The 102,759-nt window shown below is 42.1% G+C and overlaps 4 protein-coding genes and 2 pseudogenes across 5 annotated transcripts in view; 1 reads left to right on the plus strand and 5 right to left on the minus strand.

Moving 5' to 3' along the window:
* Positions 1-12,282, plus strand: part of LOC139312017 (tigger transposable element-derived protein 1-like) — a 17,640-nt gene extending 5,358 nt beyond the window's left edge. The window contains exons 3-5 of the mRNA XM_070936536.1: positions 6,702-8,586; positions 10,466-10,592; positions 11,832-12,282. Coding sequence (XP_070792637.1) covers positions 6,702-8,586; positions 10,466-10,572 — 1,992 coding nt within the window. The 3' untranslated portion in view covers positions 10,573-10,592; positions 11,832-12,282. The remainder of the gene's footprint in view (positions 1-6,701; positions 8,587-10,465; positions 10,593-11,831) is intronic.
* A 7,665-nt stretch (positions 12,283-19,947) lies between these two features.
* LOC139312038 (zinc finger protein 84-like) lies at positions 19,948-23,416 on the minus strand. The gene is made up of 2 exons (XM_070936563.1): positions 23,345-23,416; positions 19,948-22,398 (listed from the first exon to the last, which is right to left on the minus strand). Exon 2 carries the CDS (start codon positions 21,765-21,767, stop codon positions 20,295-20,297), a length of 1,473 nt encoding a protein of 490 aa, XP_070792664.1. The 5' UTR covers positions 21,768-22,398; positions 23,345-23,416; the 3' UTR covers positions 19,948-20,294.
* A 5,223-nt stretch (positions 23,417-28,639) lies between these two features.
* Positions 28,640-43,100, minus strand: LOC139312048 (zinc finger protein 585A-like; annotated as a pseudogene).
* Positions 43,101-46,773: 3,673 nt separating this feature from the next.
* Positions 46,774-65,736, minus strand: LOC139312034 (zinc finger protein 268-like). 2 transcript variants are annotated; one of them, XM_070936557.1, is made up of 3 exons: positions 65,670-65,736; positions 60,930-63,262; positions 46,774-48,126 (listed from the first exon to the last, which is right to left on the minus strand). In XM_070936557.1, exons 2-3 carry the CDS (start codon positions 62,818-62,820, stop codon positions 46,928-46,930), a joined length of 3,090 nt encoding a protein of 1,029 aa, XP_070792658.1. In that variant the 5' UTR covers positions 62,821-63,262; positions 65,670-65,736; the 3' UTR covers positions 46,774-46,927. The 2 variants fall into 2 exon arrangements, with proteins under 2 accessions (XP_070792658.1, XP_070792656.1); XM_070936555.1 differs by lacking the exons at positions 46,774-48,126; positions 65,670-65,736 and adding an exon at positions 65,354-65,440 and having other exon boundaries at positions 60,883-63,262.
* Positions 65,737-84,005: 18,269 nt separating this feature from the next.
* On the minus strand, positions 84,006-91,252 carry LOC139312030 (zinc finger protein 850-like; annotated as a pseudogene).
* A 3,183-nt stretch (positions 91,253-94,435) lies between these two features.
* On the minus strand, positions 94,436-97,213 carry LOC139312033 (zinc finger protein 850-like). Its single transcript, XM_070936554.1, has one exon. It carries the CDS (start codon positions 96,989-96,991, stop codon positions 95,000-95,002), a length of 1,992 nt encoding a protein of 663 aa, XP_070792655.1. The 5' UTR covers positions 96,992-97,213; the 3' UTR covers positions 94,436-94,999.
* Positions 97,214-102,759: the final 5,546 nt, after the last annotated feature.

Raw genomic sequence — 102,759 nt, forward strand, 5'->3', positions numbered from 1 at the left:
GATGGGACAGACGCCTCCTGCAGCACCCTAGCAGCCAAAATGGAGCATGGGGGGCCCTGTGTGGCCCCCCGTGCCCTGTTTTGGCCAGCAGAGTGCTGCAGGAAACCATCCAGGCCGAAAATGGGGTGCGGGTGGGGGCTCATGCAGCCCCACACACCCCATTTTGGCTGCCAAAGGCACCACGGGCGGGTCCTTTGCTATGTCCAGGCTGGCCTCATGGGCCAGATTACGCACCTCGCGGGCCAGATTCAGCTTGTGGGCCTTTAGTTTGACACCCCTGGTGTATGGCAATGAAGAGGATGGCCCAGAGCAGAATGTTTTCTGGAGTAGATTCAGAGGATTATATAAAGTCATAGAGATGGAGCTCTTGCCTGGTAATCAAGAAGCTGTGAGTTTGATCCTAAGTACAGGTAGTCCTCAACTTACAATTCATTTAGTGTCTGTTCGGCATTACGACGACACTGAAAAAAAGTGACTTATGAGCATTTTTTCCACTTAAAACGATTGCAGCATCCCCATAGTCATGTGATCAAAATGCAGACACTTGGCAGCTGACTCATATTTCTGACAGTCCTGGGGTCATGTGATTCCCCTTTTGCAACCTTCTGACAAATTTAAAGGAGGAAGCCAGATTCACTTAACAGCAATTGTTACTAACTTCACAACTGCAGTGACTCACTTAACAACCGTGGCAAGAAAACACGTAAAATGAGGGAAAACTCACTTAACAATTGTCTCACTTAGCAAAAGAAGTTTTGGGTTCCATTGTGGTCGTAAGTCGGGAACTACCCGTAGTGACAGATATTTCTCTCTCTGGGTGCAAAGAGAAAATATCTGTTATAAATATCAGGAAAGGCACCCCGACCTCCCCCCACCCCCATGCAAGGGAATTACAGGGTCTTTAAAAGAAAAAAAAAACCTAGAAAGGCAGAGGGGAGTGTTCGGTTTCATTGAGTATTCTATGATCAGGAAAAAATAAATAAAAGCAACCTTGACCTTTGTTTTAGAATATAAACCTGTTTTGGTTGACCTAATGTCAATTGCTTCAGCCGAAAGCATAGTTGTAGGCAGGGGTGAAATGTAAAATTTGTTACTACTGGTTCTGTGGGCGTGGCTTGGTGGTGATGGGGGTAATGTGACTGGGTGGGTGTGGCCAACTTTAAAAAAAAAAAAACTTTTCAAAGCATTTTTTCTAATGCTTTGAAAAGCCTCTGCCGATCAGGCAACTCAGCTGGGATCGTCAGAGAGGTTTTTTAAAAAATGCCTCTCTGCTGATCAGGCAACTCAGCTGGGATCGTCAGAGACTTTTCAAAGCATTTTTTTTACCACCCCTTCGGCCAAGAGGTTGCAGAAAAAAATGCTTTGAAAAGCCTCTGACGATCCCAGCTGAGCCGCGCGATCATCAGAGGCTTTTTTTTTTTTACTTTTAAAAGCATTTTTTCGTCGGAAGAGGTTGTAGAAAAAATACTTTTAAAAGTTAAAAAAAAAAAAGCCTCTGATGATCGTGCGGCTCAGCTGGGCATGGGGGGGGGGGGCAGGGATTTTTGCTACCGGTTCTCCGAACCACCTGCCGCTATCGCTACCGGATCGGGTGATCCGGTCCGAACCGGGAGCATTTCACCTCTCGTTGTAGGGGCTTTTCTGGGGTCAACCCTTTCTAATCCTGATCTAATGGTGTGTGTCCCCCCAAATATTTCAGATGTTCTCACCATCTTTATTCCACTCACATGGCTGGCTCAGGAATTCTGGGAGTTGAAGTCCACGAGTCATAAAAGAGCCACACCATAGTTCCCCACCCCTGTAGCAGATTAAAACATCTCAGCTTGTGGAAGTCTGGATTTTTAACAGCAGCTTGGGAACTCCAGATCAATGCAGAGTTATCGGGATCCCTTTCAGTCAGGATTCATGCCTGGATACGGGGGCCGAAAGAATATTGGTTGTGCTTTTGAATGATCTCTGACAGGAGCAGGATGGCGGTTGTGCATCCAACCTTATTTCGCTTTTGAGTAGCCTTCGATACTGTCAGTCATGGTATCCTTCTGGATTGGCACCTGAGATTGGGGATGGGATGGACTAATGACTATTCGAAGAGCAGGTGGCAATCATGGCTAAGGAGGGTATTTGCCCATCTTTGTGTTGTGAACCCCTTCCTACATCTGGAGGCTCTGTTCATGGCCACTCATGCTCTGGTCACCTCCCAGTTGCACTACTGTAATGCAGTCTACATGGGGCTTGCCCATGGGGTGCTATTCAGCAGGTTCTGACAGGTTCTGGAGAACCGGTAGCGGAAGTTTTGAGTCGTTTGGAGAACCGGCAAATACCACCTCTGGCTGGCCCCAGGATGGGGTGGGAATGGAGATTTTGCAGTATCCTTCCCCTGCCACGTCCACCAAGCCACACCACGCCCACCAAGCCACGCCCACAGAACCTGTAGTAAAAAAAAATTGAATTCCACCACCGGGAATGAAAGACTATCCAGAAGCTTCAGTTGGTATTGAATCTGCCACACATTATACCTTTGCTCCAGAAGCTGCATTGATTTCCAGTTTGTTTCTGGATCCAATTCAAGGTGCTGGTTTTTACCTTTAAAGCCCATTAGGGGGGAGAGAGGGAGGGAGGGAGGGAGGGAGAGAGAACATTGCTATGCTGCTGTCTCATATAAAATTCCCTCATGCAGAAATGGCAACGTTACTAAGCCCGGCATGTCTTCTTGTCAGATGCAGAAATGTGGTCATGTGTGCACATTGGTCAGAAAAACAAAATTCCCCATCATTTATTACCACTCTACTTGAGAACGGTCATTAACAGATGTAGCCACAAAAGGAGAAGTGGATTTATTGTGGCTTGTGTAACTGGGGTTAGACTTGTATTATGAGAAGCCAGCCAAAGTTTTGCAAGCAAGGAAGTGATTCGTTGCCTTTGAAGTAAATTTTTATTTATCTTTATGCCACCTTTTTATTTTTATAAACAACTTAAGCTGGCAAATATAGCTAATGCTCCTTTTTCCTCCTATTTTCTCCACAACAATCCTGCAAAGGTGATTTGGGCTGAGAGAGAGTGATCGGCCCAAAGTCACCTGGCTAACTTTTGATGCCTAATGCAGGACTAGAACTCGTAGTTTCCTGGCGCCTTTACCATGATTAGACCAAACTGGCTGAACCAAATTGCCCAGAATGAGGTACAGCCACTCCTCATTTATCAACCACCTCAGTTAGTGACTGTTCGCAAATACAACCCTATTTTTTTTAAAAAAAAAATTTATTGTTTAAAAAAGAAAAACAACAGTAAAATACAAACAAACATAAATACAATAAAACAATACGAAAAACAAACCAACATAAAAAAAAACACATAAATTTGTTGCATTGGTGGGTTATTTTCCTGTTCCACCTGTTTTTATCTATACATATCTATACATATCTATTTTACATATTCATTTATTTACATAGTTATACACAAATCAATTGTAATCTACCCCTTGCTTAGCTACCTGTGGCTCCTGCTTAGACATTCAGGCTACATTATTTTCCTATATTTATCTTTCCCTCTAACCAGGAATACCATCTCTGCCAAACTAAATAGTATTCAGAATCATCTTTCTCTTATAATTGCTTTGTAAGTCTGTCCATTTCTGCACATTCTGTTATTTTGGCAACTAGTTTGTCTTCTGTTGGCAGTTGTTCAGATTTCCAATTTTGAGCATACAGTATGCGTGCCGCTGTTACGATATGTATAGTGAGATATTTTATTTCCTTAGTAAATTGTGGGGTAATTATTCCAAGTAGAAAAAAATCCGGTCTCATTTCAACTTTCTGTTTCGGTATTTCTTCAATCATTTTCTTGATTTCTTGCCAGTAGTGTTGCGCCTTTCTGCATGACCACCAGAGATGGTAGTATGACCTCTTCTGTGACTTGCATTTCCAACACATTGGTGACACATTTGGGAACATTTTAGCTAAATGTGCCGGTGGTAGGTGCCATCTGTAGAACATCTTATAAAGGTTTTCTTTGTAAGGTATAGACATTGTCATCTTATCATTTTCTTTCCATAATTTATCCCACTTATCCAATTCAATAGTATATCCAATGTTTCTTGCCCAAGTTATTATATTCTCTTTCACAGTCTCCTCCTCTAATTTGTATTTTATTAGGTAATTGTAAATTTTGGTTATCATTTTCTCATCTGTACTTTTTAATATCTTGTCTAATTCATTTGGTTCATTTTGAAATCCGAATTTTGCCCGATCTGCTTTGTATCTTGATTCCATTTGGAGATACGGCCACCAGTCAATGTCTATACCTCGGTTTTTGAGTTCCTGCCTCATATATAAATTCTCTTCTTCACTCAGTAATTCTTGATAGCTCCTCGTTTTTTCTATGTCCATTACATTTGGGTAGATCGATGCTTCCATAGTCGATAACCATCTTGGGATTTTAGTATAATGTTGCTTTCTAATTTCTTGCCAGGTTTTATACCTGCCTCTAATAATATGCTGTTGGAAGTATCTTTGTTCCTTGTTGGCGCCCTCCCACAAAAAAGCGTGCCAGCCTTGGTTCAAATCAAATCCCTCCAGATATAGCATTCTCTTATTTTTTAATTCTATCCATTCTCTTATCCAATTAAGCGATGCTGCCTTATAGTATAGCTCCCAGTCCGGTAAACCAAGGCCTCCCTTTTCGCGGGCATCCTGTAAGCATTTTATTTTTATTCTGGCCTTCCTTCCTTGCCAAATATATTTCACTATTATTTTATTGAGCTCCTTAAAAAAGTTATTTCCTGGGCCGATCAGTATCACTTGAAAGAGGTAAAGCAATCTAGGTAGTATATTCATTTTTGCTGACGCTATTTTACCTAAAAATGATAGTTGCAATTTATTCCATGTTTCCAGATCATTTTTAATTTGTTTCATCAATTTAATATAATTATCTTCTCTAATCGTTGTTGCTTTTGCGGTAAGCCAGATTCCTAGGTATTTTACTTTCTTTACAGTTTGTATTCCTAATTCTTCCTCTAATTGTGCCTCCTGTATCTTTGTCAAGTTTTTTGTTAAGACTTTCGTTTTTTGCCTATTAATTTTAAGCCCCGCCACTCTACCATATTCTTCTATCTTTGCTAATAGCTTAGTCCCTGTTATTTCCAGTTGTTCCACTATGAACACGATGTCGTCAGCGAAGGCTTGCAATTTATATTCCTTTTTCCGTATCCTCAAGCCCTTTATTTCTTCTTCCTTCCGTATTTCGTTTAATAGGACTTCCAATGATATTATGAACAATAAAGGGGATAATGGACATCCTTGCCGTACGCCTTTTTGTATATCCAATTTTTCTGTCATGTCCCCATTAATTGTAATTCTTGCTATTTGGGATGAGTATACTTTCCTAATCATTTTTAGAAATTTATCGCCGAATTCCATGGCCTCTAATTGCAATACAAGAAAGTTCCAATTCAAATTGTCGAAGGCCTTCTGTGTGTCTAAAAAAATCAAAGCTACCTGTTTATCAATTCTTCGCTCATAGTATTCAAGGACATTTATGATTGTTCTCATGTTGTTTTTAATCTGTCTCCTTGGGACAAAGCCATTTTGAGAGTGTATGTACTTGTGAATGACCCTAATTTTTAAAAAATCATTTTCTATCCAAATGTGCAAGAGCATCTCTTGTCAATCACATCTTCACTACTACAGGTAGTCCTCAACTTACAACCATTTGTATAGTCTTCATTCAAAGTTACAAGGGCACTGAAAAAAGTCACACTTAAAATTTATTTATTATTTATTTATTTATTAGTTAGATTTATATGCCGCCCTTCTCCGGAGACTCAGGGTGGCTTATAATGCATTAAGCAATAGCCTTCATACTTTTGTATATACCTGCTTAGTAGGGCTTTCGGCCCCCCCAAGCGGTGTTCTTTTTTATACAAAGTCAGCTTATTGCCCCCACAATCCGGGTCCTCATTTTATCTATCTCGAAAGGATGGAGGGCTGAGTCAACCTTGAGCCTGGTGAGATTTGAACTTGCAATAATTGCAGGCAGCTGGCAACTTAAGTGCTACTTTAACAGCACTTAGTCCACTGTGCCACCAGGCTCTGTTGTTTTGTTACAGAATCACCCTGATAATGTGATCAAAATTCAGATGCTTGGCAATTAGTTCATATTTATGACAGCTGCATGGGGTCATGTGATCCCCTTTTGCGACCTTCTGACAAGAAAAGTCAATGGGGAAGCTAGAACAGAAGAGCTGTGGTGGCGCAGAGTGCAGTACTGCAGGCTACTTCTGCTGACTGCCGGCTGCCTGCAATTTGGCAGTTCAAATCTCACCAGGCTCAAGGTTGACTCAGCCTTCCATCCTTCCGAGGTTGGTAAAATGAGGACCCAGATTGTTGCGGGCAATATGCTGACTGTGTAAACTGCTTAGAGAGGGCTATAAAAGCACTACGAAGCGGTATATAAGTCTAAGTGCTATTGCTATCACTTTAACAGTCATGTTATTAACTTAAGAACTGCAGTGGCTCGCTTAACAGCTGTGGAAAGAAAGATTGTAAAATGGGCAAAACTCACTTAACTGCCTCTCTTAGCAACAGGAATTTTGGCCTCGTTTATGGTTGTAAGCAGAGGACTTACCTGTACAATTAGTATCCAATATATATCCTGCTCTTATTTTCACTTTTTTTTTTTTATGTGCGTTTATATCCCATACCAAGATACCTTCCAAGAGAAAGCAGCCTGGTTCAGCTGAAGTGAGTAGCAAGAAGCAAAGGAAAGCCATCGATCTCAATTTGAAGATGAAGATCATCAAAGCGTACGAGGCCGGGAAGAAGGTGACTAAAATAGCGCGAGAGGTAGGCCTGGCCCACTCCACCATCTCCACCATTTTGAAGGATAAAGCGAGGATCAGAGAGGCGCTAAAAGGAGCAGCGGGCATGAACACAAGTATAACAAGGCAGCGAAAAGGCCTCATCCACGAAATGGAAAAACTCCTCATCCTCTGGATTGAAGATCGGATACAAAAGAGGCTGCCAGTGAGCCTTCTCCTCATTCAGAATAAGGCGCGCAGCATTTTCTCAATGCTGAAGGAACAGACGGGCGAGGAGTGCACTGAAATATTCACGGCCAGCCATGGCTGGTTTATGCGATTCCAGCAAAGATTTCATTACCAGAAAACGCACCCGTCAGGTGACGCCGTGAGGGCCGACGAAGAAGCTGCCAAACACTTCCTGAACGAACTTGATGGGATCATAGCAGAAGGGAACTATTTCGCTGAACAGATATTCAGAGTGGACGAAACTGGGTTGTATTGGAAAAGAATGCCAGAGCGGACCTACATACACAGAGAAGCCCAAGCAATGCCTGGGTGTAAGGCATTTAAAGACAGAGTAACCTTACTATTGGGTGGAAATGTCGCCGGATTCAAGCTGACTCCATTTCTGATCCTTAAATCAGATCATGCCTGTATGTTTGAAAACATAAGCAATGACACACTACCTGTTTATTACCGGTTTGATTGGAAGGCCTGGATGACGCCCGTCCTTTTTGAGGATTGGTTTACGAATTGTTTCATACCCCAAGTAAAGGAATATTGTGAACAAAAGGGGATTCCTTTTAAAATTCTCCTTCTCCTAGATAAAGCACCTGGACATCCTCCACATCCTGACAGTCTCCACCCCGATGTAAAGGTAGTTTATCTACCCCAAAACACCTCAGCTCTCCTACAGCCTGTGGGAATGGGGATGATCTCGGCATTCAAGATGTACTATTTGCACGCAGTGTTTGCCAAAGCCTTAGCCACAATGGAATATGATAGAGTAACAGTCCGCGAGTTTTGGAAAAACTATAATATCCTGCATTGTATCGAAAATATTGCAATCGCCTGGCAAGATGTGAGTGGGAAAAGTATGCAAGAATTTTGGAGAAACTGTTTAAAACGTTTTGTTGCTCTCACAAACAATTTTGAGCTATTTCACCGAATCCCAAATCTGGACGAAATAAATCGGAAAATTTTGACGCTCACGAGATTCCTTGATTTAGAGGTCGACGCCGAAGACGTGAGAAATTTGGTGGCTTATTCAGAAGGGGAGCTTTCCAACGAAGATTTAATTGAACTGAAGGAAGAACTGGAAGCCCAAAAGATCGTGGAAGAAGAGGTGGAGAAAGAAGAAAGGAAAGAGGAAAGGAAAGAAGAAAGGAAAGTTGTAGAGGTGCGGCCCAAAACCTTCAGCCTGAGAAGATTGGCTAGTGTTTTCTCGAGCGTGAACAAAATTTTATCCGAATTAGAGAGCATGGATCCAGATGTGGAACGTTTTAGAAGGGTACATTGGGAAATGTGTGAAATCTTAAAATGTTACCGTGAAATATATGAAGGAAAAAAGAAAGAAAAGAATGATAAAGAAAACAAACAGAGCGGATTGCTGAAGAAAGTTATTCCACCCCAAACTCCAGTTCCCTTCCTTTTACCCTTCCCGTCTACAGGAACACAAAACCAGGAGGATCCTCAGCCATCAACTAGTTACGCCAGTGGATCCGATGTTCCTGAAAACACAGACAACTATGAATATTTTCAAGGATTTATATCCAATCTGATGCTTACAGGTACTGTCATTTCAAAACCCATTGGGAACAGGTGGCTTTCGTTTAGCGACTGCTTTTTTTTTTTAGTAACCAGTTAGTAAATGGCGTCGGTGAAAAAGTGACCCTATGAACCATCCTCCCATTTACAACTGTCACATTTTTATAAAGTGAAGAAAATATGAAGTATAGGGTATTGTGCGTATGATCCTGCTTTAGCTTTCCTTTGCTTTACAGATCTGTGAAGATCATAAATGCAAGGATTGATTGAAAAGTTACTTTTTCTTCACCCTAATAACTGCAAAGGGTTGCTAAAGAAGGTAGTCATTAAAGGAGAACTACCCATGAGATCATAATCACAATTGTGGTTTCAGTTAACGTCCGCTTATATTAATGACTGAGTTCAGTCCTGTTTGCGGTTTCTAAATGAGGACTACCTGCACTGTTTTTTTAAAAAAATATTTTGGTAATGCAATATAATCATTCCTTAATTTTTTATTTTTTATTTTAAATTTGATTTTATATGCCGCCCTTCTCCGGAGACTCAGGGCGGCTTACAATGCGTTAAGCAATAGCCTTCATCCTTTTGTATATTTTTACAAAGTCAGCTTATTGCCCCCACAAACTGGGTCCTCAATTTACCTACCTTAGAAAGGATGGAAGGCTGAGTCAACCTTGAGCCTGGCAAGATTCAAACTTACTAATTGCAGACAGCTGGAGTTAAATTACAATGCATTAGTCTGCTGAGCTATCCAGGCTCCTTTTTGACTTATATAATACAGGGAATCCTCAAAATAGAACCCAACTGGGGCTGGAGTTTCCATTGCTAAACAACGTGGCTGTGAAATATGATCTGTCATAACCACATTGCTTAGCAATTGCAATCCCAACAGACTTCCATGCCATTGTAACTGAGAGATCACACTGGACATTAAGAGAGGACCTCATGTGATAGCAAACATTAAGAGAGGACCTCATGTGATAGCAGACCTCATGTGATAGACAGTCAGAGCTGTGAGCGCCTTGCAAGCTATACTTAGTGTGGGGATCCAGATGCTAACAGACTGCAACGGGGTCCTCAATCCCCGGGCTGTGGCCCACTACCGGGCCGCAGTCTGTTTGAAACTGGGTTGCACAAGTGATGGGTAAACACGCGCAAAGGTCCACTCATGTGAGCAGTGGGCTTGCGCTCGTGCACGGAGCTTCACTCGCGCAAGCGGAGGGCGCTCGAGTGGAGGGAGCTTGGGTTCATGTGCAGAGCTCCATTCTGCTCATGCGAATGAAGCTTCCCATGAGAGTGCACGTGCCTGCCGCTCGTACCAATGGAGCTGTGTGTGCACACATGCTCCTGCCACTCACATGCCCCTAGCCCTTGTGCTGGACTGGATTTGTGTGTGTGTACTTTGGGCCCCAGTTCATCCTCCTTTCGTTTCAGAATTGTGGCCCAAAAGAATCTGGAGCTGCCAAACATCTGGACAGAGCTGCCAGAAGCTGCTTCCCTTCCTTCAACGTATTAGGTGTGGAGGAAAAAGAAATATCTTCATTAAGGGCACACAAGTTGCACCTGCTCCGATTCTGAGCATGTGATTTGATTTGGGGATTCAGACTTCAGAAATGGTCTAGAAAAGGAATTTTGTGCATTAAGAAGAGACTGGACAGCCAGTTGTAATATAGGGTCTACTGTTTGAGCAGGGGGTTGGACTAGAAGAACTTTAAGGTCCCTTCCAGCTCTATTCTGATTGATTGATTGATTGACTGATTGATTGATTGATTGATTGATCTCCAAGTTGGATCCTATCTCTTCCAATAGGGCTTGAATCTTATTCAACTTGGAGGGACCGGAGAGGAAGCCTGATGCAGGACTTCTTTGAATTGAATCAACTTTCCCTTTTTTTGTTTTCAGGCATCCCAATCCCAGCATTATACGATACTAATATCTCCCAAATTGGAGGAAGAGGCCTTGGAGATTGTGAAGGTGAAGCGTTCCCTGGAGATAAAGCAAGAGAATGAAGAGGAGACCAACTCACTAGGTAAGGATGTAGACCAGGAGTGTCAAACTCAAAGTGTCACGTTGTCGTCACATTGTCGTCACGTGACGTATTGTGACTTTTTTTCCCTTCGCTAAACCGGGCGTGGGCGTGGCCAGCACATGACGCATCCGGCTCACAGGCCACGAGTTTGACACCCCTGATGTAGACTGTCAGTCATTGCAATTATGGAGTACTTTCACCCAAGCTGGTTTTCAGCTCTCTTTTTGAAAACCCCGGGAAGTGTCAACAAATTGTAGAACAAGTTGGTTGTGCAGTCCTTCTCATCTTATGGCCCACCAAACTCTTTGCTCTGGGTGGAAATCGACATTCAGCCACCGCCAACACAGCTATCTAGTTTCTGCTTGGGCATAAGAAAGTGGAGCCTTCCACCCTTCTGGCCCATTGCTATCTATCGTATTGCACAGATCAGGAATGAAGGATTCTGGGAACTGACGTGTGGCCATCTAGGGAAGCTGAACATAGTTGTAAGGTGGTTTGATTAGCTTAGAACAGCGGTTTTTTCAACCTGTGGTCATCACAGGGGGTCTGCGAAGGCTTGAATAAATGTTATGTTGAACATTTTAAGTACCATTGGTCACCTGGTCCATGCAATATTCTAAGACAGTGGTTCTCAACCATTTCTTCACCATGCCCTATGATCCATGGCTACAAAAGGTATTTAAAGGCGGGGCGTGGTGAAGACATGGTTGAGAACCATTGGCTTAGAATATTGCATGGACCAGGTGACCATGGTATTTAAAATGTTGGTGAACGAGCCCATTAAATGAATGTTTTAAAAGAATGTTTTAAGTAAATCAGTGGCTGCTTTGTGATATGTGAAGTCTGCCAGCTTCAAAAAAATACTTCTTGATGAGCAGGTCTCCCAAGCCGAGGTCTTGAGATAGATGCTGAAAACCATCAAATGAGGATGCTTGAGAGAATGGACAGCCACTTGTCTGAAATGATATGGGGTCTCCTGCTTGAGCAGGGGGTTGGACTAGAAGACCTCCAAGGTCCCTTCCAACTCTCTTATTCTGTTTGAATTAGGGATTTCCTAAGTCAAACAGGAGGGAGAAGACGAGCTGGTCTTTTAGAGACAAGGTCAAATGGAAGAGAGAAGACTAGCTGCTTAAAGAGATCCATCAGCACCATTAAGGAATTTATACCAGACATATTTTTTTTAAATGAAATTCATTGTTGGGGGACAATGTGACATAAATACTTTTCTGTTTCTCTCAGAATATGATGGATATGGAACAACTCATAAGAAGACCTTCCAGGTGAGAAGATCTGAAGAAATAGATTTTGGAAGATTCCATTAAAAGGAGTCAAACGATCATTTCTCTGGGGTTCCAGGATTAAGGAAAGCCAGTAGATCCACCAGGAACACAAAGGCACACAGCAAAAAAAGCCAGTGAAACTTTCCTGCCTGAAGATGGCGATCGAAGTTTAAACGAAGCCAATTTTCAGCGGGGCACTAAGTCTGGAATTAAGAGGTGCCAGAGATGGTGTGCAACTCTCAGTGTTCAAATGTGCAAGTAAAGGATAACTGCATAAATATATACTCTTTGAGAATGTTAACAGCGAACCCCATTTATTCCACAGAAAAACCCTCAACAAGGAAAAAAAAATCATGTTTGCTCAGAGCGCGGAAAAAGTTTTGGTTTTAAAGCAAACCTCCCGAAGATCATCCAAACCAAAAGGAAGCAGCGTAAACATTCAAACTGCAGGGAAAGTTTCAACGCAAAATGAACTCTGATTAAACATGAGAAGTTACGTGCGTGAGAGAAGTTGTACAGATGCACTGAATGTGGAAAAAACTTTCGGGGGGAAAAAGGGCGTTCTGGTCAAGTCCTGAGGAGGGAAAAAGCCACATAAATGCTCTCAACTGCAGCAAAAGTTTCACTGGGTGAGATGCCCTCATCAAACATGAGCGAAGGAGAGAAGCCGTATGAATGCTCCCACGTTTCTGAATCAGCTGCCACCTTAAATACACAAGGGTGAGAAACTTTACAAGTATTTAGATCTTGGCAAAAGCTTCAGTGAGAGAGGATGGCTGATGAAATATGATGCATACAGAAGTCATATCAGTGCTTAGACAGAATGGACATCTTCAGTCACAGCTTGTGATCTACACAGGAGCCCACACAGGAGAGGCCACAGGGGTGCCCTCAACGTGAAAAGACTTTCTTTCTAGCTCACATCTCAGGAAGCATAGTGCACATACACGCTCAAGAAGCCCTGTAAAGTTCTTCCATGGCAGGAAAACATCTGTTAGGAAATGGTGGCCCGCCAGTGGATTCATCCCTAGAGAAACCATAAAGGCTCAGTCAGAGAGAAAGATTCTGTAATTCTTCCATGCTTCGTAAACATAGGAAAATCCATTCCGCAGCGACGTCCTGGAGGACAGGGTTGGTGTTTGTGTCTACCATGCAGTCTCAGAGATAGTGAAAATCATGCTAGCGTTGGGGTGAAACATCAGACAGCAGAAAGGAAGCACAAGGAACAAGGATGATGGCTTTTAAAAATACTGACACATTAAAGTGTTATAAAGAAGCGCTTGTTTCACACTGAAGTACTTTGTTCGACCTTTAGGATAGCAGGCAGGTTAGAAACGGCACTTTTCTCAAATCTTGGTACAGGAGACTGAATTGTAGTCCCACTTTAGCCATGAAAGCCAGCTGGATGATCTTGGGCCAGTCAGTCCCTCTCAGTGTAACTCACCTCACAGGGTTGTTGTTATTGTGGGGAAAATAGGAGGAGGAAGGTGTATTAGATATGTTTGCCACCTTGAGTTATTTGTAAACATAATAAAGATGGGATACTAATAAACGAATAAATAAAACAGATCAGGAGGGATAAAATAGATGTCTGTAAGGAATGTATGGATTTTGAGAGAGGAGCTGCAATCTAACACAGCAAAATCTATTCAGTAGGAAATATTCAGACGGCCAAAGGGGGATTTTCTTTCTAGAATTGCCCTCATAGGCCCACACTCATTCCTCATCCTCACAGTTTTATCGAGACCTGCTTGATTCTCTCTCCTGGGATTAGATAACATTAATCTTTGTGGTTAAAATACCATCCAGAGCCATTGAGAGTCAGGTGACATACAAACGACATACAAATGTAATGTAATAATAATTTTCTTTGGTGATATTTTATGTTTACATAATTTGTATGGCTGCTCTTCTCAAAAAAAAAAAAAAAAAATTTACCGGTCGGCAAGAAAAGAATTCAAATGAAAACAATTATCGGTGGTTCTCAACCTTGGCAAATGGAAGATGTGTGGACTTCAATTCCCAGAATTCCCCAGACAGCCTTGCTTTTGCAGGCAAAATGAGAGGTGAACTCAGACCGGACTTTTGTCATATTTCTATTCCTCCTGATTAGACTTTTTAAAAACATTATTCCTTCCCCCCCAAAATCCTTGCTGCTGTCAGGGCTGGTCTTGACCCACAGGAAAAGTCTTAACAAAATAGGAGATGCAGCTACAAACCAGGTAGGACATGAACTGCACTGTTCTGCCTGCCATCTTGTCTTTTTTTCACTATGGACGGCCTTGTTTTCCATGGAAAAAAAATAAGTAATCCTAATAATCAGAAAAGTTTCTAAAATGAAACCAAGGGCTTGTTTTAAGAGCAAAACTTGCTAAATGTCTAAAAATGTTGGTAGCCGACCCAGAACCATGATGTACTGCTGGGAAAATATTTTTGCACTTATTTGCAGGAAAAAGAATGTATAGAAATAAAATTGTTTTTGCTGATTGTGAAATGCACACTTTCGTTCTCTTCCTCCACGTTCATTTTCTTCCTGGCACAACCCTCTGGGTTCCCTCTGGATGCCTCAATTTGTTAATTCTCAGGTTGATTTTGGCTGGGTTCAGAAGCTAACCATATTGTTATCGCTTAGTACTGGGATGGGAGACCACAAAGAAACCCTTTAGAAGAGCATTATGGAGGGAACTGATAGTAATAGCAATAGCACAGACTTATATACCACTTCACCATGCTTTACAGCCCTTTCTAAATGGTTTATAAAGTCAGCCTATTGCCCCCAACAATCTGAGTCCTCATTTTACCAACCTCGAAAGGATAGAAGGCTGAGTCAACCATGAGCTGGTGAGACTTGAACCTGCCAAACTGCTGGCAGCCGGCAGTCAGCAGAAGTAGCCTGTAGTACTGCATTCTAACCACTGTGCCACCACAGCTCAGAGCAGCTTTGCTTCCATTTTTATTGTCAAGAAAACAAGGTGGACTTACTGTCTATGGAAATTTTCAGTCATCCAATTCACGGTTGTCCCAGAGATCCTTTTTCAAGAGGCAATTGGACTTTCTTTGTTTTTCCTTGAAGACATTTCACTTCTCATCCAAAAGCTTCAGTTCTGAAGAACTGAGCTGAAGAAGCTTTTTGGATGAGAAGCAAAACATCTTCAAGGAAAAACAAAGTCCAGTTGTCTTATGAAAAAGCAGCTTTGGGACAAGGCAGACTTAACTTTGCAGTAAAGAAACAAAAGTGAATTTGGCAAGTTCTGAGCAGCTAGGTGTCTCTGAGTATTGGCTAAAGCTAAAGGTAAAGGTTCCCCTCACACATATGTGCTATAACAACCCTCCTGAAACAAAACTCCCAAACTTAAGATTTTGGCTGCCGTCACACACAACACTGTGGCAGCAGCCAAAAAAGCCAAATTGCATTAACAGAGGGATTCTATCAAGATCAAGTGAGGTACTAATGCCACTCTATAAAGCCTTAGTAAGACCACACTTAGAACACTGATTCCAGTTTTGGTCGCCACAATATAAAAGTTGAAACTCTAGAAAGAGTGCAGAGACGAGCAACAAAGATGATTAGGAGCCTGAGGCTAAAACATGAAGAACAGTTGTAAGAACTGGGCATGGCTAGTCTAGTGAAGAGAAGGACCAGGGATGACATAGCAATTCCAATATTTCAAGGGTTGTTACACCTGAAGTTCAGACAAGGAACAATGGATGGAAACTGATTGAGGAGATATTCAATCTAGAAACAAGGAGAAACTTTCTGACAGTGAGAAACAATAAACCAATGGGACAGCTTTCCTTCAGAAGTTGTGGGAGCTTCATCATTGGAAGCTTTCAAGAAAAGACTGGACAGCCACTTGTTAGAAATGGTATAGAGCAGTGGTCACCCACGGGTGGTCCGTGCACCACTGGTGGTCCGTGAGAAAATTTTGATGGTCTGCAGAAAAATTATTTGCATTTTTTGTATTGCACTAAATCAAGGGTCCTCAAACTACAGATACATGCAATGAACATTTGTGTTGCTGCAGAGTCTTCTCCTTCTGGGTCTTTTTGTATGGGTCAGAGGGGGGCAGTAATTCCGACTTGGGGTCTACTTTGGCTTTCTGGTGCGGGGCTTTGGGCAAAGACTGGAGGGAAGTGCTGCTGGTGGCGAAGAGCCGGAGGACCTTGTTCCAGTGAGACTGCATCATGGCCTGAAACTGGCTGACCATCTCAGCCCGCTGAGCCTCCAGGAACCTATACCTGGCCTTGCACTCCCGCAGGTCTTCCCTCAGATCCAATTTGAACTGAGTTTTTTTTACCAACTCTTTCTCGTGGTGGCTAGTTAGCTCCAACAACTGTTGGGGCCCTAAGGAGCCCAGGTGGGGAGGCGAGGAGTGGCTGGGAGGGGAGGGGCGAGTAGAGGCTTTCGAGGCCCCCCTCGACGTGAGTGACATCGAGTTGGCCACGCCCACCCAGTCACATAACCACCTAGCCACACCCAACCACCCGGTCATTAGGCAGATCATATTAGTGGTCCGCCGGATTTAAAATTATGAATTTAGTGGTCCCTGAGGTCCGAAAGCTTGGTGACCCCTGGACTAGAAGACCTTCAAGGTCTCTTCCAACTCTTGTTACTCTGTAAAGATGTACAGTAATTCCATCCTTGAGAACTGGATTGCCCAGGTGAAGCACAATAGAGTTAAAGCCATAGAGCTATGCCTCCTAGAGCAGACTCCAAGACGACACAGATATATGGCGAGGCTGCAGCGCCATCTGGAAGGGAGGAGCATGGGAAAGGCTGATCAGAGCAAGCAGGATTGCGGAAAAAAGGCGGCGGCTGTTCCCGAGGTCCTATGGATGGAAGGGAGGGAGAAATCAGAAGGAGGAAAGGAAGGTGAAATCAGAGGGGGGAAGGTAGGAAGGAAGAAAGGAAGAAGAAAGAAGGAAGGAAGGAAGGAAGGAAGGAAGGAAGGAAGGAAGGAAGGAAGGAAGGAAGGAAGGAAGGAAGGAAGGAAGGAAGGGAAGGGAAAGGAAAGGAAAGGGAAAGGAAAGGAAAGGAAAGGAAAGGAAAGGAAAGGAAAGGAAAGGAAAGGAAAGGAAAGGAAAGGAAAGGAAAGGAAAGGAAGTGGGGCAGCTGCGTGATCTCTGTCTCCATTCCACTCGTGCGATGCAGGTCACATTTACTTATCAGGTGCAGTTCCAAAACAGGATTCTTGTTTTGGCAAACACAACAAAAAAGAAACACACACAAAAACTGGGATCTCGACTTGCCCCGATTTCTGTGATCCAAGTATGGTTTTTGAAAGAGGTATTGGAAGAAATGACCCTCTGGGTTCAGTTCCAAGTGGGAAGACAGACACTGGAAACATGGAGACTGCTTGGAAAGATGGTTTAATGGTGGACAGGACCACATGGTTTTGAGGTTCTGAGCAAAAAGAGCTCATGGGTGAGAGAGGGAGCTAGATTTATACCCTCTGTTGGGCTTTGAATTTGCTTCCTGTTCCTGTGGCAAGAAATGTATCCTGATTGGTTGTCAGACTTCCATGGGGCCATGCAGGGGTAACTCTGTAGATTGTCTTGAATTCCAGGCTTAGTTGAATCTTGTTGGGTGATGATGTAGTCAAGGGGCTTTGGGCAATTTCTATTATGGCTTAATGGCTTTGTCCTGGTTTGGATCTAGAGTGAGGGCTAATCCTATCATATCCTGAGGGCCATGTCTTTTGTTTTGTAGATAAGCTGGCCCAGCCTTTCTCTTGTAGATAGGTTGGCACCAAAATATCTGCTCGGGGTGGGGTGGGGCAGGGAGCTGAGGCTCTGAGTTTGTCTTTAGAAATATATTTCTCCTTTAGGGAAAATATAATATTCTGCCTTTTTAGTATTTCCTAGAATATTTCATTTTTCTAGGAGAGGGGTGGGTGCTAACTTCCTACAGAGGCAGCTGGATCTACTTGGTGATTCCTTGGGGTCTGCAGCCTTAAACACTCAAGGATCCATTTGGACCCGTTTCCCACAGAAAAGAAAACACCAGGAGCCACAAAACCAGGGGTGAAATCCAGCAGTTTCTAACAGGTTCTGGAGAATCGGTAGCGGAAATTTTGAGTAGTTCGGAGAACCGGCCAATACCACCTCTGGTTGGCCTGAGAGTGGGGTGGGAATGGAGATTTTGCAATACCCTTCCCATGCCACACCCACCAAGCCACGCCCACAGAACCGGTAGGGGAAAATTTTGAATTTCACCTCTTGCCAAAACCCTTCCCTTGCCTGACTATTTCTTGAGCGGCCACAAAACTAGCATATGTAGTTGAATTAAGCTTCAAGTTTTCTTCTGAAACTTTTCTTTTCTTGGATTTATCCATGGTTGGCCTACCAGGGGTTGAAAAGCTCAACAAACTGTGTGCCGGCGGGTGTCGCACATTGGTGGTTGTGACACATATTTTGAGTGACAGGGAGCCGCAGCAGACGGGTGAAAGAGCCACATGAGGCTCCAGCCGCAGGTTGCTGACTCCTGCCCTATAGAAAAAGGACAACTGTGATAGACAATCTTATATGCAAGCCATTTTGCTGTTTGGGGAATAAGGCCTCAGGCTAGGAACCCAGGAGACGGTGAGTGGGAATCCTAGTCAGAAAGTCTTCTGGAGATCTTTGGGGCAATTTCTCTCCCAGCCCCAGAAAGGAGGCTGCCAAGTAATCACCCGACTGTAGCTCTCATATGCTGGTCTGCTTGCCTGAGATTCCTACCTCTTCCCACATCACAGTCTCGTGAGCAGTGGTGGGATTCAAGTAATTTAACAACCGGTTCTCTGCCCTAATGATTTCTACCAACAACCAGTTTGCCAAACTGCTCAGAAAGTTAACAACCGGTTCTCCCGAAGTGGTGTGAACTGGCTGAATCACACCACTGCCCATGAGGTCCTCACTTAATGACCCACAAGGTCCTGGAGTTGTAACGGCAACTAGAATTGCCAGCACAGCCCTCACTAAGCAATACGGTCACAGGACATCACATTGTATGGAACCATTGCTTAGCAATGGGAATTCTGATGCCAATTGCTGTCGCAACCCGAGAATTACCCATATTTCTTCTGCAAGCTCAGAAGGCAGAAAGAGTAATTTCCCCCCCTCTTCTGGACAGTTGGCATCCTGGCCGGCTTTATACTTGGCAACAGCAGTTTGTTATCTGTAAGAAAATCCTGAGTCTCTGTCGTAACAGACAAATTCAACCCAATGCATTCCATGACTTACAACATTTCATGTAGCGGCCCTCCTAGATATCTCATCAGGTTTTAATACAATTGACCATGATATCCTTCTGGACCAGCTTTGGGGACTAGAAGTGAGAGGCACTGTATTATGGTGGTTCTACTTCAACCTCCATGTCCGGTACCAGTAGATGTTGGTAGGAGAAGAGAGTCCCCAGCAATTTGGGGTGCCTGGGGCTCCTTTTTAACATCTACACAAAGTGTAGAGGACACCCATCCTATGATACCCCATTTATATTCAGGTAGTCCTTGACTTACATTTCATTTAGTGACCATTCAAAGTTACAGCAGCACTGAAAAAAGTGACTTATGAACATTTTTCACATTTACAATGATACACTGCAGCATCTCCATGGTCACATGATCAAAATTCAGATGCTTGGAAATTTGTATTTGCGACGGTTGCAGTGCCCTGGGGTCATGTGATCAGCTTGCTCGACTGAATTGGTGCAGAACCTGGGTGTTCTCCTGGACTCATGGCTCCTGCTTGAGACTGGGAGAGGCTTTTGCAGAGATTCATTTACTCCACCAATTACTGCACTGTAAATCATGCCCTCTGAGACACTAATCCTGCGGTTAACTTCTCCAGTTTAACTCCTTGCAAGGAGAAAGATAACCAGTTTTGGCCAAGAACTGCACCAGGCATGAATGTAGTTAGTAAGGCCAGGAGGCCTGGTTGACTTCTAAATTGAACAAAAGCAAGAATAACCTTTTTGGGACTCCCTGACCATAAAAATGCCATCAACGTTGTTAGAAGGGCCCTGTATTTGCAGGGCAAGTAAATGTTAAATGCGGAGCCTTTGCATTTTGTAATATATAGCGTTTATTGGTTTCTGTATTAAGATTTTATTGTATTGCTGTAAATTGTGTTGAGTCAGCATGAGTTGGGCTGCTATATAGATTTTCTTAATAAAAATAAATACATGCAAACATATTTATATGCCCCTTTATATGTAGAAATAACTCAAGATAACAAACACACCTAATACAGGCTTACTTTTTTTGGCCCAGCACAGCAGTTCCCCTCAACTCCATGAAAGGGAACCGCCGCACTGGGCCAGAGAAAGGAAGGTCAGATCTCCTTCATGTTTGATACTAAGACATGTTTGACTAAAAAGAATCATGCAAGAAATTAAATTAGTAATTTCTCAGCTGGGCTTCCAATAAGAAATGAGAAATGAAGCTCAAGATTCCTCTACACACATCAAATTTTCCCTCAGGTGGAATTTCTTATGTGCGATAAGAGAGGAATTCCGTGTGAAACACTGTTCACAATCTGGGCATTTGAATGGTTTCTCCCCTGTGTGTAACCTAACATGATTTATAAGATTAGACCTAATACTGAAATCTTTCCCACAATCTGGACACTCATATGGTTTTTCTCCTGTGTGAGTCCTCCAGTGTACCACCAAGTCGTAATTCCGATAGAAACATTTCCCACACTCGAGACACTCATATCGTTTATCTCCTGTGTGAATTCTCTGGTGCTTCACCAGGTACGAATTCTGACTGAAACTTTTCCCACACTCGAGACATTCATATGGTTTTTCTCCTGTATGAGTCCTCTGATGTTTCATCCGGTTGGAATTATGACTGAAACTTTTCCCACAATACATACAGTCATATGGTTTCTCTCCCGTGTGAGTCCTCTGGTGTATAACCAGGTGAGAATTCTGACTGAAACTTTTTCCACAATCCGGACACTCATACAGTTTCTCTCCTGTGTGAATCCTCTGGTGTATCATCAAGTCGGAATTTCGAATGAAACTTTTCCCACACTCGAGACACTCATACGGTTTTTCACCTGTGTGAGTCCTCTGGTGTATCACTAGGGTAGAATTCCAATTGAAACTTTTACCACAATCCAGACACTGAAATGGTTTCTCCCCTTTGTGAGTCTTCTGGTGCTTCACCAGTTCAGACTTCCAACTGAAACTTTTCCCACACACTTGACACTCATACATTTTCTCTCCTGTATGATTTCTCTGGTGTACCACTAGATAGGAATTCCGAGAGAAACCTTTCCCACAATCAGGACACTCATATGGTTTCTCTCCTGTGTGAATTCTCTGGTGTTCCACCAGGTGGGAATTCCGACTGAAACTTTTCCTACAGTCCAGGCACTCATATGGTTTTTCTCCCGTGTGAGTCTTCTGGTGCTTCACCAAGTCAGAGTTCCAATTGAAATCTTTGTTGCAATCTGGACATTCATATGGTTTATCTCCAGTGTGAGTCCTCTGATGTTTCAGAAGGTTGGAATTATAACTGAAACTTTTCCCACAATCAGAACATTCAAAGGGTTTCTCTCCTGCGTGAGTTCTCTGGTGTACAAGCCGGTTGGAATTCTGTTTGAAACTTTTCCCACAATCCACACACTCAAAAGGTTTTTCTCCTGTATGAGTTCTCTGGTGTTTCACCAAGTTGCAATTTTGACTGAAACGTTTCCCACAATACAGACACTCATATGGTTTCTCTCCCGTGTGAGTCCTCTGGTGTATCACTAGTTTCGAATTATGCTGAAAACTTTTCCCACAATCTGGACATTCATATGGTTTCTCTCCTATGTGGTTTTTCTGATGTATCACCAGGTCAGATTTCTGATTGAAACTTTTCCCACAATACAGACACTCATATGGTCCCTCTCCTGTGTGAGTCATCTTGTCTCTCACCAGATTGGTTTACCTAATTTTTTTTTGCCACATGGGGCACACTGGTAGAATTTATCCTCGGTAGGAGTCCTTCCATGATCATGAGCAACCTGTTCTCAGTAAAGCTTTTGCCGCACTCCAAACATTTGTATGGCTTTTCACTGGGTGGATTGACTTATGCATAAATCAGATGTGATCTGTAATCTCTGTTTTCCCCACAATTAGGCAGTCTGTGGGGGTTTTGCAACACTGCTATTCTTGGATTCTTGAGGTCAACAATGTTTCTGTTCGCTTACCTGGTGTTTGTTTGATTCAAGTCACTCTTTCCTTCCACAAAGGCTTTTGTTAATGCCTGCCAGTTTTGGCCATCCAAGAGACCTTTTCCTTCCCACCGACTCCTGGCAATTTCCTACTTTTTCTGAATGTGTAAATTATCACCCTTGACTTTTTATGTTCTACATATTCTATTTTCCAGCTCAATGCCTTGTTATTCTCCCCTTTGTCTCTCTGCTGAGGCAGGAGAAGTGTTTTTTATACTTTCTGGAGGAAATGTAAAATATTTTGATTGACGGTTTGTTTTGCATTTTAATGCAGCTTCTCATTCTGTTATCCAGAGTGCTCTTCTTGGCATCCTCTTTTTCTGTAAGATACATATTTAAGGGTTAGTTTCATTATTGTTTAAAGAATGGTTGGAGAACATGTGAAAGCAGAAAAAACAATAAAAATAAATCCCCATATACCATAAATAAACACCAAAATTCTAATTCAACCTCTAACATTATCATTCATTTGGCATATAGAAGACTATGGATTTATATAAATAAATTTATGAAAATAAAATCCCAGAGGAGAAAAGAGGTCAAGCTTCAGTTTTAACAGCTTTGCTAAGTTGCAGAGGAAAGTTTCGAAGAGTTCCCCTACACCCCACCCCCAGAGGAAAAACTATCTTGGAACTGAGGGAGGTGCATTTTTGCCTTTCTAGTTTAACTTCTAACATTAATTATGATGTATTTGGCATATAGAAGACTAGCAAGACCCAAATTCAAATATCGACTGAATCATAAGATTGTCGTTTTGGCTTGGGTAAATCACTCTTATATGCACGCATATGAGCACAGAAATATTTATTTATGTAGTCCATCTGTGTGTATCTTCAAGTGCAAAATGTCCCAGAAGTGCATTGACTCAATTTGGTTGATATAATTTTAGAAAGGTGGGGACACTAACAGATGAAATGATGCCCAAATCCTATGCAAGATTTAATGCCTCTGTTTTGCCCATGAAACTCCTCCCTTGCCAGGAAATCAACATATCAATAAAATAATCAAGTGTTGCGTGAAAGCGGAGCGATTTGGGCGGTTAAGAAACATGAAACATAAATAAATATTTTTTAAATCTCCCAAATCTGCCAGCAGAAAATCACAGGCAGCAATTTTAAATCATGCAGCCTAAGGATAAGAAACATTCGGGGAGAGAAAGAACATGCAGCAGGAGCCAACACGTTTCAGCCTCTTGGCTTGCTCTGCTTCCAGGCCGTGGAGGAACCCAAAGGGCCCGACTTCTCCTCCGACTTTCCCTCCACTCACCTCCCAGGAGCCGCTTCCACCCTCCAAGCAGCACAAGAGGCTCCGCCGACGCCATCTTCCTCCCTGAGCCAGAAGTTCGTCTGCCCTTCACCTCCTCTCCTCCATATCCTCTCTAGCAAAATAGTTCTCTATCGTTTCAACTCATTCAATCTCAGCCTGTCTCCCTTCCCTTGAATAGCTAAGCTGCAGCTATACAGTACCTGCTTTCTAGGCGCCAATATTGCTTCTTTGTAGATCGCCATCTAGCGACATAAGGCGGAAGAACATGCTCGTTCTACTCTAAGGTGTTTGACGATGTTTTCATTGATTCCTCATGTGCCATCAAGTCCTGTCATCTGCACCTCTAGAACTCTGCAACCCAACAGACAGACACAGACTTCAGAGGATAATTAGAACTGCAGGAAAAAACAATTACTACCAATCTGCCTTCCATTAAGGACCTGTATATTGCAGGAGTCAAAAAGAGGGCTGTGAAAATATTTACAGACCCACCACACCCTGGACATAAACTGTCTCATCTCCTACCCTCAAAACGACGCTATAGAGCACTGCACACCAGAACAACTAGACCCAAGAATCCCATCACTCTGCTAAACAAATACTTCCCTCAACACTGTCAAACTAGTTAAGTCTGCACTACTATTAATCTTCTCATCGTTCCTATCACCCATTTCCTCCCACTTATGACTGTATGACTGTAACCTTGTTGCTGGTATCCTTATGATTTATATTGACTGTTTCCTAGTATGATTTGATTGCTTATTTGCTCCCTACGACAATCAGTAAGTGTTGTACCTTATGATTCTTGAGGAACGTATCTTTTCTTTTATGTACACTGAAAGCATATGCACTAAGACAAATTCCTTATGTGTCCAATTACACTTGGCCAATAAAAAAATTCTATTCTATTCTATTCTATTCTATTCTATTCTATTCTATTCTATTCTATTCTATTCTATTCTATTCTATTCTATTCTATTCAACTGCCAGCAAGCTCGTTGATAGCTTTTCTCCCTGAGGCTCCATCCCAAACCTTTTCTTTCAAGTCTCCCAAGAGGAGACTCCTTGTCCCTGGAGCTGAGCCTGAAGCTTCTTTGGTAAGAGGCGGCAGCTAAATTACAGGAAAACGCCCTTTGGGGGTGGGATAGAAATGATGTGCAAATAGGAAGAGGAAAGTGCACCTTCCTTAGTCCCAGGTTTTCCTCTTGGGGCGTGTGTGTGTGCAGGATAACCCCTCGAAATGTGCCTCTGCAACTTAACTGAAGCTGTAAGACTGAAACTTGACCCCTTGTCTCTGCTGGGATATTATTTTCTTTTACTTCCATGTTTAACTAACAAGCACAGTATTTCCTATTGGTGTCCCATCCCTTCTTAGCAATGGAAAATTTGGCACCAATTGCTGTCCTCAACTTAGAGCCGTCCATATTTCTTTTCCAACCTCAGGAGCAGAATGGAAGAACCCAGGAGAGAGTGGGAACTCTAGAGAGAAATCCTGCTGCGGCTTTTTAGGCAGATTCCTCTCCCAGCTCCAAAAGAAGGAGGCCATCCACCTTTCTGTAACTCTCACCTGCTGGTTTGCTTGCCTGGGATTCCTACCTCTTCCCACATCACAGTCACATGAGGTCCTCACTTAATGACCCACAAGATCCTGGAGTTGTAATGAAAACTGGAACTGCCAGGATTTCCCTCACTAAGCAAAGTGGTCACATGATGCGAATTTTTATAACCCCATTGGATAGTACTGGAAATCCGGGCACCAATTCCTGTCGCAACCAGAGAAGCATCCATATTTCTTTTACAAACTCAAGAGAGGGCTGGAAGAGTCATTTCCCCCCTTCTGGACAGTTGGCATCCTGGCTGGCTTTATACCTTCAACAGCATTTGTTATGCATAAGAAAATCATGAGAGGTTTTCCCGGCAGAGGAGTTCAAGGCATTGCTGCAGATTAAGGTCTTTTGTAAGTGCAGTTGAAAAGGGCCATGAAAGGCTGGTAGCCTGGAACTATAACTCACCCTCTGCTTCCAGCTCTGACTTTGCCACCTGGAGAAAGGGCTGTGCAGGAGGAGAAAAACACCTCGACCATTTTCACTCTGGGTTCAGGCCCGGGCACATCACCATAATGGCATTGGTTGCAATTCTCATGGACTTCTGGAGGGCTTGGGATAGATGGGGCAGAACAATTTTTGCCCTCATAAACCTCTTATCAGGTTTCAATGTCATTGACCACGATATCCTTCTAGACTGTCTTTGGGGACTGGCTGACTGCCTGGTCCGTGTGGTTAGAAGAGGGGCCGAGCTTTGACCCCTGCAATTTGGGGTGCCCTGGGGCTCAAGCCTTTTGTTACTGCATTTTAAAATCTACAAGAAACTGCTAGAAGCCTTCTATCCTATGATGTCCAATTATGTATGGGTAATCCTCTATATATGACACTTTATTTAGTGACCATCTGAAGTTACAACGGCATTGAAAAAAGTGATTTATGACCATTTTTCACACCACCATTGCAACACCCCCATGGCCATGTGATCAAAATAGGGATGCTTGGCAATTGACTTATATTTCTGACAGTTGTCCTGGGGTCAGCCCGTGCCACCATCCAGGGGTCCTCCGCATGGCCTGAGAGGGACGGTGAGGCTCCTCTGTGGACCAGGCTTTGGTGTTTGCCATGCTCTCATCTTCCTCCACTGGAGACCTCCGGGTCGCCCCTCCCATCCTGGCCTGGACCCCCACAAGAGGCGGAGGATGACACTGCTGCATGTGGAAGCGCGGAGGAGAAAGCTTGCAGAAAGCAGTTTCCTCAGAGTCCAACTTCTGCCTTGACAGATCTCTGGAGAACAGGTAGCTGTGTAAGTGAAAGCTGCCTCAACAAGCCTGCATCCTTACAACACGATTGGAAATGAGGATTTCCTTTTGAGAAGGGCCAGCCTCCCTCATGCAGGACCGGGGAGCGCTGTTACCCTGCCTCCTCCTCTTGCTCTCCAGCGATCTGTCAAGGCGGATCTCAGAGGAAACTGCTTCCCGCAAATTTTCTCCTCTGCGCTTCCACACGCAGCAGCGTCGTCCTCCTCCGCCTCCTGCTTTGCTGGGAGAGGGCACAGGACAGGGAAATGCCAAAAATGTCTAGGATTGGGAGAACATCATCTCCTTTGGCATGCTCTGCCATGCACACACACACATCACATTCCAAGCTTGGAGACTTTTATCCACATCTGAGCTTGCAAACTGCCAATCATGCCTGGGCTTGGGGAGAAGGTTCCCTCCTTCCTCTGTGGATAAAACTCCCCATACTTAGAAAGTGGAATGTGTGCACGCACACATAGCTGCCAGCAGTTTGGGTGCAATTTATTCAATCCCAACCCAGCTGTCTGGACTCAGCCACGCCCAGTGAGCTTGCAGAAAGAAAAACCCACCTGGCCACGCCTACCTGGCTGTGACCCGCAACCGAGCTGTGACCACCCAGCCGCATCTCCCCAGCCATGACCACCTGGCCAGTGTGAGTCGTCATAGTCTTACATGCAACTGGCCCTTTGAGGGCAACCATAATGCTCATGTGGCCTTCAGTGAAATTGAGTTTGACACCCCTGGTTTATAGTGTCAACATATAGCCCCTACAATCTTTGTGTTCTCATTGTACCAATCTCAGAAGGATGGAAGGCTTAGTCAACCTCGAACCCCATCAGGATCGGATTCCAGGCTGTGGGCAGAGTCAGTTGGCAATACCGCATTCTCACCACTGAGCCACCAGGGCACCTGTCATTATTGCCCCACCTTTATTATTTTTGCGTCCATCTGTTCTACCAGGCCAGATAGGATGGGCACACTCCTAGCCCCTTAAATATTGCTACTGGATAGGAGGTAGGAAGTCTTTTCCGCTGCAGCTCCTGCCCTGAGACACTCTTCCCCCTGAAGTTCAGCAGGCCTATATCCTCCTAGTCTTCCATAAAGCATGCAAGATGTAGCTTTTCCACTACGCAATGGAATAAGAAAAGGCACCTGCCCACTAGAAGCTTGATTTGGAGCCAGGCGTTTGTTTATATGCATTTGGTTTTAATATGGGTTTTAAGTTAATTATTGATTGGGAGCGGGCCTGAGTTTGTTATAACATGGATAGCTACATAAATATTTTAAATAACTCAGAGGAATCCAAAAAACGGCCTCGCTGAAGCAGCCCATCTACAAGGCACTGAAGGTTTATGCATTTCTTTAATTATCAAATTTATATTGTTGCTACTCCCGAGATTAAATTCTCTAATTTAACTCCTTGCAAGGGGAAAGATTACCAGTTTTGAGGAAGAATGGCACAAGAAATGAACATAATTAGTAAAACCAGGAACCTTGGTTAACTTCTAAATTAAACTAAAGCAAGAATCACCTTTTTGGAATTCCCAGACCATCCCAATCCCAACTTTGCTAGAAGGGCCCTGTATTTGCAGGATAAATACATGGTAAATGCAGACAATTTGCATTTTGCCATTTGCAATATATGGAGTTTATTGGTTTCTGTATTAAGGCTTTATTGCTGTAAACCATGTGGAATAACCATGACTTTAGCTGCCAAATGGATTTTCAAATTAAGTAAAAATGCATACAAACACATTTATATCCCCCTTTATTATATGTAGAAATAACTAAAGGTGGCAAATTAATAGAGATCCAACCTCGTTTTCTTTGGCCCAGCATGGCAGTTCCCTCGACTCCATGAAAGGGAACTATCTCAGTGAGACAGAGAAAGGATGCTCAGATTAGAGGGCTGCAGGCTAAAAAACATGAAGAACAGTTACAGGAACTGGGCATGGCTAGTCTAAGGAAGACAAGAATCAGGTGTGGCATGAAAGCACTCCTCCAATATTTGAGAGGTTGTCACAAAGAGGAGAGGGACAACCTATTTTCCAGAGCACCCGAAGGCCAGACAAGGAACAATGGACGGAAACTGATCAAGGAGAGATTCCAACTAGAAATAAGGAGACGTTTTCTGACAGTGAGAAGAATCAACCAATGGAACAGCTCGCCTTCAGAAGTAGCGAGTGCTTCATCACTGGAGCCCCTTGAAGAGGAGACTGGACTGCAATGTGTCAGAAATGTTATAGGGTCCCCTGCTTGGTTTGGACTAGATGACCTACAAAGTTCCTTCCAATTTTGTTATTCTATTCTATTCCTCCCTGTTTGATACGAAGACATGTTTCACTAAAAAAAATCATGCAAAAAATTACATGGTTAATTGCTCAGCTGTGCTTCCCGTAAGAGACAAGAAATGAAATTCAAGATTCCTCTACACACATCAAATTTTGCCTCAAGTGAAATCTCTTGTATGATAAGAAAGGAATTATGAGCAAACACTGCCCACAATCTGGGTATATAAATTGTTATTCTCCTATGTGTAACTTTACATGATTTAGAAGGCTAGTCCTAGTACTGAAATCTTTCCCACAGTCTGGACACTCATATGGTTTCTCTCCTGTGTGAGTCCTTCGGTGTATCACCAAGTCATAATTCCGACAGAAACATTTCCCACAGTCTGGACACTCATATGGTTTCTCTCCTGTGTGAGTCCTTCGGTGTATCACCAAGTCGTAATTCCGAAAGAAACATTTCCCACAGTCAAGACACTCATATGGTTTCTCTCCGGTGTGAGTCCTCTGGTGTATCACCATCTTGGAATTATGCAGAAAACTTTTCCCACAATCCAGACACTCATACAGTCTCTTTTCTTTGTGAGTTTTCTGGTGTTTCACCAGTTCAGACTTGCAACTGAATTTTTTGCCACACTCGGGACACTCACACAGTTTTTCTCCTGTGTGTGTCTTCTGGTGTATCACCAGGTGGAAATTCCAACTGAATCTTTTCCCACAATCAAGGCACTCATAGGGTTTTTTTCCTGTGTGAGTTTTCTGGTGTCTCACCAGGTGGAAGGCCTGAGTGAAACTTTTCCCACAATCAGGACACTCATATGGTTTCTCTCCTGTGTGAATCCTCTGATGAATCACCAAGTTGTCATTCCGAAAGAAACTTTTCCCACAAAACAGACACTCATATAATTTTTCTCCTGTGTGAGTCAACTGGTGCATCACCAGGTTAGAATTCCGAGTGAAACTTTTCCCACAATCCGGGCATTGATACAGTTTGTCCCCTGTGTGAGTTCTCTGGTGTACTGCCAGGTGAGAATTCCGATGGAAGCTTTCCTCACAATCTGCACACTTATATGGTTTCTCTCCCATGTGAGTCCTCTGGTGTTTCACCAGGTAGGAATTCTGACTGAAACTTTTTCCACAATCACAACATTTATATGCTTTCTCTTCTGTATGTGTTTTCTGATGTTTCACCATATCAGAATTCCGAGTGAAATGTTTCCCACAATCTGCACACTTATATGGTTTCTCTCCCGTGTGGGTCCTCTGGTGTATCACCATGTCAGAATTCCGAGTGAAACGTTTCCCACAATATGGACACTCATATGGTTTCTCTCCTGTGTGAGTCCTCTGGTGTATAATCAGGTGGGAAGTTTGAATGAAACATTTACCACACTCCAGACACTTATATGGTTTTTCTCCTGTGTGAATCCTCTGGTGTATCACCAGCTCAGAATTCATATTGAATCCTTTTCCACAATCTGAACACTCAAATGGTTTCTCTCCCGTGTGAGTCCTCTGGTGTCTCACCAGATATGAATTATGACTGAAACTTTTTCCACAATGACATTCATATGGTTTCTCTCCTGTGTGAGTCCTCTGATGTTTCACCAGATTAGAATTCCGAGAGAAACCTTTCCCACAATCAGGACACTCATATGGTTTTTCTCCTGTGTGAGTCCTCTGGTGTACTTCCAACTCGGAATTCCAATTGAAACCTTTCCCACAATCTGGGCATTCATATGGTTTTTCTCCTGTGTGAATCCTCCGATGTATCACAAGCTTGAAATTCTCCTTGAAGCTTTTCCCACAATCCGGACACTCATATGGTCTCTCTCCCATGTGAGTCCTCTGATGTATCACCAGGTCAGAATTTTGAGAGAAGCTTTTCCCACAATCAGGACATTCGAAGAGTTTCTCCCCAGTATGAGTCCTCTTGTGTCTCACCACATTGGTGTTCATGCTTAATCTTTTCTTGTATTGGAAGCACTGGTAGAGTTTCACTTCGGTATGGGTCCTTCCATGAATTATGAGGAAGCTTTTCTGACTGATGGTTCATTTTGGATTTTAATGCTGCTTCTCATTCTCTGTTGTCCAGCGTGCTCTTCTTGGCATCCTCTTTGTCTGTAAGATTCACAGTAATGGGCTAATTTCATTGTTTAAAAAATGGTTGCAGGACCTGTGAAAGAAGCAAAAAATCTCCATATATTAGCATGAAAAAACAAACACCAAAATTCTAGTTTAACATCTAATATTAATTATGATTCATTTGGCATATAGAAAATTATCAAGATCTAAGTTCAAATATTGACTTGATCATAAGATTCTCTTTTTCAATCAATCAATCAATCAGAATAGAGCTTGAAGGGTCCTAGGAGGTCTTCTAGTCCAGCCCCCTATTCAAGCAGGAGCAGGGTATATCATTACAGGGTAATCACTCATGGACGCATGCACAGGCACACAGAAATCCACACGTACAAATTTATGCATGTAGACAATCTATGTGTATCTTCATGTACAAAATGCCCCAGAAGTGCATTTGCTCATATTTAGAGGTTTTAGGGGTTTCACCTCTAAAATTAATTATGATTCATTTGGGACATAGACGACTAGCAAGATCCAAGATCAAATATCAACTCAATCATAAGATTATCTTTTTGGCTCGGGTAAATCACTCCTACATGCACGCATGTGAGCACATAAATACAAACCTATTGATTTATGTATGTAGACAATATATGTGTATTTCAGTGTGCAAAATGTTCCAGAACTGCATTTGCTCAAATCTTTTGATCTAATTTGAGAAATCTGGGAAATAACAGATAAAATGTGCCTAAATCCTATGCAAAATGTAAAACATCCATTTTGCCCATAAAATTCCTCACCTGCCAGGAAAGCAACATGTCAATACAATCACAAGGAATCAAGTGTTTTTTATTATTATTATTATTGTTTATTGGTTCGATTTATATGCCGCCCTTCTCCGGAGACTCAGGACGGCTTACAATGCATTAAGCAATAGCCTTCATACTTTTGTATATACCTGCTTAGTAGGGCTTTTGGCCCTCCCTAAGCGGTGTTCTTTTTATACAAAGTCAGCTTATTGCCCCCACAATCCAGGTCCTCATTTTACCTACCTCGGAAGGCTGGAAGGCTGAGTCAACCTTGAGCCTGGTGAGATTTGAACTTGCAGTAATTGCAGGCAGCTGGCAGCTAAGTGCTACTTAACAGCACTTTAGTCCACTGCGCCACCAAGGCTCCTACACTTCATGAAGTGTTTCATGAAGGGTGAGGGAAATTAGCGGTTAAGAAATATGAAACATATATATAAAGATTTCTTTAAATGTCCCAAATTTGCCAGCACAAAATCACAGGCAGCAGTTTTAAATCACACAGCCCCAGAAGAATACTGAATACTGTTTGGGTGCACTGTATACACGTGCCTATTGACACACATATGCACTCCTAAGAATTTATTTATGCAGACAATATGTGTGTATTTCAGTTTGCAAAATGCCCCAGAAGTGCACTGACTCAATTTGGTTGATATAATTTTAGAAAGGTGGGGACACTAAGAGATGAAATGATGCCCAAATCCTATGCAAGATTTAAAGAAAATCACAGGCAGCAATTTTAAATCATGCAGCCTAAGGATAAGAAACATTCGGGGAGAGAAAGAACATGCACCAGGAGCCAACACGTTTCAGCCTCTTGGCTTGCTCTGCTTCCAGGCCGTGGAGGAACCCAAAGGGCCCGACTTCTCCTCCGGATTTCCCTCCACTCACCTCCCAGGAGCCGCTTCCACCCTCCAAGCAGCACAAGAGGCTCCGCCGACGCCTTCATCCTCCCTGAGCCAGAAGTTCCTCTGCCCTTCACCTCCTCTCCTCCATATCCTCTCTAGCAAAGTAGTTCTCTATCGTTTCAACTCGTTCAATCTCAGCCTGTCTCCCTTCCCTTGAATAGCTATGCTGCAGCTATACAGTACCTGCTTTATATTGCTTCTCTCTAGATCGCCATCTAGCGACATAAAGCGGAAGAACATCCTCATTCTACCCTAAGGTGTTTGATATGTTTTCATTGATTCCTTTATGTGCCATCTAGTCCTATTCGACTTCTATCAAGCTCGTCGATAGCTTTTCTCCCTGAGGATCCATCCCCAAACCTTTTCTTTCAGGTCCCCTAAGAGGGCACTCCTTGTCCCTGGTGCTGATCCCGAACTTCTTTTGCTAGAAGTGGCAACTAAACCACAGAAAAGCTCCCTTTGGGGATGGAAATGATGTGCAAATAGGAAGGAAGGAAGTGCACCTTCCTTAATCCCAGGTTTTCCTCTTGGGGTGTGGGTACATGCAGGATAACTCCTCGAAACGTGCCTCTGCAATTTAACTGAAGGTGTAAGACTGAAGCTGCTTGACCCCTTGTCTCTGCTGGGATTTTTTTTTTCTTTTACTTCCATGTTTAGCTAACAAGCACCGCATTTCCTATTGGTGCCCCATCCCTGCTTAGTGTTGGAAGAAAAATCCATCTGATTCAGTTCCAAGCGGGGAGAAAGACACCGGAAACATGGAGGTTGATTGGAAAGATGGTTTATTGGCGAACAGGACCACATGGGTTTGAGATCCTGGGCAGCTAATCACATGGAGTGGAGAGAGAGGGTTATTTATACCAGGGGTGGGTTCTAAATTTTTTTACTACCGGTTCTGTGGGCGTTGCTTATTTTGTGGGCGTGGCTTGATGGTCATGTGACAATTATTTAGGATTTAGCAGCGATACTGGTCTACCAGGCTTTTAATAGCTTGCAGAGCTGTACCAGTCTACCCATTTGTTCTTGGAGCCTCCTGGTCTACCTATTTGTTTTTCGAGCATCCCGGTCTACCACCACACTGCCTTTTAATACTGATCAGCTGTAGGGCAGCCCTTTGAAGCCCCATGACAAGAGTTTAAACAGTTTTTTTTCCTTCTAGCCATCAGCTGGGACTCGGGAGGCAGCGAATAGATTGGGGGCGGGGCCAAATAAAAGGTAAGAATAACACGGGGGGGCGGGAGGGCCCAGCTCCCGAACAAAGAGAACTGGTTCGGTGACGTCATATCGTCACCGCTACTGGCTCGGCGGAACCGGGCGGAACAAGGAGGAACCCACCACTGATTTATACCCATTCTGGTCTTTGAACTTGAGCTTCCTGATCAAATAAATAAACTTTATTGTCATTGTCATTGATCCTGTGGTAACAGCATGTATTCTATTGGTTGCTGTCAAACTGCCATGCTGTCAAACTGCAGGGGTAATAGCTAAGTTTGTAATTTTCCTGAGTTAAGTTTGGTTGACTCTCTGAGATGATGTAATGAGGAGGCTTGTGTCCTGAAAGGGTGTTGGGCAATTCCTATTGTGTCTTAATGGCTTTCCTGGTTTGGGTCTTGAGTGAGGGCTAATCCCGTCACTCTGAGGCTGAAGATCTTTTGTTTTGTAGATAAACTGGCCCAGTTCTGCTGGGGTTATATAGAAAGGTGGGGGCTGCTTTCCAAGGGCATGTTTCTCCTTTAAGGAAATATACTATTCTTCCTTCTTAATATTTCTCAAAATATTTCATTTTTCTAGGAGAGGGGTGGGTGCTAAGTTTCTACATAGCAATGGAAAGTTTGGCACCAATTGCAGCCCCAACTTTAGAGCCGTTCATTATTTCTTTTCCAATCTCAGGAGCAGAATGGAAGTCATTTCCCCCCCTTCTGGAGAGTTGGCAACCTGGCCGGCTTTATACCTTCAACAGCAGTTTGTAGTGCATAAGAAAATCACGAGAGGTTTTCCTGGCAGAGGAGTTCAAGGCGCTGCTGCAGATTAAGATTTTTTATATGTTCAGCTGAAGAGGGCAATAAAAAGTTGGCAGCCTAGGATTTCAACTCACCCTCTGCTTGCAGCTCTGACTTTGCGACCCGGAGAAAAGGCTGTGCAGGAGAAAGGCCCTTTTCAATCTGGGTTCAGGCAGGGGTCATCACCAAAATGCTATTGGTTGCAATTCTCATGGATTTTTGGGTTTGGAGTAGAACAATTTTTGCCCTCATAAACCCCTCATCTGGTTTCAATATCATTGACCATAATATCCTTCTAGATCAGAGGTGTCAAACTCGATTTCATTGAGGGCCACATCAGGGTGTGTTTGACCTGAGGGGGGGGAGGTAAGAATGGCCAGGGTGGGCATGGCTAGCTCGATATCATTCATGTCAGAGGCACCTGTGGTGGCCCAAGTGCTCTCCCAGTGAAAAATGAGCTCTGTTTTCGCTGGCAGAGAGTTGCAGGAGGCTGTCGCTGCCAAAAACAGAGCTCGGGAGGGCCGCGCATTGTCCTCCCAAGCTCCATTTTTGCTAGCAGAGGCACCAGTCCTTCCCTGTTCCAGTGAGGCCCTGCGAGCCAGAACTAAGCATCCCGCAGGCTGCATCTGGCCCCCGGGCCTTGAGTTTGACACCCCCATTTTGGGGGACTGGCTGACAGATGGTTCCAGTCCGTGTGTGTAGAAGAAGGGCCTTGGCCCCTGCAATTTGGGGTGCCCTGGGGCTCAAGCCTTTCGTTACTGCATTTTAACATCTACATGAAACTGCTAGGAGAATCCTTATCTCCTTTAATACCCAATTATATACGAGTAATCCTTTACACTTTAGTGACCATCTGAAGTCACATTGAAAAAAGTGACTGACCATTTTTCACACCACCATTGCGACATCCCCATGGTCACGTGATCAAATAGGGGTGCTTGGCAATTGACTTATATTTGTGACAGTTGCAGTGTCCTGGGGTCAGCCCACATCGCATCCGGGGGTCCTCCGCATGGCCTGAGAGGGACGGTGAGGCTCCTCTGGTGGATGAAGCTTTGGCACTCACCATGGTCTCGCCTTCCTCCACTGGAGACCTCCAGATCCCCCCTCCCATCCTGGCCTGGCACCCCACAAGAGGCGGAAAATGACACTGCTGCATGTGGAAGCATGGAGGAGAAAGTTTGCAGGAATCAGATTCCTCCGAGTCCAACTTCTGCCTTGACAGATCGCTACGTGAGTGAAGGATGCCTCTACAAGCCAGCATCCTTACCACAAATTATTGGAAATGGGGATTCCCTTTCGAGAATGGCCAGCCTCCCTCATGCAGGACCAGGGAGTGCTGCTACCCTGCCTCCTCCTCTTGCTCTTCAGAGATCTGTCAAGGCAAAAGTTGATCTCGGAGGAAACTGCTTCCTGCAAACTTTCTCCTCCATGCTTCCATGCACAGCAGCGTCGTCCTCCGCCGCCTCCTGCTTTGCTGGGAAGGGGTACAGGACAGGGAAATGCCAACGATGTCTAGGATCGGGAAAAGAACATCTCCTTTGGCATGCTCTGCACCCACACATAAACACACTCACACTATTCCAAGCTTGGAGATTGTTATCCATTTCTGAGCTTGTAAACTGTCAATCATGCCTGGGCTTGGGGAGAAGGCACTCTCCTGCCTCTGTGGATAAAATTCCCCAAAATTAGAAGGTGGTGTATGCTTGCGCGCACACTTGGCTGCCAGCAGTTTGGGGAGGTGAGGAGCTTGTGAGACATCGAATTGTCCCCACATCAAGTTAGGCAGAGCCATTTGTTCTGTTCCGACCCAATTGTCCTGAGTCAGCACCGGCCATGCCACACAGCCACACCCAACCAGTTGCGGCAACCAGGCCATGACTACTCAGTCACTTCTCCTCAGCCACGCACACCTGGCCATTGTGAGTCATCAGTCTTACATACAACTGGTCCTTTGAGGGCAACCATAATGCTCATGTGGCCCTCAATGAAATTGAGTTTTGACACCCCTGGTTTATAGTGTCAACATATTGTCCCCAAAAAAGTTGGTCCTCATTTTACCAATCTCAAAAAGATGGAAGGCTGAGCTAACCTAGAACCCAGTCAGGATCGGATTTCAGGCTCTGGGTAGAGTCAGCCAGCAATACTGCATTCTAACCACTGAGCCACCAGGATATCTGTCACTATTCTCCCATGTTTATTATTTTTGCATCCATTTGTGTTCTTCCAGGTCAGATAGGATGGGCACACTTCTAGCTCCTTCCCTTAAATATTGCCATCAAACAGGAGCTAGGAAGTGAGCCTTTTCCGTTGCAGCCCCTGCCTTATGAGACACTCTTCCCCCTGAAGTTTGGCAGGCCTATATCCTCCTAGTCTTCCATAAAGCATGGAAGATGTAGCTTTTCCATTAAGCATTGGGATAAGAAAAGGTGCCTGCCCACCAGAAGCTTGATTTAGAACCAGGCGTTTGTTTATATGCATTTGATTTTAATATGGGTTTTAAGTTAATTACTGATTGGGAGCGGCCCTGAGTTTGTTATAACATGAATGGCTACATAAATATTTTAAATAAATTAGAGGAAAAACAGATGAATCCAAAAAAACGGCCCCGCTGACGCAGCCCATCTACAAGGCACTGAAGGTCTATGCATTTCTTTAATTATCAAATTTATATTGTTGCTACTCCTGAGATTAAATTCTCTAATTTAACTCCTCGCAAGGAGAAAGATTACCAGTTTTGAGGAAGAATGGCACAAGAAATGAACATAATTAGTAAGGCCAGGTACCTTGGTTAACTTCTAAATTAAACAAAAGCAAGAACCCCCCTTTTGGAATTCCCAGATCATCCCAATTCCAACTTTGCTAGAAGGGCCCTGTATTTGCAGGATAAGTATGGATGGAAAGCATGATTTTAATACATTTAGCACTACCTTATATGTAAAATTCTTGTGTTAAAGCATAATGTACCTTTTAATGGTTATATTGTAATGAGACAGAAAATATATGTATACTTTAATTCTATGATAGTTGAGAGAGAATAACTGTTAACAGATTAATATCTATTGATAAACTAGAATCCCATTCTGTACGAGGATTATCTCAGATTTGATCAAGTGAAAATTCTTTCCCCTTCTCAAAAGAAATAATATAGGAATGGGGAGCAGTAACTGAAATGTTGGTCATGAGAAAAATTTCCTAAATCATAGAAAGCAATATTCTTCTTGAGTCAAACTTACACAAAATATTAAAGAACATTTCTCTTGGCTAGTTGAATAAAACCAAAAGAGTAGAGGAATGTTTACTCTGATCAATGCATTTCTGGTTAGAAAGATCAGCTTTTGTGACGTGAAAATATTTGTGGGTAGCTTGTATTTTTTAAAATATAAGCTGCCATGCTTATATATATATATTTGTGATAGCCTAAACTGCAACTCCATCAATGGATGTGATTATTAATCTTTCAGAAACAATAGTAGATTGATATTTATTTATTTATTTATTTGCCACACATCTCATAGTAAATGTCAGAGCGTTGATTAATCCCATTCTGCTTTTGGGATAATCACCCTGATTAGAGGAGATGGATCGAGACCTTTCCCTGCGAGTATACTTTAAGAAAACAAACCCGAAGAACATATCTTCTAAGAAAACTCATTTATTTGTTATAAAGAAAATAATAAAACATCTCACTAATCAATTCAATTCAATTTTTATTTATTGATTAGCCCTTTGGGACATATCAAGTCTCACTAATCTAAGAGTTACATTTTGAAATAGTTCGTGCCGGTTATTTCCCAGCCGGACCTCTCTGGTAGGAGAACAAAGGAAAGAGAATGTGAAGGAATGTGGGTGGACATGCGCAGTTTTGCTTACTGATAACAATTCTTGGCAAGCTACGGAAAGTCTGACAGTCCAGAAATAATGAGCTCAGCTGGTAAATACAAGAACGCAGTGACAGTAAATGCCTCTGGGCAGTTTCCATTATTAAAGCCAGTTAGTATACTGCAAATATACAAGTAATCCTCATTTACCGAATGCCTAGTTAAGTGACTGTTCAAAGTTATACCAGCACTGAAAAAGTAGGTTTATGACTGGTACTCAAACTTGCAGCTAATGCAGTTATCACATGATTGGGATTGGGATACTTTGCAGCCAGTATGCATTTAACAAAAGCCTTGGTGGCGCAGCAGATTAAAGTGCTGTTAAGTAACACCAGCTGTCTGCAATTACTGCAAGTTCAAATCTCACCAGGCTCAAGGTTGACTCAGCCTTCCATCCTTCCGAGGTAGGTAAAATGAGGACCCGGATTGTGGGGGCAATAAGCTGACTTTGTATAAAAAGGAACACCGCTTAGGGGGCCCCGAAAGCCCTACTAAGCAGGTATATACAAAAGTATAAAGGCTATTGCTTAATGCATTGTAAGCCGCCCTGAGTCTCCGGAGAAGGGCGGCATATAAATTGAACCAATAAATAAAAAAATAAAATAAAATAAAGAAGTACATGTTAAATGCGGAGGCTTTGCATTTTGCCATTTGCAATATATGGAGTTTATTGGTTTCTGTACTAAGGCTTTATTGCTGTTAACTATGTGGAATAATCAGGACTTTAGCTGCCAAATGGATTTTTAAATTAAGTAAAAATGCATACAAACACATTTATATCCTTTATTATATGTAGAAATAACTAAAGGTGGCAAATTAATAGAGATCCAACCTTGCTTTCTCTGGCCCAGCATGGCAGTTCCCCTCAACTCCATGAAAGGGAACTATCTAAGACATGTTTCACTAAAAAGAATCATGCAAAAAATTACATGGTTAATTGCTCAGCTGCGGTTCCGTAAGAGACAAGAAATGAAATTCAAGATTCCTCCTCACACATCAAATTTTGCTTCAAGTGAAATTTCTTGTGTGATAAGGGAGGAATTTTGAGCAAAACACTGTCTACAATCTGGGAATATAAATGGTTATTCTCCTATGTGTAACCTTACATGATTTAGAAGGCTAGATTTACTACTGAAATCTTTTCCACAATCTGGACACTCAAATGGTTTCTCTCCTGTGTGAGTCCTCTGATGTATCACCAAATTGGAATTCCAGCTAAAACTTTTCCCACATTCGAGACACTCATATGGTTTTTCTCCTGTGTGAGTCCTCTGGTGTTTCACCAGGTAGGAATTGTGACTGAAACCTTTCCCACAATCTGGACACTGATATGTTTTTTCACCTGTGTGAATCCTCTGGTGTTTCACCAAGTAGGAATTCTGACTGAAACATTTCTCACAATCCGGACACTTATATGGTTTCGCTCTAGTATGAATTTTCTGGTGAATCACCAGCTTGGAATTCTGAGTGAAACATTTCCCACAATCCACACACTCATACAGTCTCTTTTCTCTGTGAGTTTTTTGGTGTTTTATCAGTTCAGACTTGTAACTGAAATTTTTCCCACACTCTGGACACTCAAACAGTTTCTCTCCTATGTGAGTTTTCTGGTGTGTCACAAGGTGCAAATTCCAACTGAATCTTTTCCCACAATCAAGGCACTCATAGGGTTTTTCTCCCGTGTGAGTTTTCTGGTGTTTCACCAGGTTAGAAGTCTGACTGAAACTTTTCCCACAATCAGGACATTCATATGGTTTCTCTCCCGTGTGAGTCCTCTGGTGAATCACCAAGTTCGAATTCCGAAAGAAACTTTTCCCGCAAAATAGACACTCATATAATTTTTCTCCTGTATGAGTCAATTGGTGCATCATCAGGTTAGAATTCCGAGTGAAACCTTTACCACAATCCAGACACTGATACACTTTGTCCCCTGTGTGAGTTCTCTGGTGTACCACAAGATGATAATTCCGATGGAAGCTTTCCTCACAATCTGCACACTTATATGGTTTCTCTCTCGTGTGAGTCCTCTGGTGTTTCACCAGGTAGGAATTCTGACTGAAACTTTTTCCACAATCACAACATTTATATGCTTTCTCTTCTGTATGTGTTTTCTGATGTTTCACCATGTCAGAATTCCGAGTGAAATGTTTCCCACAATCAGGACACTCATATGGTTTCTCTCCTGTGTGGGTCCTCTTGTGTATCACCATATCAGAATTCCTAGTGAAATGTTTCCCACAATCTGGACACTTATATGGTTTCTCTCCTGTGTGAGTCCTCTGGTGTATAATCAGGTGGGAATTTTGAATGAAACGTTTACCACACTCCAGACACTTATATGGTTTTTCTCCTGTGTGAATCCTCTGGTGTATCACCAGTTCTGAATTCCAATTGAATCCTTTTCCACAATCTGAACACTCAAACCGTTTATCTCCCTTGTGAGTCCTCTGGTGTTTCACCAGATACGAATTATGACTGAAACTTTTCCCACAATCACAACATTTATATGGTTTCTCTCCAGTGTGAGTCCTCTGATGTTTCACCAAGTCAGAATTCCGAGAGAAACCTTTCCCACAATCAGGACACTCATATGGTTTCTCCCCCGTGTGAGTCCTCTGGTGTATTTCCAACTCAGAATTCCAATTGAAACTTTTCCCACAATCTGGACAATCATATGGTTTTTCTCCTGTGTGAATCCTCCGATGTATCACAAGCTTGGAATTCTCCTTGAAGCTCTTCCCACAATCCGGACATTCATATGGTCTCTCTCCCATGTGAGTCCTCTGATGTATCACCAGGTCAGAATTCCGAGATAAACTTTTCCCACAATCAGGACACTCAAAAGAGTTTCTCCCCAGTGTGAGTCCTCTTGTTTCTCACATTGGTGTTCATGCTTAATCTTTTGTTGCATTGGAAGCACTGGTAGAGTTTCTGTTCGGTATCAGTCCTTCCATGAATTATGTGGAAGCTTTTCCGAGTAAAGCTTTTGCCGCACTCTAAACATTTGAATCGTTTTTCACTGGGTGGATCCTGTTGTGTATAATCAGCCGTGATCTGCAATCTGTTTTTCTCACAATAGGCAGTCTCTGGGGGTTTTCCAACACTGATATTCTTGGATTCTTGAGAAGGCCAAATATATTTCTGATCTCTTACTTGGAGGTTCTTTTATTCAAGCCACTCTTTCCTTCCATAAATGCGTTCATTAATACATGCCCATTTTGGCCATCTGGACCTTTTTCTTCCCACTGACTTTCAGGTACTTCCCACTTTTTCTTTATTTGAATATTTTCCTCCTTGAATGTCTTCCTGAGCTCCATATACTCTATTTTTCCCAACTGAAAACTTTGTTATTGTTATTCTCCCCCTTTTCTTCCATTTGCGGAGGAAGAAGACTTTTTACCCTTTCAAGAGGAATTGAAAAAAGATTTTGACTGATGGTTCATTTTGGATTTTAATGCTGCTTCTCATTCTCTGTTGCCCAGCGTGCTCTTCTTGGCATCCTCTTTGTCTGTAAGATTCACAGTAATGGGCTAGTTTCATTGTTTAAAAAAATGGCTGCAGGACCTGTGAAAGAAGCAAAAAATCTCCATATATTAGCATGAAAAAACAAACTCCAAAATTCCAGTTTCACATCTAATATTAATTATGATTCATTTGGCATATAGAAAATTAGCAAGATCCAAGTTCAAATATTGACTTGATCATAAGATTCTCTTTTTCAATCAATCAATCAATCAATCAGAATAGATCTGGAAGGGACACAGAAATACAAACCTACAAATTTATGTATGTAGACAATCTTAGGGTTGCCAGGTCTGCTTCCAAAAAATAGCAGACAAGCGGGGTGTGTGTGTGTGTGTGTGTTAAGTAGTAAAAAAAAAAAATTACAATTAAATTATATATTTTCTTACAAACATTTTAACACGTATTAAAATAATCACTTCAAAACTTTACTTAAAATTCAAAACATCAAATGTATTATAATAATATGTAAAATATTAAATTACATTTTAATTTCATCATAAAGCTTTTGAATAGAAAAAATGTCCACTATTTTGTGAAAAAAAAATAGTGAACATAATGTGAAAAAAGCGGACTGTCCGCTCAAATAGTGGACACCTGGCAACATTAGACAATCTATGTGCATCTTCATGTGCAAAATGCCCCAGAAGTGCATTTGCTCATGTTTGATCTAAGTTTAGAAATCTGGGGCCATTAACAGATGACTTGGTGACAAAATCCTATGCAAAATTTAAAACGTCTCTTTTGTCCATAAAACCCCTCACTTGCCTTATCAAAGAGATTTCTGGAAGAATTGAAGACTTCAAGTTTCTAAAACTTCCTTTCCGTTTGTATAGCACGTTGGGGGAAAAAATTTTTTTTTTCTTTCCTTACTATTGATTTTTTGTATTGATTTTTTTTCTTTTTTGTTATTCCTTAACAATAAAAATATAATAAAAAATTAAAAAAAAAAAAACCTCACTTGCCAGGAATAAAACATGTCAATAAAATCACACGGAATCAAGCGTTACGTGAAGGGTGAGGGAGATGGGCGGTTTAGAAATATGAAAACATTTATAAAGATTTCTTTAAATCTCCCAGCAGAAAATCGCAGTTTTAAATTCTGCAGCCTCAGAGGAATAACATTTGGGGAGAGAAAGAATATGCAGCAGCCAACACGAGTCACGCTCGTTGCTTCCTCTGCATCTACGCCGTGGAGGAAAGAAAGCCAAAGGCCCGACTTGCTCCCGGCTTCTCCTCCGACCTTCCCTCCACTCGCCTCCCAGGAGCCGCTTCGACCCCTTGAAACAGCACAAGAGGAACCAGCGACGCCATCTTCCTCCCCGTGGGTGAGCCAGAAGAGGTAGTTCCCTCTGCCCTTCGCCTCCTCTCCTCCACATCCTCTCTAGCAATCCGATACTCTATTACTTCAACCCGTTCAATCTCAGCCTGTACCGGGTATTGTTTCCCTGTAGCGCGCCATCTAGCGACATAAGGCGGAAGAACATGCTCGTCCTACCCTAAGACGTTTGAGGATGTTGTCATTTTTTTTTTTTTTTTAAATTTGATTTATATGCCGCCCTTCTCCGGAGACTCAGGGCGGCTTACAATGCATTAAGCAATAGCCTTCATTCTTTTGTATATTTTATACAAAGTCAGCTTATTGCCCCCACAAACTGGGTCCTCATTTCACCTACCTTAGAAAGGATGGAAGGCTGAGTCAACCTTGAGCCTTGGAGAGATTCGAACCAGCAGAAATTGCAGGCAGCTGTGTTAATAACAGCTAAACCACTGTACTATCAAGGCTCTTACTCTCTTACTCTTACTCTCATTGATTCTGTACTTCCTTAAGTGCCATCAAATCCTATTTGATTCCCATCGAGCTCATCGGTAGCTTTTCTCCCTGAGGCTCCATCCCAAAACCTTTTCTTTCAGGTCCCCCAAGAGGGCATCCATTGCCCCTGGAGCTGCGCCCGAAGCTTCGTCTGCGAGAAGTGGCAACAAAATCAAAGGAAAACACCCTTTAGGAGCGGGAGAGAGAGAAGGGGGCTGGAAATGATGTGTAAATAGGAAGGGAGAAAGTGCACCTCCGTTAGTTCCAGTTATTCCTCTTGGGTGTGTGTGTATGCAGGATAACTCTTCAAAACATGCCTCTGCAACTTAACGAAGCTGTAAGAATGAAGCTTGATCCCTTGTCTCTAGTGGGATTTTCTTTTCTTTTATTTCCATGTTTAGTTAACAAAGCACCGGATTTCCTATTGGTGCCCCATCCCTGCTTAGCAATGGAAAGTTTGGCAGCAATTGCTGACCTCTGACCATTTTTCATACTTGCCACCATTGCAGCATCCCCATGGTCACGCAATCAAAATAGGGACGCTTGGCAATTTTATTTTATTTTTTTGCTTTAATTTACATGCCGCCCTTCTCCGGAGACTCAGGGCGGCTTACAATGCGTTAAGCAATAGCCTTCATTCTTTTGTATATTTTATACAAAGTCAGCTTATTGCCCCCACAATCTGGGTCCTCATTTCACCTACCTTTGAAAGGATGGAAGGCTGAGTCAACCTTGAGCCTGGTGAGATTTGAACTTGCAGTAATTGCAAGCAGCAGATGTTAATAACAGTGCTTTAGTCCACTGTATTACAGGCTCTTCTTGACTCATATTTGTGAGTTGCAGGGTCCTGGGGTCATGTGATCCCCTTTTGTGACGAGCTGGTGCACAACCTGGGGCTCTGCCTGGACTCACAGCTCCTGCTTGAGATCATGGCTGTGGGAGATGTTTTGCACAGACTCGTCTATTGCACCAATTATTCCCTTTCCTGGACTGGGAGGCCTTGCAGTGGGTCACTCCTCCTTTGGTCACCTCCTGTTTGGATTACTACCCTCTCCCCCAACTTCAACTGTTCCAGAACGCAGAAGTGCACACAGTAAGTGGAGTCCCTAGATTGCCTGTGCAACATCTTTGTTGTGCAAGCTGCACTGGATCCGTTTTTTTTAAGGTGCAACTGAAAATGCTGGCCATCACATTTAACGGTATTTGTTTATTATAGAAATAGCAACAGCACTTCGAATTATATACCATTCCACAGTGTTTTATAGCACTAAAGCAGTTTACAGTGTCACCATATTTTCCAACCATCTTGGACCTCATTTTACTGATCTTGGAAGGAGTCTTCCTTGAGTTCCGTCAGGATTGACTTCCAAGCTGCAGGCAGAGTCAGCCAGCAATACCACAGCCTAAGCACTGAGCCAACAGACCACTTGTCATTATTCTCGCAGCTTTAGTTTTGCATCTATCTGTTCTTCCAGGTCAGATAAGGTGGGCAAGCTCCTAGCCACTTACCTTAAATACTGCCATCTGATAAGGAGCTAGGAAGAGAGTCTTGTCCATTGCAGACCTTGGCCCACAAGACAATCTTCCCCCTGAAGTTTGGCAGGCCTATATCCTCCTAGTCTTCCGTAAAGCAAAGAACTAGCTTTTCCTCAGAGCATTGGGATAAGAAAAATCAGCTGCAGATCAGAAGCTTGATTTTGTACCTGGTTAATGGTTTAAATGCATTTGGTTTTAATACAGTTTTTAAGTTAATTACTGATGTGAAGCAGGCCACAATTTGTTATAACATGGATGGCTATATAAATATTTTAAATAAATCAGAGGAAAAAGAGATGAATCCTAATATGGCCCCGCTTAAGCTGCCCATGTGCAAGATGCTTGAGGCACTGATGTTCTATCCATTTCTTTTAATTATCAAATTTATATGCTGCTTGTTAGGATATGGTTTGAGCCTAAGAAGTTGTCCAGGCAATATATGTGTTCTGTGACTTTAATATGAATATGTATTGTGTGACTTTAAAGTTTTACTGCTGATTCATTGTAATGCTGAGTCATGCTGAAATTAGATAATCACTAGTTGTAAACGTTTTTAACAAAGGTACTGTAACTATTCAGTTGATGATATGCTACCATAGTGTGTGGAGTTGCTACCATTGTGCTATCATCGTTGGATGGATCTGCTACCATCGTGGTTTGTGAACCAGAGTGAACTTGTTATTCTAACCAACTACTGTTTGTGTGGTAAGAAGAGTTTTTGTATCACTGGACTGATTTAACTGGCAAAGACTTGGATTGATTTAAAAGACTACAAGATTGTTTTTTCACTATAAAGTAAACTTTTGATAAACCAGTTTGCACATCTCTTATTCATTGCTCTCAGCAACGTTTCTCTGTGCTCTACACTCTGCTGGTTGGTAACACAACAACAATATCCTTAACACCGCTATTCCTGTGGTTAACTTCTCCAGTTTCACTCTTGAAAAGTACTTTTGGGACATCTTTGCAAAGAGAAAGATTACAAGTTTTGAGCAAGAATGGCATCAGGCAGCAACATAATTAGTAAGGCCAGGAAGCCTGATTAATTTCCAATTTGAATAAAAGCAAGAATCATCTTTTTGGAATTCCCAGACCATCAAATTGCCATCAACCTTGATAGACATGCCCTGTACTTGCAGGGCAAGTACATGTTAACTGTGGGGACTTTGCAATTTTGCAATATATGGCATTTATTGGTTTTTGTATTAAGGTTTTATTACTGTAAACCGTGCAGAGTCACCATTAGTTGGGCAGCCATATACATTTTCATGCAAAGTAAAAATACAGAACAGAATAAAAATTGGAAGGGACCTTGGAGGTCTTTTAGTCCAACCCCCTATTCAGGCAAGAGACACTAAACTATTGTGGTATATGCATACACACATACATGTTTATATCCCCCTGTATTATACGTAGAAATAACTCAAGGCAACAAACATACCAATTAGAGCTCCAAACTCACTTTCTCTGGCCCAGCAATGGTAGTTCCCCTTGACTCCATGAAAAGGACCTACTGCAATGGGCCAAAGAAGCTCAAGTGAGATTAGAGAAAAGAAAGAAAAAGAAAGCCGAAATCAAATTAGAAGCTTGCAGGCTAAAACATATGAAAAACAGTTACATGAAGTGAGCACGGCTAGTCTAGTGAAGACAAGAACCAGATGTCACATTATAGCAGTCTTCCAATATTTGAGAGGCTGTCACAAAGTGGAAGGGGGGCAAACTATTTTGCAAAGCACCGGAAGGCCAGAGACGAAACAATGGCATTGATCAAAGAGAGATTCAAACTACAAATAAGGAGAAATTTTAAGAGTCAGAACAATCAACCAATGGAACAGCTTGCCTTAAAAAGTTATGAGTGTGAACTTTGTGTGCAACCTGTCTGCAATCTAGCAGTTTGAATGATTACTCCCCTATGTGTAACCTTACATGATTTATAAGGCTAGACCTAGTACTGAAATCTTTCCCACAATCCGGACATTCATAGGGTTTCTCTCCTGTGTGAGTCCTCTGGTGTTCCACTAGATGGGAATTCTGCCTGAAACCTTTTCCACAATCTGAACACTGATGTGGTTTTTCTCCTGTGTGAGTCCTCTGGTGGATCACCAAATTGGAATTCTTACTGAAAGTTTTCCCACAATACAGACACTCATATGGTTTCTCTCCCGTGTGAGTCTTCTGGTGCTTCCCTAGTTCAGACTTGCAACTGAAACCTTTCCCACATTCTGAACACTCATATGGTTTTTCTCCTGTGTGAATCCTCTTGTGTATCACCAGGCAGGAATTCTGACTGAAACTTTTCCCACAATCACTACATTTATATGGTTTCTCTCCCGTGTGTGTCCTGTGGTGTTCCACTAGGTTGGCATTCCAACTGAAACTTTTCCCACAATCCAGGCACTCATACGGTTTTTCTCCAGTGTGAGTCCTCTGGTGTTTCACCAGGTGGGAATTCTGACTGAAACTTTTCCCGCAATCCAGACACTGATATGGTTTTTCTCCAGTGTGAGTTCTGTGGTGTATCATCAGGTTGGAATTCTGACTGAAACTTTTCCCACAATCCGGACATTGAAATGGTTTTACTCCTGTGTGAGTTCTCTGGTGTATCACCAGGCAGGAATTCAGACTGAAACTTTTTCCACACTCACTACATTTATACGGTTTCTCTCCTGTGTGTGTCCTGTGGTGTTCCACCAGCTGGGAATTCTGCCTGAAACTTTTCCCACAATCCAGGCACTCATACGGTTTTTCTCCTGTGTGAGTCCTCTGGTGTTTCACTAGGTAGGAACTCTGACTGAAACGTTTTCCACAATCCAGGCACTGATATGGTTTTTCTCCTGTGTGAGTTCTCTGGTGTATAACCAGGTTGGAATTTAGACTGAAACTTTTCCCACAAACAGGACATTTATATGGTTTCTCTCCTGTGTGTGTTGTTTGGTGTTCCAGCAGGTGGGAATTTTGACTGAAACTTTTCCCACAAACAGGACATTCAAAGAGTTTCTCTCCAGTGTGAGTTCTCTGGTGTCTCACCAGATTGGAATGAATGCTAAATCTTTTGCCACATTGGGAGCACTGGTAGAGCTTCTCTCCAGTATGGGTTCTTCCATGAATCACGAGGAAGCTTTTCCGAGAAAAGCTTTTGCCGCATTCCAAACATTTGTATGGCTTTTCACTGGGTGGATCCTGTTGTGCAGAATCAGATGTGATCTGCAATCTCTGTTTTTCCCACATTACGCAGTCTGCGGGGTTTTTCCAATACTGATATGCTTGGATTCTTGAGGTGGAGAAAAATATTTCTGACCTCTTGCCTGCTGGTTGTTTGGTTCAAGCCACTCTTTCCTTCCTTAAAGGCTTTCATTAATGGCTGCCAATTTTGGCTATACATGGAACCTTTTTCTTTCTACTGAGTTCACGTTGTTCCTCACTTTTTCTTTATTTAAATGTTATCCTCCTTGATGTTTCATTTAATGTTTTTTTTTCAGTTCCATGTGCTCTATTTTTTCGAGCTCAAAACTTCGTTCTTGTTATTCTTTTCCTCGTCTCTCATCTGCTGAGGAAGATTTCCAGGGGAATTGGAAAATATTTTGAATGATGGCTTTTTCTGCACTTTAATGCTGCTTCTCATTCTCTGTTGTCCAGAGTGCTCTTGGCATTCTCACTCTCTGTAAGATTAATATAAATGGGTTAGTTTCATTATTGTTTAAAAATGGCTGCAGGACAGGGTGGATAAAAATCAATGATTTTTAAAAAAATCAAAAAAATCAGATTTTTTGATTTAAATCGGATTTTTTTAAATAAAATGCTTTTTGAGGAAAATATATTACCATTCAAAGGTTATTCCATCATGAAATAAAGATTAGTTTTTTAATTATGTAGAATAAGGCTGTATATGTTTAATTTTTTTGGTAAATAAATTCCATTAATCCATTCACAATGTCATGCTCTTCCAGAGGTTTTTGTAAGATTATTGGGCAGTTTCTCTGCCTACAAGATATTATCACAGATGCTTGGTTTACTTTTGCAGTTCTCAAAACTGAATTTGACTCAGCAGAGATCACATGTCTCTTCTTCACAGCAAAAATGTTATAATATGAACAGAGTTGAGAAAAAGACCTTAATCCTATTGTTCTACAAATCTATGAATACAGAATCAACCCCTTCAGTGCTAAGTTTCAAGAAGTTCAGTGAATAGAATAGAAACAATATTTTTCTGATTGTTTGGAGTGGAATAGATCTGCACAAGAAGAAAGTGAAACTAAGTGTGAGGAGGAAGGGGCAAGCAGACAAGCAGTACAAAACGAAAGTGAAACTTTCTGAGCACAATACTGCACAGCCACAGACAGACAAGTCTTTGGATCTTTTTGTTTGTATGACCTGAGGTTTATCACATTCTTTCCTTGGAGGAAAAAACCTATAATGGCAGCAGGCCGTAAAAGAGACCCAGTTTGGCAATATTTTAATGAAGTTCCTTTACCTATCGGTAAGGCAGGCATGCATGCAAACTGCAAACACTTCAACAAAGAAATGCAAGGCCTGGTGGCCCGAATGAGGCAACATCATGAGAAGTGCTGTGATGAAGATGACCAAAGAAACACATTTGAACAGGCAGGATCTTCAGGTTGGTAAACATTTTTATTGAATCATATTTCTAAAGACTGCCTTGAACTGTCATGTTTGAGCAAAATTATATTTCTTGTTATTACTGCATGTTACTGTCATTTGGTACAGTTATGAAGAAAAGCAAATATTCCTTTTGGGGCAGTGCTGTGTGCAATAAACAGAAGTTGTATAAACAATAAAATAACAGCATTGACTTTCTTGTTTAGGGGAATTCATGGATTCTGGAAACTATCCACCTTCAAGATCACCATCCTCCTGTTCTACAGTTTCAGAGTTATCCATCCAGGATAGTCCTGGTTACTTACGGGACCGCCTACTACCATCATCAGCCTCCCACCGACCAGTACACTCCCACAGAGAGGGGCTCCTCCAGGTGCCGTCGGCCAAACAATGTCGGCTGTCGGCCCCTAGGGGGAGAGCCTTCTCTGTGGGGGCACCGACAATCTGGAATGAGCTCCCCCCAGAGATACGGAGGATTCCGGATCTGCGCACCTTCCGCCGCGAGTTGAAGACGCTTTTATTTCATCAAGCTGGCCTCGCCTAAATCTTCTCCCTTTTAAGTGTAAATTCTAAATTTTAATGGATTTTAAAATATGGGTATTTTTAAATTATGGGTATTAATTCAGCCAAATTTATTTAATCCATTTTATTCGATTTTAAATTTTGTATATTTATGTGTTTTATTTCATGGCTGTGCACCGCCCTGAGTCCTTCGGGAGTAGGGCGGTATAGAAATTCAATAATAAAAAAATAAAAAAAAAATAAAATAGTGCTTCATTAGCATCATCATCATCAGACACCCACAGCCACATATCACTATCACCTAAAAGAAAGAAAAAACCCTTCCTTCCTGGAACCACCATAGATAAGTTTGTGATAAAAACTAGCAGATTAGAATAAGAGTTAATTGATGAAAAAATTGCCCAGTTTGTTTATGCAACGAACTCTTCTTTCCATTTGACTGAGAACCCACATTTCATTAATATGGTTCAGTCATTGAGACTAGGATACAGTCCACCCAGCAGAGCAGATGTTGCAGGGAAACTGCTGGATAAAGTATATGTCAGAGAAATGGAGCAATGTGCAACAGCTCTGGAGGGTAGAATTGTTAACCTAAGTATTGACGGGTGGAGTAATGTCCACAATGATCCTATTGTATGTGCTTGTATAACAGCAGAAGAAGGGAAAGTCTTCCTTGCACAAACAATTGATATGTCAGGAAATGCACACACAGCAGAATACCTACAAGAAGTGGCAGTAAAAGCTATAATAACATGTGAACAAAAATTCAAATGTCTAGTACGCAGTTTGGTCACAGACAATGCTGCAAATGTATCCAAGATGAGAAGAAATTTAGAAGAGCAGGAAGGGAATACAAAGCTAATAATATATGGTTGCTGTGCTCATTTGCTGCACCTCTTAGCCAAAGACTTAAGTGTTCCAGAAATAAAGACTAATGTTGTTGAAATTGCTAAATACTTCCGTAACAATCATTTTGCTGCAGCAGCTCTGAAAAGGATGGGTGGAACCAAGCTAACGCTCCCACAAGATGTTAGATGGAACTCTATGGTGGACTGTTTTGAGCAGTATATCAAGAACTGGCCTATTCTGATGACAGTTTGTGAAGAAAATCGAGATAAAATAGATGTCACGGCCAAAATCCTCAACATTGGTCTTAAGAGAAATGTTGAACATATGCTGAGCATCCTGAAACCCATCTCTGAAGCTTTAAACAAAATACAGAAAAATAGCTGTTTTATTGCTGATGCTGTTGAAATTTGGAAGGAACTGAGTGAACACTTAAAAACACATGGACAGAATTAAATTACAAGCATTAAAAAAACGAATGGGACAAGTACTGTTTCCAGCTCATTTTTTGGCAAATATTGTCAATATCCAGTATCAGGGTCAAAACTTAAGTGCTGAGGAAGAGGAGTTACCTATGACATGGGTATCCAGCAATCATCCATCTGTAATGCCAACTATAATAAACTTCAAAGCTAAGGGGGAACCATTCAAGAAATATATGTTTGCTGAAGATATTTTAAAGAAAGTCACACCAGTGAACTGGTAGAAGTCACTTAAGCACTTGGATTTAGAGACTGTTCAAGTAATGATTTCATTTTTAACAGCAGTAGCTTCTTCTGCAGGCGTTGAAAGAATGTTCTCTTCCTTTGGACTCATTCATTCTAAATTGAGAAATCATTTGGGACCCGACAAAGCAGGAAAGCTTGTTTTTATTTTCCAGATTATGAACAAAGAAGAAGATGAAGATGACGAGTGAGCTACAGAGGACAGTATTTAAGCTTTTCATGTGTAGGCTGGGCTGACAGTCTAAGTTTCTTAAAATGTATATATTTTGTTTAGCCAAATTAGTTAACAAACATGGATGTTTGTTTAAGCAAATAACATATGCTGTAATGTTATTGTTTCAGTTGAATAAATCTATTTAAATTGTTATTATTAAGGTAATGATTATTTTTCTCCTTCCTAAGTACAACAGAAAAGTTGTCCAAATATGAATGATTAACCTATTATACTGGGGATAAAAAAACTAATATGAAAGTTGTTATTCTAAAAATCTTCATCTACTTGCATATTAAAGTTATACGAGCAAGAATTAGTCTTTATGTAGAAAACTATGATTCAAATCAAGCCTTATTGACTAGTGATTTAAATCGTGATTTAAATCGTGATTTAAATCAAACTGATTTAAATCACAATTTAAATTACAAAATTACAAATCCACCCTGCTGCAGGACATGTGAAAGCAGCAAAAAATAATAATAATTCCCATCTCATATATCAGCATGAAAAAACTAAAATTCTATTTTAACCTCTAATATTAATTATGATTTGGCATACAGAAGCCGGACAGGATCCAAGTTCAAATATCGACACCATTATAAAATTCTACTTTTCAATCAATCAGTCAATCAAAATAGTGTTTAAAGGGACCTTAGAAGTCTTCTAGTCCAGCTCCCTTCTCAAGCAGGTGTATGGTATATTACACTTAAATTTTGGGATTGGGTAAATACACTCATGTATGCAGGCATATGAGCACAGAAATACACACCTATGTATGTATAAAATCTCTGGAAAATGTCCCAAAGTGCCTTCACTCTAATTGTTTGATCTTAGTTTAGAAAGGGGAGGGGACACTAATAGATGAAATTAGTGTCTCCTAATTTCTATTCAAGATCTACAGCCTCCGTTTGGCACATGAAGCTCCTCGCTTGCCAGGAAAACCACATGCCAATAAAATCAGAAGAAATCAACGTGAAAGCTGGTGTTTAAGAAATATGATATATATGTTTTTCCTCTAGCCAGGTTTTCCCTACGTAACCAAGGTTTTTCTGCAGCCCCAGCTCAGTAGAATCACATCCACTAGATTCTGGGCTTTTTTCTTTTCTAGCAGCCAGCAAGCTCTTCCTGCTAGGTGGGAGGAAAATATATATATATATATATATATATATATATATATTTTTGATTTATATGCCGCCCTTCTCCGGAGACTCAGGGCGGCTTACAATGCGTTAAGCAATAGCCTTCATCCTTTTGTATATTTATACAAAGTCAGCTTATTGCCCCCACAAACTGGGTCCTCAATTTACCTACTTTAGAAAGGATGGAAGGCTGAGTCAACCTTGAGCCTGGTGAGATTCGAACTTACAGTAATTGCAGACAGCTGGTGTTAATCACAATGCTATCAGTCTGCTGAGCCACCAGGCCCATATATTATTTATAATATTATTTTTAAATCTCCCATTGGTAAAATCACAGGCAGCAGTTTTAAATCGTGCAGCCACAGAGGAATCAAATTTGGGAAAGGAAAGAATATGCAGCAGCAGCCAACAGGATTCACCCTCGTTGCTTCCTCTGCTTCATACCCCGTGGAGGAACCCAAAGGGCCCGAGTTGCTCCTGGCTTCTCCTCCGACCTTCCCTCCACTCACCTCCCAGGAGCCGCTTCCACCCTCCAAGCAGCACAAGAGGCTCCGCCGACACCAACTTGCTCCTGTGGGTCAGCCGGAAGTTCCTCTGCCCTTCGCCTCCTCGTCTCTCTCTACATCCGCTCTAGCAATCTAGTACTCTAATGTTTCTACCCATTCAATTTCGGCCTCTCCCCCTTCCCTAGAAGAAATCAGTGACCGTGGTACCAAGTGTTTTCTCTGTACCGCGCCATCTAGCAACACCAGGCGGAAAAACATGCTAGTTCTACTTAATGCGCTTGAAGATGTTCTCATTGATTCCGTGCTTCTTTAAATGCCATCAAGTCCTATTTGACTCCCACCGAGCTCATTTCCCTGAGGCTCCAATCCCAAACCTTTTCTTCCAGGTCCCCCAAGAGGGCATCCATTGTCCCTGGAGCTGAACCCGAAGCTTCTTTTGCAAGAAGCGGCAACTAAAGCAAAGCAAAGCGTCCTTTTGGGTCATGCAAAATGGGAAAAGAGAAAGTGCACCTCCCTTGGTTCCAGCCACTTTTTCCTCTGGAGGGGGTGTTGGTGGGGAGTGTGCAGGATAACTCTTGAAAACTTGTCTCTTCTGAGATTTTATTTTCTCTTACTTCCCAATTTAGTTATGAAGCCCGCTATTTCTTATTGGTGCCCCATCCTTGCTTAGCAATGGATATTCCGAAGCCGATTGGTGTTGCAACCTGAGAACCACCTATATTCCTTTTCCAAGCTCAAGAGAGGGCTGAAAGAGCCATTCCCCTCCCTTCCGAAGAGTTAGCATCCTGGCTGGCTTTATGCCTTCAACAGTAATTTCTTATGCATAAGAAAATCATGAGATTTTACTGGCAGGGCAGTTCAAAGCATTGCTGCAGATTAAGATCTCTTCTAAATGCAGCTGAAGAGGGCAATGAAAGGTTGGCAGCCTGGGTCTTCAACTCACCCTCTGCTTCCAGCTCTGACTTTGCCACCTGGAGAAAAGGCTGCGCAGGAGAAAATACACTGGGCCCTTCTCAGTCTGAGTTCAGGCCAGGGCACATCACCAAAATGGAATTGGTTACAATTCTCATGGACTGTTGGAGGGTTTGAGATAGAAGGGATACAGACATTATATCTCTCCCAGACCTCCCATCAGGTTTCAATAACAATGACCATATCCTCCTGGAGAGGTTTTGGAGACAGGAAATGGGAGGAGCTTTATTACGGCCATTCTACTTCTATCTCTATGCCTGGTTCCAGTCTGTGTGGGTAGAAGGGCCAAATCTTCACCCCTGCAATTTACGGTGCCTCAGGGCTCAAGCCTTTTGCTGTTTGCTTGTTAACATCTACCTGAAACCCAGTAGTAGGATTCAATTTCAGTAGCTACCGGTTTGCTCGTGGGTGCGCACGTGCAATGTACAGAGACCTCTGGGTGAGTGGGCAGCCTCCCACTGCCACTATCAGTTCGCCCAATCTGGGGCAAACTGGTAGCAACCCACCACTGATGAAACTGCTAGGAGAAGCCTTACAATGATACTCAATTATGTACAGGTAGTTTTGGAATTAATATCCTTCTGGGTTCAGTTCCAAGTGGGGAAAAAGACACTGGATTCATGGTAGTTGCTTGGAAAGGTTTATTGATGACTAGGATCACATGGTTTGAGGTCTTGGAGAAAAAGGCACATGGAGTGGAGATAGATTTATACTCTCTTGGGCCCTGCCTTAAAGTTTCCTGTTCCTGCACAAGAAATGTATCCCATTGGCTGTCAGATCCTGGGGGCAGGGGTCTTAAGTTAACTTTGTAGACTGTCTATGTCCCAGGCTTGGTTGAGCCTCGCTCGGTGATGTAATCTTCCCAAGTGCCATGTGGTGAGATGGGTAGAGGGCTAATCCTATTATGTCCATGTCTTAATCCCATCACCCAGGAGCTGAAGATCTTTTGTGTTGTAGATGTCTTTTGTCTTTCTAGGGCTATTAACAAACGTAGGGGCCGCTTTCCAAGAGCATGTTTTTCCTTTTCTCATCCAGGAAGGTATAATATTCTGCCTTTTTAATATTTCCTAGTATATTTCATTTTTCTAGAAGAGGGATGGGTGCTAACTTCCTACAATCCACCCCTTTGCCAAAATATGTGGGTGGGACACAGGTTTTTGGCAAAAGATTAAAAATTGATCAGATCAGGGAGACTTGATGGGTGCTTTTAATTGTTCTAATGCAAAGGAGAAGGCATTGATAGAAGCAACAGAAAAGGATTCCTTCAGTGGCTCCCAAAAGCTTTCAACCATGAAGGTCTAGCAGCCAGGAGAAAAGTTCTGGTAAGAAAGGTACATTATCCAATTTTCTATGCCAATTAATTTCAGATGTCAAATATCACTTTCTGTTGAGCTTCCGGATAGGTTTCAAGGAAGCACATGTCCCAAAATTCTTCACAGCCATGGTTTTCCTTTAAATTACAGGCTGCCCATTTCCAAGGGATGGTTACTAAACCTGCCTTAACTTTAGTGCATCCAGGATTGGCGAGTCCAAATTGAGGTTAACCAGTGTGCAATCCAGGCTATTTAGTATTTTTAGAATTACACACAATGAGCCCTGGGACTCCTACTCATGAGACCACCAGTGCAACGTATCCTGCTTTACTGGGCAGCATCATTTGTGAGTCACAGTCAGGGCTTTTGAGCTTTGGTTTTGGAGCTCTCTTTTCTTCTATCTCTTCAAGTGAGGGAATTGCCTGAGGGGACTTGTCCCTCCTCCATGGAAACAGCAGGGAGTGATTGCTTGGGCTTTAGTGCCACAGAGCAAAAATCAACCTAGGAGCAGCTTTGTGTGAAGGTAAGTGAAAGGGATAGCTTCAGTCTAATTCTGAATGGTGTGTCTCTGTGTATATGCGGCTACTTCTAAAATACAGGCTATACAGACATTTTGGACAAATTTCCCTCCCACCAGACAGAAATCTAAGGCGTTCAGAACTTGCTGTGCCAATCACTCTCAAATACAATCCTTACATTAAAATGTACATTTAAACTGATTACAATACAAATGAGATAAGAAAGCAAACCTTACAATGAATTTCCACCCTTCCCCATAATCTTTCCAGCTGTCTTCTGGGGATAGAAAAGAGTCTTTTGGTCTTTACTGGTCCATCTCGGGGTGCTTTCTTTCTTTTCTTTTTTTTTTTTAATTTGATTTATATGCCGCCCTTCTCGGAGACTCAGGGCAGCTTACAATGTGCTAAGAAATAGTCTTCATCCTTTTGTATATTTATACAAAGTCATCTTATTGCCCCCACAACTGGGTCCTCAATTTACCTACCTTAGAAAGGATGGAAGGCTGAGTCAACCTTGAGCCTGGCGAGATTCGAACCTGCAGTAATTGCAGGCAGCTGGTCTTAATAACAGGGTGCTTTAGACCATTGTACTATCAAGGCTCTTTCATGTCTGCTGGGTGGCATGCTTGGTGGTAAGACTGGTCAATCAGGCCTGGGAAGGCCTGCTCCACTCTGGTTGCTGTGATGACTTTCTAGTGGAGGGCTGCATCCCAACCCAATCCCTGGCTCAAATGGATGGGAGGTCTCCTCTGGAGGAAACATCTGGATCCATGTGCTCTGCTTCAACAGGTTATAGAATCATCTGTGCAGGGCTGAAAGACATGAGAACAGGGTCCCCTCCCCCCTTTTCAGGGTGAGGAAAGGCATTGTAGTGGAATAAGAAATGGAGAGATAGAGTGGGGGTGGGTAGATAACTTGCAGGTAGTTTGAAAAGAAACAACAACACATGTATTGCAGTTACTAAACAGATAATGCAGTTTCAACAAAACGGAGACACAAAAGATGAGAAGGAAAAAACTGGATTCACATGTGCTCTGCAACCAAAGATGGAGAAGCTCTATACAGTCAGTAAAAACAAGACCAGGAGCTGACTGTGGCTCAGATCATGAGCTTCTCGTTGCAAAATTTAGGCTTAAATTGAAGAAAGTAGGGAAAAGCACTAGGCCACTCAGGTATGAACTAAATCATATCCCTGAGGAATATACAGTAGAGGTGACAAATAGATTTAAGGAATTAGATCTGATAGACAGAGTGCCTAAAGAACTATGGACAGAGGTTTGCAACATTGTACAAGAGGTAGTGTCAGCGTCTCAGAACTGACATAGAAAAGGGAGGAGAAGCCTGAACTTTTGCCTGCTAAATCCCTTTGAAGATTCGGTCTCCTCGGAGATGGGGAGGGGAGAGTCATTCCTGTGACCTGACAAAGAAGGAATCAGGAAAGTGACTTGGAAGATAGCCAATGAGAAGCAGAGAATTGGGGATCGGAAAGGGAGGGATTGGGGGGCAAAGGTCAGTACTGACTGTGAAAAGAGTCAGGATCAGATTGCTGTGCTCAAATAAAGAGAAAATTTCCTTAAAGATCGGCAGTTTGGAAGTTCATTTATTTTGAGATAGCATCGAAACCTGACAGGTAGCAATTAAAACCATCCCAAAGGAAAAAAAAACACAAGAAAGCCAAATGACTTTCTGAGGAAGCTTTGCAAATAGTTGAGGAAAGAAGGGAAGCAAAAGGCAAGAGAGAAAGATACACCTAACTGAATGCAGAATTCCAGAGAATAGCTAGAAGAGATAAGAATGCCTTCTTAAATGAACAGTGCAAAGAAATAGAATAGGGAGGACCAGAGATCTCTTCAAGAAAATTGGAGATATGAAGTGAATGTTTCACGCAAAGATGGGCATGATAAAGGACCAAAATGGCAAGGACCTACCAGAGGCAGAAGAGATTAAGGAGAGGTGGCAAAATTGCAGAGAACTATACAAGAACAAGTTTAACATCCCTGATAACCACAATGGGGTGGTCACTGACCTCGAGCCAGACATCCTAGAATGTGAAGTCAAATGGGCCTTAGGAAATCTGAGCAACAACAAAGCTAGTGGAGGTGACAGTATTCCAGCTGAGCTATTCAAAATCTTAAAAGACCATGCAGTAAAAGTGCTACACTCAATTTGCCAGCAAATTTGGAAAACTCAACAGTGGCCACAGGATTGGAAAAGCTCAGTTTACATTCCAATTCCAAAGAAAGGCAATGCCAAAGAATGTTCAAACTATCGCACCCTTGCACTCATTTCACATGCTAGTAAAGTTATGCTTAAAATCCTACAACCTAGGCTCCAGCAATATGTGGATTGAGAACAACCAGAAGTACAGGCCAGATTTCAAAGAGGCAGAGGAACTAGAGATCAAATTGCCAATATACGCTGGATCATGGAGAAAGCTAGGGAGTTCCAGAAAAACATCTACTTCTGCTTCATTGACTATGCTAAAGCCTTTGATTGTGTGGATCACAACAAATTGTGACAAATTCTTAAAGAGATGGGAGTACCAGACCATCTTATTTGTCTCTTGAGAAACCTATATACTGGTCAAGAAGCAACAGTGAGAACTGAATACGGAACCACTGATAGGTTCAAAATTGGGAAAGGAGTCAAGCAAGGATGTATGTCGTCCTGCATATTTAACTTATATGCAGAGCACATCATGAGAAAGGCGGGACTAGATGAATCAAAAATTGGAATTAAGATTGCAGGGAAAAATATCAACCTCAGATATGCAGATGATACCACTCTAATGGCAGAAAGTGAAGAGGAACTAAAGAGCCTCTTGATGCAGGTGAAGGAGGAGTGCAAAAGTTGGCCTAAAATTCAACATTAAGAAAACTAAGATCATGGCATCCAGCCCTCTCAATTACTGGCAAATAGATGGGGAAGAAATGGAGGTAGTGACAGATTTTATTTTCCTAGGCACCAAGATCACTGCAGATGGGGACTGCAGCCAAGAAATTAAAAGATGGATGCTCCTGGGGAGGAAAGCAATGGCAAATCTAGACAGCATTCTAAAAAGCAGAGACATCACCCTGCCAACAAAAGTGAGTATAGTCAAGGCTATGGTTTTCCCAGTTGCAATGTATGGCTGTGAAAGTTGGACCATATGGAAGGCTGAGCGCCAAAGAATTGAGGCCTTTGAACTATGGTGCTGGAGAAGACTCCTGTGAGTCCCTCGGACTGCAAGGCGATCAAACCAGTCAGTCCTAGAGATCAACCCTGACTGCTCTTTAGAAGGCCAGATCCTGAAGATGAAACTCAAATACTTTGGCCACCTAATGAGAAGGAAGGTCTCACTGGAGAAGAGCCTGGGAAAGATTGAGGGCAAAAGAAGGGGATGACAGAATGAGGTGGCTGGATGGAGTCACTGAAACAGTAGGTGTGAGCTTAAATGGACTCCAGGGGATAGTGGAGGCCTGGAGGAACGTTGTCCATGGGGTTGCAATGGGAGAGACACAACTTCGCAAATAACAACAACACATACATACATATACTAGGCTCACTCTTAAAAATCTTTTAGCTCCGCTTTTAGACTCAAGCAAATAAATATTCTCCACTAGCTGGATGCCTGTGCTTCACTACGAAAATATGTGCTCGGGCTTGATAAACTGAAATTTAATGTAGAATGTGTAACTCTGTAGCATCAGAGTGTGTGAAAATAATGCAACTGGCAATTGGAACAGAGGGAGAGGATGAGTAGAATGTCCCAGCGCGCACCATCCATCGGTATTCATCTGGCTAGCATCCTGTCAGTGTGTAAGAGTTGAGGGGGGTTTGGAACCTCAAACAGTATTTGCTGTGTGAGCAAGGAGACAGGAAGGAGGCTGGGCATGGCTTAGCTCAACTGTTCTGTAGTAACACTGCTTGCTGTGTGAAAATAAAACTGAAAGTGAAACTTCTCTAATCTGCTTGAGTTTTGCATTTGGAAGAGATTTCTTTTGAGGTGGGGAAGAGGAGTAGAACTCCTTAGCATCAGAGTGTGTTAATAATAGAGGAAACACTAATACTCTGATGGTGATTTCGAAAAATCCTTTCTTAGTGACCACCTAGAAGCCAAGAGGAACATACATGGCAAATTTCAAGTTTGTAGGCTTTACAGTTCTGGAGATTTCGTGATTACGGCGTGCCTGGTTTTCGCCTTTAAATATATCTAGATATCTATCGCTTTTATATATATAGATATGTATATCCCACCTTAATTAGATGTAGAAATAACTCAAGGTGACAAATATACCTAATAGAGATCTAAGAGCCCTTTCTGTGGCTTAGCAGGGCAATTCCGCTCAAGGCTGTGAAAAGGAACAACCACACAACTCCAGAGAAAGGAAGCTCAGATCTCCTCCCTCATGTTTGATACTAAGACATGGTTGACTAAAAAGAATAAGGCAAGAAATTAGATAGTTAATGTCGAAACTGGCCTTCAAAAGAGAATAGAAATGAAATTCAAGATTCCTCTACACATATCAAATTTTGCTTCATATGAAATTTCTTGTGTGCGATAAGAGAGGAATTTTGTGTGAAACATTTCCCACAATCTGGACACTTGAATGGTTTCTCCCCTGTGTGTAACCTTACATGATTTATAAGGCTAGATCTGATACTGAAATCTTTCCCACAATCTGGACACTCAAATGGTTTTTCTCCTGTGTGAGTCCTCTGGTGTACTTCCAATTCGGAATTCCAATTGAAACCTTTCCCACAATCTGTACACTTATATGGTTTCTCTCCTGTGTGAGTCCTCTGGTGTATCACAAGCTTAGAATTCTGCTGAAAACTTTTCCCGCAATCTGGGCACTCATATGGTTTTTCTCCAGTGTGAGTCCTCTGATGTGTCACAAGCTTAGAATTCTGCTGGAAACTTTTCCCACAATCCAGACACTGAAACAGTTTTTCTCTAGTGTGAGTTCTCTGGTGTATCATCAGGTTGGAATTCTGACTGAAACTTTTTCCACAATCCGGACATTGAAATGGTTTTACTCCTGTGTGAGTTCTCTGGTGTCTCACAAGCTTAGAACTCTGGTTGAAACTTTTTCCACAATCACTACATTTATATGGTTTCTCTCCTGTGTGTGTCCTGTGGTGTACCACCAGATTAGAATTCCAACGGAAACTTTTCCCACAATCCGGACATTGAAATGGTTTTTCTCCTGTGTGATTTCTCTGGTGTATCACCAGGTGGGAATTTCGAATGAAACTTTTCCCACAAACAGGGCATTTATATGGTTTCTCTCCTGTGTGTGTTGTCTGGTGTTCCACCAGGTGGGAATTTTCACGGAAACTTTTTCCACAATCCGAACATTGAAATGGTTTTTCTCCTGTGTGAGTCCTCTGGTGTATCACCAGGTGGGAATTCCGAATGAAGCTTTTCCCACAAACAGGACATTTATGCGGTTTCTCTCCTGTATGTGTCCTGTAGTGTTCCACCAGCTGAGAATTCAAACGGAAACTTTTCCCGCAATCCAGGCACTCATATGGTTTTTCTCCGGTGTGAGTCCTCTGGTGTTTCACTAGGCAGGAACTCTGAATGAAACGTTTCCCACAATCCAGGCACTCGTATGGTTTTTCTCCTGTGTGAGTCCTCTGGTGTATCAGCAAGTTGGAATTCAGACTGAAACCTTTCCCACAAACAGGACATTTATATGGTTTCTCTCCTGTGTGTGTTGTCTGGTGTTCCACCAGGCGGGAGTTTTGACTGAAACTTTTCCCACAAACAGGACATTCAAAAAGTTTCTCTCCAGTGTGAGTCCTCTTGTGTTTCACTAGGTAGGAACTCTGACTGAAACATTTCCCACAATCCAGGCACTGATATGGTTTTTCTTCTGTGTGAGTTCTCTGGTGTATCACCAGGTGGGAATTCCGAATGAAACGTTTCCCACAAACAGGACATTTAAATGGTTTTTCTCCTGTGTGTGTTATCTGGTGTTCCACCAGGTGGGAATTGTCACGGAAACTTTTCCCACAATCTGGACACTGAAATGGTTTTTCTCCCGTGTGAGTTCTCTGGTGTATCACCAGGTGGGAATTCCGAATGAAACTTTTCCCACAAACAGAACATATATATGGTTTCTCTCCTGTGTGTATCCTGTGGTGTACCACCAGGTTGGAACTCCAACGGAAACTTTTCCCACAATCCAGGCACTCATATGGTTTTTCTCCGGTGTGAGTCCTCTTGTGTCTCACCAGATTTGAATGAATGCTAAATCTTTTGCCACATTGGAAGCACTGGTAGAGCTTCTCTCCAGTATGGGTTCTTCCATGAATCATGAGGAAGCTTTTCCGAGTAAATCTTTTGCCACACTCCAAACATTCGTATGGCTTTTCACTGGATGGATCCTGTTGTCCAGAATCAGATGCGATCTGCAATCTGTGTTTTTCCCACATTACGCAGTCTGCAAGGTTTTTCCAACACTGATATGCTTGGATTCCTTAGATGGCGAAAAATAATTCTGACCTCTTGCCTGTTGGTTGGTTGGTTCAAGCCACTCTTTCCTTCCTCAAAGGCTTTGACAAATGCCTGCCAATTTTGGCTCTACATTGAACCTTTTCCTTCTTACTGACTTCAAGTTGTTCCTCACTTTTTTATTTATTTAAATATAATTCTCCTTGATTTCTCATTTAATGTTTTTTTCATTTCCATGTCCTTTTTTTTTCCAGCTCAAAACTTTGTTCTTGTTATTCTTTCCTTTGTCTCTCGTCTGCTGTGGAAGAAGAGTTTTTAAACTTTCCAGAGAAATTCAAAAATATTTTGAATGGCTTATTCTGCACTTTAATGCTGCTTCTCATTCTCTGTTGTCCAGAGTGCTCTTCTTGGCATCCTCACTCTCTGTAAGATTAATATAAATGGGTTAGTTTCATTATTGTTTAAAAATGGCTGCAGCACATGTGAAAGCATAAAAAAAATCCCCATCCCATATATTAGCATGAAAAAGCAAACACTAAAATTCTATTTTAACTTCTAATATTAATTATGATTTGGCATACAGAAGCCTAACAAGAGCCAAGTTCAAATATCGACATCATCATAAAATTCTCTTTTTCAATTAATCAGAATAGTTGAAAGAGACCTTGGAAGTCTTCTAGTCCAGCTCCCTTCTCAAGCAGGTGTATAATAATAATAATAATAATAATAATAATAATAATAATAATAATAATAATAATAATAATAATAATAATAATAATTTTATTTCTATACCGCCCTTCTCCCGAAGGACTCAGGGCGGTGTACAGCCTATTTAAAAACACAGACAAAACAGCAATATAAAATTTAAAATAATTAAATAAATTGGCTCAGATTTAAAACCCCCAAAAATTTAAATACCCCAATTTAAAACTATTATGTTGATAGTCCGGCCTGGCGGAACAACAGGGTCTTCAGTGCGCAGCGAAACACCCGGAGGTCGGAGATCTTACGAATTTCCGGGGGCAGTTCGTTCCACAGGGCTGGGGCTCCCACAGAGAAGGCCCTCCCCCTGGGTGTCGCCAGCCGACATAACTTGGCCAATGGCACCCGGAGGAGACCCTCTCTGTGGGAGCGAACTGGTCGGTGGGAGGCTATTGGTGGCAGAAGACGGTCTCGGAGGTACCCGGGTCCTATGCCATGGAGCGCTTTAAAGGTGGTAACCAACACCTTGAATCGCACCCGGAAGACCACTGGGAGCCAGTGCAGCTCGCGCAGGAGGGGTGTCACATGGGCACAACGGGTTGCGCCCATAACCACCCGCGCGGCCGCATTCTGGACCAGTTGGAGCCTCCAAGTGCTCTTCAAGGGGAGCCCCATGTAGAGAGCATTACAATAGTCCAACCGGGAAGTAACAAGGGCATGAGTGACCGTGCGCAGGGCGTCCCGATCCAGAAAGGGCTGCAACTGGCGAATCAGGCGAACCTGATAAAAGACCCCCCTGGCCACAGCCGTCATATGCTCTTCTAAAGACAGCCGCGCGTCCAGGAGGACACCCAGATTGCGAGCCCTCTCCGTGGGGGGCAAAGATTCACCCCCAATAGTCAGCGATGGCACCTGCTGACTATATCGGGGCGCCGGAAGCCACAGCCACTCGGTCTTGGAGGGGTTGAGAATATGGTATATTACACTTAAATTTTTGGATTGGGTAAATACACTCATGTATGCAGTCATATGAGCACAGAAATACACACCTATGTATGTATAAAATCTCTGCAAAATGTCCCAAAGTGCCTTCGCTCTAATTGCTTGATTTTAGTTTAGAAAGTGGGGACACTAATAGATGAAATTAGTGTCTCTTAATTTCTATTCAAGATCTACAGCCTCCGTTTGGCACATGAAGCTCCTCGCTTGCCAGGAAAACAACATGCCAATAAAATCAGAAGAAATCAACGTGAAAGCTGGTGTTTAAGAAATATGATATATATATCTATCTATATCTATCTATCTATCTATCTATCTATCTATCTATCTATCTATCTATGTAGGTCTTTGGTTATTCGGGTTTTCTCCCGCATAAAATTGGAGGTCTTGGCGACATTTCGATGAAGTCTCATTCGTCATCTTCAGGCTAGTGTGGAGTCATGATGAATGAGACTTCGTCGAAACGTCCCCAAGACACCTCCAATTTTACGCGGGAGAAAACCCGAATAACCAAAGACCTACATACAAACACCCGCGAAAACCTCAGAAAACATATATATATTATAATATATATATATATATATATATACATATATATATTATATTATGTTTAAATCTCCCATTGGTAAAATCACAGGCAGCAGTTTTAAATCGTGCAGCCACAGAGGAATAAAATTTGGGAAAGGAAAGAATATGCAGCAGCAGCCAACAGGATTCACCCTCGTTGCTTCCTCTGCTTCATACCCCGTGGAGGAAAGAAAGCAAAGGGCCCGACTTTCTCCTGGCTTCTCCTCCGACCTTCCCTCCACTCACCTCCCAGGAGCCGCTTCCACCCGCCAAGCAGCACAAGAGGCTCCGCCGACATCCTCCTCCCATGGCTGAACCGGAAGAGGAAGTTCGTCTACCCTTCGCCTACTCTTCTCTAGCAATCTACTACACTATCGTTTCAACCCCTTCAATCTCAGCCTCTCCCCCTTCCCTAGAACAGCTCAGCCGCCGCTGTACCAAGTGTTGTTTCCCTGTAGCGCGCCATCTAGCGACATGAGGCGGAAGAACATGCTCGTTCTACCCAAAGGCGTTTGAAGATGTTCTTATGGATTCTGTGCTTCCTTAAGTGCCCTCCACTCACCTCTCAGGAGCCGCTTCGCCTGTCGAAACAGAACAAGAGGCTCCGCCGACGCTATCCTCCTCCCGTGGCTGAGCCGGAAGCGGAAGTTCCTCTGCCCTTCGTCTCATCTCCTTCACATCCTCTCCAGGAATCCAATACTCTATCGTTTCAACTCGTTGCAGCCCTGCCTCTCTGACGTTACTAGAATAGCTCTGTCACCGTTGCACCCTAACTGCATTTTAGGCGCGAGGGTTGCTTCTCTGCAGCGCGCCATCTAGCGACATAAGGCGGAAGGACACGCTCGTTGTACCCTAAGGCGTTTGAACATGTTCTCATTGATTCCGTGCTTCATTATGTGCCATCAAGTCCTATTATTTGACTCCCACCGAGCTCATCGATAGATTTTCTCCCTGAGGCTCCACCCCAAAACCTTTTATTCCAGGTCCCCCAAGAAGGCATCCATTGTCCCTGGAGTTGAACCCGAAGCTTCCTTTGCCAGCAACTAAACCAAAGGAAAGCGCCCTTTTGGGGGTGGATGGGGGGGCTAGAAATGACGTGGAAATGGGAAAAGACAGAGTGCACCCCCCCATTGGTTTCCGATAGCTTTTCTTCTTGGGGTGTGTGTGTGTGTGTGTGTGTGTGTGTGTGTGTGTTGTGCACAGCAAAACTCCTCAAAACCTGCCTCTGCAACTTAGAGAAGCTGTAAGACTGAAGCTTGACCCCTTCTCTCTTCTGTAATTTTAGTTTATTTTACTTTCCTTGTTCAGCATGGTATATCCCAGGTGTCTGCAACCTGCGGCTCCGGAGCCGCATGTGGCTCTTTGGGCCCTCTGCTGTGGCTCCCTGTTGGATGATCCCACCACTGGCTGGCCCCACCCCTCGCCCTCCCCTACCAGTCACTCCTCACCTGGTCTAAAAAGGTAAGGGCGACGGCAGGGGATGGAGAAGCGTCCGGGGCAGAGACAGAGAGATACAGAGGGGGGGGAGAGAGGGAGGGGGGGGAGAGATGTCAAAAGGGTTTTGTGGTTCCCGTTGTTTTTTAACAACTGGTTCTCTGCCCTAATGACCAGCTGGGTAGGCATGGCTGGGGGGGGGGTCATGTGACTGGTAAAAGTGAGTGGTCAAATTGGCCACGCCCACTGAGGTTTTGTGGCTCCCGGTGTTTTCTTTTCTGTGACAGACGGGTCCAAATGGCTCTTTGGGTGCTTAAAGTTGCAGCCCCTTGGTATATCCTATTGGTGCTCCATCCGTTCTCAGCAACGGAAAGTCTGGCACCAATTGTCTATGGGGATTCTCAGTCACCCAGTCATGATATCAATGGCTTTCCAGAAAAATTAAAAGGAAGCATTTTGCTTCAATTTGAGGTGCGGACAACACAGACTCACCTCCAACAGCCTGCGCCTGTCTTGAACAGTGAAGGAAGACAGGACCGAAACCATCCTGCGGCCACGAAGGCTCCACACCTATTTCCACTACTCACGTGACCCTGAGGACACAGATAAACCTCCAGGTGGCCTCAAAGACTCTCCGAAAGAATGCAAATGGCAAGCTGTCTGCAAGGACTATGAATCCTTCCATCCCCCACAATCCAGTCAGAGCTGAAGAAGCTTCTTCGATGAGAAGCGAAACATCTTCAAAGAAAAACCAAAAAAAGTCCAGTTGCCTCCTGATAAAGCAGCTCTTGTCAGGGTTCCAATGGACCCAATGCAATCAAAACTCCGAGGCCAAGCTGCTCCTCAAAATCCAGATTTATTTTAAATTTTTAAAATACAAATACAGATAGAATATTACTTTGCACCCCCACCCCCTGGAGAGTATTTTTCCCTTTATATTTGTCTATAACATTTAAAAGATGTACAATCTATTCCTTGCAGAACTGCAGAAAAAACAATTACTACCAACCTGCCTTCCATTGAGGACCTGTATATTGAACGAGTCAAAAAGAGGGCTGTGAAAATATTTACAGACCCCTCACATCCTGGATATAAACTTGACACCGTTTCAACTCCTACCCTCAAAATGACACTATATAGAGCACTGCACACCAGAACAACTAGACACAAGGGAGTTTTTTCCCCATTACAATACACCTCTAGCACCTCTGTATTTGCTTTAATTCTCGATCCGAAAATTTAATTGGGATCACCCAAAACAAAAAATTAAGTATTATCAAGGATTGCTTCCAAGAACATGGAATATTTTCCCCTTCCATTATTTTATTAAACATTATCTTGATCTTCAGAACCAATAGCCCTTTAAAATTTTTATAGTATTCTATGCCTAATCCATCTAACCCTGGTGCCTTACCTAGTTTCAATTTATTAATAACTTCCACTATTTCCTTTTCTTCTATTTGTGATTCCATTATCATATTCTTGAATTTTACAATTTAAATTCTTTATATATGCCAGACTTTCATTCACATGTATATCATTTCCCTTATATAGCTTTTTAAAGAACTTCTGAAATATCAACAATTTTTCTCTCATCATATTACATCTTTCCCCCTTATCATTCTTTATTACTCCAATCAGGCCTTTTGCCTTTTTAGTTTGTGTGGCTCTAGCCAGAATCCTAGAATTTTTATTACTGTTTTCATAAAATTCCCTATTTAAATATATTCGATTTCTTTGAACCTGTTCTATCTCAATGTTTTGCAACTCTCTTCTTTTAACTAATAGTTCTAACATAATCCTATTCTCTCTACTTTCTACATAGTAAAGGTTCCCCTTGCACATATGTGCTAGTCATTCCCGACTCTAGGGGGTGGTGCTCATCTGTGTTTCAAACCCAAAGAGCCAGTGCTGTCCGAAGATGTCTCCGTGGTCATGTGGTCGGCATGACTCAACGCCACAAAGGCGCATGGAACGCTATTACCTTCCCACCAAAGGTGGTCCCTATTTTTCTACTTGCATTTTTACATGTTTTCGAATTGCTAGGTTGGCAGAAGCTGGGACAAGTAATGGGAGCTCACCCCGTTACGTGGCACTAGGGATTTGAACCATCAAACTGCCGACCTTTCTGATTGACAAGCTCAGAGTCTTACTCACTGAGCCACCGCGTCCCACTATTCTATATATTTACTTTCTCTCTCTATATATATATATTTATATATTTACACATATTTATAGACTATATATACTAATTCCCTAATTTCCTCCTCCAACCATTTTATATATTTCTTTTTTTATATTATGAGTATTTTATCCCTAAGCCTCGCACTACTGCTTTCATTGCATCCCATATTACACCTGTATTACTACCTCCCTCTTAATTTATAGTCCATATTTCTTTTAATTCTCTTTCCATTTTTTCTAAAATCTCTTTATTTTTTAAAATCCTCAAATCCATTCTCCAACTACTTGCCTGTTTATAATCACAATCTATTTCCATATCCATAGTTACCATTGCACGATCAGATATTTTAATTATTTTTCTCTCTGCTCTCACTATTTTAGATAATATTTCCGGTGTTACAAATATATAATCTATTCTTGTAAAAGTTTTGTCTTTTATTTATAAATTTTATGATTACCATGTAATCCTCTCCAAACATCTTACAGTTTATTTCTATTAATAAATTTTCTTAAATCTGTATTATTATACTTTATTTCCGCTTTTGATGGATTGGATTTGTCAATTCTGCTATCCATATCCATATTATAATCACCTGCCATTATCACATAACCTTTTTTGACTTCTTCTATTTCTTTATATACCCTATTATAAAATTCTCTTTGATTTATATTAGGTGCATACAAGTTAGCTAAGGTAACCTCTTGTCCATAAATCAAGCCTTGAATTATAAGAAATCTTCCCATTTTATGGTTTTTATCATAAATTCCCATCTTTTAGCTACAATTATTGCTATCCCTCTTGCTTTTGATGTACCAAATGCCTTTTCATATACATTAGCCCAGTATAATTTAAGTTCATTCACCTTCTTTCTTTTGATGTTTCTCTTGTAAAAATACAGTATCTATTTTCTCTGTTAATTGATTTTTCAATTCTTGCTCGTTTATATTTTTCCTTCAAGCCATGTACATTCCATGTAGCTACCTTCAACTATTTCCCCATCTATTCCTCATATTACATACTCCCTTTGGTCTCCATGTGTGCTCTAACATAAATCTTACAAAACTAAAACCACACAGTATACATATTACCCCGAAATGTAAATAACCTCTTATTCACCCATAAACATATATAATGTCCCCCTTCCCTTCTTCAGGAGATCTTCCTCCTCTCCACTGCATAAGGTCTCCTGGGGAGAGAAGGAGCCATCCATACATGGACTTTGGTCGCCCACTTCACCTCCCTTAATCATCTTTACCCTATTTCAACACCCGCACATATATTGTAACACATATCCCTTAATATAACTATTAGAAATATTTATATACTATCTCTAGCTTACAAGCAAACTTGTAACTCCTGTTGCTTCATCCAGCCTCCCTTTCTCCCGTAGATCTTCTTTCTTCTTCTCCATCTCCCTCCTTGAGAATTTCGACATCTCATTCATTTTCTGGATTTGCTCCATGAACTCTTCTTTATTGATGTTTCTGAGCTCCCTTAATTTCTCCATCGCCTCCTCCTTTGTTTCAACTTTATGAAATCTTCCACCATATGGAAATCTCAAAAAACTGGATAACCCCAGCTGCAATTGATATTATTTTTCTTCAGTAATTGACAAACTTGATGCATCTCTCTCCTCCGTTGTAAAGTCTCACTACTTAAATCTGGAAAAACTTGTATCTGATGACCCCCAAACATTATCAATGCCATATTTTGCAATTTACGCAACAATTGCTCTGTTTTTGCATAAGAACAGAATCTTATCACAATGTCTCTCAGCAATTTTCTACCCAACCCTTTTGGGCCAACTCTATGTACATGTAGATACATCAATATTGTATCTTGTAAAGGGGACATCTGGGAGGATCAAGGTAGCCCAGTCCAATATTTCTTGGATCAACTTTGCTTCGTTTTCTTCACTTTTCTTTGGATAGCCACACATCCATAAATTTGAGCGGCGCTGACGGTCCTGTATCTTGATCAAATCCTTTTCCACCTGATGCATCATACTCATCTGGCTTTTTAACACCCTATCGTGTTCTCACTTCTGTAATATTTTGAATCAAATCCTGACTTTCTTTCACCAAATGTATTATTCTTACATCCATACTATCCATTTTATCATTTATTTCCTTCAAATCCTCCTTTATGTTTTTCTTCATTTCTCTTAACTCTTGTAAGAGAACATCAAATTTATCTGATTGAGTAAGTGATTTCTCAGGTGATTTTTTCCTCGCTTTCATTTCTAAGGCTTTTTCCACTCGAATCAGACATAACTCTGAAGGTCTAAGGCCTACTTTGGGTCTTTGCCACTTTCCCCACTTTTGCTGCGTTTTCACATCTGACCATCCAAAAACACCTCTTGACCTTTTAAGTTTTACAGTCTATAGTCCATAAACGTCACTTTGTCTTCCTCCTTATCAACTTATCTCCATAAATGCAACTTAATACAACTAAATAAATCCAATGGCAAGTTAACTTTATTACGCATCTTATCAAGGCTCTGTCTTAAAAATATTTAGTTCTTCCACCTTCTCCAGGCCTCGACAAGTCAACTGAAAGGGAGTAAAGGGCCTTCACACTATACACTCATAAATCAGCTATTATCTTCTCAGCTGTACTCCTTTAAACTCTTTCCAAGTTCTTTCTCAGTCTTCAATCATAGGGCCCTTCCTCTTCCTCCTTCAAAGGCCTCTCAAGACTCTTTAATTAAGTCGGAGCTAAAAGCTCCTCTGAAAAATGTCCAATTCCAAGTCAAATACAGTCCAATCATCAGGAGAAAAGTAAGGAAAATAACTCACGTTTCATAATCTTCTCACGTTTCATAATCTATTAGATTTCATAATCTTTAGATGGTTGTTATATATTTTTAATCCATTCTGTGCAATGGCCTGAAAGGAGGCAGAAATTCAGCGTCCTTCGTCCATTTCGGCAAACTCCGCCCTCCAAAATCCAGATTTATTAGGCATGTCATATTGGCACATCTGATGAAAACCTGACTCTAAAGGTCCCGAGGCTTTCCCCACCCAAATTAAAAATCAACGTTCTTCTTCCCAGTCCACATGTCCATCACATGGTCCAACCAGGTCACAATCCCAGCTGGTTTCAATCCATCCCTCCTCAGACCCTGGTGAGAATGTCCTTGGTTCCCAGGAGAATGAACTTTATTTTTGCTACAGATCCCCAGCTATCCCTATTCCCACCTCCCGTTCCCACAGCTCCAACCAGCCTTGCTGCAGCAGCCCTGAATATTTTCCAAAATGGTTGACAGCACTAGCACTAATTGCTGTTGCAACCCGAGAATCACCCATATTCTTTTCCATAGCAGGAGAAGTCCTACTGGACAGTTGCCATACTGGCAGGCTTTATACCTTCAGCAGTTTTCTATGCATAATAAAATCATGAGAGGTTTTCCTGGCAGAGGAATTTGAGAAATTGCTGCAGATGCATATCTTTTCTAATTGCAGCAGAAGAGGGCAATGAAAGGTTGGCAGCTTGGGATTACAACTCACCTTCTGCTTGCAGCTCTGACTTTGCCACCCGGAGAAAGGGCTCTGCAGGAGGAAGACACCTGGGCCCTTTTCAATCTGATGGGGAATGCAATGGTGTGGGAGTATGTCAAATCTCAAGGCTCTTTGCTATTTGCTATCTATGGGGTTGATTGGTTTCTGTATTTTATTGCTGTAAGCCATCTGGAGTCACATTGCATTGGGCATACATATCTATATCCCACCTTGATGAGATGTAGAAATAACTCAAGGTGACAAATATACCTAATAAAGATATAAGAGCCTTTTCTGTGGTCCAGCATGGCAATTCCCCACAAGGCTGTGAAAAGGAACAACCACACAACTCTAGAGAAAGGAAGCTCAGATCTCCTCCCTCATGTTTTGACACCAAGACATGTTTGACTAAAAAGAATAAGGCAGGAAATTAAATGGTTAATTTCTGAACTGGCCTTCAAAAGAGAGAATAGAAATGAAATTCAAGATATCTCTACACACATCAAATTTTGCTTCATATGGGATTTCTTGTGTGCGATAAGAGAGGAATTTTGTGTGAAACACTTCCCACAATCTGGACACTTGAATGGTTTCTCCCCTGTGTGTAACCTTACATGATTTATAAGGCTAGACCTACTACTGAAATCTTTCCCACAAACTGGACACTCATATGGTTTCTCCCCTGTGTGAGTTCTCTGGTGTATTTGCAACTCGGAATTCCACTTGAAACCTTTCCCACAATCTGGACACTTATATGGTTTCTCTCCTGTGTGAATTCTCTGGTGTTTAATCAGATAGGAATTCTGCTGAAAACTTTTCCCACAATCTGGGCACTCATACGGTTTTTCTCCAGTGTGAGTCCTCTGGTGTATCACCACGTCCGAATTATGACTGAACCTTTTCCCACAATCTAGACACTCATATGGTTTTTCTTCCATGTGAGTCCTCTGGTGCCTCACAAGCTTAGAATTCTGCTTGAAACTTTTCCCACAATCTGGACACTCATATGGTTTTTCCCCAGTATGAGTCCTCTGGTGTACTTCCAACTCGGAATTCCAGTTGAAACCTTTCCCACAATCTGGACACTCATATGGTTTTTCTCCGGTGTGAGTCCTCTGGTGTATCACAAGCTTAGAATTCTGCTGGAAACTTTTCCCACAATACAGACACTGATACGGTTTTTCTCCAGTATGAATTTTCTGATGTATCATCAGGTTGGAATTCTGACTGAAACTTTTCCCACAATCCGGACATTGAAATGGTTTTACTCCTGTGTGAGTTCTCTGGTGTATCACAAGTTTAGAACTCTGATTGAAACCCTTTCCACAATCACTACATTTATACGGTTTCTCTCCTGTGTGTGTCCTGTGGTGTTCCACCAGGTGGGAATTCCAACGGAAACTTTTCCCACAAGCCAGGCACTGATATGGTTTTCCACCTGTGTAAGTCCTCTGGTTTATCACCAGGTGGGAATTCTGAATGAAACTTTTCTCATAAACAGGAGATTTATACGGTTTCTCACCTGTGTGTGTCTGGTGTTCCACCAGGTGGGAATTTTGACTGAAACTTTGCCCACAAAGAGGACATTCAAAGAGTTTCTCCCCAGTGTTGGAATGAATGCTAAATCTTTTGCCACATTGGGAGCACTGGTAGAGCTTCTCTTCAGTATGGGTTCTTCCATGGATCATGGGGAAGCTTTCCTGAGAAAAGCTTTTGCCGCACTCCAAACTTTTGTATGGCTTTTCACTGGATGGATCCTGTTGTGCAGAATCAGATGTGATCTGTAATTTGTGTTTTTCCAACATTAGGAAGTCTGCAGGGCTTTTTCCAACACAGATATGCTTGGATTCTTGAGGTGGCGAAAAATATTTCTTCCTAATGACTTCAAGTTGTTTCTCACTTTTTCTTTATTGAAATATTATCTTCCTTGATTTCTCAATTTTTTTTTCAGTTCCATGTGCTCTATTTTTTCCAGCTCAAAACTTTGTTCTTGTTATTATTTCCTTCGTCTCTCATCTGCTGAGGAAGATGATTTCCAGAGGAATTGGAAAATATTTTGAACGATGGCTTATTTTGCACATTAATGCTGCTTCTCATTCTCTGTTGTCCAGAGTCTTCTTCTTGGCATCCACTCTCTCTGTAAGATTATAAATGGGTTAGTTTCATTATTGTTTAAAAATGGCTGCAGGACATGTGAAAGCAGCAAAACAAAAAAACAAAAAAACCCCAAACCCATATATTAGCATGAAAAAACAATAAAATTCTGTTTTAAGCTCTAATATTAATTATGATTGATTTGGCATAGAGAAGCCTAACAAGATCCAAGTTCAAATATCGATGCCATCTATGTCTTCTAGTCCATCTCCCTCTTCAAGCAGATGTATGATATAATATTACACTTAAATTTTTGGTTTGGGTAAATACACTCATGCATGCAGGGATATGAGCACAGAAATACACACCTATGAATGCATGTAGACAATCTCTGCAAAATGTCATTTCACTCAAATTGTTTGATTTTAGGTTAAAAAAAGGGGGGGAGGGGACACTAATAGATGAAATGGAGCCCAACTCCTATGCAACCCCAGAGGAATACAATTCGGGTAGGGAAAGAATATGCAGCGGCAGCCAACATGTTTCAGCCTCGTTGCTTCCTCTGCTTCATACTCCGTGGAGGAACCCAAAGGGCCCGACTTGCTCCTGGCTTCTCCTCCGACCTTCCCTCTACTCACCTCCCAGGAGCCGCTTCCACCCTCCAAGCAGCACAAGAGGCTCCGCCGACGCCATTATCCTCCCGGGGATCAGCCGGAAGTTCCTCTGCCCTTCGCCTCCTCGTCTCTTTCTACATCCGCTCTAGCAATCCATTACTCTAATGTTTCTACCCGTTCAATCTCGGCCTCTCCCTCTTCCCTAGAAGAAATCAGTGGCCGCGGTACCGAGTGTTGTTTCTCTATAGCGCGCCATCTAGCGACACAAGGTAGAAAAACATGCTTGTTCTACCTTAAGGCGTTTGAAGATGTTTTCTTTTTAACCTTTTCTTTAAGGTCCCCCTTAAAGGCTGGAAATGACGTGGAAATAGGAAAAGAGAAAGTGCACCTCCCTTGGTTCCAGCCACTTTTTCCTCTGGAGGGGGTGGGGGTAAGGAATGTGCAGGATAACTCCTGAAAACTTCACTTCTGCGAAGTAGCAAACCTGTTAAGACTGTAGCTTGTCCCTTCTGGGATTTCATTTTCTCTTACTTCCCAATTTAGTTATCAAGCCCGGTATTTCTTATTGGTGCCCCATCCTTGCTTAGCAATTGATATTCCGGGGGAGGCCGATTGGTGTTGCAACCTGAGAACCACCCATATTCCTTTTCCAAGCTAGAACAGCATTGAAAAGGTGATTTATGACCGTTTTTCAGATTTACCAACATTGCAGCATCCCCATGGTGACGTAATCGAAATAGGGACACTTGGCATTCAACTCACACTTGTGACAATTGCGGTAAGGTCATGTGATCACCTATTGTGACTTAAGCTGGACAAACTGGGAGTCCTCCTGCTTGAGGAGGCCATGGCTGGGAAGGGGCTTTGCACAGATTCATCTGGTGCACCAATTGTTCCCTTTCCCGGACCGGGAGGCCTTGCACATGGATCACTCATTCCTTGGTCACCTCCTCTTTGGATTGGTCCCCCAGAAACATCAACTGGTCCAGAACGCAACAGCCCACACAGTAATGGGAGTCCCTAGATTGCTCATGTAACATCTTTGTTGTGTGAGCTGCACTGGATTCTTTTCTTTAAGATGCAATTGAAGATGCTGGTCATCACATTTACAGTTATTTTGTTATTATAACAATAGCACTTAGAAGTATATACCACCCACAGTGCTTTATAACACTCTCGGTTTAGTGTCAGAATATGGATCCTTATTGTACCAATCCCAGAACGATGGAAGACTGAGTCAACCTCGAGCCTCACCATGACTGAACTCCAGGCTGCAATATTGCATTCTAACCATTGAGACAACAGGGCACCTGTCCCACCTTTATTTTTCTTGCATCCATCTCTCCTACTAGGTCAGGTAGGGTGGCCACGCTCCTAGCCCCTTCCTTTAAATATTGCCATGTGACAGGAGCTAAGAAGTGAGCCTTTTCCATTGCAGACTCTTCCCTATGAAACTCTCCCCCCTGAAGTTTGGCAGACCTTTATCCTCCTGGTCTTCTGTAAAACAAGGAAGATCTAGCTGTTCCCCTAAGCACTGGGATAAGAGATGCCTGCACATCAGAAGCTTTCATTTTTCATTTTCATTTTATTAGATTTCTATACCGCCCTACTCCTGAAGGACTCAGGGCGGTGCACAGCCAAACAATAAAAACACATACAATACAAAATTTAAAAATAGAATAAAATCAAATTAAATAATTTTGGCCCCGACAAATTTAAAACCCCAAACTTTTAAAACCAATTTAAAATTGAATATATAAATACTAAAAGATATTTAAAATTTTTAAAATCTTTTATAAAAGAGGGAGAAAATTAGGCCAGGCCGGCCTGGTGAAATAGTAAGGTCTTTAAGGCGCGGCGGAAGGTGTGCAGATCCGGGATCCTCCATATCTCTGGGGGGAGCTCGTTCCAGATAGTAGGTGCCCCCACAGAGAAGGCTCTCCCCCTGGGGGCCGCCAGTCGGCATTGTTTGGCTGACGGCACCCGGAGGAGCCCCTCTCTATGGGAGCGCACCGGCCGGTGGGAGGCTATTGGTGGTAGTAGGCGGTCCCGCAAGTACCCAGGTCCTAAGCCATGGAGCGCTTTAAAGGTGGTAACCAAAACCTTGAAGCGCACCCGGAAGACCACCGGGAGCCAGTGCAGCTCGCTCAGGAGAGGTGTTACATGGGAACGCCATGTCGCTCCCATTACCACCCGCGCGGCCGCACTCTGCGCCAGTTGGAGCCTCCGAGTGCTCCTCAAGGGGAGCCCCATGTAGAGAGCGTTGCAATAGTCCAGGCGGGAGGTGACAAGGGCATGAGTGACCGTGCGTAACGAGTCCCGATCCAGAAAGGGACGCAACTGGCGAATCAGGCGAACCTGATGAAAAATCCTCCCGGTCACGGCCGTCAAGTGCTCTTCTAAAGACAGCCGTGAATCCAGGAGGACGCCCAAGTTGCGAGCCCAACTGGAACGGATCCAGATACGTCGTTTCATCCAGGTGCTGGGGGAGCTGTTGCGCGACCACACTCTCAACAACCTTCGCAACAAAGCGAAGGTTGGAGACTGGACGATAATTTACCAACATTGCCGGGTCCAGGGAAGGCTTCTTGAGGAGAGGCCTCACCACCGCCTCTTTCAAGGTGGCGGGAAAGTCACCCTCACTCAGCGAAGCGTTTATAATCCCCTGGAGCCAGCCTCGTGTCACTTCCCGGGAAGCCAGTACTAACCAGGAAGGACACGGGTCCAATAAACAAGTGGTCGCGTTCAGTCTACCCAGAATCCTGTCCACGTCCTCAGGGATCACAGGATCAAACTCATCCCAGATAACATTCTCAAGACCTGCCCCTGTCTCTCCCCCTGAGACTACCCAGTCGGAGTCCAAATCTTCCCGAATCTGAGTGATTTTGTCCCTCCTGGTTAGTGCTGGCTTCCCGGGAGGTGACGCGAGGCTGACTCCAGGGAATTATAAATGCTTCATTGGGTGAGGGTGACTTCCCCGCCGCCTTGAAAGAGGCGGTGTTGAGGCCTCTCCTCAAGAAGCCTTCCCTGGACCCGGCAGTGTTAGCAAATTATCGTCCGGTCTCCAATATTCGCTTTGTGGCGAAGGTTGTTGAGAGTGTGGTTGTGCGACAGCTCCCCCAGCACCTGGATGAAACGACGTATCTGGATCCATTCCAGTCGGGCTTCAGGCCTGGGTACAGCACGGAAACGGCATTGGTCGCATTGGTTGATGATCTCTGGAGGGCTCGGGACAGGAGTTGCTCCTCTGTCCTGGTCCTATTAGATCTCTCAGCGGCTTTTGATACCATCGACCATGGTATCATGCTGCACCGGTTGGAAGAGTTAGGGGTGGGGGGCACTGTGTTGCGGTGGTTCTCCTCCCTTCTCTCCGACCGGTTGCAGTCTGTGTTGGCAGGGGGGCAGAGGTCGACCCCGAGGCCCCTCATATGTGGGGTGCCACAAGGGTCGGTCCTCTCACCCCTTTTGTTCAACATTTATGTAAAGCCACTGGGCGAGATCATCCGTGGTTTCGGGGTGAAGTACCACCAGTACGCTGATGACACTCAGCTGTACGTCTCCACCCCGGACCACCCCGATGCCCTTGAAGTGATGTCCCGGTGCCTGGAGGCCTTGCGGATCTGGATGGGGAGAAACAGGCTCAGGCTCAACCCATCCAAGACCGAGTGGCTGTGGTTTCCGACGTCCCGATATAGTCAGTTGGCGCCATCACTGACTATTGGGGACAAATCATTGGCCCCCATGGAGAGGGCTCGCAACTTTTTTTTTTTTTTAAATTTGATTTATATGCCGCCCTTCTCCGGAGACTCAGGGTGGCTTACAATGCACTAAGCAATAGCCTTCATTCTTTTTGTATATTTATACAAAGTCAGATTATTGCCCCCACAACTGGGTCCTCAATTTACCTACCTTAGGAAGGATGGAAGGCTGAGTCAACCTTGAGCCTTGGCGAGATTCGAACCTGCAGTAATTGCAGGCAGCTGGTCTTAATAACCAGCTTAATAACAGGGTGCCTTAGACCACTGTACTACCAAGGCTTTTCTTTGGTAGTACAGTGGTCTACTAGTCCAGGAGGACTTGGGCGTCCTCCTGGATTCACGGCTGTCTTTAGAAGAGCATTTGATGGGCGTGACCGGGAGGATTTTTCATCAGGTTCGCCTGATTTGCCCCTTTCTGGATCGGGACTCTTTACTCACGGTCACGCATGCCCTCGTCACTTCCCGCCTGGACTATTGCAACACTCTACATGGGGCTCCCCTTGAGGAGCACCCGGAGGCTCCAACTGGCGCAGAGTGCGGCCGCGCGGGTGGTTATGGGAGTGACATGGTGTTCCCATGTAACACCTCTCCTATGCGAGCTGCACTGGCTTCCGGTGGTCTTCCGGGTGCGCTTCAAGGTTTTGGTTACCACATTTAGAGCGCTCCATAGCTTAGGACCTGGTTACCTACGGGATCGCCTGCTGCCACCAATAGCCTCCCACCGGCCGGTACGCTCTCATAGAGAGGGGCTCCTCCGGATGCCGTCGGCCAAACAATGTCGACTGGTGGCCCCCAGGGGGAGAGCCTTCTCTGTGGGGGCACCTACTATCTGGAATGAGCTCCCCCCGGAGATACGGAGGATCCCGGATCTGCGCACCTTAAAACCTTTTTATTCCATCAGGCTGGCCTGGCCTAATCTTTTCCCTTTTTTCCCTTTTTAAAATGTAAATTTTAATCTGTTTTAAATTATTGGGGTGTTTTAAATCTGTCTTGGGCCAAATTGTTTAATTCGGTTTTACTTTGCTTTTAAATTTTGTATTTATGTGTTTTATCTGTGGCTGTTCACCACCCTGAGTCCTTCATGCGTAGGGTGGTATATAAATAAAATAAAAATGAAAATGAAAATGAAAAAAAATATTTACAAATTCAGACAAGGTATAAAAAAGATTTAGAAAATTTTGGCTTCCAAAGAGAACAACAAAAATTGGATAAAATATTATTAGGGACAGAGGAAAAAATGATAACCAAAACTTACAACTGTTTTTTAAAAATTTAAAATGGAGGAGGAAACAGTAAAAGAGATGATGATAATCTGGGCCAAAAATTTTGGATATAACATCTAATTGGAACATTGGGAAAAATTATGGGAGAAAAATTATAAATTAACGATGTCTGCATCTTATAAGGAAAACATGTACAAAATGTTTTATCGTTGGCATCTACCTCCGGCAAGGCTAGTGAAAATGTTCCCCAATAAACTGGCAAACTGTTGGAGATGTTATTATGAACAAGGGACATTCTATCACCTGTGGTGGACATGCCCGAAAGCTAAGAGGTATTGGATGAAAATTAAAAAATCGTTAGAAGAAATTACAGAACAAAAATTGAGATGAAACCAGAATTCTTCTTACTGGGTATCATAAAAGGAAATATAAGTAAAAAGACTCAATACATCATACTCCACATCATAACAGCAGCCAGAATTACATTTGCCCAGAACTAGAAACAGGAAAACATGCCATCAAACACAATGATAATTAAAAAGGTACTCAACTGTGCAGAAATGGATAAATTAACCATGGAGTTAAAAGAGAGAGGAAACAGAGTGTTATAAAATCTGGAACATGTGGTATAAATGGCTAGAAACTAGATGTAAAATTAATGTATAGAATATACATAGAAATCATGTTAAAGTGAAAACTGTATATATTTATGAATATGATAAACGATGTTAAAGGTTAAAGAGATTAAGCATATATAAGTATATTTAATATATAAACAATTTATAAAACGTATACTAAAGTTGAACAATTGGTTTTATGTATTTAGATGTATAAATACAAAAAAAATTACATAAATGTATAAAACAATAGGCCGTAAATGGAAAATATGTAATTAGAATGCAATAACTGAAAGCTGTAAAAGTGGCAATATGATTTCAAAACTAAAAAAGATAAAGATTATTTTTAATTTTTTTTAAAAAAATTATGATTTAAATTGAGTTTATTTAAATCAAGCCTTTTTACTAGTGATTTAAACCGTCATTTAAACCGTGGTTTAAATTGACTTGATTTAAATCAAATTCACCCTGGTGCACACTGATCAAGGAAAGATTCAAACTAGAAATAAGGAGAATTTTAAGACAGTCAGAACAATCAACCAATGGAACAACTTGCCTTAAAAAGTTGTGTGAACTTTGTATGAAAACTGTCTGCAATCTGGGCGTTTGAATGATTACTCCCCTATGTGTAACCTTACATGCGTAATAAGGCTAGACCTATAACTGAAATCTTTCCCACAGTCGGGACATTCATAACGTTTTTCTCCTGTGTGAGTCCTCTGGAGTCTCACCAGGTAGGAATTCAGACTGAAACTTTTCTCACAGAAAGGGCATTTATATGGTTTCTCTCCTGTATGTGTTCCGCCAGGTGGGAATTCTAAAACTTTTCCCAAAAACAGTATATTCAAAGAGTTTCTCTCATGTGTGAGTCCTCTAGTATTTTAACAGGTTGTAATGCATGCTAAATCTTTTTCCACAATACAGACACTCATATGGTTTCTCTCCCGTGTGAGTCTTCCAGTGCTTCCCCAAGTCAGACTTGCAACTGAAACCTTTCCCACATTCTGAACACTCATATGGGCCTTCTCTGTGGGGGCACCTACCCTCTGGAATCAGCTGCCCCCAGGGATAAGGAGAATCCAAGACCTCGGTGCCTTCCGCCGTGCCCTTAAAACCTTCTTTTTCCAACAAACCGGGCTGGCCTAACACTTTTTAAAATGTTTTTAATTGTCTGTTATTGTTTTAATCAAGGAGCCAAATTTATATATATCTTTTTAATTGTATTTTAATGTTTGTAGTTTATGTTTTTACTTGGCTGTTCACCGCCGAGTTCTCAGGGAGAAGGGCGGTATACAAATTTAAAAATAAATAAATAAATAAATAAATCTTGGGTGCAAGATAACTCCCCCAAACTACCTTTGCAACTGAGAGAAGCTTGAAGAGTGAAGCTAGACCCTACTTACCTTCACAAGATTAGCCAGATGCTGCATCATAAAAGTTGGTAAAGGTCATTTGTATGTGCAGCCTTAAAATGATTGCCAGCTTCATCCCATAAATAGAACAAAATATGGGACAAAACCTTGAAGGGCCCACCCACATTGCTTCCAAAAACACTAGACAGGAAATATTATTTTTCCATCTGCATTCTTGCTAGTAAATCTCACTAGAATGCAAAATTCCTCTGAGAAGCCTTCCTAATTTCCAGAGGAATTAAGATTCCAGCATCGAATGTACCTAGGCAGCTTTGGGGAAAAAAATTTGGTGGGCACTAGTTTGTAGAAAGCTGATCTAAAGCATCCTGTGCTTTAGTCATTGGCTCTCAGTCGCCCTCCAAACCTCTCCACATAGCAAAATTTTATGACTGATTTCCTTTGGCTCCCAAGGATTTAGGAGATGGAAGCACCAGCAAGCCAGAGGCTCCAAGCTAACTTCACTCCTGGCCAGGGCTGTGTCTAGGATTTTAAGTCTGCAAATTACCATGTGTTTCTGTAATTTCCTTAGCACAGGAATCTCCATTAAGCGAAAGTGAATGAGACACCTTCCCAGCAGGGCCTAGAAAAAGGGAGCTCAGAGGGGCTGTCTGTATTTGCTAAACAAAACTAATACACTTTTTAAAGACACGTTTGAAAGCATTGTAAAAAGAATGGCAGCATGCACGAACACACAAAAATGTTTCTGCTTGACACGTATTTTTTAAATTAGAAATTTAATATTCAAAACACACAAAAACAATAGGATTTAAGCAATAAACAAGAAATTGGGAAAAATACCTCACAGTTATGACCAGGGTGAATAAAAATCAATGATTTAAAAAGAAATAATAAAAAAAATCAGATTTTTTTGATTTAAATCGGATTTTTTTTTATTTTTATCAAATTTATTTTAATAAAAATCTTTTGGGGTAAAAATATAGTAAGATAGTTTTCTATTTAAGATACATAAATAATTTAGTTTATTCAGCATGAAATGGACCTTAGTTATGTAGCATGAGGCTGTATATTCTGCAACACTGGGACTATCGGTGAGTCAACAGTGGGTCAAAGGAGTAGCAGAGATGACAGCTGCTCTTTAAAAATTATGATTAAAACCGAGTTGATTTAAATCAAGCCTTTTTACTAGTGATTTAAATCATGATTTAAATTGTGATTTAAATCAACTCGATTTAAATCAAATCCACCCTGGTTATGACTTCCCTCCTTTTTTCTATCAAATAATTCTTATACACATTCCTGTTTGGGAATTGTGTTCCCTCAGCTAACCAGAAGAAACCCCTTCTTTAAAATGGATCCTGGCCTGAAGTCCATTCCTCAGAGAAATCCAAGCCAACATTTCCCTCCCACATTGTTCACATCTGTGTAGAACAGGGAAATTCTCTGGTATTTCACCAGGCTCAAGGTTGACTCAGCCTTCCATCCATCCGAGGTGGGTAAAATGAGGGCCCAGATTGTTGGGGGCAATAGGCTAATTCTGTAAACTGCTTAGAGAGGGCTATAAACACTCTGAAGCATTATGTAAGTCTAAGTACGATTGCTATTGCTGGAGCAGATAGAGAGGAAAGATAAGACACATAGAACATTATAGGAAATGGATGGAGGTAGTTACTAACTAGAGGATGAGGAGAGAGAGAGGGAGAGAGTATAGCATTAAGTACATATGGAGGTTAGGATTAGAGAAATGTAGAGGTTCAGAATAGAGAAAAATGGAAAGATAGTTAAAAGTCTATGGAGATTCTCATGCATCCAAGTCATGGTTGTTCCAAAGTGCTTTTTCAAGAGGCAACTGGACTGTTTCTTCTTTGGAGACGTTTCGCTTCTCATTCAAGCAGCTCCTTCAGCTTTGACTGGATGGTGGGGAATGGAATGGTGTGGGAGTATGCCAAATGTGGAGGCTTTGTATTTTGTTATTTGCTATATATGTGGTTTATTGGTTTCTGTACTAAGGTTTTATTGCTGAAAGTCATCTGGAGTTACATTGGGTTGGGCTGCCATTGTTCTGACCTAGGCTTCCTTAAACAGCAAGAAGCAGAGTCTTAGTCCCGGTAAAACCCCTTTTATTTACACGACTGTGAATTACGTTCATTCACAATCAGCACGGCTTTGCAAACAGTCTTTCAGAGGCATATCTATCAACACGCCTGATCTCAATTGGAAAGCTGCCAGATAACTAATTTCCAACCGCAGGAAAGGCAAAATGTGGCACAGAGCCCCTTAGAGTCACGAACAGAACTTTCCACTTTTCCAATGTTTTTAGTTCTTCTCCCTAGCAGCTCTGCGCATGTGCACACTAGGAACAGGCTCTAACTCTTCTTCTGACTCACTGCTGTCTTAGCTCCCTCTCTTCCTCCTACGCAGAGTCCTCACCTAAGCTTTCCCCAGCCCCCAGGACTGGCCCATGTTCCTCCCCAACTTCCTCACTGTCTGACTCTGCTGCCAGCTCCGTAGACCTCAGGCGGGCCACAACAGCCATACACAATTTCTTAATACATACATGCATACATATCTAAATCCTGCCTTTATTATGTGTAGAAATAACTCAAGATGGCAAATGTACCTAATAAGATCTAAGAGCCTTTTCTGTGCCCCAGCATGGCAATTCCCCTCAATGCTGTGAAAAGGAACACCCACACAACTCCAGAGAAAGGTAACTCAGATCTCCTCCCTCATGTTTGATACTAAGACATGTTTGACTAAAAAGAATAAAGCAAGAAATTAAATGGTTAATTTATCAACTGGGCTTCCAAAGAGAGAAGAGAAACCAAATTCAAGATTCCTCTACACACATCAAATTTTGCTTCATATGGAATTTCTTGTGTGCGATGAGAGAGGAATTTTGTGTGAAACACTTCCCACAATCTGGACACTTGAATGGTTTCTCCCCTGTGTGTAACCTTACATGATTTATAAGGCTAGACCTGACACTGAAAGCTTTCCCACAATCTGGACACTCATACGGTTTCTCCCCTGTATGAGTCCGCCAGTGTATCACCAAGTCAGAATTCCGACTGAACTTTTTCTCACATTCAGGACACTCATATGGTTTTTCTCCTGTGTGAATTCTCTGGTGTTTAACCAGATAGGAATTCTGAATGAAACCTTTCCCACAAAATAGACACTCAAATGGTTTCTCTCCTGTATGAGACCTCTGGTGTACTATCATGTGAGAATTCCGATAGAAACCTTTCCCACAAATTGGACACTTATATGGTTTTTCTCCTGTGTGAGTCTTGCGGTGTTCCAAAAGGTGGGAATTTTGAATGAAACTTTTCCCACACTCCAAACACTCATACGGTTTTTCTCCTGTGTGAATCTTCTGGTGTACCACCAGGTCAGAATTGCAACTGAAACCTTTCCCACAATCTGGACACTTATATGGTTTCTCTCCTGTGTGAGTCCTCTGGTGTATCACAAGCTTAGAATTCTGCTGGAAACTTTTCCCACAATCAGGGCACTCATATGGTCTTTCTCCAGTATGTGTCCTCCAGTGTATCACCAGGTTCGAATTATGACTAAACCTTTTCCCACACTCCAAACACTCATATGGTTTTTCTCCAGTGTGAGTCCTCTGGTGCACTTCCAACCAAGAAATCCAATTGAAACCTTTCCCACAATCTGGACACTCATATGGTTTTTCCCCAGTATGAGTCCTCTGGTGTACTTCCAACTCGGAATTCCAGTTGAAACCTTTCCCACAATCTGGACACTCATATGGTTTTTCTCCAGTGTGAGTCCTCTGGTGTATCACAAGCTTAGAACTCTGCTTGAAATCTTTTCCACATTCATTACATTTATACGGCTTCTCTTCTGTGTGTGTCCTGTGGTGTTCTACCAGGTGTGAATTCCAACGGAAACTTTTCCCACAAGTCAGGCACTGATAAGGTTTTTCTCCTGTGTGAGTCCTCTGGTGTTTCACTAGGTCGGAATTCAGACTGAAACCTTTCCCACAAACAGGACATTTGTACGGTTTGTCTCCTATGTGTGTCATCTGGTGTTTCATCAGGTGGGAATTTTGACTGAAACTTTTCCCACAAAGATCCTGTTGTGCAGAATCAGATGTGATCTGCAATCTGGGTTTTTCCCACATTATGCAGTCTGCGGGGTTTTTCCAACACTGATATGCTTGGATTCCTGAGGCAGTGAAAAATATTTCTGATCTCTTGCCTGCTGGTTGTTTGGTTCAAGTCACTCTTTCCTTCCTCAAAAGCTTTAATTAATGGCTGCCAATTTTGGCTTTACATTGAACCTTTTTCTTTCTACTGACTTCAAGTTGTTCACTTTTTATTTAAATATAATCCTCCTTGATTTCTAATTTAATCTTTTTTTTTCAGTTCCGTGTGCTCTATTTTTTCCAGCTCAAAACGTTGTTCTTCTTATTCTTTCCCCCGTCTCTCATCTGCTGAGGAAGAAGAGTTTTCAAACTTTCCAGAGGGATTGGAAAATATTTTGAATGATGGCTTATTCTGCACTTTAATGCTGCTTCTCATTCTCTGTTGTCCAGAATGCTCTTCTTGGAATCCTCTCCCTCTGTAAGATTAATATAAATGGGTTAGTTTCATTATTGTTTAAAAATAGCTGCAGCACATGTGAAAGCAGAAAAAAAAAAACCAAACAAACAAACAAACCCATCCCATATATTAGCATGAAAAAACAATAAAATTCTGTTTTTAACCTCTAATATTAATTACGATTGATTTGGCATACAGAAACCTAAGAAGATCCAAGTTCAAATATCGATGCCATCATAAAATTCTATTTTTCAATGAATCACTCAATCAGAATAGAGTTGAAAGGGACCTTGGAGGTCTTCTAGTCCCCTCCTCAAGGAGATATATGTACAATATTACAGTTAAATTTTTGGTTTGGGTAAATACACTCATGTATGCAGGGATATGAGCACAGAAATACACACCTATGTAGACAATCTATGCAAAATGTCCATTCGCTCAAATTGTTAAAATCTTAGGTTAAAAAAAAAACGGGGGGGAGAGGGGAGACTAATAGATGAAATGGAGCCCAACTCCTATTAAAGATCTAAAGTCTCCGTTTTGCCCATGAAGCTCCTCGCTTTCCAGGAAAACCACATGCCAATAAAATCAGACGAAATCAACAGGTACGTGAAAGCTGGTGTTTAAGAAAATATTATATATATTTAATATTATATATATAACCCTCGTTGCTTCCTCTGCTTCATACTCCGTGGAGGAACCCAAAGGGGCCGAGTTGCTCCCGGTTTCTCCTCCGACCTTCCCTCCACTCACCTCCCAGGAGCCTCTTCCACCCTCCAAGCAGCACAGGAAGCTCCGCCGACGCCATTATCCTCCCGTGGGTCAGCCGGAAGTTCCTCTGCCCTTCGCCTCCTCGTCTCTCTCTACATCTGCTCTAGCAACCCAGTACTCTAATGTTTCTACCCGTTCAATCTCAGCCTCTCCCTCTTCGCTAGAAGAAATGAGTGGCCGCGGTACCGAGTGTTGTTTCCCTGTAGCGCGCCATCTAGCGACACAAGGCGGAAAAACATGCTCGTTCTACCTTAAGGCGTTTGAAGATGCTCTCATTGATTCCGTGCTTCTTTAAATGCCATCAAGTCCTATTTGACTCCCATCAAGCTCATCTCCCTGAGGCTCCAATCCCAAACCTTTATATAAAGTGGTACAGAAGTTAATTTTTTTTTCAGTACTGAAACAGATTAATAAGAGTTGGAAGGGACCATATAGGTCATATAGTCCAACCTCCTTTCTGACAGATGGCAGTCCATTCTTTTCTTGAAAGTCTCAAGTGATGAAGCTCCCACACCTTCCGATGTTTGCATATCAGAAGCTTGATTTGGTGTCTAGTTTTTGTTTATACGTATTTGGTTTTTATACAGTTTTAAAGTTAATTATTGATTGGGAACCGGCCAGGGTTTGTTATAACATGGTTGGCTACATACATACTTTAAATCAATCAGAGAAAAAAAAGATGAATCCCCAAAATGGCCACACTTTGGCTGTCCTCGTGCAAGTTGCTTGAGGCACTCTACACATTTAATTATCAAATTTATTTGTCGCTAATCCTGCGGTTCTCTAATTTAACTTCTTTCAATGAAAAAATTACCAGTTTGGAGAGGAAATAGCACCAAGCATGAATGTAAGTAGTAAGGACAGGAGGCCCGGTTAACTTCTAACTTGAACAAAAGCAAGAATCACCTTTTTGGAATTCCCAGATGATCGAAATGCCATCAACCTTGATAGAAGTGTGCACGTTTGCAGGGCAAGTTCTGTATTTTTCGGACTATAAGACGCAGCTTTTTTCCCCAAAAAAGAGGGCAAAAATCTGGATGCGTCTTATACTCCGAATGTAGCCCCACCCAGCCTCGCAAATGGAGATTTCAGAGCCTCTGAAAGAAGCTTCAGAAAAAAAGCCTCAGAAACAAAGCTTCAGAAAAAGCGTCTGAAGGCTTTTATCTAAAATAATATGGCAAGCAACAAAAGAAGAATCAGTACAGGTTCTAACCAAACGATGCTAACAAATCTGGAGAATGATACAATAAGCAACAGATCAGAAGAGGTCAATCTATATACCAATACCAAAGAAAGGACATTGAACGGAGTACAGATAGTCCTTCAGAATAAAAGCCTCTGAAAGAAGCTTCAGAAAAAAAGCCTCCAAACAGAGCTTCAGAAAAAAAGCCTTTTCTTCTGAAGCTCTGTTTCAGAGGCTTTCAGAGGCAGGAAAAAAAGTTTTTTCTGAAACAGAGTTTCAGAAGTTTCAAAGGCAGAAAAAAAAGCAAGGCACAGAGCTCACAACCAAATTGCTAAAATTCATCTCTGGGAACAGCTCTGGGGGTATTCCGGGAGGCCGATCCACCCACTAATCAGCTCTTTTCTTATTTTCTTCCCCAAAAACTAAAGTGTGTCTTATACTCCCAAAAATACAGTATATGTTAAATGTGGAGATTTTGCATTTGGAAATATATGGTGCTCATTGGGTTTTGCATTAAGGTTTTATTGCTGTAAACCATGCAGAGTCACCATTACTTGGGCTGCCATATACATTTTCATGTTAAGCAAAAATACAGAAAAGAACAGAATAACACAGTTGGAAGGCATCTTGGAGTCCAACCCCACTGCTCAAGCAGGAGACCCTATACTATTGTGGTACATACATACATACATACATGTTTATATCCCACTGTATTATATGTATAAATAAGTCAAGGCAGCAAACATACCTAATAGAGCTCCAAATTCGTTTTCTCTGGCCTAGCAATGGCAGTTCCCCTTGACTCTGTGAAAGGGTCCTACTGATCAAAGGAAGCTCAGATGAGATAAGAGAAAGAAAAGAAAAAGGTAGAAGAAAGGAAGCCGAGATCAAAGACTCATAGGCTAAAATGTAGGAAGAACGGTTAAAAGAATTGGGCATGTCTAGTCTTGCAAAGACAAGAACCAGGTGTGACATGATAGCAGTCTTCCAATATTTGAGAGGCTGTCACAAAGGGAGGGGGTGAGGAAAACAATTTTCCAAAGCACCCGAAGGCCAGAGAAGAAACTATGGGTACATACTAATCAAGGAAAGATTCAAACTAGAAATAAGGAGAACTTGAAGAAAGACAGAACAATCAACCAATGGAACAGCTTGCCTTAAAAAGTTGTGTGAACTTTGTATGAAAACTGTCTGCAATCTGGGCATTTGAATGATTACTCCCCTGTGTGTAACCTTACATGCGTAATAAGGCTAGAGCTATAATTAAAATCTTTCCCACAATCAGGACATTAATAAGGTTTCTCTCCTGTGTGAGTCCTCTGGTGTATCTCCAGCTTGGAATTCTGCTGGAAAGTTTTCCCACAATCCAGACACTCATATGGTTTCTCACCTGTGTGAGTCCTCTGATGTTTCACCAGGTGGGAATTCTGACTGAAACTTTTCCCACAAACAGAACATTTATACGGTTTCTCTCCTGTATGTGTAGTTTGGTGTTCAACCAGGTGGGAATTTTGACTGAAACTTTTCCCACAAACGGGACATTGAAATGGTTTTACTCCTGTGTGAGTTCTCTGGTGTACCACAAGTGTAGAACTCTGCTTGAAACCTTTTCCACACTCACTACATTTATATGGTTTCTCTCCTGTGTGTGTCCTTTGGTGTTCCACCAGCTGGGAATTCTGCCCGAAACTTTTCCCACAATCTAAGCACTTATACGGTTTTTCTCCTGTGTGAGTCCTCTGGTGTTTCACTACGTTGGAACTCTGACTGAAACGTTTCCCACAATCCAAGCACTGATATGGTTTTTCTCCTGTGTGAGTTCTCTGGTGTATCAGCAGGCAGGAATTCCGAATGAAACTTTTCCCACAAACAGGGCATTTATATGGTTTCTCTCCTGTGTGTGTCTTCTGGTGTTCCACCAGGTTGTAATTTTGACTGAAACTTTTCCCACAAACAGGACATTCAAAGAGTTTCTCCCCAGTGTGAATCGTCTTGTGTTTCACCAGGCAGGAATTCCGACTGAAACGTTTCCCACAATCCAGGCACTGATATGGTTTTTCTCCTGTGTGAGTTCTCTGGTGTATCACCAGATGGGAATTCCGAATGAAACTTTTTCCACAAACAGGACATTTATACGGTTTCTCTCCTGTGTGTGTTGTCTGGTGTTGCACCAGGTGGGAATTTTGACTGAAACTTTTCCCACAGTCTGGACACTGAAATGGTTTTCCTACTGTGTGAGTTCTCTGGTGTATCACAAGCTTAGAACTCTGCTTGAAACCTTTTCCACACTCACTACATTGATACGGTTTCTCTCCTGTGTGTGTCCTGTGGTGTACCACCAGATTGGAATTCCAACGGAATCTTTTCCCACAATCCAGGCACTCATACGGTTTTTCTCCTGTGTGATTCCTCTGGTGTTTCACTAGGCAGGAATTCTGACTGAAACGTTTCCCACAATCCAGGCACTGATATGGTTTTTCTCCTGTGTGAATTCTCTGGTGTTTCACCAGGTTAGAATTCAAACTGAAACTTTTCCCACAAAAAGGACATTTATACGGTTTCTCTCCCGTGTGTGTCGTTTGGTGTTCCACCAGGTTGCACTTCAGACTGAAACTTTGCCCACAAACAGGACATTCAAATCGTTTCTCCCCAGTGTGAGTCCTCTGGTGTGTCACCAGATTGGAATGAATGCTAAATCTTTTGCCACATTGGGAGCACTGGTAGAGCTTCTCCCCAGTATGGGTTCTTCTATGAATCATGAGGAAGCTTTTCCGAGAAAAGCTTTTGCCACACTCCAAACATTTGTATGGCTTTTCACTGGATGGATCCTGTTGTGCAGGATCAGACGCGACCTGCAATTTGTGTTTTTCCAACATTAGGAAGTCTGCGGGATTTCCCCAACACAGAAATAAAATTATTTCTGATCTCTTGCCTGGTGGTTGTTTGGTTCAAGCCACTCTTTCCTTCTTCAAAAGCTTTAATTAATGGCTGCCAATTTTGGCTATACATGGAACCTTTTTCTTCCTATTGACTTCATGTTGTTCCTCACTTTTTCTTTATTTAAATATTATCCTCCTTGATTTCTCATTGAATGTTTTTTTTTCAGTTCCGTATGCTCTATTTTTTCCAGCTCAAAACTTTGTTCTTGTTATTCTTTCCTTCGTCTCTCATCTGCTGTGGAAGAAGAGTTTTTAAACTTTCCAGAGGAATTGGTAAATATTTTGAATGATGGCTTATTTTGCACTTTAATGCTACTTCTCATTCTCTGTTGTCCAGAATGCTCTTCCTGGCATCCTCTCTCTCTATAAGATTAATATAAATGGGTTAGTCTCATTATTGTTTAAAAATAGCTGCAGGACATGTGAAAGCAGCAAAAAACAAAACAAAATCCAAACCCACCCCATATATTAGCATGAAATAACAAACACTAAAATTCTACTTTGACCTCTAATATTATGATTGATTTGGCATACAGAAACCTAAAAAGATCCAAGTTCAAATATCGACACCATCATAAAATTCTCTTTTCAATCAATCAATCAGAATAGAGTGTTTTTTTAAAAAGTTTTTTATTTATAATACAATTAAAAACATTGGACATGGTGTTACTTTTCTGGCTTGAACATTTCCATCAAGTTTTACCTTACAACAAATACAGTTCATTTACGCTATATTAATATATACAATCGATCACAATTCAAACACATAGATTCTTGCGTCTGTGAAAATTACAATACCGATACCATTCCCATTTGTGACAGAGTACCAACATGAAAAATTTTAAACTTTCATCAATAATCCTTTGTCCCGACATTCCTCATCCTCTCCAACCAATAATACATTTTATTCTAGATTTCATAAAATTACATATCACATTTATCTTTGAGTTCTAGAGTCAACCTGTCCATTTCAGCACAAGTCAGTATCTTATTTAATACCCTTCTTCTGGGGGGTTCTCATTATTTTTCCAGTACTGCGCGAAGGCCAATCTTGCTGCCGTTAAAAAATGTAACATTAAAATATATTGTTCCCTTGTTATATTCATCCTTTATAATACCCAAAAGAAAAAGTTCTGGCTTTTACTCTATATTTTGAGATAACATCTCTTCCAGCCATTGTTTTATCTGGTGCCAAAATCTCTAGCTTTGGGCACTCCCACCATATATGATAAAAAATCCCTGGCATTGCCTTGCATTTCCAACACACTGGTGAGAGGTTTCCACTCATTTTAACTAATCTTGTGGGTGGGAGCTCCCTCCTCAAGCAGATGTATGGTATAATATTACACTTAAATTTTTGGTTTGGGTAAATACACTCATGTATGCCGGCATATGAGCACAGAAATACACACCTATGAATGCATGTAGACAATCTCTGCAAAATGTCATTTCACTCAAATTGTTTGATCTTAGGTTTAAAAAAAGTGGGGGAGGGGAGACTAATAGATGAAATGGAGCCCAACTCCTACTCAAGATCTAAAGCCTCCGTTTTGCCCATGAAGCTCCTCGCTTTCCAGGAAAACCACATGCCAATAAAATCAGAAGAAATTAACAGGTACGTGAAAGCTGATGCTTAAGAAATATGAAATAAATATATATAAAAAATAAATATTATGTTTAAATCTCCCATTGGTAAAATCACAGGCAGCAGTTTTAAATCGTGGAGCCCCAGAGGAATAAAATTTGGGAAGGGGAAAAATATGCAGCAGCAGCCAACAGGATTCACCCTCATTGCTTCCTCTGCTTCATACTCCGTGGAGGAACCCAAAGGGCCCGAGTTGCTCCCGGCTTCTCCTCCGACCTTCCCTCCACTCACCTCCCAGGAGCCTCTTCCACCCTCCAAGCAGCACAAGAGGCTCCGCCGACGCCATCTTCCTCCTCCCGTGGGTCAGCCGGAAGTTCCTCTGCCCTTCACCTCCTCGTCTCTCTCTCTCTCTCTCTCTCTCTCTCCATCCGCTCTAGCAATCCGCTACTCTAATGTTTCAACCTTTTCAATCTCAGCCTCTTCACCTTCCCTAGAAAAGCTCGGTCCCCGCTGTACTGAGCTTTGTTTCCCAGTAGCGCGCCATCTAGCGATTTAAGGCGGAAGCACATGCTTGTTCTACCCTAAGGCGCTTGAAGATGTTCTCATTGATTCCGTGGTTCCTTATGTGCCATTAAATCCTATTTGACTCTCACACCGATAGCTTTTCTCCCTGAGGATCCATCCCCAAACCTTTTCTTTCAAGTCCCCTCGAGGGCACTCCTTGTCCCTGGAGCTGAGCCCGAAGCTTCGTTTGCCAGAAGCAGCAACTAAACCAAAGGAAAGCATCCTTTTGTGTGTGTGTGTGCTAGAAATGACCTGCAAATGGGAAAAGAGAAAGTGCACCTCCTCTCTGAACCCTTAGCATCCTGTCATTTTATGCCTTCAATTGCAGTTTGCAATGCATAAGAAGATCATGAGAGGTTTTCCTGGCAGGGCATTTCAAAGCATTGCTGCATATTAAGATAACTTATATTTGCAGCTGAAGAGGGCAATGAAAGGTTGGAAGCCTGGGACTCCAATTCGCCCTCTACTTGCAGCTCTGACTTTGCCACCTGGAGAAAGGGCTGTGCAGGAGAAAATACACTGGGCCCTTCTCAGTCTGAGTTCAGGCCGGGTCATATCATCTAAACGGCATTGTTTACAATTCTCATGGACTGTTGGAGGGTTTGAGATAGAAGGGGTAGTCATTATGTCCCTCCTAGACCTCACACAAACTGGGGGTCCTCCTGCATTCATGCCTCCTGCTTGAGGAGGCCATGGCTGGGAAGAGGCTTTGCAGATTCATCTGGTGCACCAATTGCTCCCTTTCTGGACTGTACAGTGGGTCACTCATTCCTTAATCATCTCCGTTTGGATTACTACCCTGGGTCCCCCAGAAACTTCAACTGGTCCAGAACGCAACAGTCTACACGGTAATGGGAGCCCCTAGATTGGATAAAAATTGATTTAAAAAATAAAAATAAAAATCAGATTGTTTTCTTTTTATCAAATTTATTTCAATAAAATGGTTTTGGAGTAAAAATATATCTAAAGAATGTTTTCTATTTAAGATACATTCATAATATAGTTTATTCACCATGAAATGGAGCTTAGTTATGTAGCATGAGGTTGTATATTCTACAATATTGGGATTGTCGGTGAGTCAACAACGGATCAGAGGAGGAGCTGCTGCGGGACAGATACAGCTGCACAACCTTACTAGTGATTTAAATCGACTTGATTTAAATCGTGGTTTAAATCGACTTGATTTAAATTAAATCCACCCTGGTGCACACTAATCAAGGAAAGATTCAAAGTACAAATAAGAACTTTAAGACAGTCAGAACAATCAACCAATGGAACAGTTTGCCTTAAAAAGTGATGTGAACTTTCCTACAATCGGGACATTCATAAAATTTTGCTCCCTTGTGAGTCCTCTAGTGTCTTACCAGGTAAGAAAGCTCAGATCTCCTCCTTCATGTTTGATACCAAGGCATTTAGACTAAAAAGAATAAGGCAAGAAATTAAATGGTTAATTTCTCAACTCGGCTTTCAAAGAGAAATGAAATTCAAGATTCCTCTACAGGCATCAAATTTTGCTTCATATGGAATTTCTTGTGTCTCATAAGAGAGGAATTTTGTGTGAAACACTTCCCACAATCTGGACACTTGAATGGTTTCTCGCCTGTGTGCAACCTTACGTGATTTGTAAGGCTAGACCTAGTACTGAAACCTTTTCCACAGTCTGGACACTTGAATGGTTTCTCCCCTGTGTGTAACTTTACATGATTTATGAGGCTAGACTTACTACTGAAATCTCTCCCACAATCTGGACATTCGAATGGTTTCTCTCCTGTGTGTAACCTTACATGATTTATGAGGCTAGACCTACTACTGAAATCTTTCCCACAATCTGGACACTTGAATGGTTTCTCTCCTGTGTGTAACCTTACATGATTGATAAGGCTAGACCTGATACTGAAATCTTTCCCACAATCTGGACACTCATATGGTTTCTCCCCTGTGTGTAACCTTACATGATTTATAAGGGTAGACTTGATATTGAAATCTTTCCCACAAACTGGACACTCGTATGGTTTCTCCCCTGTGTGTACCCTTATATGATTTATAAGGCTGGACCTGATACTGAAATCTTTCCCACAATCTGGACACTCATATGGTTTCTCTCCAGTGTGAGCCCTCTGGTGTATCACAAGCTTAGAATTCTGCTGGAAACTTTTCCCACAATCCGGGCACTCATATGGTTTTTCTCCAGTGTGAGTCCTCTGGTGTATCACCAGATCCGAATTATGACTAAACCTTTTCCCACAATCTGGACACTCATACGGTGTCTCTCCCGTGTGTGTCATCTGGTGTATCACAAGCTTAGAATTCTGCTGGAAACTTTTCCCACAATCCAGGCACTCATATGGTTTTTCTCCAGTGTGGGTCTTCCGGTGTACTTCCAATTTGGAATTCCAATTGAATCCTTTCCCACAATCTGGACACTTATATGGTTTCTCTCCTGTGTGAATCCTCTGGTGTATCATTAGCTTCGAATTCTGCTGGAAACTTTTCCCACAATCCAGACATTGATACGGTTTTTCTCCAGTGTGAGTTCTCTGGTGTATCATCAGATTGGAATTCTGACTGAAACTTTTTCCACAATCCGGACATTTAAATGGTTTTACTCCTGTGTGAGTCCTCTGGTGTATCACAAGCTTAGAACTTTGCTTGAAACCTTTTCCACAATCACTACATTTATACGGTTTCTCTCCTGTGTGTGTCCTGTGATGTTCCACCAGATTGGAATTCCAACGGAATCTTTTCCCACAATCCAGGCACTCATACGGTTTTTCTCCTGTGTGAGTCCACTTGTGTTTCACTAAGGAGGAACTCTGAATGAAACGTTTCCCACAATCCAGGCACTGATAAGGTTTTTCTCCTGTATGAGTTCTCTGGTGTTTCACTAGGTAGGAACTCTGACTGAAACATTTCCCACAAACAGAACATTTATAAGGTTTCTCCCCTGTATGTATCGTCTGATGTTCCACTAGGCTGTAATTTTGACTGAAACTTTCCCCACAAACAGGACATTCAAAGAGTTTCTCCCCAGTGTGAGTTCTCTGGTGTTTCAGTAGGCAGGAACTCTGACTGAAACATTTACCACAATCCAGGCACTGATACGGCTTCTCTCCTGTATGTGTCCTGTGGTGTTCCACCAGTTGGGAATTCCAACGGAAACTTTTCCCACAATCCAGGCACTCATATGGTTTTTCTCCTTTGTGAGCCCTCTGGTGCTTCACCAGGTCGGAACTCTGAATGAAACTTTTCCCACAATCCAAGTACTCATACGATGTTTCTCCTGTGTGAGTCCTCTGGTGTATCACCAGGTTGGAATTCAGACTGAAACTTTTCCCACAAAGAGGACATTTGTACGGTTTGTCTCCTATGTGTGTCATCTGGTGTTCCACCAGGTGGGAATTTTGATTGAAACTTTTCCCACAAAGATCCTGCTCTGCAGAATCAGATGTGAACTGCAATCTGTGTTTTTCCCACATTACGCAGTCTGTGGGGGTTTTCCAATACTGATATACTTGGATTCCTGAGGTGGTGAAAAATATTTCTGATCTCTTGCCTGCTGGTTGTTTGGTTCAAGCCACTCTTTCCTTCTTTAAAAGCTTTAATTAATGGCTGCCAATTTTGGCTCTACATTGAATCTTTTTCTTCTGACTTCAAGTTGTTCCTTTCTTTTTTATTTATTTAAATATAATCCTCCTTGATTTCTCATTTAATTTTTTTTTCAGTTCCGTGTGCTCTATTTTTTTTCAGCTCAAAATGTAGCTCTTGTTAGTCTTTCCTTCGTCTCTCATCTGCTGAGGAAGAAGAGTTTTTAAACTTTCCAGAGGAATTGGAAAATATTTTGAATGATGGCTTATTTTGCACATTAATGCTGCTTCTCATTCTCTGTTGTCTAGAGTGCTCTTCTTGGCATCCTTACTCTCTGTAAGATTAATATAAATGGGTTAGTTTCATTATTGTTTAAAAATGGCTGCAGCACATGTGAAAACAGCAAAAAAAATCCCCATCCCATATATTGGCATGAAGAAACAAACACTAAAATTCTATTTTAACCTCTAATATTAATTATGATTAATTTGATATACAGAAGCCTAACAGGATCCAAGTTCAAATATTGACGCCATCATAAAATTCTATTTTTCAATGAATCACTCAATCAGAATAGAGTTGAAAGGGAGCTTGGAGGTTTTCTAGTCCAGCTCCCTCCTCAGGCAGATGTATGGTATAATATTCTAGTCCCCTCCTCAAGGAGATATATGTACAATATTACACTTAAATTTTTGGTTTGGGTAAATACACTCATGTATGCCGGCATATGAGCACAGAAATACACACCTATGAATGTATGTAGACAATGTATGCGTATCTCGGTGTCCAAAATGTCCCAAAGTGCATTCGCTCAAATTGTTTACTCTGTGTTTAGAAAGGGGGGGGGGGAACGACACTAATAGATGAAATTAGTGTCTCCTAATTCCTACTCAAGATCTAAAGCCTCCATTTTACCCATGAAGCTCCTCGCTTTCCAGGAAAACCACATGCCATTAAAATCAGAAGAAATCAACATGAAAGCTGATACTTAAGATGGGAGTTTAAGAAATATGAAATTAAGTGTTTTTCTATCGAGACACCTGGTCTACCCCAGCATGTGGGAGGGAGCATACTGCATCCCTTTTGCCTTTCAGCTCCAATCCAGGAGCCCTCAAGCAGTCGCATTCAGGAGAAACCATTTTATACCAAATTTATATTTCGCTGTTAAAACAATAAAGGGAGACTAGTATAGATCTATTTCAAGCTATTTAGCTCTCATCAGCTAGCCATACCCTTACTTGGATTCGAACTTGGGCTGCCTACATGTTAGGCAGTTGTATTAACCTTCTGAGCCACAAGTTCTCCTCCCTTCATCAGCTTGAGCCAGGGGAGAGAGATTAAGTGTTTAAGCGAAATATAAATTCGATATATATAAATATATATAAAAAATAAATATTATTTTTAAATCTCCCAGCAGAAAATCACAGGCAGCGGTTTTAAATCGTGCAGCCCCAGAGGAATAAAATTTAGGAAAGGAAAGAATATGCAGCAGCAGCCAACAGGATTCACCCTCTTTGCTTCCTCTGCTTCATACTCCGTGGAGGAACCCAAAGGGCCCGACATGCTCCCGGCTTCTCCTCCCACCTTCCCTCCATTCACCTCTTCCACCCTCCAAACAGCACAAGAATCTCCGCCGACGCCATTATCCTCCCGTGGGTCAACCGGAAATTCCTCTGCCCTTCGCCTCCTCGTCTCTCTCTACATCCGCTCTAGCAATCCAGTACTCTAATGTTTCTACCCGTTCAATCTCAGCCTCTCCCTCTTCGCTAGAAGAAATCAGTGGCCGCGGTACCGAGTGTTGTTTCTCTGTAGCGCGCCATCTAGCGACATAAGGCGGACGAACAAGCATTGATTCCGTGCTTCCTTAAGTGCCATCAAGTCCTATTTGACTCCCATCGAGCTCATCTCCCTGAGGCTCCATCCCAAACCTTTATATAAAGTGGTACAAAAGTTTAGCTTTTTTTCAGTACTGTTTTAACTTGGTAACAGATTAACAGAGTTGGAAGGGACCTTATAGGTCATCTAGACTTTTCTTTTTAACCTTTTCTTTCAGTTCCCCCAAGAGGGCATCCATTGTCTCTGGAGCTGAGCCCGAAGCTTCTTTTGCGAGAAGCGGCAACTAAAGCAAAGGAAAGCATCCTTTTGGGTCATGCAAAATGGGGAAAGAGAAAGTGCACCTCCCTTGGTTCCAGCCACTTTTTCCTCTGGAGGGCGTGTTGGTGGGGAGTGTGCAGGATAACTCTTGAAAACTTGTCTCTTCTGAGATTTTATTTTCTCTTACTTCCCAATTTAGTTATGAAGCCCGCTATTTCTTATTGGTGCCCTATCTTTGCTTAGCAATGGATATTCCAGGGCCAGTTGGTGTTGCAACCTGAGAACCACCCATATTCCTTTTCCAAGCTCAAGAGATGGCTGAAAGAGCCATTCCCCTCCCTTCCAAAGAGTTAGCATCCTGGCCGGCTTTATGCCTCCAACAGTAATTTCTTATGCATAAGAAAATCATGAGATTTTACTGGCAGGGCAGTTCAAAGCATTGCTGCAGATTAAGATCTCTTCTAAATGCAGCTGAAGAGGGCAATGAAAGATTGGCAACCTGAGACTTCAACTCACCCTCTGCTTCCAGCTCTGATTTTGCCACCTGGAGAAAAGGCTGCGCAGGAGAAAATACACTGGGCCCTTCTCAGTCTGAGTTCAGGCCGGGGCAGATCACCAAAACGGCATTGGTTACAATTCTCATGGATCATTGGAGGGTTTGAGATAAAAGGGGTACAGTCATTATATCTCTCCCAGACCTCCCATCAGGTTTCAATAACAATGACCATATCCTCTTGGAGAGGCTTTGGAGACAGGAAATGGGAGGAGCTTTATTACGGCCATTCTACTTCTACCTCTATGCCTGGTTGCGGTCCATGTGGGTAGAAGGGCCAAATCTTGACCCCTGCAATTTACGGTGCCTCAGGGCTCAAGCCTTTTGCTGTTTGCTTGTTAACATCTACCTGAAACCGCTAGGAGAAGCCATCCATACTGATACCCAATTATGTACAGGTAGTCTTGGTCATAACGTTTTATTTAGTGACCATTTGAAGTTAGAACAGCATTGAAAAGGTGACTTATGACCGTTTTTCACATTTACCACCATTGCAGTGTCCCCATGGTTACGTAATCAAAATAGGAACGCTTGGCATTTAACTCACATTTGAGTTAAAAGGGAATTCAAAAGGGAATTCTGATGGAAACTTTCCCCACATTTAAGACAGTCACATGGGAGAGTGTGGTGGAGCCTCCAAGCAACTCGTCACAGAGAACGGTCACCTCCGTTCCTGTGCTGGTTTTCTCCTGTTTGTGGGCTCCAAAAGGGGCAAAAGCCGCCCTGTATGGGCGGTGAAGCTGAGGAGGGGCACTCTGTGAGGTCAGAGGAGAGATCACAATCTCAAAAATTGACATTGTCTTTACATTATGGAAAATTGGAAAAACGGCTTAATATTGAAATTTAATTAGAGTATCACCTGCTGACAAAAGGAAGAAAAACACATTCCCAAAATTTCATGTTTACTGGAGATTTAAATGTGATATGAAAGAAAAATATTGCCCCTGAAGATTACAATATAAAAGTGGATTTATAGAGGGATTTAAGGAGGGGCTGGAAGATTTAAGGAGCTCTCCAGATGAGCAGGCAAATTAAGCTTGGGATATAAAGAAATAAGAACACTGAGCCTTTTGAGAAGTGTTTATAGGTGTGAACATGTGGTCTTTGGATTATTGGACAAAAAAGGGGTTCAATAAAATTCAACGAGATGCTTCAGCAAGAAGAATGGAGTGGAATTTGGGAAGAGGTGGCATCGGCAATTCAAAGTACAAAGGACTTTGTAATTATGTCAATTACAAAATAATTATGGAAAAAATGGAGAGTATAAATGAAATGCTGGGAACTATAATACAAGAGACAGTGAGTGCTCAAGATGCCCAGGAAGAGGAGCCAACTGAAAGAGGAGATGGAAAAAGGTGACAGACAAAACAAATGCAATAAGAAAAAAAGAAGAGATAATAATAAAAGCAATGACATAAGCCAAGGGGAGAGTACTCTAAGGAAATTAAAAAAGAAACTGAGAAAACAGGAAGATTTTTATGGAAGAGGGGTAAGAGTAGGTATTTCGAAAACTAGACGATGGATTAGGATAGAAAAGGGAGGAAAATTTAAAATGAGAAGGCAAGATGTGGAAACAGATAGAAATAAAGATCCAAAAGAGGAATATGGGAGACAAGAAAAGAACAACCAAAGCTTTAAGACGGATAAGAGATGATGGTTAGAAAAGGGAATATGTTTAATATAGTAGTGGCATAACATAACAAAAGAAAAACGAAAGAAAATTAGAGGGATGGGATTTAGAGAAAGGGGATTAATAAAAAACATATTTTTATGTAACAAGGAGAAGCAATAATAAGAGGGGAAATTAAAACTTGAAGGATGGTGTTATTAAATTATAATTCAATACAAATGTGGGTAGGTTTGTTAAATGTAATAAATATGATTAACAATATTTTATTAGTATTAAAACATATGCAGATGATATAAAAATAACATGGAAATTTTGAATAATTAAAAAATGAAGGTTTATAAGTAGAATAAGCAAATAATTAAAGATCTTAATTTATATAAATGAGGGTATTATTAGAAATATATATGTTTGTTAAATGTAACAAATATGATTGATATTTTATTCATATTAAAAGCTATGATAATTAAGATAGGGTGATTGGTATAAAAATAACATATTGAAATATTGAATAACTAAACAATGAAAGATTATAATTTAATATAAAGATGTGCATTATTACCAGTATTAAGCTTGTTAAATGAAACAAATATGACTAATACTAATTTTCTTGTATGAAATATACGATACCCAGGTACCACACTGTTCACACACTGATGTTTGTAAAAAATAAAAAAATAAAAAACTTGGGGGGGGGAAGACTCATATGGTTTCTCTCGTGTGTGAGTCCTCTGGTGTATCACCAGTTTGGAATTCTGCTGGGAAGTCTTCCCACAATCCAGGCACTCATATCGGCTCTCAGCTGTGTGACTCCTCTGGTGTTCTACTAGGCTGGGATTCCGACTGAAATTTTTCCCACAATCTGGACACTCATATGATTTTTTTCCTTTGTGTCCTCTGGTGCAGAGTTTACCAATTGGTGGTCCGCAAGAAAATTTTGGTGGTCCGCAGCGCACCTGGGTGGAGGAGCTGCTCCAGGATGACCAATGGGCCAGTCCTGTGACTAAAGCTCTGGAATATGGGACTGGCCAGGCAGCTCGTGGTGGGGCTTGAAATCTCTGCCATAGAGGGTGGTACATGCAACTTGCAACTTTGCAGGTGGTGCCAACATGAAAGGAGTAGTGCAGCCCTAGCCAGCTGGAATGAGGTAAAGGTGCTGTTACGGCAAGGGACAGGCGGTGGCACAGGCAGGCCAAAGCAACCCGTAGCTTTTTCATCCTCCTACTGTAGCCCCCTGTTGGCTGAACCCACCCGTTGCTGGTCCTGCCCCTCGCTCTTCCTTTCCAGTCACTCTTTGCCTGGCCTGAGAAGGTAAGGGTGACGGCGGTGAATGGAGACTCGCTCAATATTCCAGAGCGGCAGCAAAGCGCCCCTGTAGTTGCTTC

The sequence above is a fragment of the Pituophis catenifer genome, unplaced genomic scaffold (genome assembly GCF_029215685.1).
Source record: "Pituophis catenifer annectens isolate HBS135680 unplaced genomic scaffold, rPitCat1.0.hap2 SCAF_2, whole genome shotgun sequence".
Classification (NCBI taxonomy): domain Eukaryota; kingdom Metazoa; phylum Chordata; class Lepidosauria; order Squamata; family Colubridae; genus Pituophis; species Pituophis catenifer.

Excerpts from the sequence above, each read along its gene's own strand:
- LOC139312038 (XM_070936563.1), bottom strand. The coding sequence starts at position 21,767 with ATGACTCACACAGGAGAGGGACCATATGAGTGTCTGTATTGTGGGAAA.
- LOC139312033 (XM_070936554.1), bottom strand. The coding sequence starts at position 96,991 with ATGTGGGAAAAACACAGATTGCAGTTCACATCTGATTCTGCAGAGCAG.
- LOC139312034 (XM_070936557.1), bottom strand. The coding sequence starts at position 62,820 with ATGTGGGAAAAACACAGATTGCAGATCGCATCTGATTCTGGACAACAG. Across the intron at positions 48,127-60,929 it reads TTCCTCTCTTATCGCACACA|GAAGAACCCATACTGGAGAG; the intron begins AGAAATTTCATA and ends TCGTGATTCATG.